The sequence below is a fragment of the Lampris incognitus genome, chromosome 7 (genome assembly GCF_029633865.1).
Source record: "Lampris incognitus isolate fLamInc1 chromosome 7, fLamInc1.hap2, whole genome shotgun sequence".
Classification (NCBI taxonomy): Eukaryota; Metazoa; Chordata; class Actinopteri; order Lampriformes; family Lampridae; genus Lampris; species Lampris incognitus.
The window spans coordinates 9,931,779-10,075,957 of record NC_079217.1 but is presented as its reverse complement, the minus strand read 5'-3'; the positions used below and the strand labels follow the sequence as shown (position 1 = coordinate 10,075,957).

Here is a 144,179-nt window from a genome sequence, read left to right as displayed (position 1 = left end):
ACGCAGCATGTAGTAGTATGTGGGACACACAGCATGGACGTATGAACGACAGAACGAGAGGGATAAAACAAACCCCCCGTTATTCGCGCACACCGTCGTCGTCCCGTGTATTTGTGGACATTGCAATAGCGACGAGGATTTTGTGGATTAAAAGGACCTACCTTGCCACGGACCGAAAGGATTGTTGAGTAGCCTAATAGTGATCAGTGATAGCTGCAAACTAATGTTTAGCATCCCGGCGCGTAAACGGATTAGCTCAGAGCCCAGATCAGAACCTAGCCTACACCGCATCCAACCGTCGCCGACAGGCTCTCTGCTCCAGCTGATTCATTCTCCGTTCCTACCGTTCACGGTGGAGCGCCTGGATCATTAGGATCAAGATGGGAAAGATGGATGGCTCGTTCTGAACATTTCCTGCGCGCCATGGACATGAAGGAGGACGCTCGAAAACGTGCCATGTTACTTCACTATGCTGGTGAACGGGTATACTGTGGTGGACACGTATTGGGGACAGAATTCAACCCAGGAACTAAGGGTTAAGTCATGGTTGCCCTGGCAGGTTAACGCAGGGTTAAGTTATGGTTGTCCAGCCAGTTTTCTGGTTATTCTTGCCACCTCCGCTCAGTCGAGCTGTGGTTTGGTTGTCTCTCTGATTTACCGTGGATTAAAGAAAGTTGCCTACACGGCTAAAGTGTGAACCTACGGTCTTCTCCGTTCCTTCGGCTCTACACTGGTGACCCCGACGTCGGTTTTCGGATAAGTTTTCTGAAACCACACACATTATGGCTACGAACGCCGTTGCAATTAAACTGCCGGAGTTTTGGGAGTCTTCCGCGGCTACATGGTTCGCGCAGGCTGAGGCACAGTTCGCGCTCAGAGACATAACAGCAGACGAGACCAGGTACTACTACGTAGTGGCAGCGCTGGGGTGCGCTACGGCTTCCAGGATAAGCGGTTTCATAACCAACCCACCGGCCGATGGTAAATACGCCGCACTTAAACATCTCCTCCTTGAAACTTTTGAACTGTCAACAACGGAGAGAGCACGTCGCCTCTTCGCAATTCAGGGCTTGGGAGATGGCAAACCATCGGAGCTAATGAGCAGGATGTTAAACCTACTGGGTCAAGAAAAGCCATGTTTCCTGTTTATGGAGCTGTTTCTGCGCAACATGCCGCCCCACGTCCAGACTGCGCTCGCTAACTCCACCATCACTGATCCCCGTGAGCTGGCAAAGGAGGCTGACCGATTCTTCGTCGCTACACAACGTTCCTCCCATGCCGGGGTGCTGGCTCCTACCTTCACTGGCCCCCCGCCGACATCGCGGGCGTGGCCCGACGGTGGCGCCACAGCATCAGACCGCTACAAGCCCTCTGGACTCTGTATGTACCACGCTCGATTTGGTGCGAAAGCTAAACGGTGCCGTTCCCCCTGCAACTACAGGCCGACGGGAAACGAGAGGGCCAACACTCAGTAGTGGCCATGAGTGTTGGCGATACGAGCAGGCTACTCTTCATCCTCGACACCATCTCCGGTCGGCGATTTCTTTGTGACACGGGCGCACAGAGAAGCGTGCTCCCTGCTACTGACGTCGACATCATGGGCGGGGAGCGGGGCCCCCAGTTGGCGACGGCTGACGGCAGCCCTATCCACACCTACGGCGTGCGGTCTGTAGAACTGTGTTTTGGTGGACAACGTTTCACGTGGGAGTTCGTCATGGCCAATGTAACGCTTCCCCTCCTCGGAGCTGATTTTTTGTGCGCTTACGGTTTGCTAGTGGACATTCAGAACAGCCGTCTGGTCGATGCCTTAACCTTCTCCTCCTTCGCATGTACGCGGAGGGAAGCGGCCTATGCAGGTCTAGCCAACTCTCTCTCAGAGGCAGACAAGTTCAACCGCCTCCTCGCTGAGTTCCCTGACCTCACCCAGCCTACCTTCTCTGCACCCACCGCTAAGCATGGGGTGGAGCATCACATTGCTACGAAGGGGCCCCCGGTCTACGCCAGAGCCAGGCGTCTCGACCCCGCCAAACTCGCCATTGCCAAGTCTGAGTTCGAGCACCTGGAACGCATGGGGATCATCCGCCGCTCTGACAGCCCGTGGGCGTCCCCACTCCACATCGTCGCTAAGCCTGATGGAGGTTGGCGCCCATGCGGGGACTACCGCCGACTAAATGATGCCACCACGCCCGACCGCTATCCTGTCCCGCATATCCAGGACTTTTCTGCAAACCTGTCTGGCAAATGCGTCTTCTCAAAAGTCGACCTGGTCCGTGGTTATCATCAAGTTCCCGTGCACCCCTCAGACATCCCCAAGACAGCGGTGACTACCCCATTCGGCCTATTTGAATTCCTACGAATGCCATTTGGACTCAAAAACGCGGCCCAGTCCTTTCAGCGGCTGATGGATTCAGTGCTCCGTGGCCTTCCTTTCATCTTCGTCTATTTGGACGACATACTCATCGCCAGCGCCTCCGAGGAAGAACACCTGTCCCATCTTCATGCCCTCTTCACACGCCTCAGCCAGCATGGGCTGATCGTCAACCCGGCGAAGTGCCGGTTCGGGCTGACAGCCATTGATTTCCTCGGGCACCGCATCACTGGGGACGGGGCAGTCCCCCTGCCCTCAAAGGTGGAAGTGGTGGCGGCCTTTCCGCGCCCCCAAACAGCTCGTGCGCTCAGGGAGTTCATCGGGATGGTGACATTCTACCACCGCTTCATTCCCCGAGCCGCCTTTATCATCCGGCCACTGTACGAGGCGCTGAAAGGCATGTCCCCCAACCAGGCGGTCGACTGGACAGCAGAGCGGGACCGTGCGTTCACCGAGACTAAAGCTGCGCTCTCCCAGGCTACCCTGCTAGCGCATCCTTCACCTACAGCGCCTATTTCCATAACCACGGATGCATCGGACTATGCTGTTGGTGCGGTTCACGAACAGTGGGTGGGGGGGGGCTTGGCAGCCTTTGGCCTTTTTCAGTCGCCAGCTTACACCCCGAGAGCGCAAGTATAGTACTTTTGACAGGGAACTCCTCGGTCTCTGGCTCGCCGTCCGGCATTTCCGTTTCCTGCTAGAGGGCCGCGAGTTTACTGCGTACGTGGACCACAAGCCCCTCACGTTTGCCATGTCCAAGACGGCCGAGCCATGGTCCGCTCGCCAGCAGCGACAACTCTCCTACATTTCGGAATTCACTACCGACATCCAGCACGTCGCTGGTAAGTCTAACGAGGTAGCTGACTGCCTCTCTAGGGCAGTGATTGGAGCGGTCCACCTAGGCCTTGACTATGCACAGATGGCTGCTGACCAGGCCACGGACCCGAGCATCCTCCGTCTCCGGGCCTCCGACACGGGGCTCCGCCTGCAGGACGTTCCTTTCAGCGACACAGGTGTCACCCTCCTGTGTGACGTCTCCACAGGACAGCCCAGGCCCATCGTCCCGCACAGCTGGAGACGCCCCGTATTTGAAGCTGTGCACGGCCTCTCTCATCCAGGCGGTAAGCCATCCGTGCGCCTGACCTCTGCTAAGTTTGTGTGGGAGGGACTTAAGAGAGACGTGAAAGCGTGGGCCGACTCGTGTGTTGCCTGTCAGCGGGCTAAGATACACCGCCACATTAAGGCGCCCCTGGAACGCTTCGCAGTGCCGGAGAGACGATTTGACCATGTCCACGTCGACCTGGTTGGTCCCCTACCCCCCTCCCATGGGTTCACCTACCTCTTCACTGTGGTGGACAGGACTACGCGCTGGCCTGAAGCTGTTCCCCTGGCATCCACGACGTCTGCTGATGTGGCCCGGGCTTTTATTGGGTCGTGGGTCTCACGTTTCGGTACGCCTTCCGACCTTTCATCTGACCGCGGGCCACAGTTTACCTCAGACCTATGGAATGCTGTGGGTGAGGCTCTGGGCGTCAAGCTTCATCGCACTACCGCCTACCACCCTCAGGCGAACGGCCTATGTGAGCGCTTCCACCGGTCCATGAAGGCTGCGCTTCGGGCTACTCTCAAGGACTGCAACTGGGTCGACAAGCTCCCATGGGTCATGCTGGGCCTGCGGACCGCCCCGAAGGAAGACCTACAAGCCTCCTCTGCGGAGCTGGTGTACGGCACGCCGCTGCGAGTCCCAGGCGATTTCATGCCCAATGCAACGCGTCCCTGGTCAGCTGTGGACCAACGAGCCTCCTTGCTGGACGGGGTCAGAGCTTTCACACCCGTCCCTACCGCCCAACACGGCGCGCCGGTGTCCCAGGTGCCCCCAGGTCTGCAGTCAGCGGACTACGTGTTCATCCGTCACGACGCACACCGCCCCCCTCTGCAACCCCCTTATGATGGCCCCTTCCGCGTCCTGGAACGGGGAACTAAGCACCTGGTGGTGGATTTTGGGGGCACGGCCGAGCATGTTTCAGTGGACCCGAGTTAAACCCGCACACCTGGACTTGATGCAGCCGTTGGAGTTAGCCCAACCTCCTCGTCGCGGTCGTCCCCCGGCTCCGCCTCCTCCCCCCGTGGAGGCCCGAGCTGCCTCTTCTGCTCCTCAGGCCGACCTCCACAGGCCCGCGTCAATGCCTCCCAGAGACACTCCGGCCCCTGTTATCCGGAGCCGCCGCGGACGGCCTGTCGTCCCCCCGCGCCTGCCGGACTTCGATTACTAGGGCGAATTCTGGGGGGGCTCATGTGGTGGACACGTATTGGGGACAGAATTCAACCCAGGAACTAAGGGTTAAGTCATGGTTGCCCTGGCAGGTTAACGCAGGGTTAAGTTATGGTTGTCCAGCCAGTTTTCTGGTTATTCTTGCCACCTCCGCTCAGTCGAGCTGTGGTTTGGTTGTCTCTCTGATTTACCGTGGATTAAAGAAAGTTGCCTACACGGCTAAAGTGTGAACCTACGGTCTTCTCCGTTCCTTCGGCTCTACAATACGACATTTTTGTCACACTTCCTGACAGAGGAGAGGATGAGGAAGAAAACTGTGGACTTCGAAGTTTACAAATGAAGACAATCTGCTCAATCTGAAAACGCAACAGTCGGGGAATATTACGTTCACCTATGCGCAATGGCTGCATCGTGTGAGCGCCCTGCTTTTGGTGCAGAAGTCAGACGTCACATCGTACAAAGCTGCAGATCACACGAGCTGAGAAGGCAAGCTCTCGCCGATCCCACAATGACACCGACAAAACTCCTTGAAACAGCCAGGCTAAATGAAGCATCTGAACAACCAGCACTTGAAATGGAAGAACAAATTGACACTGGTTTAGGTGGTGTCTTGGCATTGCGCCGTCAAGAGCGAAAGAACCAGCAGCGAGCCCGGCAGCCGGCATCAACAGCCCGAAGTGCACGCGCCCGCGAGCGTTTCAGTTGCGGGGGACCATTCCCTCACCAAGGCGAGTGCCCAGCATGTGGACATGCATGTCGCAACTGTGGTAAAAGAAATCACTTTTCAAACGTGTGCCGGTCACAGCCGAGGCAACGTGTGAACTCTCTCTTGTCGGATGGCCCCTCAAACTCTGCCTACTCACCTCATCCCAGTGAAGACGGGGCAGGCTCCTCCTTCATTTACCTCGTCACACTGGGGGACCCAGCCGTCGCAGAGCCAAAACAAGACCATTCAGGTAAATGGGTCCTCACTTGAAGTGCTAGTGGATACTGGAGCCTCTGTCAATGTAATGGGTTTTTTGCACTTTTCAGTCACTACCAAACCCTCCTGTATTGCAGCGCACGTCAGTCAGGATTTTTGCATACGGCTCACACACGCCTTTGCCAATGCGTGGGCAATTCCGCTCACAGCTCAGCTTCCGAGACAGAGTGATCTCAGAGACATTCTATGTGGTTGACAAGTCAGCGATTCCTGTTTTGAGTAGTCAGACTGCGATTGCCCTCGACCTAGTCCGCCTGGTCAACAGTGTAGACAGGCCGCTGAAGCCTCGGGAGAGATACTCTGAAGTGTTCCAAGGCATTGGGAAACTCAAGAACCACCAGGTAAAGATCCTCATCTACACGACTGTACAACCAGTAGCTCAGCCACACAGACGCATCCCGTTCCACATGAGGAAGCTAGTCGAACAAGAGTTGGAGAAACTAGAGGCGATGGACATCATTGAACGTGCTGAGGGCCCGACACCCTGGGTCTCACCTGTGGTAGTAGCCCCTAAGCCTAAACAACCAGGAAAAATCAGACTGTGTGTCGACACGAGACGCCCGAAAGAGGCCATCAAGCGCGAAAGACACCTCACTCCCACAGTGGATGATATCCTAGCAGGCCTAAATGGTGCAAAAGTGTTCTCCAAACTCGATCTAACGGCTGGCTACCACCAACCTTCACTACACACGTGGGTCTGCGACGCTACAAGCGTCTCAGCTTCGGGATATCCTCAGCTGCAGTGTGTTAGAAAGGCTCCATTCACAAAGCTGATATACTGGCCCCGCCCCCAAGACCAGACTCATTCTGGGGCTAGCCTCCCAACGGAGACGAGAGAGAAAGTTTGCTACTAGTCTAGCAATATTGCGTTTACTGTCTTATATTACGAGAAGACGATCTAAATTGGAGTTTGTTTTGATCTATGCATGTGTGCGTCCATGAGGATATGTAAGACCCCCCCCCCGTCCTTAGTGCACAACAGTGACTTATTATTTGCTGAGATAACATTAGCCTATTTTACATTGTTTAGATTAGCTGTAAGTGTCCGCCACAATATTTAGCGAGATCGTTCGGGACACGTTATAAATGTGTTATGGATCTTAGCCTATCGGGCCCATTATTGATGTATTTGTTATGAGCGTTATTCTCTTTGTGTACAAGCTACATGTTTGGTTAGCTAGACTATATACTGAGCTAGACTATGTATACTTTCAGATCATCTGTTGTCGTCAACTATAGTCTAATAATGTCATAGCCTGATGTTTGACTTTGACTTGAATGTTAGATCTGTTCGTTTACTAATAGTAATATGATTTGTAATGTGTTACAGACCACACAGCATGTTAATAATTGTGAGACCAATGAAGAATGCCCATGCCTTTGTGCCTTGGAATAAAGTGGATTAAACTATAATCTACACTCCGTGTAATGTGTCCTCACCGACACCCTGGGGCGAACGCTAGCTATACAAACAAACAACCACCTATACAGTCCTTAATAGTCCTTCCGAACGGAGAGATTTTCCAAAACATCATCAGAGAGGCACTATCTGGCATCCCAGGTGTTTTGAATGTCAGTGACGACATACTGGTGTATTGTGCCAGCCAACAGGAGCACGATGAGAACCGGGAGAAGGTCCTCACACGCTTCAGAGACCGCAACCTGACACTAAATGCTGACAAGTGTGAATTCAACAAAACCAAGCTAAAGTTCTTTGGCTATGTGTTCTCAGACCAAGGCATTTCAGTGGACCCCAAGAGATCTGCAGCAGTCAAGGAGACCACAGCCCCACAGAATCCTGGAGAGGTCCGCAGTTTCCTGGGCCTTGTCACATACTGTGGTCGCTTCATTCCAGATCTAGCTACCCTGACACAGCCCCTCAGAGAGCTCACAAAGAAGGACCATCTGTGGGACTGGTCCCCTGCTCACCAGGTTGCATTTGACACACTCAAAAGTACCCTGCGAAGCGACACAGTCATGGCCTACTTTGACCAATCAAAACACACAGAGGTTGTCGTGGACGCAAGCCCTATAGGCCTTGGGACTGTTTTAACCCAAACTGACTCTGATGGTAGACTACACACACAAAAACACCAGCAAAACGTTGTCACCTGTGGAACAGAGATACTCACAGACTGAGAGGGAGGATCTAGCTGTGATTTGGGGTTGCCTTCTCTTCCAACTCTGTCTACTTGAATTCACTTTCACAGTCGATACAGACCACAAGCCGCTCGTGCCCATGTTCAACAAGCCACCGTCCTCCCCTCCCCCCAGAATCAAACGCTGGTTGCTGAAACTGCAAAACTTCAGCTTCTCTGGTCTACAGGGCAGGTGCTGGTAACCCAGCAGACTATTTCTCCAGGCACCCTGTCTCCACACCTGAGTCCAAGGACACACATGCCACTGAGCTGGCTGAAGCCCATGTGCGCTTCATCGTCAACCACAATGTGCCCCGTGCCATGACACTACAGGAGTGCTGCCACACAATCTGACCCATGCCTCCAAAGGGTTATGACTGCCGTCGGGACTGGACAGTGGCACAGTGTCTGGAACAGACAGCGGACATGTCTCCAGCCCAGCAATCAGTTCTCCGGTGTTTTCACGCAAAGAAATCAGCGCTAGTGGTGCCTGCATCTGATCGCCTGCTGAGAGGAAATAAACTTGTAATACCTTCCTCACTGCTCAACCGGGTGGTGGACATCGCCCATGAAGGCCACCAGAGGGTGGTGAAAACAAAGAAACTACTCCGGGAGAAAGTGCCATTTGGGCTGCCCTGTCCGTGACCCCTGGCATCCCTCGCTACCCACGGGGGGGTAGTTCAGAAGCGGCCAGAGTACCTTAAAGACTTTATACTAAATTAAAAGAAGAAGAAGGAAAAAAAACACTGTAGTCACAGAAAACCGTTTGTTTCTGCTGTTGCATACTAAAAGAAAAAAAAGAAACACTATTTGTAGTCAAAGAAAAATGTTTTGTTTATTTTGATATATTCCCCTTTTGCCAAGTATGTTTTGTCGTTTTGTTTGGGAATGTTGGAGGGATGTGATGTTCAGACTTTAATAGAGAATACCTCTTTAAGAGAAGCAAGGGGTTATGGGGCGAGTACGGAAGTAGGAAGGAGAACGAGCATGTATGTGGGACACAGAGCATGGATGTATGAATGACAGAACGAGAGTGATAAAACAAAGCCCCGGTTATTCGCTCACACAGTCGTCCCCTGTATTTGTGGACATTACACTAGTGTTATTTTTCCTATCCCTATGTGCCAATATGAAAATCATCTAGCCTTGCTATACGCAACGGTCTGTGACTGTACACTAAATAGCGCTATATTTCTCTTAATTGTTGCCTGCACACCCAGTTTAGCTAACGTTAGCTATCTACCACCAGCTACTTCCAGTTGCCTGTAGAGTTTAGCAGCTAATAGCTAGCATTGACATAACCCCCAACAGTTGAGCAAATACACACTGAACTTAGCTAACAGCAAAGTTTATTAATAAACCTGTCTTACCTTTAAATGGTCCTCTAAAAATTTCTCCATGTAGCACGACGTTCTTTTGTGTCCACAGTTATTTTCATAATAAGTTGCTTGATTACTTTCCGAAAGTAATGCAGTTTTCAGACGCAGACTGAAGTAAATGGCTGGCTTCCGTGTGTGTCGTTAGGGTCATCTCATCAAAGGTCATGAGTACAATTCCACCAATCACGGACTTGACGTAAAATCATAAATATGTGAGTTACTACACTACCGTCATCTGACCAAATTCATGAAAAAAGTAATAGTCACAAATAAAAGCTGTATTTTTATTTTTATTTTTTTTGAAACTTTCAAAATACCTTTGATAAGTTATCCAAATGCCCAAACGTCAAGAATTACAGGCTAACGCTTTGTAATAGTTAAATGACAGTTCAATGGCGAGGGCCTTCGTTTTAGCAGGTCTCTCATGTTAGCTAACGTTAGCATCCTAGCTTAGCTAAGCTATCTGCTTTTGCGTTGACCAACGCGTTAATTTCAATGGGCCACTTCTCAATGACTGAACTGAAGCATGCAATTCACCTTAACCATTTTCAGCACTTCAATTTCATTAAGTTGATCGTACTTAATTGTCTTTATCTGGCTGTAAGGACCACCGTTTGTGGAGTGGCTGAAGTGCAAGAGATTCAACGCTATTAATTAAGCTAACATACTGTAAACTACTAATAAGACACGTTAGCCCCTAGCTAACGGGTCTGACCCTTTAGCCGAGCGGTTAGCGATGTCGCCTTGTGGTGCAGTACACGCCGTATCGAATCCCGCACCGGGCAAGAAAATAATCGGTTACAATATCAAATTAGAAGTAAGCTCGTTTTCTACGGATGCTTTAGAAACATCAACGCAAGCTATTTGCTTTTACATAGAATATCAGGAAAATAACACAAAAGCTCAACTTACCAGTGTCTGCTTTCCCTTGATTCATGATGCAGCCAAAAAAAAAAAAAATCACCTCATTGATGAAGAAAGAAGCGTTTTTTCCCCGTTAAGTTTTCGTTGATTTTCGATTTGAACTTGAATCTGTTCACAGGTCTCACGCGCTGCTGCATACCGAGTGCGTCGTCGTCGTAACTGGCGCCTCTCGTGTCCGAGGAGCCATTCCAAGAGATTAAGGTGCGTGCTTAAAACGAAGATGGCTTGATAGTCCAAGGTGAGAATAGAAGAGGCTGGGACAGCGTGGGCAGGGGTGGACCCATTCCTGCGGCTCTCTGTTCTTGGCGGATTTTTCGGCAGCGGCGCTTTTCTTCCGCGTGCGTTCGTTTGTCTGTTTCAGCCTCGGTGGAAGCAGCAAGCCAGCTCTCCAGCGCTTCCGACTTTCCGCTACTTTTTTCCCCCAGTTCTTGGGGTCGATGTTGAAGGTGATCAGCGTTCTCTCGATACGGTCCTTGTAGCGTTTTTTGGGAGCTCCTCTTTTTCTTTGACCTTCAGTCAGTTCGGAGTATAACATTTGGTTCGGGAGTCGTTCGGCATCTTCTGGATGTGGCCAAGCCACCGCAGCTGGCGATGTTCAATTGTCGTCTCGATGGAAAGGAGATCGGCTCTTTCGAGAACTTGATTGTTGGTGACCCGTTCTTTCCTGGAAATTCTCAGAATACTTCCGTTTTTGCTGGTGGAAGCGTTCTAGTTTATGGATTTGGTATTTGTAGAGGGTCCAGGCTTCACAACCGTACAGGAGGGTTGAAAGAACCACTGCACGGTCAAACATGATTTTGGCTGATGTCTTGAGATCACAATCATAGAAAACACGGCGAGAAAGTCGGCCAAAGGCAGTGTGGGCAGCTTTCAGTCTGTTGGTGATATCCGGTTCTAGACTGCATGTTACGTATCACGAATGAAGACTAGAGGCCAGTGTAGCGAAACCCAAAAGGACAGACAGACAACAGAGCACCGGGATAACACGAAGGGCGATTTAATGCAGGGAAGAAAAACAAACAACACTGCCACAGGGGATAATAACAGGAGAGTCTCAGGTGGGCATTGTTGAGACGATGTGCGCCTGGCTACCAAAGTCCGAATCCGTAGAGTGAGGGGTTGTCCGAAGATGTCCGGGTCCGAGATCCAGGAAGTCAAGTCCGAATAGGAGGGGTCCAGGTAGAGAGACACGGAGGGAGATCGCTGGAGAGGTCCGGGGGGGAAACGCGAAGGTCGCTGGGGGAGCGAGGGAGCCGTGGAAGTCGCGGAGGGAGAGTCCTGGGAGGGAAAAAAAGAGAGACACGAATATAGACACTGGGAATAAACGGAAAAGCAAGAGGGCAAGGACCGCTGGAGGCTTGTCAGAGCTTTACCGCAGGGTTCAGTACGTCGAAGCACGGAGAGACGTTCTGGGAGGCTTCTTGTAGGTGGCTGCCTGATTGCCGCGGGTGTGCCTGATAGATGATGGCAAACACCTGGTGCAGCGCAGCGCTCGTCTCCTCAGAGCGCGATGTTTCCGGCACGTCAGAGCTGGGGGAGTGGCTTGAACGTCCGAGCTGGGGGAGTGGCTTGAACGTCCGAGCTGGGGGAGTGGCTTGAACGTCCGAGCTGGGGGAGTGGCTTGAACGTGCCGGGGAGGCAGCTCGGGGCGGTGTAACCACAACACTGCATGTTTCTTCAAGGATACTTCCAAGGTACTGAAAGGATTGAGCTTGTTCTATAGGGTGGCCATGGACGGTGATTTGAAGCGGAACTCCTGGGGTACCCTGAGGCACAACAGCAAGCGTTTTGGTTTTCTTGATGTTCACAGAAAAGCCAAAACTTTCATAGGCCCGAACAAAGGAGTTGGTGATCGACTGAAGACCTTCTGGCGTCATGGCAGGAGCAGCATTATCATCGGCATATTGAAGCTCAATGATGGCATTGGTGGATGTCTTGTTCTTAGACTTAAAGCGCTGGAGATTGAACAGGCTGCCATCGAAGCGGTAACGGATGTTGACTCTACCGGGGTTTGTCACGCATGCAGGAATCGGTAGCCTGTACCTTTCAGCCTACAGCACAAGACGCTTCAGCAACCCATACCGAGTGCACGGCAGCAACATAGGGGTGTAGAGGATAAGTGCTCAAGAATATTTTGTTTCGATTTAGATTTACCTAGATCACAGGGATTTTAGGTATCTTTTAATGACAAGATTTGCACCAACGTATTTATTTTTTTCCAAATACTAAGTTCGACTAACCAAAGGCTTGCCAAAAAAAAAAGAAAAAAAGAAAAAAAAAGTAGTGGGGACAAAATGGGCCATGACAAAAAGTGGTGGGGGGACACATGTCCCCAGCGTTCCCAGCGTAACCGACGCCTATGCCGAAACGTAATTTTAACACAACACGTTACGTGCCACAACCACATAATGCGAGTGTTAAGAGGTCGTGGTCATTTCACGTATTTCTGTGAGATCATGTTGATAAATACACACAGATAAAAGATAGATTTAGACTCTGTACTTCTATAAAAATAAAAAAATAAAAAACCAGTTGGGATAATCGCGAATTTTTGGTTTTGTTTTGTTATTTATTTATTTTGTGTACCTACAACTACCCTCCACGTTGAAAGGTGACGTTAAAGGGGCACCTAGAGCGTTGAACAGTGACGAAGAGGTCGTCCTCAACAAGCGTCCGTATGTGACCAGTTGGGAGTGAGAATGTGCAGGTTCGAACAGGTCTCTCTCTCTCTCTCTCTCTCTCTCTCTCTCTCTCTCTCTCTCTCTCTCTCTCTCTCTCTCTCTCTCTCTCTCTCTCTCTCTCTCTCTCTCTCTCTCTCTCTCTCTCTCTCTCTCTCTCTCTCTCTCTCTCAGTGCTGCGTTCATTTTTGAGTTAGGTCGAACTCATTGGAATGAGTGAGTCCAACTTTTTTCCGAGATAAAGTTTTCTTAACTTACTTCTTCTATTAAGATGTACTGTTAGGTTTTACAGCACAGCCCTGTTTTCCCTGACTAGTTTTTTTTACAGCAGCTGATCCAGCCCCATCCCATTATGTGTTCTATGTAGGTGGGCCTTTTCCTGTGATGGGTGTAGCTTTTCAAACAAACCGTTCAGCGCACTTCTTCGATATTGTATTAACAGGGATCTTTGCCATGTCATAATGTTACAGCATATGGGTAGGTGGGACTAAGTGGTTTTTAAATGCTTGTGTATCTTTCTGCATGCAAGACAAGGCACAATGGGCTGTCAAAGATTCCTCTTTTTGCTACTGATCTTAGGTAGGAGAAGATCTGTGTGTAAATGGGATGCATTATTTTTCATGTCAGTGTGAGGACTTAATACCAATTTCGGCTTTTGGCTTCACTCTTTCAGTTTTGCTGACCTGCGTGCTCTCCAGTGGGGTGGGTAAGTACATAGTTCATATTTGTAATGCCTTTGTCATACTACACAACCAACTGTAAAGATGTTCAGGATTTGGCTTCACTTTTTTTTTTTCCACATGCAACATAACTTTATTCGGTGTAAAAATATACAGAACAGCTCAGAATAGCTCAGCAAAATAACCCACCTCCCATGCACTGGTAAGTATGGGTATACATTAAATCAGTGTATAGTTCCGTTATACTGTACTGGTTCTGTGGCTTTTAAATGTCTCATGGCTGAGCATACAGAACGTTGAGTGCCAAAACACCGGGAGGGAGTTAGTCATCTTTTCTGAAAAAATAAATAAATTTGGAAGTGTTTACATCGTACAGTTGTCAAGTTACAGTCATAAAGGATATCTCAGGATGAAGCTCTTAAGATATTGCCTTCCTGTACACAGCAGCAAACAGATTTTTTCAGACATCTGACAGGGAATATGATGTTGTAAAGGTCTTTTGAAGGTTCAAATGTGTCGGCGTTTTGTATATGGCCGGAAATGATCAAAACGGAGGATCCAAGATCCTGACAACATGCCCATCCATTGTCATGCTTGGATGCTTAGACAAGGTGACTCCCATGTTACCTCTTGACTGTACAATGACCCAGGGTGTGAACTGTTTACTGGTTGACGACGGGCAAAATTTGTATGGTATGCCCATTAATTCCTGTTGTTTATTTTTTGTCTAACCACTGCATTGTTCATGTGTTGTTAACCAGACAGACTTGGCCAATTGCCATACCGCCACATGGGCTCAGTATTCAAAGAGGAAACTGGCTGAATAACACAGACAATAAACAGAGACATTCGGTAATACCTGAAGTGGATTCGTTCATTCCACAGGAATGCAAGTCATTCCACTCGATGAAAAAGTATGTAACATTTGACAACAGCAGCCTGCCACACCCACAACACGGTGCAACAGCTCACTCGACTGCGAGGGGAAATCTCATCGTGACGACATCAGGGGGATGTTACCAACACGTGTAGCGGATCAGTCAAGTTGCATTTTATACAGCAAAGTGTGTATAACTCTGAGGGAGGGGGGGGGGGTAATAGGGAGGGACAGGAGTTAACGGGGGACAGGTTTTGGTACGTCTCGATGCATGCTCAATAATCCACGTAAGAAAACCCAAGAAGGATGAATCGGTTCATCTGGACGTTGCATCCAGATGAACCGATTCATCCTTCTTTGATTTTTGTTATGTTTTCGAATCCCCCCTCCCCCGCCCCACGTGCTTGAATCTATAGAAATGTAACTTTTTTTTTGAAAAAAAAAACCCCAAAATATAGATATGAAAATATCCTGCCTACGTGCAGGCATCCGAAATCGCCCATCAACCTGGTCTCCCTTCCCCCGCCCGCGGCCGTTTCCTTGTCGCCGCGCAGCGCGCGGACGAGTCACCTGAGAACGTGGGCGCGTCCCCTCAACCACCCCGCTCTTCTCCGTGACCCGTGAACAGCGAAGGCGATTTTCGTCAAATCTCCCCCGAGCGCCGAGTCGAACATTCATTTCTATTCACATTTTTTTGTACAGCCCAAATTTGCTTCAAGGGGGTTTACAGCCAGCAAGACGCCAATAAACCTTTAACAGGGAGGAAAATAATACGAAGAGCCCTCAGGGAGATTAATAGAGGAGGGATCTCTCTCCCAAAACGGACAACGTGCAATGGATGTTGTGGTCACACCATACAACGGTGGAGAGAGGATACCAGGATTATAATGGAATGTATGAAGCACATGATGGGCGGCACGGTGGCGCGGTGGTTACCGCGCGGTCGCCTCATAGCAAGAAGGTCCTGGGTTCGAGCCGCGGGGTAGTCCAACCTTGGGGGGGGGGTCGTCCCGGGTCGTCCTGTGTGCAGTTTGCATGTTCTCCCCGTTTCTGCGTGGGTTTCCTCCGGGGGCTCCGGTTTCCTCCCACAGTCCAAAGACATGTGGGTCAGGTGAGTCGGCCGCACTACATTGTCCCTAGGTGTGTGTGTGTGTCGGCCTGATATAGCCTGGCGGCCTGCCCAGGGTGTCTCCCCGCCTGCCACCCAATGAACTGCTGGGATAGGCTCCAGCATCCCCGCGGACCTGAGTGCAGGATAAGCGGTCCGGATAACGGATGGATGAGGAGGAGGAGGAGGCTAAGCAGCGTCCGAACGCAACTGGAACCGCCCAGCACCCGAGCCACGCGGCCAGCGTCACTATGTTAACAAATAAAATCCGTTTCTAACTCCGGTCGGATAGAAACGGCGTGCGCGAGGCAGTGTAGCGCGAGGTGGCTCCAGCGGTGGAGGTTACGTTCTCGTTGTCTCGGTGGGCTGCCTCGTGAACGTCGCCTTGGGCAAAACGCGCCTGCTACACGTAAGCACAAGCGCAGGCGTGTGTCCATTATCATTGTGACCGTTTGTTGACCTGACTGGCTCTACCGTGCAGGTACAATCCCGGCGACGCGTGGCGCAGTCGAGGCTGGATTGGGTTGAACAGGTGGAGTCGGACGGGCTTCGGTTCGACCGACCGAATCGCCTCCTCCCGCTCGGCGCGCTGCAGCGCAGCCGAGCGGGATTAAGGTAGAGGGAAGCACATTGGAGCGCCTCTACACTCCTGTTCACCAACATTACGCAGCTTTTACGCAGCGTGCAAGACGGTCATCGTTCAATAGACGGGATGACCATTATTTAATAACTGCCCTCAGCATCGACAGATGGCGCTCAAACCTACAGATGAGGAACAGGCTGGCATGCCGGATCCAGTGAGTCGGTGACGAAACCACCGCTAACGTGTTTGACAGTAAAGCCAAGTCCTTTGATTACGGGAACAGCCCAGCCAGAGTCCGGGTTCCAGTTCAGACAATCTTCACCAGTCTGCACATTTGTCGGTAACAGAAAAAGTTTCAGACAAATATGCAGGCAAACATTTCTGCCAAATTTATATGAGTTTCAGATGGCCCACAAACCAGCCGCGCTCCTTCCCCAATCAAGTCCCTGTTGAGCCACAAAATCACCAGATGTAAATAGGCGGACAAATTCGCCTTTGAAATTTAGTATCACAATGCGTCTGTGGCAGCACGGATATAGAGAGCAAAGACTCCAGATTTCCCGTATATCCTGCTGTCCCATTGCTGCCGGAGATAAGGGAAGTGCTTGAAATGACCCTTGGAGGAGGGGGTGTTGCTGGCTGGTTTGCTTGCGCCACCAGAGAACCAGCTAACAACCTGGCAACAAACAAGCTGGTGTCTGGGCAACCAGGCAAGATAGGCACACTCACAGATGTTGTCTGTGAACTAAATGAAAAGAGTCTATAAAATGAAAGCATTAGTCATTGCATTTGAATGTGACGTTTGACGGCTTATCACATCTTAAGTGTGGCAACAGCTCCTGCCTGTTGGTGGGCATCGGGCAGAGTCGAGTCTTTTTTTTTCTGTGACAGTGTGAGTCAATGTAGCACAGGTGAGGGCTAAACACTGCCACCTGACTTGTTTAACGTATGGATGAACTATAATACCGTAACATAAAATATTTCAAGGTTCTTATTTCAATATTTCATAAAACAGATGTCTTACAAAGCAGCCCATGGATTTCGGCATCCTCCCAATGTCCATATACACTCACCGGCCACTTTATTAGGCACACCCGTCCAACTGCTCGTTAACGCAAATTTCTAATCAGCCAATCACATGGCAGCAACTCAATGCATTTAGGCATGTAGACATGGTCAAGACGATCTGCTGCAGTTCAAACCGAGCATCAGAATGGGGGAGAAAGGTGATTTAAGTGACTTTGAACGTGGCATGGTTGTTGGTGCCAGACGGGCTGGTCTGAGTATTTCAGAAACTGCTGATCTACTGGGATTTTCACGCACAACCATCTCTAGGGTTTACAGAGAATGGTCCGAAAAAGAGAAAATATCCAGTGAGCGGCAGTTCTGTGGGCGAAAATGCCTTGTTGATGCCAGAGGTCAGAGGAGAATGGCCAGACTGGTTCGAGCTGACAGAAAGGCAACAGTAACTCAAATAACCACTCATTACAACCGAGGTATGCAGAAGAGCATCTCTGAACGCACAACACGTCGAACCTTGAGGCAGATGGGCTACAGCAGCAGAAGACCACACCGGGTGCCACTCCTGTCAGCTAAGAACAGGAAACTGAGGCTACAATTCGCACAGGCTCACCAAAATTGGACAATAGAAGATTGGAAAAACGTTGCCTGGTCTGATGAGTCTCGATTTCTGCTGTGACATTCGGATGGTAGGGTCAGAATTTGGCGTCAACAACATGAAAGCATGGATCCATCCTGCCTTGTATCAACGGTTCAGGCTGGTGGTGGTGGTGTAACGGTGTGGGGGATATTTTCTTGGCACACTTTGGGCCCCTTAGTACCAATTGAGCATTGTGTCAACGCCACAGCCTACCTGAGTATTGTTGCTGACCATGTCCATCCCTTTATGACCACAGTGTTCCCATCTTCTGATGGCTACTTCCAGCAGGATAACGCGCCATGTCATAAAGCTCGAATCATCTCAGACTGGTTTCTTGAACGTGACAATGAGTTCACTGTACTCAAATGGCCTCCACAGTCACCAGATCTTAATCCAATAGAGCACCTTTGGGATGTGGTGGACCGGGAGATTCGCATCATGGATGTGCAGCCGACAAATCTGCAGCCACTGCGTGATGCTATCATGTCAATATGGACCAAACTCTCTGAGGAATGTTTCCAGTACCTTGTTGAATCTATGCCACGAAGGATTAAGGCAGTTCTGAAGGCAAAAGGGGGTCCAACCCGGTACTAGCAAGGTGTACCTAATAAAGTGGCCAGTGAGTGTACATTATATAAGAAGAAGAGAAAAAGACACTGTGTTCACATTTAAATGAGGAGTGAAGAGACCCGGAAGAATTTTGTCATTATCTCTTATTTCAGATCAATTGAACAAATGCGAACTAACTGGGGACCATTTAGTCAGAAATACGTATGTGTATCTGTTTTTAATTGTAACCTTGCAGTTATGTTTTCCATGTAATAAGCATCCTTAACCTTCTCCCTCCACTGTGTTACCTTGGGGGGTTGTGGCCTCAGCCAGGAGACTGTGATCATCTTCTTAGCAATTAGAAGAAGGACTCTCGATAGTGATGTCTGATTTTTGTCTTCTGCACCTTCTGGCGATATTCCTAGTAAATGGCAAGATGGTTGTGAGGGCAGTTCTATATCTAAACATTTTTTTTTAATTTCATTTTGTATATTTTGCCAATATTCCGATAGTTTTGGACAGTCCCAAAATACTATATGTGTGTATGGTCTCCTTTGAGGCCACAGCCCCTCCAGCACTGATCTGAGGTGCCAGCAAATTTTGATATGACAAGAGGGGTCCTGAAAAATCTCATCTCATCTCTCCATTCAAGTTCCTTCCAAATGGGACTATTTGTTATTTTATGTTCCTCTCTGCATGAAAATTCCCAGTTTTTTATCTGATACGGCGTTCATCTCCAATTCCCATTTTTCCTTGATATCCAAACTGCTATCCATTAACTCTCCTTGTAATCGACTCCTGTATTTTCACAATGTGTGTCTGCTGTGAGTCTGCGTGGGAGTCTATAAACGGCCAAACTAAAGCACTTGGGGCCTTGATTCTATAAAAAATAGCAGAACATTAAAATTAGGCATAATATGCGGAATATGCATAAAATATGTGGAATCCATAGTCGAGCGCACTTCCGCGTTGTAGTTTCCTGTAAAACCGTCCGTGAAACACTACATTACCCACAATGCCTGGCGTTGTTTACACTCTTCTGTCATGGCGTCCGACACTGACGACGAGGAAGAGATGCTCTGGCCTTCTGGCTCTACAAGTATGTATCCTCTCTGTGACGTGTCGTACAGGTGTGGGTACTTTCGCACCTTCTACTCATATATTTTCGGAATGTGTGTGTGTGTGTGGGGGGGGTGTTAGTGTGTGTGTGTGTTAGTGTAGATAGCGGGACCGAAAACTAAAGCATTTATGATCCTAATTTCTTTTGGAGGTGGTAGGTATTGTTCCAGAGAGGACCAGAAAAATAGCAGAAAATTAAGATATAATTGTGCATAAATATGCAAAATATGCATGTTCTAAAAATGGCTAAAAACCACTTTTCTCGGCATTTCAAGTGATTCTGAGCATTTAGGGGAGGGAGTTGGAGTGGGGGGGGGGTTAGGGGAAGGGGGATGGCGGTTAGCTGGCAGGATGAAGAGGAGGGAGATTTAGACGGGTGGATAGCTAATAAACGTCATGGTTTAATAGTCTGACCATATTTTCAAAGTGGTTTTTACCCACTGATTGCTGATTTTATTTACTCTCCGAGTATTTTGATTCATAAATGGGATTGTGTCTAATGGCACAGTTGGACAATCACTCTGTTCCATCCCAACCCATATGGTATCTTTAGATATCCACGCAACGATGGATCTGAGCTGGGCTGCCCAGGAATATTTTTCCAGGTTATGGGGACGTCTAGGGGTCGAGATTGGAACATAAAGAGCAGCCTTGGCAATGTGTTCAAAGGGAGAACTTCCCATCTTGTAAGGTCAGTTTTTACTCCGCCCATCCCATCGGCTTCCCATAGTTGGCCTTGAATAGCTGTGACGTGTTGGAAGTTGAGATGACTCCTAGGTATCTGAACCCTTGGTTAGACCAGTGGAAACATTTGTAATTTAACAGAGTGAAATGTAAAGAGTGAAAAGGCCACTATGCTTTATTACTTTGCCGGAGGAGTCATGATATCCCACTGTTGGCAAAATGTGTGTACGCATGGGTCAAAGTTTGCTTGGTGGTATGCACGATCTCACGTCAAGTGTACGTTTTTAAAATCCAATGTGTGTGTGGGAAATTGCGTACGCAGACATTTTGTGCGTACATGCAACAATTATACATGAGACCCCTGATATTTGACTATTTTCAACAGCCCCACAACAATTAGCACATTAGCACAACCCACTGTCAGATTATCATCTGACAAAACCGGCAAATAAAACATCTCCAACTGCCTCTTTCCGTATTCTTGTTAGTTCAACGGGTTTCATTTTTCCACCCCACCATCCTTCTTAAATCTCACGATAACCTAAGGCTTTTCTTCAACTTGCTCATTACTGAAACAAAACTTAGGGGGCCATAGCGGGCAATACGACGCTCTAATATAACACAAGTGTCATGTCACTATCGGGTTAATGTCAGGTAGCATCCTCCAATTCACGAGGACAGCCTCTGTGCATCCCTTTCTTACAGCATTTTCTCCCACCTGTTTGTTGCCTCCTTTATCTCTAATATCACCTTCTCCATCCTTGCTAAAAAACCATCTTCATCTAATCTCCCCAGTAACTGCCTGACGTTCACCCGTTCACAAAGCAGTTGGGCCTCTGTGTGACCTTCATTTGTTTTGTTAACAGTGTACCGATAGTGGCCTGTACGGGCGCTATACAGCTACTGCCCTGTATGTATGTGCAGAGACCTGCAAATAAAGTTCAGATATAGAAATGGCGACCAAGTGTGTGCGTGCTCAATGATACAAACAGCACCTTTAAACTCTCCTTGTTTCGGTGTATTCAAATGGTCACTTTTCTATGTCATTTCCACCATTCACGGAGCACACACCATTCAGCTTTTCTCTCTGACCCCGTTTACACTAGGTTTTAAAATGTGTGGGTTTTTTTTTTTTTTTTTTTGCGATCGGATCACAAGTGGACAGCGCTAAATACAAGTGTAAACGACCACCAAAACGTTTTGTGAACGGGTTACTCAAACAACTCGCCGAGGTGGTCTGGGACGCATTTGACCACATAGCTTTTGTAGTGTAAACGCTAATGCGTCCTAATGCTTCCCCGACGAGGACGTAACAGGAAAGTTTCTTCTTCGGAATAATGAAATCCGATCGGAAGTGGTCAGCAGGACGCATTTGGAGACACATGACGGACACAGGTGTAAACAGCGATGTGTCTTGCTGTCCACTTGTGATCCGATCGCCCAAAACGCATTTTAAAACCAAGTGTAAACAGGGTCTCTGATTCAGTTCATGTCCTCCAACAGTAGTGTGCAATGGTAGGGGTCGATGATTGACTGCAGGTGGGCTCTCTCCATCTCTGTAGTACCTTGAACTGACAGTGTTAGCCCTGCTACGCCCTGCCCAGATGTCACTTATTGGCGAATGTGCATCTCACCTGGCTCGGGTATGTTTTTGGAGCTCCACAATGCTCAGCATATACTGTTTGCTGTATCTCTTTGTTGACAGAGCATGCCAGAGGAACCAGAGCGGTCTGTGTAAGACAAGATCAACGGCCTCATCATACGTGAGTCATTTCTTTCCTTCCTTCACTCATTCATTTGGTGACATCTGATATCCTAAAGAAGAAAACTGTTAACAGTAAGTGTGCATGCCACCAGCAGTGACGTGGCTAGCGTAGGGAATTCAAACTACAAGGTAGATGGACGACGCTGTAAATTACTCTCAGAGTCATGCTTGGGGCCATCTGTCTATCAGGTAGGCCTGGAAAAGGAAAGTTTTTAGGACTTTCTGGGATGAAATAAAGTCTGCAGCCCTGACTATGGGCTAGTTCATTCCACCACTTTGGGTCCAGCTGAGAGAAAAGTCTGGACCAAGATCTCACCCCTTTTTAACTCGGCATAGATGGTGACCTTACAGAGGTCGAATGAAGAGGGTAAATAGGAGTGTGTAGGATACGGGTTTGCAGGTGGTCTTCCGTGGCAGATGTAATGCAGGACCTCAGACAGAGCTTATTGAATCCAGTAATTTCTGCAACTTGGAATTGGCTCCAAAACCACCGCTGTTGCAGTTTTGATAAATAGACTCTAACCATTAGTCCATGGAATTGCATGTAATGCTGGTTATATCAGATCAGGACCCCCTTGACCACCATGACCAGAACACCATGGCACCAAATTCCAAATTCATACGAGTGTAACAACCTTTTCCCTGTGCATGAAACAGCTTTGTTCATCTTCTAGTCCAGACTAGTTTGATACTGTTTTTTGTTTAAACTTCAGTTATTTTATCAGGGATAAGAATCCTAAGGCTTGTTAGGGAGATCCCCCTTTACACATACCTGCACTCACATGTGCAGACACTTATTCATATGACCCCTACATTCATATACCCTCATGTAGGCTAAACTAGTTCAGTGTCAGCAACCTGTCGTCAATCCTTGTGTATATAGCTAAAGATTTTTGTGTCGTTTTTCTATATTAAATTCACCGTGCAACAAAACCGAAGTCAAATCCCATGCGGTCGCAAACCGACATGGCCAATAAACTTGATTCTGATTCTGAAACATTTTTGGCAAAAAAAGAAAAAGAAAAAAAAAAGCCAATTATCTAGAGTATATATAAAAAGCTGAATACTGCTACGCACCTCTTTAAGGAGTCGTTGAGTTTGAACAGAGTTCAACATTTAAGTATGTGGACCTAATTAAGAGTCCAAACATTTGTATGGGGAAAAAAATAGTGCACAGCTATTAAACTTGTCTACTATTGTCACTACTCTTGGAAATATTCTAAGGCTGGGGTGCCCAACTCCAGGCCTCGAGGGCTGCAGTCTCTGCGGATATTTGTTCCAACCATGCACTATACCACCTGATTTAACTAATTAGCTCACCTCTTGGACCAAGGAGGGGAAGGAATTAGTTAAATCAGGTGGTATAGTGCATGGCTGCAACAAATACCTGCAGACACTGCGGCCCTCAAGGCCTGGAGTTGGGCACCCCTGTTCTAAGGTGATAACAAATAGTGGTGGCACGGTGGCGCAGTGGTTAGCGCGGTCGCCTTACAGCAAGAAGGACCTGGGTTCGAGCCCCGGGATAGTCCAACCTTGGGGGTTATCCCAGGTCGTCCTCTGTGTGGCGTTTGTACATTCTTCTCGTGTCTGCGTGGGTTTCCTCCCACAGTCCAAAACATGTAGGTCAGGTGAATCGGCCGTACTAAATTGTTCCTAGGTATATGTGTGTGCCGCCTGCCGCCCTCTGACTGCTGGGATAGGCTCCTGTGACTCTGACTCACGGGATGCTGCGGTTTGGATAAAAATGTAGTCTGATTTAGGGCTGTACACCAGTGATTCATAAATAATCTGTTTTCCAGAACTGATGTCTGTAATGGGACCAAGTACGATGTCATGAACAGCACGTGCTGTGATGGACAACCTCATCCCTGGGCAGGGATGTGTTGCTGTGGATACAAGGCTTTTAATCCTGAAAAGGCCACTTGCTGCCCAGCAGATGCAGGGAGCTCTGTAAAAGGTGGGTCCTTAATGATCCCATGACCACATGTGGCAAAACAGCAGATAACAACATTGAGACATGTCTTGATGCATGCTCAATAATCCAGAAAATAATAATAATCTACTACTACTACTACCTTCGGTTGCTCCCGTTAGGGGTCGCAACAGCGGATCATCCGTTTCCATCTCTTCTTGTCCTCTGCGTCTTCCTCTGTCACACCAGCCACCTGCATGTCCTCCCTCACCACATCCATAAACCTCCTCTTTGGCCTTCCTCTTCTCCTCTTCCCTGGCAGCTCCATATTCAGCATCCTTCTCCCAACATACCCAGCATCTTGTCACAAATCACTCCTGACACTCTTCTCCACCCACTCCACCCTGCCTGCACTCTCTTCTTCACCTCTCTTCTGCACTCCTCATTACTTTGGACAGCTGACCCCAAGTATTTAAACTCATATGCCTTTGTCATCTCCACTCCTTACATCCTCACCATTCCACTGTCCTCCCTCTCATTCACACATAGGTATTCCGTCTTGCTCCTACTGACTTTCATTCCTCTTCTCTCCAGTGCATACCTCCACCTCTCCAGGCTCTCCTCCACCTGCCCCCTACTCTCACTACAGATCACAATGTCATCTGCAAACATCATAGTCCACAGAGACTCCTGCCTGATCTCATCCGTCAACCTGTCCATCACCATTGCAAACAAGAAAGGGCTCAGAGCCGATCCTTGATGTAATCCCACCTCCACCTTGAAACCAGATAATAATAATAGATAATAAACAGATAATAAAAATAATGATAAACTTTGTTCATATCGCAGCCTTCTAAACATCATTACAAGGTGCCTTACACAACAGGATAAAATAATGCACATAGTCAAGATAAAACAACAAAATACAATAAAGATATAGGACATAATATCAGATCCGCTCCACAGAACATGGTAAAACACAGTCAAGGGCGTCCAGGTAGCGTAGCGGTCTATTCTGTTGCCTACCAACACGGGAATCGTCGGTTCGAATCCCTGTGTTACCTCCGGCTTGGTCGGGGGTCCCTACAGACACAAGTGGCCATGTCTGCGGGTGGGAAGCCGGATGTGGGTGTGTGTCCTGGTCGGTGCACTAGCGCCTCCTCTGGTCAGTCGGGCGCCTGTCCAGAGGGGAGGGGGGACTGGGGAGAATAGCATGATCCTCCCACGCGCTACGTCCCCCTGGTGAAACTCCTCACTGTCAGGTGAAAAGAAGCGGCTGGTGACTCCACATGTATGGGAGGAGGCATGTGGTAGTCTGCAGCACCTCCCTGGATCGGCAGAGGGGGCGGAGCAGCGACCGGGACGGCTCGGAAGAGTGGGGTGATTGGCCAAGTACAATTGGGGAGAAAAAGGGGGAAAAATTCCCCCCCCCCAAAAAGGAAAGCACGGTCAGGATAAAGTCACAAGCGTATAATTAAAATGAAGAGAATTAGAGCCAGTAAAACAAGGATTATGATGAAAACAATTAAAATAAGGCGGTGAAAGAAAAATACAAAAATATAACGAATTAAAAATGTAAATTTATGAAAGTATAAGACATAAAAAGTATGAAAAACAAATAGACAACTAAATAAATAAATACAAATTGGGCAATAATGGATTTACTATAAAAAAGCCTTCCTGTAAAAGTGAGTTTTCGGAAGTGGTTTAAAAGAAGGCAGTGAGGTTGCTAGGCTGAGTTCCTCGGGTAGGGAGGTCCACGGCTGAGGGGCTCTTACAGAAAACGCCCGGTGGCCTTTAGTAATGAGCCTGGCTGAGGGAACAGTCAAAAAGGACCTGCCTGAGGAGCGCAGGCAGCGACCAGGCCCATGGGGTGTGGGTAAATCTGTGATATATACATAGGAGGGAGGCCATGTTGGGCTTTAAAAGCAGTTAGAAAGGTTTAAAATCAATCCTACGCCTAACCGGTAGCCAGCGAAGCATTGTAAGAATCAGAGCGATGTGTTCACGTCTCTTGGAATTTTTCAACAGTCTGGCAGCTGAGTTTTAGACGAGCTGGAGGCGGGAGACGGACTTTCGACTGAGCCCCGAATACAGGGAGTTACAGTATAATCCATAAGCGATGAGATGAATGCATGGAGGACTTTTTCAAGGTCCGTTTGAGATAGAAAATAGACAAAATGTTTATTGGGAGAAATGGTTCATCAGTCATCATAGAGACATCTTCAGTCTCAGCCAACTGCGGGTGTCCACACCCTCAAAAACAATACAATGGCAACCAAAACCAACAACCGGTGATGGTTTCAGTCGTTGTGCCGCTGTAAGGTGGGGACACTTGCAGTTAGCTGAAACCGAAGATGTCTCTTTGATGAGTGACGAACTGTTGCTCCCATTATCTCTAGATGAACTGATTAGACTTTCTGGCATAACACTGAGACAGTTTAACAGCTCTGGCATAGACAGACAGATGGACGGACGGACGGACGGACGGACGGATGGATGGATAGATAGATAGATAGATAGATAGATAGATAGATAGATAGATAGATAGATAGATAGATAGATAGATAGATAGATAGATAGATAGATAGATAGATAGATAGATAGATAGATAGATAGATAGATAGATAGATAGAGGTGTCACATTTATTTCTGACAATGCCTCAGGACACGTCAACAAAAATGTAGCGATCCAAATCCTCAGGAAAGCTACTTGACTGAAATCTAAGTGAAAACTAGGCAGCAAAATAGATACCAAAGACATTGTGATACTAAGAGGAGTAGTGCGTTGTGTATTACAGCGAATCACACTTAAGAGTGTCCTCAAGACTGTAAAGATCAATGCAAGAAAAGAACAAATCAAATGACTTCAGACCGATTCTATGTAGATGTAAATGTTTTCTCATAATCAGTGGCAAGAGAAAAGAGTGAGGGAAAGCTGAAGTGCAGGTGCCAAGCCTCGACTCAGACCACATCACGTTTCTGTATATCTAGATCTGAATCATAGTTACGGTCTCAGAGGGCTTTACACACAGGGAAGAACAGGCTCAGTATGAAAAAACTTGCCAAAGTAAAATTTTGGCCTTAAGTGCATCAAAATTGTAAGAGTGATGCAGATTTGCATTTATTCTTAGCATTACGAATACGTGCAATTCATGAGTACTCATATGAGTGAAGAATTGGTCACAGCTTCCAACTGATTTCAGACAGCCAGGGTGTCTGAGGTGTCTGAACTCGGTTGATAGAAATACCGTCGTATCAGCACTGTGCTATGTAGCCCTTTTAGTAGGCTTTTTATATTCATATTTTGTATTTTGAGAACAGTTTCTTCTTGAGACCATTTGGGCTCATGCTTTGTCAAATCCACTCTTAGTTTAAGCTACTGACCTTTTGGATTTATTTTTAGCTGTGAAGTGATTCAGGGGGGTGTTGCGGGAATTCTGCAGCTCTTTATGAGGTGTAGCTGGGAACCACACGAATTCCCAAATGGTAAAAAGTCTGACCCCTCATTGTTAATTTTCAAGTTCCAAGGGAGGTTATCAACAAATGCCTCTGGCCACAACCGGAAAGCCCTACAACCAATCAGAGCACCTAAATCACAGCGCTTAAACGTTTACCAAATCCTATCGAAAGTACAGCAAACGCATCCTTCCCCATCAGCCTTTAGAGAAAATGTATCACCCAGTTCGTTTAGCACTGTCACAATAGTGGATTCAACAGACTGGCCGGTGGGTGTATTACACGCTTTGGCGTGATACTGGGCTGTGTCAGACATCAGCGGCAGCCAACAGTGCTCCTCTGCATGTAAAACTCATCTCCACTCTGCCTCCGATTACCCCATTCTTCCCCTAATCCCATCCTAACCGAACAATAATCGACTCAACGAAAAGAGGCAGAGTTTGTAATGCGGTGGGCAAAAATAAGACTATGCTATCGTATTAAAAGGCCAAATATTAGGCTGCAAAATCTGTGTGAATGGGAGGGTGCCTAGAGTCACACAAATGTAAAACATGAGCCAGCAGATTCCTCTGGTCCCCCAGGCTACATGAGACATGGAAAAACAAAACGAAGCACTGAGCAGCTGTGCCATGTAAGGTTTACTTATTCAATACAGTTCATTCAATTATTTTTGTCAGTCATTGCACGGTCCGCAATTTTGAATACAGTATCAGGCTCAGGATCAGGAAGACTGTCGTTTCACCTCAGGTACTTGTGTACATGGAATGGAACGAAATACACAGCATTGCCACACACAGACAGAAGCACATCCAAGAACTACAAGACCACACATATTCAGCACATTATCTTTTGAAGCCCGCATCAACAACGTCACTCGGTCTGCATACTTCCACCGACGCAATATTAATCATCTTCGCCCGTCACTTACACCTGACAGCACCACCATACTCACTCACACCCTGGTTACGTCCCGTATTGGCTACTGCAATTCTGTCCTCTTTGGTCTTCAAGTGTCTTCGTAAACTTCAATTGGTCCAGAAGTCAGCAGCCCGTATCATTACCAGAACTCCTTCCATAGATCACATCACTCCTGTTCTTCAGCAACTCCACTGGCTCCCTGTTAAATACCGTATTGACCTCAAGATCCTGCTCCTCGCCTTTAAGGCCCTTAATAACCCAGCTCCTTCATATCTTTCTGAACTCCTTCATATCCACATGCCCTCTCAGATCCTCCTCTGCTCTCCAACTCACTACACCATCGGCCCGCTTGACTACCATGGGGTCTCGAGCCTTCAGTCGTTCTGCCCCCCACCTATGGAAGTCTCTCCCACAAGACATTCACAACACTGACTCTCTTTCAACCTTCAAATCCCATCTCAAGACGTACAGTCTGATCCACGCTTCATTGAGTTTTGTGCAGATGATGATTTTATACTCATCTGTTTTAGTTAACTTTTTATTGTCTTCCCTGCTTGTTTTGATTTTATGCTGTCTGATACAGCGCTGCTCGTTTTTTTTTTACTGTGTTCTGTAAGGTGTGCTTGAGTGCTCTGAAAAGCACCCACAAATAAAATGTGTTTTATATTCAAACTAAAAAAAAATAAAATAAAATCATTGTCCAAGGGAACAAAAGCCAGCCAGGATGACCTTTGAGGCCACTGGTCTGCATGTGCTAGCAATTAGCCTTGCCTGCCCCAATTACGCATCCTGTCAGAACACCCTCCATGTCATCTCCTTGGGTGCAGCTCCAGGCAAGGGCCATGGTCCCTGTCGCAACTGGACGAGCAGACCAAGCCCTTCCAGCCGATCCAGCGCCAGCTCTCCCAGTCAGACACCCCCGACACACCTCCCTGCACTCCTCATGACAACATCAAAAACACCACAGTCAACGCCATGTGAGGCCGCCGCCAGAGCGCCCTCAGTGTTATCGGAACTGCCGGTCTGCATGGGCTAGCAGTTAGCTTAGCCTGCCCCACTTCCACGTCCTGTCAGACCGCCCTCGGTGTTACCTCCTCGGGTGCAGCTTCGGGCTAGGCCGCGGTCCCTGGGCAGACCAAGCTCTCGCAGCCGATCTGGCGCCAGTTCTCCCCGCCAACAAACGAAGACAAAAACTTAGATGCAAACTACGGCCTCAAAAAAGGCTACGGAACTGATGATGATGATGATGATGATGATGATCTTCCCACACCGGTACTGGGTGTGAGGCCGCTGCGAACGTGAATTCGCGCCGCCATCTTCCCACACCGGAAGCGGTATAAGTAGGTTAATCTACAATAATGCAGCCCCAGTTCAAAACTATTGAAGGCTCACGTATGTTTGCCACTATTGGCTGATTCGATGACTGGGGGGGGGGGGCATTTTGGCGTGCCATCATTGTAGCTCTTGTCTTATGACACTTGGGTGTGCTTTGAATTAAACTGAGATCAGCAGCTAAGAGTCGCACTTAATCTTTGTGTCTTTATATATGGTGCTCAGGTCCGCTCTCCACCACCACCACCACCAAAACACCAAATGAGGGAATATCTTTCGGAAGAATGGGGTCCATCCCTCCAGCAGAGTTCAGAGACTTGTAGAATCTATGACAAGGAGCACTGAAGCTGTTCTGGAGCCTCGTGGTGGCCCAACGCCGTACTAAGACGCTTTATGTTGGTGTTTCCTTTACCTTGTCACCCGTCTATATGTTTACTGGCTATTGGCTTAGATGTACCAGCAATCAAAGGTCACACAAAAGGACACTTTACATTTGCATATAAATTGTCAGTACTGTAGCTTTAATTATGTTAAAGACACGAGACCCTTATGCAAAGTTGTAGAGGGGAAATACAGTATATATTTTACAGATTGTGTATGAGCGATGAAAAACGGAAGGAGGACAATGATGAACTGCCATACTTGCTTCTACCATACTTGTCACATTGAAAGTGGCATGGCATGCTATTGCACGAGCTATCTGAGGCCAACAAGAGCCAACTCCGCAGGGGGATTAGTTTAGGGACTAAGCTCTGTGGACAGCAATGCCCAGGATTGCACCAACTCTATGAGACCCTGTCCAAGAGCAAGGAACAGAAAATAACAGCCTACCCTACCGGCAACCTCACAACCCACTTGTAGCTGTCACACTCTGCCAGGAGATACAAGGCCCCAAAGTTTTACACCCACAGGGCCGGGGGTAGTAGCTTTATACCAACAACTATCTGCCTGGTAAATGCAAAATTAAGCTGGCTGATGCTCCCCCTCCATCACACACACCTTCTCACACACACACATACTCATAAACACATATTTCCCGCTCAGTGATCTTGTTTGGAGGCTGATCCTCAAGTTTCTCTTTTTTTATTGGACCTCATTTCATCTATTACGTTAATGTTTGGTATTGGATGTAGGAAATGTTATATATGTGTATGCTGACTGCAGAAACGAAATTTCCACTGCTATGGAAGACAAAGCATCTGAATCTGAATAATGACTGTGTGTGTGTGTGTGTGTGTGTGTGTGTGTGTGTGTGTGTGTGTGTGTGTGTGTGTGTGTGTGTGTGTGTGTGTGTGTGTGTGTGTGTGTGTGTGTGTGTGTGCATATGCACACATGATATCCAACCTCTGCTTTTGCAGGGCATCTCACAGATGGCCTGAGTGAAAGAGTGTCACACTGCTGTGGGCAAGAAGCCTTCAACCCTCTCAACAGCATTTGCTGTAGCTCAATAGTCTTTCTCAGACCGGGGCCATGGGCCAGCTGTTGCAAACAAGGTTAGTATAACAGGAAATACTTGGCAAGTAAAGGGAAGTACTACAATTAAAGTAAAACCTTACTGTTCTTTGATCAAATTTAGGCCCTCAAACCAACATGACCTCTGAGTCTCTGTTAAGCCAGGTATTAAAGAGCTAATGAAGACCCTTCACCCTGATATTCTGGCACGTCTGGTGCTGGATTAGACTTTTATGGTGGTATGTTACATGTCTTTTTGTGGCATTTTCTTTTTAGCACCCTATGATGAAGAGAAGGAGCTGTGCTGTGGTCCTTTGGGCAGTGAGAAGGTCCTGCAGAAAAAGTCCAGTACAAACCTGTGTTGTGGGGATGAGCAGTATAACCCCAACACCCAATGCTGCTGTGGAGACCCACTTCATATAGAGGAGCGACAATGCTCCAAGTGCTGTGAAACTGATGGGGCCCTAGTCAATTTAAGTCAGTAGTTATCATAATAGAAATTACAACTGTGATGATGATGTGGTAATGTTGCACATAATCCTGTTTAATATGTATTAATGTGTTGATTGCAGAATGCTGCGGAGGGAAAGCTTACAACAGTACTTCCCAAGCAGGCTGTGGGACAAAACTGGGGGGTAAGCCTGGACTCAACTGTTGTGGTCAAGGTCATTAAACCATTTGCATTAATATTCACGGTATTGTAAAGGACCGTAATGGAATGACAGTTCCCAATGTAATAAATTCATTCGTTCATCATTCATTCATTATCCAAGTTGCTTATCCCAATCGGGGTTGCGGGGATGCTGGAGCCTATCCCAGCAGTCACTGGGCGGCAGGTGGGGAGACACCCTGGACAGACCACCAGTCAAGGCTGGATTACTGACCGGGCATGCCGGGCGAGTGCCCCGGGGCCCCGGATCACGAGGGGCCCCGAAAGGTCAGGGGTATTGTGTTCACGTATAGTAGGGATCCCAAATCATACCCTACAAGGGACATTTGTTCCAACCCTGCGTTGCGATTCAGGGCCCAAGCTAGTCTCTATTGATGCGGGGGCCCCAAGCTACAGTCTCTACTGATGCAGGGCCCCAAGCTACAGTCTCTACTGATGCGGGGGCCCCAAGCTACAGTCTCTACTGATGCAGGGCCCCAAGCTACAGTCTCTACTGATGCGGGGGCCCCAAGCTACAGTCTCTATTGATGCGGGGGCCCCAAGCTACAGTCTCTACTGATGCAGGGCCCCAAGCTACAGTCTCTACTGATGCAGGGCCCCAAGCTACAGTCTCTACTGATGCAGGGCCCCAAGCTACAGTCTCTACTGATGCGGGGGCCCCAAGCTACAGTCTCTACTGATGCGGGGGCCCCAAGCTACAGTCTCTATTGATGCGGGGGCCCCAAGCTACAGTCTCTACTGATGCGGGGGCCCCAAGCTACAGTCTCTATTGATGCAGGGCCCCAAGCTACAGTCTCTACTGATGCAGGGCCCCAAGCTACAGTCTCTACTGATGCGGGGGCCCCAAGCTACAGTCTCTACTGATGCAGGGCCCCAAGCTACAGTCTCTACTGATGCAGGGCCCCAAGCTACAGTCTCTACTGATGCAGGGCCCCAAGCTACAGTCTCTACTGATGCAGGGCCCCAAGCTACAGTCTCTACTGATGCAGGGCCCCAAGCTACAGTCTCTATTGATGAGGGGGCCCCAAGCTACAGTCTCTACTGATGCAGGGCCCCAAGCTACAGTCTCTACTGATGCAGGGCCCCAAGCTACAGTCTCTACTGATGCAGGGCCCCAAGCTACAGTCTCTACTGATGCGGGGGCCCCAAGCTACAGTCTCTATTGATGCGGGGGCCCCAAGCTACAGTCTCTACTGATGCAGGGCCCCAAGCTACAGTCTCTACTGATGCGGGGGCCCCAAGCTACAGTCTCTATTGATGCGGGGGCCCCAAGCTACAGTCTCTACTGATGCAGGGCCCCAAGCTACAGTCTCTACTGATGCAGGGCCCCAAGCTACAGTCTCTACTGATGCAGGGCCCCAAGCTACAGTCTCTACTGATGCAGGGCCCCAAGCTACAGTCTCTAATGATGCAGGGCCCCAAGCTACAGTCTCTACTGATGCAGGGCCCCAAGCTACAGTCTCTACTGATGCGGGGGCCCCAAGCTACAGTCTCTACTGATGCGGGGGCCCCAAGCTACAGTCTCTACTGATGCAGGGCCCCAAGCTACAGGCTCTACTGATGATGCAGGGCCCCAAGCTACAGTCTCTACTGATGCAGGGCCCCAAGCTACAGGCTCTACTGATGCAGGGCCCCAAGCTACAGTCTCTACTGATGCAGGGCCCCAAGCTACAGTCTCTATTGATGCGGGGCCCCAAGCTACAGTCTCTACTGATGCAGGGCCCCAAGCTACAGGCTCTACTGATGCAGGGCCCCAAGCTACAGTCTCTACTGATGCAGGGCCCCAAGCTACAGTCTCTACTGATGCAGGGCCCCAAGCTACAGGCTCTACTGATGATGCAGGGCCCCAAGCTTCATTGTTTCATTGTGTATAGTTATACAAATGTGTTAGCTAGAATGCCCATACTGAAAGATTATTTAACAGATAGTTTTACTAAAATATGCCCATATTTCACTAAATTAGTTGCTCTGAAATTCCTGTTGGTAAGCCGTTGGAAGTGGGAAGAAGGCTTGGCAATATGTTTGCGATGCTGTGCGCTGCTATTCTCATCTCTGTTTGTTTTCTGGTTCAAAATTGTGTTGTACTTCGTAGTCGCCATCCGAATCCCATGCAGATTGGCATAGCGTCCACTACCATGTTGGGTATTTGCATTAGTTTTACATTTAACGATTTTTAGTATTGTTTGCGTAGCCATTCTGACTGGGCGGGGGGCAGGGTCCAATGGACATGCGTGCCCCGGGGCCCCCTGGTGGGTTAATCCAGCCATGCCACCAGTCCGTCACAGAAATTTAATAAATTGAAATTCAATAAAACCATGAAGTTATGTCATCATAATGTAATAAAATCTTCAAACGATAACACTATCTTTTTTCCCATACTGTAATAACTTCTTATGTTTATGAACAGTTACTATATTACTAACCTACTGATTTATTTTATGTTGAATAATGTTATAACGTCAACCAATGTTGTAGTAACACTCTGAAATTTTATTATACTGGTAAAAACACCTCTAGGTTTATTTTTGCAGTTAAAGCCCTCGGTGGAATATTTGTATAAATTTGAAACTCAAACAATCCTGAAAGTTATCATGAGGTTATCAAGGTTGCATAAATGATACACTGGCTGTAACCTTGCCAATCACAGATTTAAATAGCGTTTTTGATCTAAAGGTCAGGACAGACTGACTAGTGCAGTGGTTCTCAACCTTTTTGGGGTCCTGGACCCCCTGCGTATTTTTGATCTACCCTGAGGACCCCGCCACCTGATCTTGGGGGAGGGGGGTTGCAATTTGATAGAAACAGCAGAAACTGCATTTTAAATTGCAATATAGCATTTATTCACTCTTTGGGGCAAAAATAAGAGCTTTCAGTTGTAACTTAGATATAGTTAACAAAACAGAATTCTTATGCAGTAACTTTCAGATATATGTAACAAAACAGAATATGTATTCAGTAACTTTCAGATATATGTAACAACAGAATTCTTATGCAGTAACTTTTAACAATGCAAACGGGAGCGAGATCTCTTATTAAAATACAATAAATTACACTTGTGAAACAGATGTAATTAGAGAAAAAAGTCCTGTTACCTTTTATAGTTTAGGTAGATAAAGGTCTCAGTCACATTTGAGTAAAATAATCCTATTTCTATAAATGTCATAGGATCTTTTTTTTAAAAGATATTTTATTTTCACGGACCCCTTGCAATTACACCACGGACCACTAGGGGTCCGCGGACCCCGGTCGAGAAACACTGTGCTAGTGGGTGTGAATGAATGAGTGAGTAAAAGAGAGACACTGTGTAAAAGTTTGAGGGGGAGCAGAGAGAGAGAGATTTGATTTTCAACAATACTTTAATAAAAATCACAAAAAACGTACAACACAAAGACCAATATGGTTAGTAACACAAGATTCACGGAATCTAAATCATCTCAGGACACTCCCCAAGATCAGCTCATCATCAACAAGACAGCAAAGTACATTCTTACAACCCCACACATTGCCAAAACTTTCCAGATCGTCCATAATTTTTAAGCAGGCAAAATCTACTTTTAAACGAGCTCTTAACATTCTTACAAACACGAGAGCGAGAGAGAGAGAGAGAGAAAGTCTATTAGAAATATTCCTTCATTCCTTCATCTTCAGCCGCATCTCCGGGGTCGGGTCACGGTGGCAGCAAGCTAAGTAGGGCACTCCATACGTCCCTCTCCCCAACAACGCCCTCCAGCTCCTCCTGAGGGATTCCAAGGCGTTCCCAGGCCAGATTGGACATGTAGTCCCTCCACCTAGTTCTGGGTCTACCCCGGGGTCTCCTCCCAGTTGGCCGTGCCCAGTAAACCTCCAAAGGAAGGCACCCAGGAGGCATCCTAATCGGATGCCCGAACCACCTCAACTGACTCCATTCGGTGCGAAGGAGCAGCGGCTCTACTCCGAGCTCCCTCCGGATGTCCGAGCTCCTCACCCCTATCTCTAAGGCTGAGCCCAGACACCCTTCAGAGGAAACTAATTTCAGCCACTTGTATCTGTGATCTCACCCTTTCGGTCACTACCCAAAGCTCATGACTATAGGTGAGGGTTGGAATGAAGACTGACTGGTAAATTGAGAGCTTTGCTTCCGGCTCAGCTCCCTCTTCGCCACAACGGTCCGGTACAACGTCCGCGATACTGCTGGTGTTGCACCAATCCACTTGTCGATCTCCCGCTCCATCCTACCCTGACTCACGAACAAGACCCTGAGATACTTGAACTATTATTATTTGAACTATTAGAAATGTGACAAAGTTAAAAAAAAAGAAAAAAGAAGGGAAACTTTAGTCTTCTTCAGGAACATTTAGGCCCTCAGAGTAAAATCAGTGTTGCAGCTCGGTTATTATTTAAAAGCAGCAAGTGCAATATTCTGCAGATTCTGAATCACAGTTATGCAAGGTCTTCAGGAGTTTTGTGAAACCTCAATGATAGCAACTGTACTGCTGCTTGCTGTTATTGTTTCAAACCAAATTCAATATGCTCATTTTCTTTAGCACCCTATGATGAAGAGAAGGAGCTGTGCTGTGGTCCTTTGGGCAGTGAGAAGGTCCTGCAGAAAAATTCCAGTACAAACCTGTGTTGTGGGGATGAGCAGTATAACCCCAACACCCAATGCTGCTGTGGAGACCCACTTCATATAGAGGAGCGACAATGCTCCAAGTGCTGTGAAACTGATGGGGCCCAAGTCAATTTAAGTCAGTAGTTATCATAATAGAAATTACAACTGTGATGATGATGTGGTAATGTTGCACATAATCCTGTTTAATATGTATTAATGTGTTGATTGCAGAATGCTGCGGAGGGAAAGCTTACAACAGTACTTCCCAAGCAGGCTGTGGGACAAAACTGGGGGGTAAGCCTGGACTCAACTGTTGTGGTCAAGGTCATTAAACCATTTGCATTAATATTCACGGTATTGTAAAGGACCGTAATGCAAAAGCGATTCCCAATGTTATAAACTTAAATGTACTTTCTTCTTCTTTTGGCTGCTCTCGTTAGGGATCGCCAGAGCAGATCATATGATTCCATCTTTTCCTGTCCTCTGCATCTTCCTGTGTCAGGCTGACCAGCTACATGTCCCCCGTCACCACATCCATAAACGTCCTCTTTGGCCTTCCTCTTTTCGTCTTGGCTGGTAGCTTCATCTTCGGCCTCCTTCTCCCAATATACCCAGCATCTCTCCTTTGCACATTTCCAAGCCATCTCAATCTCGCCTCTCTTGCTTTGTCTCCAAACTGTCCAACCTGAGCTGTCCCTCTGATATACTCGTACCTAAATTACACTTGTGAAACAGATGTAATTAGAGAAAAAAGTCCTGTTACCCTTTATAGTTTAGGTAGATAAAGGTCTCAGTCACATTTGAGTAAAATAATCCTATTTCTATAAATGTCATAGGATCTTTTTTTTAAAGATATTTTATTTTCACGGACCCCTTGCAATTACACCACGGACCACTAGGGGTCCGCGGACCCCTTTCGAGAAACACTGTGCTAGTGGGTGTGAATGAATGAGTGAGTAAAAGAGAGACACTGTGTAAAAGTTTGAGGGAGAGCAGAGAGAGAGAGCGAGAGCGAGAGAGAGAGATTTGATTTTCAACAATACTTTAATAAAAATCACAAAAAACGTACAACACAAAGACCAATATGGTTAGTAACACAAGATTCACGGAATCTAAATCATCTCAGGACACTCCCCAAGATCAGCTCATCATCAACAAGACAGCAAAGTACATTCTTACAACCCCACACATTGCCAAAACTTTCCAGATCGTCCATAATTTTTAAGTAGGCAAAATCTACTTTTAAACGAGCTCTTAACATTCTTACAAACACGAGAGCGAGAGAGAGAGAGAGAGAGAAAGTCTATTAGAAATATTCCTTCATTCCTTCATCTTCAGCCGCATCTCTGGGGTCGGGTCACGGTGGCAGCAAGCTAAGTAGGGCACTCCATACGTCCCTCTCCCCAACAACGCCCTCCAGCTCCTCCTGAGGGATTCCAAGGCGTTCCCAGGCCAGATTGGACATGTAGTCCCTCCACCTAGTTCTGGGTCTACCCCGGGGTCTCCTCCCAGTTGGCCGTGCCCAGTAAACCTCCAAAGGAAGGCACCCAGGAGGCATCCTAATCGGATGCCCGAACCACCTCAACTGACTCCATTCGGTGCGAAGGAGCAGCGGCTCTACTCCGAGCTCCCTCCGGATGTCCGAGCTCCTCACCCCTATCTCTAAGGCTGAGCCCAGACACCCTTCAGAGGAAACTAATTTCAGCCACTTGTATCTGTGATCTCACCCTTTCGGTCACTACCCAAAGCTCATGACTATAGGTGAGGGTTGGAATGAAGACTGACTGGTAAATTGAGAGCTTTGCTTCCGGCTCAGCTTCCTCTTCGCCACAACGGTCCGGTACAACGTCCGCGATACTGCTGGTGTTGCACCAATCCACTTGTCGATCTCCCGCTCCATCCTACCCTGACTCACGAACAAGACCCTGAGATACTTGAACTATTATTATTAGAACTATTAGAAATATGACAAAGTTAAAAAAAAAAAGAAAAAAGAAGGGAAACTTTAGTCTTCTTCAGGAACATTTAGGCCCTCAGAGTAAAATCAGTGTTGCAGCTCGGTTATTATTTAAAAGCAGCAAGTGCAATATTCTGCAGATTCTGAATCACAGTTATGCAAGGTCTTCAGGAGTTTTGTGAAATCTCAATGATAGCAACTGTACTGCTGCTTGCTGTTATTGTTTCAAACCAAATTCAATATGCTCATTTTCTTTAGCACCCTATGATGAAGAGAAGGAGCTGTGCTGTGGTCCTTTGGGCAGTGAGAAGGTCCTGCAGAAAAAGTCCAGTACAAACCTGTGTTGTGGGGATGAGCAGTATAACCCCAACACCCAATGCTGCTGTGGAGACCCACTTCATATAGAGGAGCGACAATGCTCCAAGTGCTGTGAAACTGATGGGGCCCAAGTCAATTTAAGTCAGTAGTTATCATAATAGAAATTACAACTGTGATGATGATGTGGTAATGTTGCACATAATACTGTTTAATATGTATTAATGTGTTGATTGCAGAATGCTGCGGAGGGAAAGCTTACAACAGTACTTCCCAAGCAGGCTGTGGGACAAAACCGGGGGGTAAGCCTGGACTCAACTGTTGTGGTCAAGGTCATTAAACCATTTGCATTAATATTCACGGTATTGTAAAGGACCGTAATGCAAAAGCGATTCCCAATGTTATAAACTTAAATGTACTTTCTTCTTCTTTTGGCTGCTCTCGTTAGGGATCGCCAGAGCAGATCATATGATTCCATCTTTTCCTGTCCTCTGCATCTTCCTGTGTCAGGCTGACCAGCTACATGTCCCCCGTCACCACATCCATAAACGTCCTCTTTGGCCTTCCTCTTTTCGTCTTGGCTGGTAGCTTCATCTTCGGCCTCCTTCTCCCAATATACCCAGCATCTCTCCTTTGCACATTTCCAAGCCATCTCAATCTCGCCTCTCTTGCTTTGTCTCCAAACTGTCCAACCTGAGCTGTCCCTCTGATATACTCGTACCTAATCCTGTCCGTCTTCGTCACTCCCAATGAAAATCTTAGCATCTTCAACTCTGCCACCTCCAGCCCCTCCTCCTGTCTTTTCGTCAGTGCCACTCTCTCCACACCATATAACATAGCTGGTCTCACTACCATCTTATAAACCTTCCCTTTCACTTTTGCTGGTACCCTTCTGTCACAAATCACTCCTGACACTCTTCTCCACCCACTCCACCCTGCCTGTACTCTCTTCTTCACCCCTCCCGCACTCCCCGTTTTTAAACTCATCCACCTTCGCCACCTCTACTCCTTGCATTCTTACCATTCTGCTGTCCTCCCTCTCGTTCATGCATATGTATTCCATCTTGCTCCAAGCGATTCTAATTCCTCTTCTCTCCAGCTCATACCTCCACCTCTCCAGGCTCTCCTCAACCTGCTCCCTAACTCTCGCTATAAAACAGAATGTCATCCGCGGACATCATAGTCCACAGAGACTCCTGCCTGATCTTTGCCATCAACCTGTCCATCACCACTGCAAACAAGAAAGGGCTCAGGGCTGATCCTTGATGTAATCCCACCTCCACCTTGAACCCATCCATCACTCCTACTGCACAGCTCACCACTGTCACACTGCCCTCATACATATCCTGCACCACTCCTACATACTACTCTGCAACTCCCGACTTCCTCATACAATACCACACCTCCTCTCTCGGCACCCTGTCATATGCTTTCTCTAAATCCACAAAGACACAGTGTACCTCCTTCTGGCCTCCTCTATACTTCTCCATCAACATTCTCAAAGCAAACATCGCATCTGTGGTGCTCTTTCATGGCATGAAACCATACTGCTGCTCGCTGATCGTCACCTCTCCTCTTAACCTAGCTTCTATTACTCTTTCCCATATCTTCATGCTGTGGCTGATCAACTCTATACCTCTGTAGTTGCTACAGTTCTGCACATCACCCTTATTCTTGAAAATCGGTACCAGAACACTTCTTTTCCACTCCTCAGGCATCCTCTCACTTTCCAGGATTGTATTAAACAATCTAGTTAAAAACTCCCCTGCCATCTCTCCTAAACACCTTCATGCCTCCACAGGTATGTCATCTGGACCAACCTCCTTTCCAGTCTTCATCCTCTTCATAGCTGCCTGCCCTCACTTTCTCCTTGCTAATCCACCGCACTTCCCGATTCACTACTGCCACATCATCCAACCCTCTCGCTCTCTTTGTCCTCATTCATCAGCTCCTCAACGTGTTCCTTCCACCTTCTCAACACACTCTCCTCACTTGTCATCCTATTTCCATCTCTATCCTTGATCACCCTAACCTGCTGCACATCCTTCTTAGCTCGCTCCATCTGTCTAGCCAATCGGTACAAGTCCTCTTCTCCTTCCTTAGTGTCCAACCTCTCATACAACTCACCATATGCCTTCTATTTATTTATTTTTTCTTTTGCCCCCTTTTTCTCCCCAATTGTACTTGGCCAATTTCCCCACTCTTCTGAGCCGTCCCGGTTGCTGCTCCACCCCCTCTGCAGATCCGGGGATGGCTGCAGGTTACCACACGCTTCCTGCGATACATGTGGAGTCACCAGCCGCTTCTTCTCACCGGACAGTGGGGTGTTTCACCAGGGGGACGTAGCACGTGGGAGGATCATGCTTTACCCCAGTTCCCCCTTCCCCCAAACAGGCGCCCTGACCGACCAGAGGAGGCACTAGTGCAGCAACCAGGACACATACCCACATCCAGCTTCCCTGCAGACACAGCCAATTGTGTCTGTAGGGACGAGGATTCGAACCAGCGATCCCCGTGTTGGTAGGCAATAGAATAGACCGCCACGCCACCTGGACGCTCCACCGTATGCCTTTTCCTTTGCCTTTGCCACCTCTCTCTCTTCACCTTACGCTGCATCTATTTATACTCCTGTCCACTTTCTTCATCTCTCTGACTATCCCACTTCTTCGCCAACCTCTTCCTCATTCCACCACTAAGTCTCCTTGTCTTCCTTCCTCTGTCCAGATGATACACCAAATACCTTACTAGCTGTCTCCCTCACTATTTCTGCAGTAGTTGCCCAGCCATCCAGCAACACTTCCCTACCACCCACTACCTGTCTTAATTCCTCCCTGAACTCCACACAAATCATTTCATCACCATTTGATTCTTGACTCTGCCTTCACTCTCTTCCTCTTCTTGATCTCCAAAGTCATCCTACAGACCACCATCTGATGCTGCCTAGCTACATTCTCCCGTCACCACCTTGCACTCTCCAATTTCTTTCCGATTGCACCTCCTGCTTAAGATATAGTCCATCTTTGTGCACCTTCCTCCACTTGTATGTCACCCTTTGTTTCTCCCTTTTCTTGAAATTCGTATTCACCCCAGCCATTTCCATCTTTTTCCACGAAATCCACCACATCTGTCCTTCCAATTCATCTCCTTGACACCACACCCACCCATCACCTCGTCACCTCTGTTCCCTTCACCAACATGCCTGTTGTGAAGCCTGCTCCAATCACCACTCTCTCCTCCTACACTCTCCACCACTTCATCCAACTCACTCCAGAAATCTTCTTTCTCACACCCAATTTGCAGGGCATCTACGCTGACAACATTTATCATTACACCTTCGATTTCCAGCTTCATACTCATCACTCTTTCCGACACCCGTCACCGCCAACACACACTCTTCACATTCTCCTCCTTCAGGGTTAACCCTACCCCATTTCTCCTACCATCCACACCATGGTAGAAGAGTTTGAACCCACCTCCGAGGCTCCTGACCTAACTCCCCTTCCACCTGGTCTCTTGCACACACAGTATATCTATCTTCCCTCTCTCCATCATATCAGTGCCAACATTCAAATTTCCGACACTCACCGCCACACATGTATGCTTCTTCCTCTCTCGCTGTCTCTGCACATATGCCTTCTCCCTCTCCTTCTCCTTCGCCCAACAGTAGCGTACTTTCCACCTTGCTGGCCAACAGTACTGGTGGTGGTTGCTGGTAACCCGGGCCTTGACTGATTTGGTATAGAAATCTGATTTATGAGCCACATATTTGATTTGCAATAGGTTTTACACCACATGCCCTTCCTTATGCAACCCTCCCCCTTTATGCGGGCTTGGGACCGGCACTAAAAATGCACTGGCTTTTGCATCCCCAGTGGCTGGGCTAATAAACTGAAATGTACTAATAGTCAGCAATTACATTACTGGCTATTACATTGAAGGCATTAATAAACTGAAATGTGGGGGCGTCTGGGTGGCGTGACAGTCTATTCCGTTGCCTACCAACACGGGGATCGCCGGTTCGAATCCCCATGTTACCTCCGGCTTAGTCAGGTGTCCCTAGAGACACATTGGCCGTGTCTGCGGGTGGGAAGCCTGATGTGGGTATGTGTCCTGGTCACTGCACTAGCGCCTCCTCTGGTCGGTCGGGGGGGCCTGTTCGAGGGGGAGGGGGAACTGGGGGGAATAGCGTGATCCTCCCACACACTACGTCCCCCTGGCGAAACTCCTCACTGTCAGGTGAAAAGAAGCGGTTGGCAACTCCACATGTATCGGAGGAGGCACGTGGTAGTCTGCAGCCCTCCCCGGATCGGCAGAGGGGGTGAAGCAGCAACCAGGATAGCTCGGAAGAGTGGGGTGGTTGGCTGGAAACAACTGGGGGGTGGAACTAAAAATAACAGTTATTAAATTAAAGGCTTGGCGATTTATTCTTTGTTGAATAATGTTTTAACATCGACCAATATTGTAATAACACTCCTAAATGTAATACGCTGGTCAAAGCGCCTGTAAATTAAGTTTGCATTTTAAGCCCTTGGTGGAATGTTTGTGGGAAATGTGAAAATCAGAGGATCCAGAATATAATTGAAAGGTCGCATAAATGATAATTTGGCTGTAATCTGTAATCAATCACAGATGTAAACGGAATTTTCCAACTAAATTTCAGGACAGAGGCTGAATTGTGCGTGTGAATGACTGAGTGAGGAAAAGAGAAATTCTCTGCAAGTTTCAGGCAAGGGAGAGAGAGAGAGGGGGGGGGAGAGAGGGAGAGAGAGAGAGTCTATGAGATTTTATCTAAATTTCACTGTCTTTACATGACTGGTTGGTGTTATTAAATTATTCAATAAATATCCGTTACACCAAGGCAGTAATATAATAACTGGTCAGTTGAGTGATAAGTTGTTACCTTTTCTGCCAACGTGCTGTTTTCACAACAGGTTCAAGATGAATTTTCATTGCATGACAGGCTTCATCAGATTTCAGTTTATCTCATCATTGTTATGTTATGGGCTATTAACACATTACAGGCCTTTACAGGCCCTAAGACATTGCTCTTATCCGGCACATAAACAGCTGTCTTTTCGAATGGTTAGCCTGTCCCTGGCGGAACGGTGGCGCAGTGGTTAGCGCGGTCGCCTCACCGCAAGAAGGTCCTGGGTTCGAGCCCCGGGGTAGTCCAACCTTGGTGGGTCGTCCCGGGTCGTCCTCTGTGTGGAATTTGCATGTTCTCCCTGTGTCTGCGTGGGTTTGCTCGGGTGCTCCGGTTTCCTCCCACAGTCCAAAAACATGCAGGTCAGGTGAGTCTGCCGTACTAAATTGTCCCTAGGCATGAGTGTGTGTGTGGGCCCTGTGTGATGGCCTGGCGGCCTGTCCAGGGTGTCTCCCCGCCTGCCACCCAATGAACTGTTGGGATAGGCTCCAGCATCCCCCGCGACCCTGAGAGCAGGATAAGCGGTTCGGATAATGGATGGATGGATAGTCTCTCCCTCTGATTGTTTGCTAAACTACTACTACTACTACTACTACTACTACTACTACTACTACTACTACTACTACTACTTTCGGCTCCCGTTAGGGATCACTACAGCGGATCATTCGTTTCCATTTCTTCCTGTCTTCTGCATCTTCCTCGGGACTCGTTTGTTTGATTGTTTGCTAAACTGTTACCATGGTAATTGATTCCTATTGTCACTGTGATCCTCTCCAAAGTCTCTTATAATGAAGACACACAAATATGCTGCGGTCAGTTGGACAATGAGACTCTCCAGCGCAGAGAGTCCAGAAGCCATATTTGCTGTGGGAATGTGCAGTACAACCCGGATACCGACTCCTGTGTGGGAAAGCCCTCCAGTGGTTCAAATCTTAAAGCCCTATGTCAGTGGAGGTGACCTGCCGAAATGTGCGGCTGCTTTCTTTAGCCTGCTAAGTGTCGTGTCTGCGGCTCTGACGTCTAGCCCTTTACGTACAGCTAGATTGATTGTATGTGCCATGCAAGGTATGTTAACGGTATCGAGGTACCTCTCCACAGCATGCACATAGTTATGTGCATTGTCTGTTGTGACTGCGATCACCGATTCACGGGGAATGTGAAAATCCCTCAGTGTGCCAGAAATGCACTCCGCGACGTTTTCTGCAGTGTGGCTACTTCTCAAGTCTTTCGTTTGTAGGACAAAGTGGTTCAGTTCCCACGCCTCCGACATTACGTGTGCTGTAACTGTAACATAAGAGTCTGTGGCTATAGACGTCCACCCATCTGTAGTGAGTGAGAGCCATTTCCTTATCGCTTAGTATCTGGCGTACATTTTCACGAGTAGTATCGTAGAGTTTCACAATGTTTTTAGTTATTGTGGTTCTGCTCGGGATAGTGTAACGTGGCTCAATTTCACGGAGAAAATCTTTAAAGCCTCCACCTTCCGCGATGCTTATTGGCCGCATGTCTTTACGTATGAATTTGGTGAGTTGTGAAGTGATCGCCTCTTTTCGTGTAGAGGACAGAGCAGCCGAAGGTGAGACAAAACGTTGTCAGCCTGGGTTGTTTAGCAGCAGCAGACGCACCAGCAGGGTCCTGCAGTTCTTTGTATTCGGCCGGATGATGGAACTGCATGTAGGTTGGTCGTGGAACTATGGCATGCTAGTTCACGCTCACATAGTTCGCATATTACCTTGTCCTTGTTTTCAGTCTTTCCATTTACAGTCCAAAAACCAAAGTGTTTCCAAATCGCACTCCTAAGATTCTCTGGAGTGACGATCTTTCTGGTATGCTGATCATCGGGCTCGTTGTCGGCAGCACCAAATTCCTCCATTTTCTCGTTTCTGGCTGCAGCCTAGGCCTACGTTTCCGCTCCATGGACTTATGGGTAATGGACTTACGGGTAATTAGAGCGGGAATTCTTGCCGTAGCCTACTTTCGGCATTTTTGACATTGATTAATTAATAATTTTAAAGTACAATCAATGTATTTATTTATTTATTTATTCAATTCGAATTTCCCCATTTACGTTCGAATCTCGTGTTTTTATGCAAATTCGAAACTAAATTCGATATTCGAATATAATGTGACAGCAGTAAGTGGACATCCCATTTCACCAGGTCAGTCATACAAGTATTTGATGCATGCCCTCGTCCATGAAAATATTAAAGATTCGCTGTAACGTTGTTTAAGATTTGATTTTAGTGATTTCAGTTTAAATGAAAAAAAAAAAAAAAATAACAAACTGGTCAGACCCTTGCAGTTTCGACTTGCAAAAATTCACCGAGTCATGCTGGAAAGGTGTCACCTCAACACGGACGATATCAGATTTTACTCTTGTTGTAAATCAGACACTCTTGCTGCAGTTGTAAACTGCAGAAGGCTCACTGGTCGATCGGCCGGGGGGGCGGGGGGTGGGTGGGGGGGGTGGGTCCCCTCAGCGGTGGGGGGGGGGGGTGGGCCCCCTCAGCGGTGGGATCCGGAAGTGTCCGGAAGCGTGCAGATTTTCAGAAGCGTCTTCGGAGGGCGGGAATAACAACGAGCGAGAACGCGCTGCCGGGAGGAGGAGGAGGGGGGGAGGGGAGGGGAGGGGGACTACTGTAAACTACGAGACTCACTGCTCGAGCGGTGGAGGGTTTAGTCGAGCGGTTAGCGGGGTCGCCTTGTGGCGAGAAAATAGCTCGGGTCCATAACGTTTACTTGTAACCCACATTCACGTTGTCTAGCGGCCATATAACATCTATGTAAATTCGGTTATTAAAAAGTAGGCGCTCAAATTTAGCCCTTTTCTGCCAACTTTACATTTAGGGAAACATTTTTCAAAAGGAAGTGTTGATCAAGAGGACAGTGATGGTGGCGTGTGCGTGTGTTGGGGTGGGGGGGGGTAATGCCGTTGGCTGTATTGTGGTAGACCACCACTTCAAATGTTTTGTGAAGTTTATCGTGACAGCAATCAGTACTGCCCTGGGGACACGCCACTATGGTTCAGCCCCGCGGCGGAGTGATTTCAGTGACGCTGTATTTGCTCTTCAAAAGCCTCTTTAGTTGCCACGTGCAAGATAACACTTTCACATTGCACGCGTTGCTGCTACGAGAAAGGGAAATCATAAGAGGTCGACGAAGTGGTTATGGCTGTAATGACATCAGCTTAAGTAACGAGTCTTTATGACGTGTCCTTCTCGTCATCTTTACACTGAGATACAGCTTCTTTACTCAGTACGCAGCCCCGTAGCACGCGAGCGTCGAACCGTGACTCACGCCAAACCGTGTAATACAACCTGCCGTGTACGTGTCGGTGTCACGATTTGACCGGCGGGATTGTGTCACACGCTTCGGCGTGAGTCGCGGTTGGACCGGTAGGAGGGTGTTACACGCTTCGGCGTGAGTCGCGGTTGGACCGGTGGGAGGGTGTTACACGCTTCGGCGTGAGTCGCGGTTGGACCGGCGGGAGGGTGTTACACGCTTCGGCGTGAGTCACGGTTGGACCGGTGGGATTGTGTCACACGCTTCGGTGTGAGTCGGAGTTGGACCGGCGGGAGGGTGTTACACGCCCTGGCGTGAGTCACGGGTTGAATCAAACCTTGAATCTTGAATATTATGTCTTCAGAGTTGCACGGTGATGTTTGTGTTTTTTTTCCAACTCACGCACAGACACAACCGTTGCATGAAGGAAGGAAGGAATCAGCTCCCACGCGGTTTTGGCATGAGTCTCGGTTCGACGCTTGACGTAATACAGGGCTGCTGCTGTGCACTCTCACAAGATGTTGCACTTTCCACCACTCCACCCTTCTCCCCTCTCTCTTCTCGCCAAACCCAAATCATGCGTGAGACCAGCCAAAGTAATGGCAGACTCGTTTTTAGACAGATATGTGGGACATGCTGCGGACGAAAATAAAATCAAAACGCCGATTCTCCCAGCCCACCGCGGTGCAACAGTAAAGATCATATATATATCTATATATATATCTATATATATAGGTATATATATAAATTTTCCCTAAAAACAATACCACTAAAAACACAAACAGAGAGAACAATCAGGTCAATTTTATTTGTATAGCCCAGTATCACGAATGACACATTTGCCTCAAGGGGCTTTACAGCAACACAGCATCCTGTCCTTAGACCCTCGCATCGGGTAAGGAACAACTCCCTAAAAGAAAAACCTTTAACAGGGAGAAAAAATAGGAAGAAGCCTCAGGGAGAGCAGCAGAGGAGGGATCTCTCTCCCAAGACGGACAACGTGCAGTGGATGTTGTGCGTACACAATTTACACAATACAACAATTGAAAGAGGATAACAGAATTATAATGGAGTTATAAATTATATGAAGAATTTCATGAGAATTCAATCCAATTCAATTCAATTTTATTGTCATTAAAAACAATGTGCAGGCACATGTTAAAAATGAAATGAGGGCTGTGGCTTTACCAAACAGTGCAACACCGACACAGACAAACACAGTATAAGATATACACGCATGAAGACCAAAAGCTAAGAATAAGTTAAAAAAGAGCTGGAGTACAAAATATTTAAAAATATCTGCAGACATTCTGTGGGTAGCCAGGTTCAGGTAGGCAACAGCTTGGGGAAAGAAGCTGTATTTGAGCCTGGTAGTGCGGGCTCTGAGGCTCCTGTAGCGCCTCCCAGAGCGCAGGGGGGAGAACAGTCCATGGTTGGGGTGGGTGGGCTCTCTGCTCATGCTCAGACCCCTTCGAAGGCAGTGTTTGTGATACATGTCTTTTATGGCTGGGAGCTGGGTACCGGTGATATGCTGGGCTGCCTTGACGACCCGCTGCAGAGCTTTCTGGTCTACTGAGGTGCAGTTGCTGTACCACACTGAGATGCAGCTGGTCAGGATGCTCTCTATGGTGCAGTGGTAGAAGTTGGTGAGAATTTTGGGGGATAGAAGGGTGCTCCTCAGCCTCCTCAGGAAATGCAGGCGTTGTTGGGCCTTTTTCACAAGGGCCTGGATGTTTAATGTCCACGAAAGGTCCTCGCTGATGTGGACTCCAAGGAATTTAAAGCTGGAAACACGCTCCACTTCCACCCCATTGATGTGTATGGGGGAGTGGCTGCAGCTTCTAGACCTCCTGAAGTCCACAATCAGCTCCTTTGTCTTCTGCACATTAGGGACAAGATTGTTGGTAGTGCACCATGATGTGAGGTGCTCAATCTCGTCTCTGTAGGCCGTCTCGTCATAGTGATACGGCCAATGACTGTGGTGTCATCTGCAAACTTAACTATAACATTTGAGGGGTGAGTTGGCAGGCAGTCGTGGGTGAAGAGGGAGAAAAGGAGGGGGCTGAGAACACAGCCTTGAGGGGCACCTGTGCTGAGGGTCAGGGTGGAGGAGGAGTGGTCACCTAACCTAACAGACTGAGGTCTGTTGGTCAGGAAGTCCAGGATCCAGTTACAGAGGGAGGGGTTGAGGCCAAGGGAGAGGAGTTTGGTGGTTAGTTTGGCGGGGATGATAGTGTTGAAGGCTGAGCTGTAATCTGTGAACAGCATCCGGATGTATGTGTTGTTAAGTTCAAGGTGGGTCAGAGCAATGTGTAGGGCAGTGGCAATGGCACCCTCAGTAGGCCTTTTGGGATGGTAGGCGAACTGATGTGGGTCGAATGTAGGCAACGGAATAGACTGCTGCGCTAATGGTGGCACCCCCCCCTTTTTTTTTTCTTCCCAACTGTACCTGGCCAATCACCCCACTCCCCAAGCCGTCCCGGTCGGTGCTCCACCCCCTCTTCCGATCCGGGGAGGGCTGCAGACTATCACATGCTTCCTCCAATACATGTGGAGTCGCCAGCCCCGTCTTTTCACCTGACAGTGGGGAGTTTCGGCAGGGGGACGTAGCGCGTGGGAGGATCACGCTATTCCCCCCAGTTCCCCCTCCCCCCTGAACAGGCGCCCAACCGACCAGAGGAGGCGCTAGTGCAGCGACCAGGTTAATACCCACATCCGGCTCCCCACCCGCAGACACGGCCAATTGTGTCTGTAGGGACGCCCGACCAAGCCGGTGGTAACACGGGGATTCGAACCGGCGATCCCCGTGTTGGTAGGCAACGGAATAGACCGCCACACCACCCGGACCATGGACTGAGTGAGGTGTTGAAAATGTCTGCAAGAGCGTCTTTCCGCTGTTATGCGCAGTCCTTAATAACACGTCCAGTTATTTTGTGCAGCCCCGCAGCTTTTTGTGGGTTGATGCTGCCAAAAGCTTTCTTCACCCCAACTATAGACAGCTGGATTGTCTGGTACGGAGGGAGCTTTATGGCACAAGCGCTGTGTCCTCATTATCAGTGAAGTGGCTGTTGAGCTGTTGTGTACACAACCTCTTCGCCTCCTCGACACCCCGGGACAGACTTGTCTTGGCCAGTCTGTATGCTGCAATGTCTCCAGATCTGAATGCAGCGCAGCATTTCGGGTTCTCGGCAGTGAACGGACCTCCCCATTCAACCAGGGTTTCCGGTTGGCCCCTCTTCTTGATCGTTTTGACCACAGTCACGTCATCCGCGCACTTGTTAATATAACCTATGACAGACTCGGGGTATTCCTGCTGGTCAGTGACATCGTCATATGTCGCTGCCACTGTAAAAATGTCCCGTTGTGTGTTTTCAAAGCAGCCCCGCAATGGTGGAATCGCCTCCTGTGGCCACATTCGGACTTCCTTGAGGACGGGTTCCCCTCGTTTCACCCGAGGTCTGTTTGTCGGAGTCAGTGTAACGGTTGGGCGATCAGAGTTGCCAGTGTGGGAAGGAGGGCTGCTTTATATTGTGGCGAATTCGGGGGGAACTGCCGCGGCCGGGACGCGAACCCGTATCGCCCGCACCGCAGGAGACGTCGCTAACCGCTCGACTAAAGGGTCAGACCCGCCAGCCAGCGGCCAGCGTGTCTACTTATCCATGCACGTTACACTATGACTTCTTAATGTTGGTGAAAACGTGGTCTTAATGTTTTATCGGCCCCTTGTTGCGCAGCTCGGCTGTGAGAGGATTTAAACATCGGAGTCCATGTCGATCGCTACCCAGTCGCACGGACTTTCGATCGTGATACCGTCACGATTATGAGCCGATTTACGTGATGCGGTCACGGAGGTTAGGGTTCTATCAGATCGTGACCGCATCACGTAAATCAGCTCGTAATCGTGACGGTATCGCGATAGATTAATTAACGTGACGCCATCACGCAAGTCCGTGCGACTGGGTCGGTCGCTCGATAACCCCGTGAATTAAACTCGTGGTAGTCAGTGAAGTCAACGTGTAAAGTGAAGTTTGCTGCCTTGTAGTAAGGCCGTGCATAGACGCCGATCAGCCAAAACATTAAAGCCACCTGCTGATTTTTTTAACCCCCCCCCCGCCCCGCCCGTTCTCCCCAATTGTATCCGGCCAAATACCCCACTCTTCCGAGCCGTCCCGATCTCCCCTCCACCCCTCTTGCCGACCCTACACATTCTCCCTCCCAACTGGTCACATAGGGACGCTTGCTGACGACGACCTCTTCGTCACTGTTCAACGCTCTAGGAACCCCTTTAAGGTCAGCTTTCAACGTGGAGGGTAGTCATGCATCCATCCATCCATCCATCCATCCATCCATCCATTATCCGAACCGCTTATCCTGCTCTCAGGGTCGCGGGGATGCTGGAGCCTATCCCTGCAAGCGGTTCGGATAACGGATGGATGTAATTCTGCAAAATAATCTTGGTTCTTAAAAATTGTATCGACAATCTGGTTACCTCTTTTTCTCTGCCACTTTATTGGAAGTTACATTTTTTTTGTACCCTGATTACGTAACGCCCGTTACTGTATTCCGTTACTCCACAAGCCTGTCTACTGTCAAGTCAATAAAAGTGACGGCAAATCGCCCTTTCGTTGACGACCTATTCAGTTCCTCCAAGGGGACAACGTCATTACCGTAATTACACAAGCGTAAATAAGGAATATAAATAACGCAGAAGGACATAAAGTGGCGGCTGGCTTGACCTCAATAATTTGAACTGCCAAGCTCAACAAGGCAAGCCCGTGTATTTTCTCAATAACGGGGATTTATACTTCCCAACTGAGGTATGATCCAGGACCGGGGGGGTTGACTGCCGTAGACGATACCATCATAAGAACACACTTCCCTCCAGTCCCGAACGTCTCAAGACTAAATTATTTCCACATGCTTAGCAGAAATCAACCCATTCCGCCAATTGTGGGAAGGGTCAGATCAACACTCAGTCGGCAGAATTCCGGAGTGTTCTCAAATCCGATCTCTGGGTCTGTGGCTATGAGTCATTTGGTCCAGACGACGATAAAGGATGCGGCCTTTCGCAAACGTTTCATTCCCGGGGACCAGAAATCCATGGCCCTCGACCTCTGGGGACCGCTTACGTAATTTTTTGGGGGAAAAAAAGACTAATTTTTTTATTCGATGTATTTTGTTATATAAAACATTTTAATCATTTAAATGTAGGCTATAGTTATAGAATTGTGTCTGTCTCTCTTGTCTGCGCCACATCATGTCTATTTGAAAGTCTCTTGTTGTTGGCTGAGTTGTCTGTCTGTCTGTTGGCGGAGTTGGCTGTCTGTCTGTTGGCGGAGTTGGCTGTCTCTCTGTTGGCTGAGTTGTCTGTCTCTCTGTTGGCTGAGTTGTCTGTCTCTCTGTTGGCTGAGTTGGCTGTCTCTGTGTTGGACCTCATCTTTCCCTGCAGTAAATGACAGATATTAATTAGCTTTAAAAACGACATAAATTAGACAAACACCTTCACACATGACTGACATTCCCTCAAATCATTTTGCTGTCAGGTGACCAAGTCAATAGGCTATTTAATAAAAAGGTGTGTGCATGTGTGTGAGAGAGAGAGGGTATAGGGAGAGACAGAATAAGAGGAACAATATGAATCAAATTAGTCTTAAAAAAACATAATCAATGCCTGATTCATGTGTTCACCTAATGAGATGGGTGCGCCTGTCTTCTTGAAACCAGTAGGTCAAACCGAGGGGGAAAGCAGGAGAGGGAAACATGCATGGTGTTTTCAGAAGCCAGTCTATTCCTGTATGTCGGCTTTGTCGCAGCAAGAGTTGAGAAGCCGGACTCGCACAGACAGGTGGAATGAAAGGGGAGCAACATTTTCACTGCCGTCTCACTGAGTTGGGGGTATTCTCCTCGGCAGGCCAGCCGGGATTCTGAAAGCGGCATAGTATTGAAACGAGCGCGCAGCCCTCCGTCACGTGACAGCTCCTCAAGCGTGTCCTCCTCGAGAGCGGCAGATATGTGCTGGTCTCGGCAGTGGTCAACGGATCACGCATCCATTGATTTCCGGTGCGTGCGTCAGATTGCGATGGGAAGTATCCCTCAAATTTGAGCAAAGTCTGGCTCAGGTGTCCTCCCATACATTTTGCGCATGGGGCTCAAATCCGCCTCACTCTCATCAGCCAGAGAAGAAAATAATGGGAACACATCATAAACTCCCTTGCCAACTCGAGTTTCCCAGACGGAGAGCTTTCTCTTGAATGCAGCGATTTTGTCATTCGTCTGAAAAATGTCCCGTCGCTAACAGAGCCGTAGGCATGCGTGGCTCTTTTGTGTACCGATGTTTGGCCACGCCCGTCGCCATCAGAGCTGTTGATTTGTTATTGTTTAGCAGCGACGGTCGTTGGGGGTGTTAGTCTCGACTTCATTGTTCAGTGGTCATGAGAGTGGTTGGAGCCGTTGGTGACCGACTGTTGTTCTTGGAGGCTAGGCTTCTTGAGTCTCCTGGGTAGAGATGAAGAGCCACGCATATCTATGCCTCTGTTAGCGACGGGCGTTGGTAAACATCGGGACACAAAGAGCCACGCCTATCAATAGCTCTGACAACGACTCCTAGAGGATAAATGCTGAGTCTCATCACCAGCCAGTCAGACTAGCTTGGTCTAGTCAGAAAGGCCCGAACTGAGGAAGCCTCTTGGATGAGAGGCGAAACGTCTTCACGGATATAGACCAAGTCCAGTTGCACTTGATTCAACTCCTTTGGAGAACCATGACCTGGATGAATGAGAACATTCACAGACCCATTGAATTGAATAGTTATTTATTTAAATTAAAAGAAAAAATATATAGCCTATGTTTTTTTTAAAGACAGTTATTTTGTGGCGGCCCAGCAGGGATTCCTTCGCGGCCCGGTGCCGGTCCCCGGCCCATAGTTTGAGAAAGGGGGGGTAGAGCACTTTGGGTTCGATTCTTTCATAACAGAGTGAGGTGTTTCACCCCCCCCCCCCCGCATAGACACGGGAAGAAACCGGTCTAGAATGTTTTGACAGAGGGTAGTCGACTGTAAGTAAGTAAGTAAGTAAGTAAGTAAGTAAGTAAGTAAGTAAGTAAGTAACCTTTATTGTCACTGGACACAAGTGCCAGCGAAATTAACCATCAACCCGTCCGTACATATACACAACATGGGGAGTAGACAGGACAGGATGACAGGGATGGAAGAAAATGCAGCATACCATGAGGAGAGGGGAGGAGGAAAAAAAAAGCAACACCCAGATTATGCTCCTGTGGGGGCTACAGTGTGGGAAAAGGAAAGAAAACCTCAGCAACAGAATCACATAAGTCAGCACACTTACAACATGACAGCTTACGACTTGGATCAGGGGAGGGAGGAGTCGGGGTGGAGGAACCCAGCGCAGGCAAGCAGCCATCCGGTCCTGCAGCCAAAAATCGGCGCTGGTCACAGACTCTCTTGTCAGACTGGGGGTGCAAAGCGGCGAAGACATGGGATGGGGGGGGGGGTAGGGGGGCGCGATTGCATACTGGTAATCGTATGAGGGGACGTGCCCCTGGCACAGCTGGACCTAAGAGGCGTGGCATCCCAAATGACAGGCGAAACAGTTTGGACCAAGGCATTATGAGATCTACCCTCAGCAGACGTGCAGGACGTGCAGGACGTGCACGCAACACGTTTTCCGTCTGCAAGCCAGCCCGTTGTCAAACAAAATGTGCCTTGCAACGATTATGGGAAATGGGGGGGGGGGGGTAAGTGCGCTTTATGTAGGCGACGTCTTTATGAATCGACTGTATGACGCTGCATAGGAAAGCGCGTTGGGTTTCTCCAAGAACTAGTGTAACGCTGGTGTCTGTTAGCGTGGACCCGATTACATCTATTCCGGGTGGTGGGTGAGGAACAGCACGGGGACAGCTTCTTCCGAGCGACGCACTTTTTAAATGCCCGTTCAAAACAGCAGGACCTCGCAACACCAACAACCTCGACACGTCGCTTCACTGTGCGGCGTATCACTCCGCCCAATCTAAACTATCCCGAACGCCACGTACACGAGCCATGGTGTAATATAGTTCATTTACCGAAAAATATAAAGAATATATTTATCAAATCGCGAACCATTAATCAATCATGTAAACATCCAACCAATACCAAAATAGGACAATCGTCACAATTCCTCACAAGAATAAATCTCATTTTACCGTCTTCCCTCTCTTCAGATGAAATGTCCTATTTCAACATTTATGAAAAATAAATCTCATCTCCAAAGTGGATGGGAAAATAACTACACCGTCACTGCTAGGTAAATGGGAAATAGAAAAAAACAGTATAGTAAGCATATGATCAGGAAAAAGAAAATTTAGCTCATTTGGCCTCAAATGACTGAAAACATTGTCCCAAGACATTACATAAACATAGCAACATCCTTTATAATCACTACTGTAAACTCGTGAAAAATGACAATATCAACCACTTGTGAGTTTTTTTTTGCGTTGCAAACAATGTCCATCTGAAAAATGTAGTGCAAGACCTAAACAGTGTCCCAATATATGTGCATATCAGCCACTATCAGGAGCAAAATAGTCCATATATCGTTTGAGTGGGAGGGGGTTGATCACAGCAAGGAGCCGCTGTGGTCCGCAAGCAACCTGTCCTGAACGAATCGTGGATGAGTCACGTGTCCCAACGGGCACTGCAGAAGCAGCATCAGACCACTGGTTTTGTTGTGGCAGGACTTGAGAGACCCTTAGCAGGGGAACGAAGGGGCAGGCAAGGGCAGAAGCCTGTCCAGTTTCAGTTTGTCTGTGACACAAGGGCAGTGAACCAGAAAATGCTGTATACCTGGGGAGAGTGTCCATATGCTGTGGAACCACAGTTGGTTCACCTGTGCTGAGGATGTATTCCGGGTGGATCATTTCTTTGGGTTCAGCTTCAAACCTGCTTGTCTGAATCGTGTAAGAATGTCTGTCAGATTTTGAAGGTGATCATCAAAGTTCCATCCCATATAAATTATGTCATTGAGATAAATGACACATGTTATCCAGTGGAGACCACTCAGAACCAGCTCCATTAGTCTCTGAAAAGATGGTGGGGAGTTTTTCAGACCCATGGGCATCACTTTGAATTGGTAGAGACCATTGCCTGTTGTCAATGCTATTTTGGGTCTGTCTACAGTATCCTTTTCAATTTGCCAGTATCCACTTGACAGATCCATGGTAGAGAAAAACAGAGAGCCAGACATTGCATCCAAACTATCATCAGCTCTAGGGAGAGGATGTGCATCAGTGATGGTAACCGAGTTCAGCTTTCTGAAATCGACACAAAATCTGTATGTACCATCCTTCTTCTCAACATAACCACTGGGCTGGCAGGGGCTTGTGCTGTCCTCAATCAGATCATGGGCTTTAAGCAATTCCACCTGACGGTGGATTTCTGCTTCTACGGAAGGAGGAGTACGATAGGCTTTGTGGTATGGGAATGTCACAGTTGGTTGCGACTTTGCGTGTGACCAGGTTTGTCTGTCCAAAGTCATGTGAGTGCTGACTGAACATATCCGAGAATGAGTTTAATGCTTCTGTCAGTTTCTTATGTTGTGTACTTGTGAGGCCAGGGTTCTGACAAAACCTGACGGTCAAGTGGGTTGGACACTACAGGCACCTGAATGTTTATGTTGTAAACAGAACCTTTCCATCATAGTGTACTCGTCTTTGGTACTGCCAGAGGTGGCATGAAAAGTTCCTATCTGTGTACCACAGTGTAACATGACTTCCTCACTGGAGGGGTTAGCTACTTTGACATACAGTGCATCCGGAAAGTATTCACACCCCTTCACTTTCCCCACATTTTGTTATGTTACAGCCTTATTCCAAAATGGATTAAATTCCTTTTTTTCTCTCATCAATCTACACAAAATACCCCATAATGACAAAGTGAAAAAGGTTTTGTAGAAACTTTTGCAAATTTATTAAAAATAAAAAACTCAAATATTGCATGTACATAAGTATTCACAATCTTTGCTATGACACTCAAAATTGAGTTCAGGTTCATCCTGTTTCCACTGATCATCCTTGAGATGTTTCTACATCTTGATTGGAGTCCACCTGTAGTAAATTCAATTGATTGGACATGCTTTGGAAAGACACACACCTGTCTATATAAGGTCCCACTGTTGACAGTGCATGTCAGAGCAGAAACCAAGCCATGATGTCAAAGGAATTGTCTGTGGACCTCCGAGACAGGATTGTATCGAGGCACAGATCTGGGGAAGGGTACAAAAAATTTCTACAGCTTTGAAGGTCCCGAAGAGCACAGTGGTCTCCATCATTCGTAAATGGAAGAAGTTTGGATCCACCAGGACTCTTCCTAGAGCTGGCCGCCCAGCCAAACTGAGCAATCGGGGGAGAAGGGCCTTGGTCAGGGAGGTGACCAAGAACCCGATGGTCACTCTGACAGAGCTCCAGCGTTCCTCTGTGGAGATGGGAGAACCTTCCAGAAGGACAACCATCTCTGCAGCACTCCACCAATCAGGCCTTTATGGTAGAGTGGCCAGACGGAAGCCTCTGCTCAGTAAAAGGCACATGACATCCCGCTTGGAGTTTGCCAGAAAGCACCTAAAGGACTCTCAGACCATGAGAAACAAGATTCTCTGGTCTGATGAAACCAAGATTGAACTCTTTGGCCTGAATGCCAAACATCACGTCTGGAGGAAACCAGGCACCTCTCATCACCTTGCTAATACCATCCCTACAGTGAAGCATGGTGGTGGCAGCATCATGCTGTGGGGATGTTCTTCAGCGGCAGGAACTGGGAGACTAGTCAGGATCGAGGCAAAGATGAATGGAGCAAAGTACAGAGAGATCCTTGATGAAAACCTGCTCCAGAGCACTCAGGACCTCAGACTGGGGCGAAGGTTTACCTTTCCACACGACAACGACCCTAAGCACACAGCCAAGACAACGAAGGAGTGGCTTTGGGACAAGTCTGTGAATGTCCTTGAGTGGCCCAGCCAGAGCCCAGACTTGACCCCCATTGAACATCTCTGGAAAGACCTGAAAATAGCTGTGCAGCGACGCTCCCCATCTAACCTTACAGAGCTCGAGAGGATCTGCAGAGAAGAATGGGAGAAATACCCAAAATATAGGTGTGCCAAGCTTGTAGCTTCATACCCAAGAAGACTTGAGGCTGTAATCGCTGCCAAGGGTGCCTAAACCAAGTACTGAGTAAAGGGTGTGAATACTTATGTACATGCAATATTTGTTTTTTATTTTTAATAAATTTGCAAAAACTTCTACAAAACCTTTTTCACTTTGTCATTATGGGGTATTGTATGTAGATTGATGAAAAAAAAGGAATTTAATCCATTTTGGAATAAGGCTGTAACATAACAAAATGTGGGGAAAGTGAAGGGGTGTGAATACTTTCTGGATGCACTGTAGATGAAACCTTGCTCAGCTCTTGCCACAGTCCATGTAAAACCAGTAGATGATTCGTTAGTATAGTGTGGTTCAAACACACCTGCATAGCCATTGGGTACCAGTCGTTTAAGTGCTGCATCCAGTTTAGCAGTGATCACCATCTCTGACATGGCAGGAACTGTAACTGTAGAAGACACTATAACTTTGGTTAGTTCAGCGACATACTGGTGTGGGTTGACTCATGAAACTACTTTGTCATCTACTAAGACAGACATGTTTCGGGTGTTTACAATGATACCATCAGCAACCAGAAAATCCTAGCCCAAAAGTAGTGGTTTAGTATAGTTTCTGACAACTTGAAGGGCATGTGTCATAGGCTTGTGGGCTATACTCAAATTGACTGTGATTGAACCAACAGTATCAAGAGGGTCACCTGTGACACCAGTGAGAGGAATAAACTGCTTTACAATTGGCTTTTTATGAAGGGCAGTTGTAGACATCCTGAACTCTTCACTGATAACTGAAATGTCTGTCCCAGTGTCAATAAAAGCATGTACAACAGTGTCCTCAAGTACAACCGACACATATCCATTGACACACCAACCTCTGATAAAATGTCTCTGGTGAAAGCAGTAGTTGGGTCATTACTGTCCTTATGGGCCTGGGTGGAGTCAGTAGCTGGCAACTTATTAGAGTTGGTGTGCGAAGGGGAATGTAACCGTACATGTCCAGGACATGGAGAGCATTGAGACTGTTGTCTGTCTTCTCAGCAGCCAGGCGAGTGACCATGCCATCTGTAGTCTCTGGGTGATGGGCTGTAACCACGGGCATAGCGCTCAGGTGATGCCTCCTCTGATGCATGTGGAGTCGACAGCCGCTTTTCACCCGACAGTGGAAGGATCACACTTTTCCGCCCAGTTCCCCCTCCCCCCTGAACAGGCGCCCCGACCGACCAAAGGAAGCACTAGTGCAGCGACCAGGACACATACCCACACCCGGCTTCCCACCCGCAGACACGGCTAATCCACTCTGTGCATAACTTTAGTCCACTGACTTCCAGTTTCTACTGCAGCGGTCATACCACTTTCCTGTTTGTTAGCGTGTGTTATTGACAAATGGCATATGTTTCACGATGCCTACAAGATTCACCATGGATAAATGTCAACGACATGCACAGAATTGTCGACAAACTTTCACCTGCACCTAGTCCGGACCGTCCTCATAATTGTGGACGTAACTTGACATGTACAACTTGAAACCTTTCACCCGTTTGCTGGTAGGTGCAGGTGAAAGTTCGCCAACGGTTCTGTGCTCGTCGTTGACATTTATCCATGGTGAATCTTGTAGGCATCGTGAAAAATATGCCATTGTCAACAGCACAGGCCAACAAACAGGAAACTGGTATGACCACTGCAGTATAAACAGGAAGTCAGTGGACTACAGTTATGCACAGAGCCGACTGTGTCTGCAGAAATGCCCGACCAAAATGTACTCAAATTTAACCCATTGATGATGCATTCACCTCATAAACCATGACACACTGCTCTCCCCTACAGGAAAGTAAATAAGCCATTTTTAATAATAAAAAGTATTAGTATCAGAATCAATATTGGCGATTCTGGCCCTGTATTACTTGGCATTGGACCGAAACCAAATTTTGCAGCATCTTCCACCCCTACTGCTCAGTCTTTCCCAAAGCGCGTACACATACCATAATGCAATGCACCCAACCTTCTGTGTTGTCGTCCATAAAATCCTTTGCGCTAGTAATGTGGGAAATCCGCGTGTTTTAAGTACATTAGAGTATCAGAAACCCTGCTAGGCTGTAGTTTTTCCATCTGCAAAATAATGCCATGAAAAAGAATGGGAGACGCCATCATCGATCATTATGTCATTGGACCACGTCCACACAGTCTTGAACAAGCAGACTGGTTGACTTTTTTGAGTGTGTTTAATTATAGTTGATGGTGTTTTTCCCCCCATCTTTGGTCAATGCTTTACAATAAATTTACAGTAACATTTATTTAAAATATTGTTTTTTTTTAAATACCCCCTTTCATCTTCTCACTAATACCCCCACTGTTTCCTTTCTGCCATGCTGTGACTAATGGTTTTCTCTCTTGCCTTTCCCATGCATAACCTTTAATCCCTCACCCCTCTCGACCCCATTCACCTCTGCTCAGGTCAACATGGTCCTGCTTCTGAAGTGCGCAACCCCAAAACCCCAAGTAACAATGATGGCCACGTGTCCAGCAGCCAGCCTGGGATTAATCAAGTAAAGTACTAATGATTTATTTGACTTTTTTTTTTTAATAATCATGCCAGCTCAGATTAAGTGGCAGGTCTGAATGCGCAAAGATGGATTTTGCCCACATTGCTATCAGATTTTATGAATCAGATAATGTAGGCTGGCATTGTCATCTGAGTCAAAGTGTGAACTGAGAACATGTAACCCTCTGTGTCAGATCTCGAAAATACTTTAGAAATAGTACCGGGTCCAACCCGGTACTAGCAAGGTGTACCTAATAAAGGGCCACTTTATTAGGTACCCCTTGCTAGTACCGGGTTGGACCCCCTTTTGCCTTCAGAACTGCCTTAATCCTTCGTGGCATAGATTCAACAAGGTACTGGAAACATTCCTCAGAGAGTTTGGTCCATATTGACATGATAGCATCACGCAGTTGCTGCAGATCTGTCGGCTGCACATCCATGATGCGAATCTCCCGGTCCACCACATCCCAAAGAAGCTCTATTGGATTAAGATCTGGTGACTGTGGAGGCCATTTGAGTACAGTGAACTCATTGTCATGTTCAAGAAACCAGTCTGAGATGATTCGAGCTTTATGACATGGCGCGTTATCCTGCTGGAAGTAGCCATCCGAAGATGGGAACACTGTGGTCATAAAGGGATGGACATGGTCAGCAACAATACTCAGGTAGGCTGTGGCGTTGACACGATGCTCAATTGGTACTAAGGGGCCCAAAGTGTGCCAAGAAAATATCCCCCACACCAGTACACCGCCACCACAAGCCTGAACCGTTGATACAAGGCAGGATGGATCCATGCTTTCATGTTGTTGATGCCAAATTCTGACCCTACCATCCGAATGTCGCAGCAGAAATCGAGACTCATCAGACCAGGCAACGTTTTTCCAATCTTCTATTGTCCAATTTTGGTGAGCCTGTGCGAATTGTAGCCTCAGTTTCCTGTTCTTAGCTGACAGGAGTGGCACCCGGTGTGGTCTTCTGCTGCTGTAGCCCATCTGCCTCAAGGTTCGATGTGTTGTGCGTTCAGAGATGCTCTTCTGCATACCTCGGTTGTAATGAGTGGTTATTTTAGTTACTGTTGCCTTTCTATCAGCTCGAACCAGTCTGGTCATTCTCCGCTGACCTCTGGCATCAACAAGGCATTTTCGCCCACAGAGCTGCCGCTCACTGGATATGTTCTCTTTTTCGGACCATTCTCTGTAAACCCTAGAGATGGTTGTGCGTGAAAATCCCAGTAGATCAGCAGTTTCTGAAATACTCAGACCAGCCCGGCTGGCACCAACAACCATGCCACATTCAAAGTCACTTGAATCACCTTTCTTCCCCATTCTGATGCTCGGTTTGAACTGCAGCAGATCGTCTTGACCATGTCTACATGCCTAAATGCATTGAGTTGCTGCCATGTGATTGGCTGATTAGAAATTTGCGTTAACGAGCAGTTGGACAGGTGTGCCTAATAAAGTGGCCGGTGAGTGTACATAACCAAGTCCAACCCTCAATAATTTAGGCTACATTAGTGTGTTTTGACATTGAGGCAGAACGACTGTGATTCAGATACAAGGTGTAAAGACGATTGTTTATGGTCATGTCTTTAACAATACTGACCACACCCACAAGGAGATTTTATGACTTTTTTCCCAGTGAGGCTTGTCTGATCTCGTCATAGCTCTCATTCTGTTAACGGACGCCGTTTGTGCATAAGTTATTTGTATTTTGGCTATAGTGTTTTCTTTTTCTGTTTGTTTTGTTTTTTATTTTATTTTGTGGGGTACCTGTACTGTACGGTTGAGCTTGTGAGCCTTTCTGAATGTTAATGGATTTCTTCTGATTCTTATAACCCTTTAAGGTGATGGCATATAGTTTGCCATATGGAGAGCAGAACTCAGCAACTGGCTCAGCCAAAGAGACGGTGTGTAGCTCATGCTTCGGCATTTCACAACTCTGCTGCGGACAACACTCCTACGAACCTGGCTCCCAGATCTGCTGCAACGGACATAGGTAATGGACTTAATGTGTGTGTGTGCGTATGTGTGTATGTGTGGTGTGTGTGTGTGTGTAGACAATCAGAATATTGTACTGTGATTGTGAGGGTCCCTTTACTGAATTTTGGGCTAGGGTGGATTCTTTTGTAATCTTTCATATGTGTGACTTTGAAATGTAAGATATCTTGTAGATATTTCTCAAGCTCTTTCTTAACATCGTTTTGACGGGGGGGACCAAATGCTTTGTGATAATTGTTGAATTTTGGGTGATGGATGCGGGACACGGCGCAGTGTCTAAACAGTGAGTTCAGACACTGTTTTGTTTCACAGCAAAAAGATCTTGTTTCTACTCTTACTGTCTGTGTTATGTGTCCCCAATGGTGATGTGGGTTTCACTTGGTACTCTGGTCCCCTACCGAGTAAAAAAGACATGCAGATCAGGTAAAGATATTTCCATAAACGTTCTGGATTTTAGTTCTATACACTCTTCTGTCTCGCCAATTGTTCTGACAATGGGATTCTGTTGCGTGATTATCGATAATTAAATGCAAGACGTTAGGCTGATGTCAGGGAAATCTTTAACACACAGCAGTGCTTAATTTGTAAATGAGGAGGTCCCGGAGCACTGAGAAGGTGCTGCTCCGGCAGGTTAGGGGTGAGAAAAAAAAGTCACGGAACACATTTTAAAAATACACAAAACAGGGCTCTTCATGATGCTGAAACAGCTACGCAATAGTCATGTGCTTTTTGACCAATGATTTTATTGTTGATTTTATTAAATACACGGGCCTAGCCTAATCTGATGTGAAAACGAGGCAATAGACACATGCACAGTAGGAAAGTTTGCCAAGTTAATGCCTTTCAAATGTTTAGACAAAAAACATTGCACAACCTGCCAGCATATAATGCATACAGGCTATGGTGCTTGAATTATGCAATTTGACCCGATACATTGATCACCATCACAAAACTATAAGGCTCAGTTAACAACACTGTGGAAAATAATTTTTAAAAAGTACCTTTTATTTGTCCAAAACAGCCCACAAAACATCAATACAGCCTTCAGCCTCCTTGTCCCTGCTTCTTACTTTACTCCTATTGTCCTGTGCAGTTCTATGTCCTTTAGCAATCCATCTCACATATTCACCCTTTGCAGACACGTCACAATTATCACGTGACGAGGGAGACTGCGCCATGACGGACAGCAAGAAGTGATAGACCGGGAAATTCAAAAGCGAACAACAAAAACAGACAAAATATTGCGACGGATGAGTAGCTATTATAGTTTAAATTTAAGTGATGGCTACCAATAGTCAGAGTAATGTTGTGGAGTTGTCCTGTGAAGTGAGTCACCTTGTAGGACGGCACAAAGAGCGATATGTGGAGAAGCTAGCGATAGCAGGGTTAGCTACCGACCCGTACCTTCTTCCTACCGATGTGTTCACGGATCTGGCAAAATCGTCCAGTCTGCCCGAGTTCAATCCACACGATCTGTACCACTATGTTACCAATGGAATGTCCCCACACAGGTGCTGACCTAAAAGCATACAAAAGTCTGGATGCTGACCAGTTCTTTGTAGCTGGTTGGGTTACAGAATCGCGGTGCTACGCTCACAGCAGGGGGATGTACCTCATAATGGCAAAGGTAAGACATAGCTAGCCAGCTGTGTGTTTTTAACCTGTTTCCCCTAGGATGCCATCAAAACTCAAATCGACTGTAACCAAAAGCAGCTCATACTTTCCTTGCCATTTCATAGTAGGTTGCACAGTCTTGCCATCTAGCTAGCATTTGGGTCATTCCATAGAAAGTGTTAAGTTTGAGTCCACAACATTCAAAGGGGACAAGGAGGCATAATAAAACTGTCAGTAATGTTTTCAGTGTCTGAAGCCACTGATTCAAGTGTACTGGTTAGCATGAAGCAAAATACAATTAAATAATAAATATACAATTTGTATATTTTTAGCTGGTTTTGTTAAATTACAATCATTTTCTCATGTAATTATATATAAATAATATATATATACATTATATATATATTTTAACCAAAAATTATGCATCTTTAATTTAATTAACACATTTCACATGAAGAGGGAAGTATTTTTGCTCATAAGAACCATAAAAGTCTGAGATTTATGTGATATTTTTTAAGTGTTACCTTACATGAATGTGAGAAATGGTCAGAGTGGACATGAGAGAATGATTGTAATTTAACAAAACCAGCTAAAAATATACAAATTGTATATTTATTATTTAATTGTATTTTGCTTCATGCTAACCAGTACACTTGAATCAGTGGCTTCAGACACTGAAAACATTACTGACAGTTTTATTATGCCTCCTTGTCCCCTTTGAATGTTGTGGACTCAAATTTAACACTTTCTATGGAATGACCCAAATGCTAGCTAGATGGCAAGACTGTGCAACCTACTATGAAATGGCAAGGAAAGTATGAGCTGCTTTTGGTTACAGTCGATTTGAGTTTTGATGGCATCCTAGGGGAAACAGGTTAAAAACATACACAGCTGGCTAGCTAGTATGTCTTACCTTTGCCATTATGAGGTACATCCCCCTGCTGTGAGTGTAGCACCGTGATTCTGTAACCCAACCAGCTACAAAGAACTGGTAAGCATCCAGACTTTTGTATGCTTTTAGGTCAGCACCTGTGTGGGGACATTCCATTGATAACATAGTGGTACAGATCGTGTGGATTGAACTCGGGCAGACTGGACGATTTTGCCAGATCCGTGAACACATCGGTAGGAAGAAGGTACGGGTCGGTAGCTAACCCTGCTATCGCTAGCTTCTCCACATATCACTCTTTGTGCCGTCCCACAAGGTGACTCACTTCACAGGACAACTCCACAACATTACTCTGACTATTGGTAGCCATCACTTAAATTTAAACTATAATAGCTACTCATCCGTCGCAATATTTTGTTTGTTTTTGTTGTTCGCTTTTGAATTTCCCGGTCTATCACTTCCTGCCGTCCGTCATGGCGTTCATATTCCCCGCGAGTGGGACGTGACGTCACGTGCAAAGGGTCAATGGAATGGGGTTGAACAGGGTGAGCGGTGGTCCAACAAGGCAAAGGAGGCATAGCGTGGAGATGGTGGATGTGCGAAAGAGATGACCTGTTGGCGGTGCAGAGTAGGTTCATCTGGGAAAAGCCCCTCTCACACTCTGCACTTGAGATGGGGACAGTGCTGACTGCCGCTAAGAAGTATTTCAGTCCATCTGGGACAAATTTCCCACCATTGTCCCTATATTCTCTATATGCCCAAATGACATTCCGCGCGCCATCGATTCTAAACTGCTGGCAGAGTCTTTCGACTTCATCTTCCCCAAACAGTGCCCCAGGGTTGTCCAACCAATATTGTGGGAAGAGTACTTTTAAATCATCAATTAACTAATTGTATCCTGTTTGGTATTTCCCTTGTGTTAGCATACGTTTCTCCAGATTCCTTGCCAGGCTTCCGAAAAACGCCCTCTGATCCAAGGTTCTATCGCTCGTTCGTCCAGTATGTAGGGGTACACATTGGAAAAAGTTCTCTTCGATTGCCCTCTGACTCGTTATCCTCCTCTTTTTCCTCCTGCTCGTCATGTTTGCTAGTAGCAGGTGCTGCCACGTTTGTGCTAGCTGCTGCTGTGCTGTGATGCGCCCTTCCCTGCTGGTCTTCCGAAATTACCATGGCTTTCTAGCTGACCTGCTGGTCTGAAAAAACTAAACAAATTTGACTGTCTTTTTGACATTTTGTAATCAACGGCTTTTGATAAGAGTAGGTGGCTAGTTGTTGTGAGTCTAATATCGCGGTAATGGTAGCTCCCGTGACGTGGCATGCAACGTGTGACTTGAGCGATTGAAGTCTCTATTTAAAAAAAAAAAAGACTGATTTAAAATGCGTCAAACATAGGCAAACAAGCGATTTACGAAAAATGTCAATGGGAAATAACAGTGACCGAACAGATAACGCTAAATATTAGAGAAAATGTTTTTACAGATTTTTATAGTGACAAAAGAGGTGGCGGAGCCAATCAAATAGTTGCCGGTCCAAATCTGGGAAGTCCCGGAGCACGCTCCAACTTGCTGCGGCACAAATTAAGCCCTGACACACAGACAGCACTTAATTTGAAACACATCCTGCTGGATCCTTTTCAAGCACATGTCTGACTTTGGTTGTTTGCATTCCAGTAATTATCATCACTCACCTACCAAACAGCTGTTCTGTGTTTAATCCTAATTCAGTGGCATGTAGGAGCCCTGTTCAGTAAATCATTGTTGACTTATTAGCCTGTAACACTGCTTTGAAAAGGGCCAAGGGAGGGGATCACCGATTCGAATCCCAGTGTTACCTCCGGCAGAGATCTCTCTTAATGGCAGCTCCTGTGTCCCATACATCGCATGGCCCCAGGAGTGCTCTTTTATTTTCGCAATGGCCAGAACAGACCAGAACTAACAACATATAATGACCCCCCCCCCCCCCGAGGTCACAACTGGCCACGCCAGTCTAAGTCACAGTCGTAAGGTAAGTCAGTCAAACAGTCCTCTACCTGGTCTGAGTGAAACCCCCAACCAACAACACATCCCAACATGAACAGAACACCCAAACACGAAAAAAAAACCCCACAATCAATTCAAACGTTGAAACATCGCTACAATACTAACTGTACCTACTCAAACCTGTAACGTTGAGATTGGTTGGTAAAGTGAATGGCTTGGCATATGTAATGGGCGGGGCCAGTAGATTCATGACCACATAAACTGATGTCCTCAGTGCATTTGTGGATTCACGAATCAGTCTAGATGTGTGATCTTAGTCTGATGTTAGACATACTACAGCAAATGTTTTGTTTTAATAACATAGCCCTCCTTCTCCCTCTCCTTCAGATGGCATCACATGATTTTACTACAACTGCCCAATGACTTTTCAATATACAATTGTCTATTTTTACAGATACAGTCTCTATCTAATGATTAACAACAGCTCTACTTTTCCTTCTAGACACCCCAGGATAAATGGCACTCACTGCTGTGGCATTATGGCCTACAGCACTCATGACCCAGGTATGCAGTGCTGTGCAGGGACCCTATACAACCTGACAGCCCTGGGCAGAGTTAAAGGAGAAGCACAATGTTGTGGATCTATTCTGAAGTCCAACACCTCCAGTGATATATGTTGCTCCAGTCAGGACCATGAGCTGCTCTACTCTACCCAACCTGGACTTAGCTGTTGTGGTCACTACCACTACAACAGCTCCCTGTGGTCCTGCTATGGTGGGAGATTGATCCCACGACCCAAATATCCATACTGTGGAAGCAATGTGATCAAAGGTCAGTTGTGCAAAATACAGATGGAGTTAACTCAAAGCACCTGCTGTTTTTAGCATGACTGGTTTCATATTGCATTTCTTTATTCAATGTCAAAGTGTTTAAGTGAAATGAAGAGGATTTAAAAGACCTCTTCTTTTCCAGAATCCAGGCCTCTGCCACTGGACAATCTGGGGGTCACAAAACTTTGTAACACAGGTAACACACTAAAAAAAAATGTTTTGTGAAAAATGTGTACTTTTAGTTTCATGATGTGTAACCCAACTATTTCTTCAGTTTATAACACCTGAATATTGGGTCTTTGTTTGTGTCAACACAATATTTATGATTGTGTCTCTCTTTAAGGGCGATTCGGGACAGTGGAATCTGTGTCTGTCATTGGAAATACGTGCAGAATTGTTTTCCTCTACGTATTTGATATCCATTCCATGAAACCTCTGGCTTCTCCACATGTCCTGGAACAACATGGCCACTGTAACATCCCGGACCTGTTGCCCGGAAAGAGCTACTTCTGGGACACAAACTTAAATTTCTTTACCGATTTCAACTTTACATCACTGCTCGAGTCACTTCATTTCATTTTCTTGACGTGTTCTTAAGCATGCATATATGAGTCTGTTACTGTATGCATAGTGCAATATCAAGAGAACAATATTTAATTGTGAAAAGTACTTTATTGTAATATTTCTAAAGTCTGCAAGAAAGCTACAGCTGGTGTCCAAAGCCATTGGTTAGGATGTGTTTTTAAATGTGTTTTTAAATGTGTTTTTAAACTGAGGAAGAAGGAGTTTGAAGGCCACTACTATGCTGTTTTATAAGGGTTCCAAGCATGATGTGTTGTAAAACCTAAATGAATGCTGGCATACCTCTTCCTCTACCTCTATTTATCCTTCTGCACTAAAAGTATCTGGACCTCAGAAACCATACAAGTGGGGATCGCCAGCTTGAATCCCCGTGTTACCTCCAGCTTGGTCGGGCGTCCCTACAGACACAACTGGCCGTGTCTGCGGGTGGTAAGCTGGATCTGGGTATGTGTGCTGGTCACTGTACTAACGCCTCCTCTGGTCGGTTGGGGAGCCTGTTCGGGGGGGAGGGGGAACGGGGGGGGGATAACATGCGACATCCCCCTGGCGAAACTCCTCACTGTTGGGTGAAAAGAAGCAGCTGGCAACTCCACATGTATCAGAGGAAGCATGTGGTGGTCTGCAGCCCTCCCTGGATTGATAGAGGGGGTGGAGCAGCGACTGGGATGGCTTGGAGAGCAGGGTGACTGGCCAGTTACAATTGGGGAGGGAAAAAAAAGGGGGGGGGAGGTCAAAAAGAAAGAAACCACATATTTGTTTGGACAACTTTTACAAAATATAGCATGGATACTGTCCAATATGAATACATTAGAGTATAAATACTGCATTTCATTGGGAGTGATGAAGGACAGGATTAGGAATGACTATATTAGAGGGACAGCTCAGGTTGGACGCTTTGGAGACAAAGCAAGAGAGGCAAGATTGAGATGACTTGGACGTGTGGAGGAGAGATGCTGGGTATATTGGGAGAAGGATGCTGAATATGGAGCTGCCAGGGAAGAGGAAGAGGAAGGCCAAAGAGGAGGTTTATGGATATGCTGAGAGAGGACATGCAGGTGGCTGGTGTGACAGATGAGGATGCAGAGGACAGGGAGAAATGGAAATGGATGATCCGCTGTGGCGACCCCTAACGGGAGCAGCCGAAAGTAGTAATAATAATATATCAATCTTATATAGCGCTTTTTTAATACTGACAAGTCGCTTTACAATAAACAGCGGTGAGACAAGACAACAGACAAACATAGCACAAACATACAGGGGTGGATGGGAAGGGGGGCTACAAGAGAGAGAAGTGGCAGCCACACGACGCCAGCAGTACTCTCCAATTTAAGACAGATGCAAAAGGGCAAGAAAAACAAAAAACAGCACTGTGGACGTTGGTTTTCTGTAGGGGTTTACTCACATAGTCTATTCCTCTCCCAAGGTAACAACTAGGCAGTGGCACTATTTAACCCATAGCTGGGGGCTGGTTCGTGGGCATCAGAGAATATCAACACACTGGTGGGCCTGAGTACCGCACATCTAGGGGCCAGACCTCATCCTAGTCCCTTGTAGTTCAGCCAGGGTCCAAGGTGTACCCAGTTACCGTGTGTCGCCACAAGGAGGCACTACATAGGGCTTGCTGTTGGAGAGGCTACGTACTGGCAGGGAGAGACTTACATGCTCGGCTCTCCTGTTCGCATGGCACAGAACAGTACACCAACACACTAGACGCTTCACAACAACCCCACTTCTTACACAAGAATGTCGGACACACTGACATTCTTCTGTAAGAAGTCGGGTAGATATTTTGTGGTAGAAGTAGTAGATATTTTGATTTGACGACAGTTTAACGCCGGATGCCCTACCTGTCGCAACCCTCCCCATTTATCCGGGCTTGGGACCGGCACTATGAATGCACTAGCTTGTGCATCCCTAGTGGCTGGGTTCTTACAAACATTATCGAACAAATGTCATATAATTTACATATGTCTGGATTTAAGGATTTTTGAAATGCTGACTATATTTTGTTTATCTACGCCAATATTTGATCTTCAAAGGCCTCTCTACCAGTTCATCATTCAAGTTAAAAGAACAGCTATTGCACAGAATGTTTAAATAGCTGTGACTTTATGTACTTTATGTACTGTGCAATAAAAATCATGACTGCACTGATATGCAAAACTTTACATCCAACTACAATATCCCTAAGACTATCATCCAAGTTATTTCATAGAAATTAAGAATTATAGGAATAACTAGATGCAAATGAACAAGCAAAGAATTTTATTGTGGACTACAACTTTTGACAAAATGGGCACAATTTAATGGCAAAGTTTTTCCAGTGCCAAGATCTTCTCGGACATGATGACTGCCACAGATACCAAAAATTCCCCAGCCTTTCACAACATCACCCATTTGCTTTCCGTCCATCCATCTCTGCAAGCTCACAGTATAACCATGAATGCTATGGTAAACTAATTTCTTTGCTTTCTTGTTTTTGGAAAAATTAGCACATTGTGCTTGGACCCTGTTTTTGCCAAATGTAGTTATATTACTTTATTGAATATTGACACTTGTCTTTCACAGGGGTGTGATTTATATATGCTATTACACACATCACAGTGACAATTTGTTAGCATGACTGGCAACTGTTTAGTCCTTGTGAATGGCATTATTAACCAAACCTAGCTAACTTTTTTTATTTCTGTGTGTGAAATATTTTGTCACTTTCATATTTGCTAAATCATATAGTATATATTTATTAAAACCAGACTGATCTCAGGGAAATCAGGTCTACATACATAGCAAAAAGCCATGTCTAAAAAAAGTTGCATGAACAATGTATGATTAGGCAGGAAGTGTACCCTGAGTGTTGTAATTCAAATTCAAAATAAAACTAGAAACAGCACATTTCCTGGAGAAAATGCGTGGGCTATCTGAATACACATGGGCTATCCGATACACATGAAAAATGTCATTATTAAAATAAATTAGATAAGAATGTACAGTTGATAACTTTTAAAATTAAGGTTGAAGAAGGACAATTACGTACATGAGTGGTTGGAGAAGATATTTGGGTTGAATTAACCTTTAACAATATGAGCACCTGGCAATAATAGTAGAGAAGGTTAACCTTCAAAAATATAAGCAGTTGGAATAGCAGATAAATAGGCGATAGGCGTTTCTTGGTCTTTTTTCCTGGTTTTCTTTCGCTCATTGAAACTGATCAACAATATTGGGCCCTCCTCCACACTGACATTATCCTGCTATATAGCAAAATAACAGCACTATTGTTCATTTATGATGATGGTGAAATTCTGTATGATAGATATTGCAGCTAGTTATGATAAAATGATAATAATAATAATAATTAGAGCTCTTCTTACAATCAAAGTCACTTTACAATAAACGGGGTGAAACAAGACAACAGATAAACATAACAGACATACAGGGGTGGATGGGAAGGGGGGCTACGAGAGGGAGAAGCAGCAGCCACACATGATGCCAGCAGTACTCTCCCACTTAGACAGATACAAAAGGGGAAGAAAAGAAACATCATAAATCATAGATCAATGCAAGTCTGAAGAGGTGAGTCCTGATTACTGACTTGAATGTGGGCAGATCACAGCAGTGTCTGCTGTGCTTGGGGGGGAGTTCCAAGAGGAGGGGGCAGCAGGTCGAGTGCTCGGTCCTTAGCCTGCCTAAGATTAGGGGTGGATGAGAGGACGGGGGGGGGGCATGAGAAGGCAACAGAAAAGAGTTGTGTCTTGAGACAGGATTGGAAGAGTGGGAGGGATTCTGAGTCTCTAATGATTTGGGGGAGTGAGTTCCAGAGCCTGGGAGCTGCACTCGGTCACCAAAGCTGCGGAGGTTGGATCTAGCAATGTGCTGGTGACACTGTTGCCCTTGGTCTAGTGTGAATGCAATTTGGGCAAATGTTAGTTACATACTGCTTTAACACCCGTCCCATGTAGCTATATAAAAATCTGCTACATGTAGTAGTACTGTGGGCGGGGCCTGGGTACAGTTTCAAGATAAATGGCACTATTACCTGTATGACCTTACACTATTTTGATAGTACTCTCTTTTAAACTAAAATAACTGGCGGTGCCTCCAAATAAATGCATGATATATAATAAAGGTATATCACTTAGATTTTGGTATTGTTGTCTCTTGTCCTAATTTTTTATCTATCCTTTTAACAGTCATTAAACATTAATTACCTTTGAGCTATGACACAACAAGTTTTCTTTAAATGTAATGCCAAATTATGGTAGGCTATTTATTTATATAAAACAGAATTTCTCGACCACATTCATGAATATAGACAAATAGGACTAAATCCCAAATATGAATATACACAAAATAATATCAAATAACATCAATCATAGGCCCACGCTCACACACACACTCACTCTGCAACCTATGGTTAACCGTAGACCAAACCCCCGTTGCAGGCCTGAGTCGTGGCTCGAGAGCGTAAAGGTCTAGAAACTGTAGTGGTCGCTTCACTTAGTCACGAACAAGCAAAATTAAAAGAACGTGCTCAGTACTCACAGCCCCAGGGACCATTTAGAGGGGGAAAGACGAGGGAAAACTGGGTGATGGGCACTCGGCATAGTGCAGAAGAAACAGCAGCGAAGGAAGAAACAGCAGTGAGTCAAATAGCACTCGGTCCAACGGAGCTGTCCTCTCTCAGTCACAAATCATCCGTCTCCTGAATCAGATAAATCAGCTAAGCAACAAGTCCATACACTATTTCGTGGCGAGCTAGCAATAGCTTGTCTTAACATGTCTGTGAATGTTCTCATTCATCCAGGTCATGGTTATCCAAAGGAATTGAATCGAGTGCAACCGGACTTGGTATATATCTGTGAGGACGTTTCGCCTCTCATCCAAGAGGCTTCATCACTTCGTGCCTTTCTGACTAGGCCAAGCTAGTCTGACTGGCTGGTGATGAAACTCAGATGTTTATCCTCTTTGGAGTCATTATCAGAGCTAATGATGTCCATGGCTCTTAGTGTTCCGATGTTTAGCAACGCCCGTCGTTATCAGAGGTATTGATATGCGTGGCTCTTTTGTGTTCTGATGTTTAGCAACGCCCGTCGTTATCAGAGGTATTGATATGCGTAGTTCTTTGTGATCCAATGTTAAGCAGCGACGGTTGTTGGGGGTGTTAGTTTTGACTTCATTGTTCAGTGGTCATGAGAGTCGTTGGAGCCGTTAGTGACCGACTGTTGTTCTTGGAGGCTAGGCTTCTTGAGTCTCCTGGGTAGAGATGAAAGGATGGCATTTTAAGTGGGAGATAGGTGGTGTCACAGACCTCCTCCTCTGTTGAGGGATGGTTTTTCCAGTTTCGCATAGATGGCTTCCTTCACCCCTCTTTCAAACCATCTATCTTCCCTGTCCACAATGTGTACGTTGCTGTCCTCGAAGGAGTGTGTCTTCTCCTTTAGGTGTAGATAGACTGCTGAGTCTTGTTCTGAGGAGTTTGGCCTTCTGTGTTGGGCCATCCGTTTGTGTAGTGGTTGTTTGGTTTCTCCTATGTATAGGTCAGTGCAATCCTCATTGCATTGTACAGCATACACCAGATTGCTTTTTTGGGTGTGTGGTACATGGTCTCCGAGAAACTCAGGAGAATTTTTAACAAACACCACATCCCGGTATACTTCAAACCCAGCAACACACTCTGACAAAGACTCGTTCATCCTAAAGACCGTGTACCGCACACCCAAAAAAGCAATCTGGTGTATGCTGGTAAAGGTGGTAAAGCAGAGGTTATAGTCTGGTTAATTTTGTAAACAAACTACAGTAGTGATCTGATTGGGACAACAATTAAAGCAAGATATCACAAGGTCTTGGTCTTTTCTAAATATTACTTAATACGTTATATTCTGAATTGTGTTATTGCATAGGATCTAATCTACTACTACAACTTTTGGCTGCTCCCGTTAGGGGTCGCCCCAGCGGATCGTCTGTTTCCATCTATCTATTCCTGCCCTCTGCATCTTCCTCTGCCACACCAGCCACCTGCATGTCTTCCCTCACCACATCCATAAATCTCTTCTTTGAACTTCCTCTTTTCTTCTTTCCTGGCAGCTCCATCTTCAGCATTCTTCTCCCAGCATACCCAGCATCTCTCCTCCACACATGTCCAAACCACCTCAATCTTGTCTCTCTTGCTTTGTCTCCAAACCGTCCAACCTGAGATGTCTCTCTAATATACTCATTCCTAATCCTGTCCTTCTTCATCACTCCCAATGAAAATCTTAGCATCTTCAACTCTGCCACCTCCAGCTTCACCTCCTGTCTTTCCATCAGTGCCACTGTCTCCAAACCATATAACAAAGCTGGTCTCAGAACCATCTTGTAAACCTTCCCTTTAACGCTGGTACCAGACAGACAGACAAATAGACAGACAAATAGGCAGGCAGGCAGGTAGGCAGACTGGCCGGCCGATCAATCAATCGATCAATCGATCAATAGATAGATAGATACCATTAAAATTCACTCAATCTGAGTATTGCAGCATATATGATGGTTCCCGGGTTAGATGAATAGTTTAATTACTATTAACTAAATCATTCAGGGGAAGCTGATTAAGATGTTCATTGTTAGAAGTAAATGCTCAGACATACCCAAATGTGTATATAATTGTTTGTGTGTCTCTGACCCGATACGCCTTGATGCCGTGGTGAGTGAACCTTTGAAGTTGTCCAGATGGCCTTCTTCCTAGCAACGGCCTTCAACTGTGTCGGGGAGATGACGAGGTGTCCCCTGGCCGGGCAGGCAGATCAGATCAGATCAGATCAGATCAGATCAGACAGACAGACAGATAGACAGATAGACAGATAGATAGATAGATAGATAGATAGATAGATAGATAGATAGATAGATAGATAGATAGATAGATAGATAGATAGACAGATAGATAGATTAAAAAAAACAATGCAAGCTTTCACCATTAAAATTTACTTAATCTGAGTATTGCAGCGTATATGATGATGTCCCGGTCCAAGTGACCGGGACGTGTGTGTGTGTTCATGGAGTGCGTGCGTGCGTGCGTGTGCGCGTCTCTGAGCAGGTGCGCCTTTGATGCCGTGGTGAGTCTACTACTACTACTACTACTACTACTACTACTACTACTACTACTACTTTCGGCTACTCCCGCTAGGGGTTGCCACAGCGGATAATCCGTTTCCATCTCTTCCTGTCTTCTGTATCTTCCTCTGTCACACCAGCCACCTGCATGTCTTCCCTCACCAAATCCATAAACCTCCTCTTTGGCCTTCCTCTTTCCCTTTTCCCTGGCAGCTCCATATTCAGCATCCTTCTCCCAATATACTCAGCATCTCTCCTCCACACATGTCCAAGCCATCTCAATCTTGTCTCTCTTGCTTTGTCTCCAAACCGTCCAACTTGAGCGGTCCCTCTAATATAATCGTTCCTCATCCTGTCCTTCTTCACCACTCCCAGTGAAAATCTTAGCATTTTCAACTCTGCCACCTCCAGCTCTGCCTTCTGTCTTTTCGTCAATGCCACTGTCTCCAAACCATATAAGACAGCTGGTCTCACAACCATTTTGTAAACCTTCCCTTTAACTCTTGCTGGTACCCTTCTGTCGCAAATCACTCCTGACACTCTTCTCTACCCACTCCATCCTGCTTGCACTCTCTTCTTCACCCCCCGTTACTTTGGACGGTTGAGCCCAAGTATTTAAACTCATACGCCTTCATCACCGCTACTCCTCACCATTCCACTGTCCTCCATATGTAATCCATCTTGCTCCTACTGACTTTTCATTCCTCTTCTCTCCAGTGCATACCTCCACCTCTCCAGGCTCTCATCAACCTGCAACCTACTCTTGCTACAGATCACAATGTTATCCACAAACATCATAGACACTCCTGCCTGATCTTGTCTGTCAACCTGTCAATGACCATTGCAAACAAGAAAGGGCTCAGAGATGACCCTTGATGTAATCCCACCCCCACCTTGAACCCATCTGTCTTTTATCTTTTATCAAAATGACTCCCGGTTTTTAAACTCTATATTATCTTGACAGAATATAGTATTTAAAAACCAGCCGTCATTTTGACTGCCCATGGTTGTTTTAGGTAGGAGTGAAATCCCTGGAAAGGAGGCGCTGATTGTCGAACCTCGGATCCAAGAGGAACAATGTGGATTCCATCCTAGCCATGGAACAATGGACCAACTCTTTAATCAGTCAATCAGTCAAGTTGCATTTTATATAGTGCTTTTCGAACTGCAACAGCCACTCAAAGCACTTTACAATTAATTACCCTTGCGGAAGTGACTTTAATCATGTCAACCTGAAAAAAACTCTACCGAGGTTTAAACAGCAGATCCATGTCGCCACCAGGTATGACCAAGTGTTAGACTAATATTACAGTGTCATCACTGATGCATTTCATTCCGTGGCTTGGGCACCCCTGGGTCTGTCTGGTCAGTCTGATAATAAACATGATTTTTCTAATCCTTAAGTTTCATCAAAAATGAAACACACAAAACCATGTACTAGGGTGTTGAAACAATGGTCTTCCCAGTCCCCGGGCTATGGAGAGGCTCAGTGACTGTTTAGATATTACAGACTGGTCTGTCTTTAAGGAGTCATGTCATGACTTAAGACGATTATGCCAATACTATTAGGTCTACAGTGCGGTTGTTTTTCTTGCCCTTTTGTATCTGTTTATGTGGGAGAGTACTGCTGGCGTCGTGTGTGGCTGCCGCTTCTCCCTCTCGTAGCCCCCCCTTCCCATCCACCCCTGTATGTCTGTGTTATGTTTATCTGTTGTCTTGATTCACCGCCGTTTATTATAAAGCGACTTTGAGTGTTAGAAAAGCGCTACGGGTTTGATTCTTTATTATTATTATTATTATTATACACAGTGAGGACGTACTCAAATTACACAGTCACTCTACACACATACCTGTTCGCCTTCCAGCTAGGTGCTAAATAAAAAATGATCAACAATATTCTTCATGAACAGTCCTTGGCTTTCTCATGGCACGCGAACATCAGCCATTTTAACTTTCCTTCTCGTTTCTGCCGTCAACTTGCGCAACGCGCAGTAACATACAGAGGAGACCTGTGGAGTACAAAAATGTACTCCATATGCACTCCGTATGTACTCTGTAGTTTTCCACAACTCTGTGTGTATGAAACTTCTCACTCCCTGCAGACACACATACCAACTGTTATCATGCTTGCCTCCCCGTTGCCGCATCCCAGGAACTGCCCGGTGCAGCAAAGACAGGTGCAACGGACCCACAGACACACACCAGACACAGGACATGATTAACGTAGATGTTTTCCTGCATTCCTTTGTAAGACAATACCTTGGTTAATGCAAGGAACATAGGGTATGACGCAACGGACTGCTCTATAAAAAACCACTACCTCCAGCTCAAGTTAGAGCATATCCTCACAGACTGACTTCTGTGACTATATGACTCTCCATCTGCAGATGCATTAAAGATTCTCTGTTTGCTCCAATATTTGTCCGATGATTATTCTTCCCAGAGGTTGCTGGGGCAAGAGCCCATTAAAAGGATAAGAAAAATCCACAACAGACCATATCAATGTTTTTCACAATAAAAGGTATGTAAACAATAAAAGTGCAATTCACTATAAAATCAAATCTGGTACATGGCACTCTATAACAAATTCAATAGCATATAAGTCTAACAAACAAAGCACCATATAATAATCTCAATAACTTGTCTTAATAATATCAAATATAATATAAAGTAATATGGGTCATTTACAACCCCATCATTGGTTATAACACCAAAAATCAGATTACATGCCTTGCAAACCCCAGTATCCATGGAAGAAAGAGGCTATCACATCGGTATTTGAATCTTTAGCAAAAGCTGGTGTAGTGGTACCATGCGAAGATTCACCGGTGAGAACACCTATTTTCCCAGACTAAGAAAATACATGATAAAGGACAACTTACCGAATGAAGGTTTGTGCAAGATTTGCAAGCAGTGAACGTGGCTGTTCATGCGCGTGCGCCAACAGTCCCAAATCCACATACCGTTCTGACACAGGTTCCATCGAACTCATGTTGGGTTTCAGTAACTGATTTGGCTAACGCTTTTTTCAGTGTCAAAGTTGATCCCGCCAGTCAGTACTGGTTTGCATTCTCATTCAAAGAGAAAAGTTGGACCTGGACCCGCATGCCACAAGGCTATGCAGAGTCACCAACCGTGTATAACAGACAATTTTGAGAGGTTAGTCCTTCCGGGGGATCAGCCCTATTACAATACAACGACGATTTCATGACCTGCTCCTCCAGCAAACAAGCTTGTGAAAAAGATACAAGAGCTCTGTTAATGTTTTTTGCAGAAAATGGCCACAAAGTCAGTCTGATAAAAGTACAGTATGTACAACAAGTACAGTACTTAGGACATGTCATAACAGCAGAAGGTAAATCCTTCTCACCTAAGACGGTGGCTGCAATTCAGAAGGTACCAAAACCATGAATGAAAAAACAAATGATGCGCTTTCTAGGAATGATATCCTATTGCAGACAATGGAGATACATAACTATCCTGAAATTTATGCACCATTATCCAACATGATCTATGGAAAAGGCCTATTGCTACATGACCTCATATCAGGGACAGCACAGGCAGGAAAGGCATTTCAGTTGAAAAGAATGTTGCAGACATCACCTATGTTAGGATTGCCTGACCCTGAAAAACCATTCACACAGACAGTGGACAAGAAAGGAGGTTATATGTCATGAGTACTGCTCCAGGAGCATGGGGGCAGATAACGCCCAGTGGCATATTTCTCTGGTATGCAAAATTAGATTCAGTTGCAGTGGGCCTGCCAGGGTGTTTGCGATCAGTGGCCACAGCCGAAAAAGGTACTATATTGGCCTCCAGACACATAGTGGGATATGCACCACTCACTCTGCTAGTACCTCATGCGGTATCACTAATCCTGCTAGAACAAAAGACATTACATTTGTCAGCAACCAGGTGGCTCAGGTACAACACGGTGTTATTGGAAATGCCCAATATTACAGTTAAACGATATACTGTGCTTAACCCGGCTTCTTTGCTCCCAACAGCAGAAGATGGAGAACCACCTGATTGTGTGGCTGCCATAACCTCTGTTTGCTGCCCTAGGTCAGACATGAAGGAGCAACCAATACCAAACCTAGATCTAGAAATATTTGTTGACGGATCCACCTCTTGCAATTCTGACACTAGAAAGAATCAAGTGGGTTATGCAGTAGTATCACATCATGCCATTTTGAAATCAGGATCCTTGCCATCTCATTGGTCGGCACACGCAGCAGAGTTGAAAGCTCTGTTTGAGGCCTGCATCTTGGCAAAAGATAAAACAGTCAACATCTATACCAATCCAGGCATGCACATGGTGTTGTACATGATTTTGGCACTCTGTTTAAACACAGAAACTTTCTAACAGCATCAGGCAAACCTATAGCCCACCATGAACTAGTGTCAGATCTGCTAGACACGGGGCTGTTACCGAAAGCAATTGCAGTTATTAAATGTGATGCTCACACTAACACAAAAGACTGTCTCTGTAGGAAATGCACAGGTCGATGCGGCTGTTAAGGCTGCTGCGCAGAATTCTTCATTCGAGACTCAGATGGTGGCCACTGCTGAACAAACTCCAACAGCAGACCTAAAGGACATGCAAAGTAGAGCAGGAAAGTCAGAAATAGCACAATGGGAAAAAGCAGGGTGCAGAAAGGTAGAAGGCATCTGGCACAGGCCAGATGACAAGCCCTGTTTACCTAAATGTTGTTTCCCTTACTATGCTAAGTTGACACATGGTAAAGACCCTGTGTCAAAAGGGTGGATGTGTGCTACATTGAACAAAGTGTGGTATACAAAAGGCTTCTCAAAAATTTCTCATTTTTTCAAAACTGTTAGTTGTGCAACAAACAATGTGGGCCGTGACCTCCATGTAAATTAAGGGGCCCACCAACAACTGCACAAACCATTTGATCATCTTCAAATGGATCTCGTTGAACTATCGCCAAGCAAAGGGAAAAAATATTGTCTGGTAACAGTAGATCTGGGAGGGGGGAGGGAAGGGTGAGGTAGCCTGACATGCCCTCCTTATGTGCCCTTGTTTTCCGCAACTATGACACTTTTCATTTGCAAAGCGATACTCACTTGCCATGCGGTTTCCCCTGCATCTGCAACACTACCGCCGTTGTTCGTCCCTGGAGCTACGCATGTTCACTTTGTGCACACTCTTCTGGGCTAACCCTCGCTTCCCGCTTCCATCAGCACTAGTGTCTACACATTTCCCTTGCAACTCACTGACATCCTTCTTTGCAGTCTCAATGGCTCGAGCAAGGGTCCATGCTTTCTCAAAGGTAAACTCAGTCTCGGATAATAATCTACGCTGGACGCGGTCATCATTCACTCCAGAGACCAGCCTACGCCTTAGCATTTGCGTCAGATTGTCCCTGTAATTGCAATCCTGAGCTAACTTGCGCAACACCGCAACACAGTCCATAAGTGGCTCACCCTCGTGCCTGCTCCTTGAATTAAATTTAAACCGCTGCACGACCTCTGATGGCCTGGGGTGGAACTGCGCTTTCAGTAAGTCCACAATGTCCTGGAACGATTCTTCCCCTGGCAATACCGGACTGAGGAGACTTCTCGTCAGTCTGTAAGTTTGGGCACCCATGGAACTAAGCAAAATGGACTTTTTGATGCCTCCATCAGTAATCTTATTAGCAATAAAAAAAATGTCCCAAGTTTTCCCACATATTCCTCCCATGACTGCGACTCAACTCTCAAAAGCAGCAACCGTTCCCACCGTCGCCATGTCCCGTCTCAGGTAGCGGTAGCCACGCGCTAGCTAGCCAACTTCACTCGGTGCTAAAACGTTCAGGAACACCGAATATCCTTGTTTTTCCAGCATTCCGTTTACCTCGTCACCAGATGTAATAACCTCAAAGAATGAAATAGTGAGACCGAGGTAATGGGTAAACTAGGAATATGTTTACTTTGGTAACCAGCAGACACAGACAGGGCATGATCTTACTCTTCGCGGGCCAAGAGTGTTCTGACTTCCTTACTAAGTAACACTGATCCCCTTTGCTCTAGCATGTGCGTCATTCAACCGCTCTCAATGCACCACTAACCAATTATGTTTCTGATCATGCACTTGCTCCTGCCCTAACAGAGCATCTACTGGGAGGTGCGGATGGACCCCAAAAAGTAGATAGTACGGCGTATAGCCAGTAGTCGAATGAGTTGTCACATTGTAGGCATGGACTACCTCTGCTAAGTGCTCAGGCCAACGGCGTTTTTTCTCTGCCGGTAGAGTACGCAATAAATCATGCAGAGTTCTGTTGTATCTCTCACATTGCGCATTCCCTTGGGGGTGATGAGGTGTTGTGCGGGTTTTCTTTACACTGTACAGTTTGCACAACTCAGCAATTACTTCAAAATTTAACTTTTGCTCACATGGGGTGGATCTCGGTTTGCATTCAGACATTCCAAATTTCTCTAGCATCTTCTCTATTTGTCTCTTTTGGGTCCTTTTGATCTCTCCCTCACTCTGTAAAATCGATACCCAGGAAGTGTTTAAGTGGACCCATATCTTTCATCTTAAACCTTCTCTTCAACATTTCTTTTACATCACTGAGTGAGGCGGTGTTACTGGATGCTATGATAAGGTCATCTACCCAGACTAACAGAATCACTTTCTCGTTCTCAGATTCTCTGCTGTAGACACAGTGATCAGCATCATTTTGTACAAAACCATTCTCTGTAAGGTGATCATGCAGTAACACGTTCCAGTTACGCCCGGACTGTTTTAAACCATACAATGACTTGTTTAGTTTACACACTAAGTGTTCTCCTGTTTTTGACTTGACCTCGAAACCTTCCGGTTGCTCCATATATACCTCACAGTCCATCGGAGCATGGAGGTAAGCAGTCTTCACATCCATTTGATGTAGGGTAAGACCCTCCTGTACAGCCACCTGCATCAATGCTCTGACAGAGGTCATGTTAGCTGTCGGTGAAAAAGTTTCTTTATAGTCAATCCCTTCCACTTGAGCATAGCCCTTTGCAACATATCTGGCTTTACAAGTCTCGGATCCATTTGGGCTCTCTTTCACTGCGTATACCCAGTGACCTCCCACTGCTTGTTTGCTTCTTGGCAGTGTGGTATGGGTGAAAGTCTCGTTCTCAGTCAAAGAATTCATCTCCTCCTTCATTGCGTCAGCCCACATTTTTGACTTCTTAGAGTCCATAGCCTCTATGAATGTTTTAGGTACACCATAAGTCACTCTATAGAAATAATCTACATTTTCACTCTCATCATTGTTACACTCAGCTTTACACTGGTACTCTTTTAAGTAGTCTGGAGCTTTTCTTTCTCCAGTGGGATACCTCCGTTCCCTTTCTCCCTGTTCTCTTTAAGTACTATCTGTATGGATCGGACTTGGCTCAGCAGTCTCCTCAACACTGGACTCTTTACCCTCCTTAGGCTGTCCCTGACCCTGGTTGACTATTTTAGTCTTTGGTAGTGTATATTCATAACTCTCACTATCATCCACCATGTCACGATTTGTCTGAGTCTGGCTATCTGTGCTACCCTTGGTGATGAATTTCACTAGCCTATGTTTCAAGATTTTGCCTGTCTCAGGATAATAAACATTATAGGCTGGACTATATTTATCATAGCCTACAAAGATCCCCTTTGTACACCTAGAATCCAATTTCGTTTTATCCTGCTTGTAGACGTAGCATTCAGAGCCAAATATTTTCATGTTAGATAGGTTAGGAGTTTTGCCTGTGAAAACACAGTAAGGTGTCTGCTCTAGCCGCTTACTGTAACACCTGTTGCAGATCTGAGCCGCTGTCTGTACCGCATATGTCCATAATTGCTTTGGGAGGTTACTCTCCAACAGCATACATCTTGACATTTCAAATAAGGTTCTCCAACCTCTCTCGGCATTTCCGTTCTGGTTAGGCGAGTAGGGTGCACTTGTCTCGTGCCTTATCCCTTTACTCATGAGTAAAGGCCTGGAACTCCTGCCCGGTAAATTCAGTGCCGTTATCGGATCTTATACACGTTATCTTACCATATGGAGCTACGTCTGCTATGAATTTCTCAGTAGCTTTTGTGGTGTCACTCTTTGCTTTGATAAAGTATGGAAAAATCATCCCACAATGATCATCAGTAAATGCTATTGCATACTTATATCCATCTTTATCAGCTGGTCATATTGGACCGCATAAGTCTGTATGTACTAGTTCTAGTACTGTCTTAGCTTTAGCGTCTGTCTGTCTGTTTCTGCTCGGCGTAAACTTGCCCTGTGTGGATATTTCAGTTTTGATTAGACTTGTCATGTTTTCCTTTTATCGACATTCCTTCAACCACCTTTTCTAACTTTGCCACATCATGAAAATTACAATGGCCAAGTATCCTATGCCACGTTTGGATGTCATGGCAACCTTTCACTTCATCAACATTTTCATCTTCTACTGTGCTAAGGTAATACAGCCTACCATACACATCTATTCTGAACTTGGTACCGTCCTTGCTGATAAGTCAGTCCTCACCGTCCCTGAAGCGGACCTCAGCTCCGTTGGCTGTAGCTGCTTTGACTGAGAAGATGTCTTGTGGAAACGATGGGATGTAGAGTGCTTGCTTGAGCCTCGTTTTCACTTGTCGTCCCTCGCTGTCAAGCAAGTAGACCTCAGCGTCACCTCTCATCTTTGCCATCCCGGTAACTTTGGTACCGTCGGTAAGCTCGATCACGTGATCTCCCGGTCTGACGCTCTTGTCAACTGTCTAATGCTACGTTCAGACCAAAGGCGGCGAGAGAGTTGGCGCCGCTTTGTTCGCCCGTGTTTGGCCGCCAGCTCCGCCAGGTGTGTTCGATCAGAACGCGAATTCGCTGTGTTGACGTCACAACAAGCAGACTAGTTACACCAACGCTGCTAGCAAGTTTGCTAGACCGCACACAACAAATACCACACACGAGCAGTTTGTGTTTACTTGTGATCATCATGGATGAGCGACAGAGATCAGTTGCGGTGGCTCTGCTTTATATCAACCTGCGCCGCCGAAACCGGCGTCAGCGTTCTGTTTGGGTTCATAGCATAAACCGGAGACGTGCCCAGCTTGGCGAATTTCACCGGCTCGTTCAGGAGTTGCGTTTGGACGGCGTCCGAAAAGAATTCCGGGTAGGGTGCGTGTCTTCTTTCCCAACACGAAGGCGGGTTCTAACCCTACTTGAAGGTGATTGGCTGTCGCCTGGCGAAATATTCGCCCGAGTTGGACATTTTTGAACTCCCGCGAAGGCGCGTTCGTCGCTCGATTCGCCCAATTCGCGCCGCCCGTAATTTCGCCGCGAATTATTCCCGCCCATTCGCCTCCTCCCATTGACTTTGCATGCATTCGCGCCGCCCAAAAAATTCGCGCCGCCTTTGGTCTTAACGTAGCATTAAACTTGGAGGAGTCGCTGATCATGTGCGTTGTGGCACCGCAGTCAACCGTAAGAGCTTTCTTATTTCCTCTTTGTGTTGGACAGTCACTCATCTTGACAAAGCAGAACGATGTAGGCTCTGCCTCCGTTTCTCCATCAGCTTTCTTTAGCTGGTCGCGGCTGCGTCCTCGACCGCGCCCTCTTCCTCGTTGTGGTGTGTCCCACTTTCGTTCCTCTCTTCTCCGCTGGTATTCACCTGGACATGACCTAGCCATGTGCCCTTTCTTACCGCACGTATAACACTCGACATCAGCTAGGTCCATTTTCTTTCCTCTTCCTCGTCCGCGCGCTCTCGTTGTCCCGCTGGTCTTCATCACGTTGTCTTCCTCTATATTCACGTCACTCTTTCCATATTTTTCAGGGCTCTCATAACTGCATAGTTTACTTTTAAACTCACTGAAAGTCACAGTGTCATTTGTCTGGGTGACGTGCACGACGAACGGCTTGAAAGAGTCCGGTAGCCCCTTTACCACCATGGCTATTTGCAGCCCATCACTGATATGTTCGTCTGCTCTTCTCAGTGACGTGAATAGAGTTTCTGCTCGAATAATGTAGCCGGTGACTGTTTCATTGCTTGCTCTGTGGAGCGAGGAAAGCTCACAGTACAAACTCACCACGCGGGGTTTGTCCTTGCCCGCATAGTGCTCGCGCAAAGTTTCAAGTGCTTTTCTTCCGTCTCGTTTAGCGTCCCTCATTACCCACGATAAACTCTTGTTGTCTAGACCAGTGGTTCTCAACCTTTTTGGGGTCCTGGACCCCCTGCGTATTTTTGATCTACCCTGAGGACCCCTCCACCTGATCTTGGGGGAGGGGGTTTGCAATTTGATAGAAACAGTAGAAACTGCATTTTAAATTGCATTATAGCATTTATTCACTCTTTGGGGCAAAAATAAGAGCTTTCAGTTGTAACTTAGAGATAGCTAACAAAACAGAATTCTTATGCAGTAACTTTCAGATATATGTAACAAAACAGAATATGTATTCAGTAACTTTCAGATATATGTAACAACAGAATTTTTATGCAGTTACTTTTGACAATGCAAACGGGAGCGAGATCTCTTATTAAAATACAATAAATTACACTTGTGAAACAGATGTAATTAGAGAAAAAAGTCCTGTTACCCTTTATAGTTTAGGTAGATAAAGGTCTCAGTCACATTTGAGTAAAATAATCCTATTTCTATAAATGTCATAGTGTAGAGCCGAAGGAACGGGGAAGACCGTAGGTTCACACTTTAGCCGTGTAGGCAACTTTCTTTAATCCACGGTAAATCCGAGAGACAACCAAACCACAGCTCGACTGAGCGGAGGTGGCAAGAATCCTCAGAAAACTGGCTGGACAACCATAACTTAACCCTGCGTTAACCTGCCAGGGCAACCATGACTTAACCCTTAGTTCCTGGGTTGAATTCTGTCCCCAATACGTGTCCACCACATGAGCCCCCCCAGAATTCGCCCTAGTAATCGAAGTCAGGCAGGCGCGGGGGGACGACAGGCCGTCCGCGGCGGCTCCGGATAACAGGGGCCGGAGTGTCTCCGGGAGGCATTGACGCGGGCCTGTGGAGGTCGGCCTGAGGAGCAGAAGAGGCAGCTCGGGCCTCCACGGGGGGAGGAGGCGGAGCCGGGGGACGACCGCGACGAGGAGGTTGGGCTAACTCCAACGGCTGCGTCAAGTCCAGGTGTGCGGGTTTAACTCGGTCCACTGAAACATGCTCGGCCTTGCCCCCAAAATCCACCACCAGGTGCTTAGTTCCCCGTTCCAGGACGCGGAAGGGGCCGTCATAAGGGGGTTGCAGAGGGGGGCGGTGTGCGTCGTGACGGATGAACACGTAGTCCGCTGACTGCAGACCTGGGGGCACCTGGGACACCGGCGCGCCGTGTTGGGCGGTAGGGACGGGTGTGAAAGCTCTGACCCCGTCCAGCAAGGAGGCTCGTTGGTCCACAGCTGACCAGGGACGCGTTGCATTGGGCATGAAATCGCCTGGGACTCGCAGCGGCGTGCCGTACACCAGCTCCGCAGAGGAGGCTTGTAGGTCTTCCTTCGGGGCGGTCCGCAGGCCCAGCATGATCCATGGGAGCTTGTCGACCCAGTTGCAGTCCTTGAGAGTAGCCCGAAGCGCAGCCTTCATGGACCGGTGGAAGCGCTCACATAGGCCGTTCGCCTGAGGGTGGTAGGCGGTAGTGCGATGAAGCTTGACGCCCAGAGCCTCACCCACAGCATTCCATAGCTCTGAGGTAAACTGTGGCCCGCGGTCAGATGAAAGGTCGGAAGGCGTACCGAAACGTGAGACCCACGACCCAATAAAAGCGCGGGCCACATCAGCAGACGTCGTGGATGCCAGGGGAACAGCTTCAGGCCAGCGCGTAGTCCTGTCCACCACAGTGAAGAGGTAGGTGAACCCCTGGGAGGGGGGTAGGGGACCAACCAGGTCGACGTGGACATGGTCAAATCGTCTCTCCGGCACTGCGAAGCGTTCCAGGGGCGCCTTAATGTGGCGGTGTATCTTAGCCCGCTGACAGGCAACACACGAGTCGGCCCACGCTTTCACGTCTCTCTTAAGTCCCTCCCACACAAACTTAGCAGAGGTCAGGCGCACGGATGGCTTACCGCCTGGATGAGAGAGGCCGTGCACAGCTTCAAATACGGGGTGTCTCCAGCTGTGCGGGACGATGGGCCTGGGCTGTCCTGTGGAGACGTCACACAGGAGGGTGACACCTGTGTCGCTGAAAGGAACGTCCTGCAGGCGGAGCCCCGTGTCGGAGGCCCGGAGACGGAGGATGCTCGGGTCCGTGGCCTGGTCAGCGGCCATCTGTGCATAGTCAAGGCCTAGGTGGACCGCTCCAATCACTGCCCTAGAGAGGCAGTCAGCTACCTGGTTAGACCTACCAGCGACGTGCTGGATGTCGGTAGTGAATTCCGAAATGTAGGAGAGTTGTCGCTGCTGGCGAGCGGACCATGGCTCGGCCGTCTTGGACATGGCAAACGTGAGGGGCTTGTGGTCCACGTACGCAGTAAACTCGTGGCCCTCTAGCAGGAAACGGAAATGCCGGACGGCGAGCCAGAGACCGAGGAGTTCCCTGTCAAAAGTACTATACTTGCGCTCTCGGGGTGTAAGCTGGCGACTGAAAAAGGCCAAAGGCTGCCAAGCCCCCCCCACCCACTGTTCGTGAACCGCACCAACAGCATAGTCCGATGCATCCGTGGTTATGGAAATAGGCGCTGTAGGTGAAGGATGCGCTAGCAGGGTAGCCTGGGAGAGCGCAGCTTTAGTCTCGGTGGACGCACGGTCCCGCTCTGCTGTCCAGTCGACCGCCTGGTTGGGGGACATGCCTTTCAGCGCCTCGTACAGTGGCCGGATGATAAAGGCGGCTCGGGGAATGAAGCGGTGGTAGAATGTCACCATCCCGATGAACTCCCTGAGCGCACGAGCTGTTTGGGGGCGCGGAAAGGCCGCCACCGCTTCCACCTTTGAGGGCAGGGGGACTGCCCCGTCCCCAGTGATGCGGTGCCCGAGGAAATCAATGGCTGTCAGCCCGAACCGGCACTTCGCCGGGTTGACGATCAGCCCATGCTGGCTGAGGCGTGTGAAGAGGGCATGAAGATGGGACAGGTGTTCTTCCTCAGAGGCGCTGGCGATGAGTATGTCGTCCAAATAGACAAAGATGAAAGGAAGGCCACGGAGCACTGAATCCATCAGCCGCTGAAAGGACTGGGCCGCGTTTTTGAGTCCAAATGGCATTCGTAGGAATTCAAATAGGCCGAATGGGGTAGTCACCGCTGTCTTGGGGATGTCTGAGGGGTGCACGGGAACTTGATGATAACCACGGACCAGGTCGACTTTTGAGAAGACGCATTTGCCAGACAGGTTTGCAGAAAAGTCCTGGATATGCGGGACAGGATAGCGGTCGGGCGTGGTGACGTCATTTAGTCGGCGGTAGTCCCCGCATGGGCGCCAACCTCCATCAGGCTTAGCGACGATGTGGAGTGGGGACGCCCACGGGCTGTCAGAGCGGCGGATGATCCCCATGCGTTCCAGGTGCTCAAACTCAGACTTGGCAATGGCGAGTTTGGCGGGGTCGAGACGCCTGGCTCTGGCGTAGACCGGGGGCCCCTTCGTAGCAATGTGATGCTCCACCCCATGCTTAGCGGTAGGTGCAGAGAAGGTAGGCTGGGTGAGGTCAGGGAACTCAGCGAGGAGGCGGTTGAACTTGTCTGCCTCTGAGAGAGAGTTGGTTAGACCTGCATAGGCCGCTTCCCTCCGCGTACATGCGAAGGAGGAGAAGGTTAAGGCATCGACCAGACGGCTGTTCTGAATGTCCACTAGCAAACCGTAAGCGCACAAAAAATCAGCTCCGAGGAGGGGAAGCGTTACATTGGCCATGACGAACTCCCACGTGAAACGTTGTCCACCAAAACACAGTTCTACAGACCGCACGCCGTAGGTGTGGATAGGGCTGCCGTCAGCCGTCGCCAACTGGGGGCCCCGCTCCCCGCCCATGATGTCGACGTCAGTAGCAGGGAGCACGCTTCTCTGTGCGCCCGTGTCACAAAGAAATCGCCGACCGGAGATGGTGTCGAGGATGAAGAGTAGCCTGCTCGTATCGCCAACACTCATGGCCACTACTGAGTGTTGGCCCTCTCGTTTCCCGTCGGCCTGTAGTTGCAGGGGGAACGGCACCGTTTAGCTTTCGCACCAAATCGAGCGTGGTACATACAGAGTCCAGAGGGCTTGTAGCGGTCTGACGCTGTGGCGCCACCGTCGGGCCACGCCCGCGATGTCGGCGGGGGGCCAGTGAAGGTAGGAGCCAGCACCCCGGCATGGGAGGAACGTTGTGTAGCGACGAAGAATCGGTCAGCCTCCTTTGCCAGCTCACGGGGATCAGTGATGGTGGAGTTAGCGAGCGCAGTCTGGACGTGGGGCGGCATGTTGCGCAGAAACAGCTCCATAAACAGGAAACATGGCTTTTCTTGACCCAGTAGGTTTAACATCCTGCTCATTAGCTCCGATGGTTTGCCATCTCCCAAGCCCTGAATTGCGAAGAGGCGACGTGCTCTCTCCGTTGTTGACAGTTCAAAAGTTTCAAGGAGGAGATGTTTAAGTGCGGCGTATTTACCATCGGCCGGTGGGTCGGTTATGAAACCGCTTATCCTGGAAGCCGTAGCGCACCCCAGCGCTGCCACTACGTAGTAGTACCTGGTCTCGTCTGCTGTTATGTCTCTGAGCGCGAACTGTGCCTCAGCCTGCGCGAACCATGTAGCCGCGGAAGACTCCCAAAACTCCGGCAGTTTAATTGCAACGGCGTTCGTAGCCATAATGTGTGTGGTTTCAGAAAACTTATCCGAAAACCGACGTCGGGGTCACCAGTGTAGAGCCGAAGGAACGGAGAAGACCGTAGGTTCACACTTTAGCCGTGTAGGCAACTTTCTTTAATCCACGGTAAATCCGAGAGACAACCAAACCACAGCTCGACTGAGCGGAGGTGGCAAGAATCCTCAGAAAACTGGCTGGACAACCATAACTTAACCCTGCGTTAACCTGCCAGGGCAACCATGACTTAACCCTTAGTTCCTGGGTTGAATTCTGTCCCCAATACGTGTCCACCACAATAGGATCTTTTTTTAAAGATATTTTATTTTCACGGACCCCTTGCAATTACACCACGGACCACTAGGGGTCCGCGGACCCCCGGTTGAGAAACACTGGTCTAGACATTGTACTAACTCGGCATTGCTTCTCCATTCTTTGCTTCATCTTCTGCGAGCGCTGCTTCGTCTTCCTCATCTATATCTGGGACTCCCACAATCACTTCTCTGAGGCCGCGCAGCTCCATGTGCGCCAGAAACCTTGTTTCCCAGAGTTCGTAATTTTTCTCATCACCGTCGAATAATAATCTGAACCACTTTTGGCCTGCATGACTGGGCCCATAACCTGTAGCAGTAGACATTTCTCTGTCTTAATGTGGTTCATTCCCGGGAGAAAAATGACACACCGGCACCATCTCTTTTTGGTCTGGGGAACTCACACCGACCGTTTATTTTCTGCGCATGCTCACAAAAGCATCCTAACATGTACGCGCATAATAAAGACGTCACTTTACATAACATATTGTAACATGCATGGATAAGAAGACACGCTGGCCGCTGGCTGGCGGGTCTGACCCTTTAGTCTAGCGGTTAGCGGTGTCTCCTGCGGTGCGGGCGATACAGGTTCGCTTCCCGGCCGCAGCAGTTCCTGTGGTTGCGTTGTCCCCCGAATTCGCTACAATATGCTATTTAACATGACTTTGCTCCTGCACATATTATCAAATATGCTTAACACTGGTAATGATGGGATAGCGAACTTCTGTATCAAGAACTTACCATCTTTACACCAACATTTGACAAACGCCTACAATGGATGCATCAGAAACCCAGAAACCTGCCCTGAATGGCTCACAAGTGGTACCACATACCTACTTTCCAAAACAGAAGACACCAAAAACCTTAAAAACTATCGTCCCATCACATGTCTCCCTACAATCTACAAGATCTTAACATCCATCATCACCGGGAGAGTTTAAAAAACACCTGGAAGAAAACAACCTACTTCCCATAGAACAAAAAGGGTGTCGAAAATGGAGCTATGGCTGCAAAGAACAGCTTTTAATAAACAAGGCCATCATTAAGGAAGTAAAAACGAGGAAGAAAAATCTGACAACAGCCTGGATAGACTATAAGAAGGCGTTCAACTCTGTACCCCATGACTGGATACTAAAATGTCTTGACATCTACAAAATATCACCAATCCTTATCCAGTTCCTAACAGCAAATATGGACCAGTGGTAAACAACCTATGTTCTAAAATACACAGACGGGATGCTAGAACAAACTGGCCTTTTGACCATCGTAAAAGGCTTCAGTGACGACATCAAAATGGAGTTCAGACTAGATAAATGTGCCAGAGCTACATTCAAAAAAGGAAAACTTGCCACCACCGAAAACATCCAAATTGACCTAGACACCACCATCCAAGACCTAGAACAAGAAGGCACATACAAATACCTGGGAGTGAATGAAGGGGATGAGATACAACATGCCAAAATGAAAGAAAAGATCAGAAAGGAGTACTACCGAAGAATACAAATGGTAACAAAATCCGAACTCAATGCATCCAACCGAATGGAAGCCATCAACACCCTGTCTACACCAGTCGTAACTTACAGCTTCAACATCGTCGACTGGAAGCTACAAGAGATCAGGAAACTAGATAGAAAAACAAGAAAAATACTCACCTTAGAGAGGATGCACCACCCAAAATCAGATGTAGATAGATTGTACCTCCCCAGAAACAAGGGCGGCAGGGGTCTAATCCAACTGGAAACTGCCTACAAAATAACATACTTACCTTAACACCAAAAATTACCCCCTTCTCATGATTGCTAGAGAGCATGAAAAACAAAACAAAAAGTACTCCGTAGCTAACCAAGCCGCAATGTTCAGAAGGAGAGCTCAACCTCCCTGAAACACCGCAACATGAAAATGAAGCTCCAACCATCCACGCCTGAAAAGTCAAACAAAAAGCAAAGTGTCACACCCAAGAACAAATGAAACAAAAATGGGATGGGAAACAAATGCACAGGCAATACCCAAAAAGAGTAGGCGAGAAAGATGTAGACCAACATATGACCAACCAATGGCTCAAAATAGCTGGGCTGAAATCGGAAACAGAGGGCTTAATCATCGCTGCCCAAGACCAGGCCATCAAGACCAATTACTACCGCAGCAAAATCCTCAAAGTTGGCACAGACCCAACATGCAGGATATGTGGTCAATTCCAGGAAACCATTGACCATATGGTGGCAGGGTGCCCTGAGCTGGCCAACCCGAATACCTACAAAGACACAACAAGGCCGCCACATACCTGCACTGGAACATCTGCAAAGAATTCAACATCAGCACAAAAGAAAAATGGTACGAGCACCAGCTCCAAACAGTAACAGAAAAAGACGACATCTCAATCTTATGGGACACGCCAATACCGACAGATGGTGAGATAAAGGCCAACAGACCAGACATCGTCATCAAGAACAGAAAAGAAAAAAGCTGCCTACTCATCGACATGCTCATCCCGACTGAAAGGAACACCTCAGTAAAGTAACTGAAAAACTGTCGACATATAAAGACCTTGAAATCCAGACTGAACGAAGGTGGGGAATGAAAACCACAACAATACCAGTATAGTCCATGGGCCAGAGCCCAAAATTTCCTATTTCGGTACACTCAAGGTGGCAAAATTTACTTATAATTTTTGAAAGGATCCATGTCTGTAGATGATATTTTCGTATGATAACCATTCCTGAGTGGCAGCTGTATCACAGTTATCAGCTCATGAAGTTAACCACCCCCTAAAGTAAATTGCATTTTAGACGCTGGTGCATATCCTGGTTTAGCCTCATGGTCAGGACATTTTTCAATGTTCTATAATATTGTCTTTGGTATCATTTTAAAGGGGACCTTCTTAGCTTTCATTCAAGCCCTGTTGTGGACATTTCTCACAAATATAGAGGTCACTTGAGCTCTTCAACCCGTCAATAACACACATCATTCTGCAATGTTCGCCTAAACTATATACTTTCTTTTAGCCCTGTGGCATCTAGGAATATCAGGGACACAAAACACAAAAACTGGAATACTCACAGGACTGTAAAGATTCAGAAAATGTATAATATACCCATACTACTTCATTGTGTGAGGTGATTGTGAACCTTGAATTAGAAGGGCATTATTACTAAGAAACTAACTAGACCAAAGCCAGTTAGTCCATGGGTCAGACCAGATATCGATATCACCCAAGGTGACACAACTTCACTGGTGCCATTTTATTTGGTACACTAACAGAAGTAAAATAATACATGATAACCTTTCCAAATGAGCAGCTATTTCCTTTTTCTTTCAGGAAACCTGTTTCTGTGCCTCTCACGATTGTGTATTTCCCCAGATTTTTACAAATATAGCATTTCAACACCCCTGGTACTGATTAGCCTAGCTTAAACTCTGGGACAGTTCTTAGTTGGCCAACAACCAAGGATAACCAGTACTGTGTACTTCCATTCATTGTGCTAAGCTAGGCTAACGTGCAGCCAGATAGCTTTCTACTACACACATATAGAGGAAACTGGTATCTATCTTCTTGTCTCACTCTGGAGAAGATTGTAAGCTAATTTCCCATGATGTTAGCATGTTCTTTTAATGTATATGTTAATATGATTAGTTAAAGTGGCTACGATGAACTTTCATCTTGTGTTGATTTTAGCGGCCTCATGTGGACAAAATACAGCTGTTGCATACCAACTAGGTAATGTATCTATTTGTGGCTATGTAAGATAAATAATGGTAATATGACGCTGGTGAAGCAAAGTAAACTTTGTTTTAGTAGTGTTCATACACCTAAGTTACATGTATTTGTTTGTATGTGGCAGGTGAAAACTGACTGAATATGGCCACTGGTGAACAAGCAAGTTTTTACCCAATACCAAAGCGCCCACGGATGGAGTGCATTATCCACTGTTCTGATGATACAGATAAGCTGGTTTCACTACAAAGTGTCGACTCATGGAGAACTCTGCTCAGGGCAGCTCAGATACGAAATCATGCACCAGTTTTGAAACTGGCAAAAGACATTCCTGAGGGACAGATTCCAGCAATCTACTACCACAGAAAGTGTCGCAGTATCTTCACTATGAAGCAAATTCTTGATGGCCTCCTTGCAAAAGAAAAGAAAAGTTGTGTCTCTGCTGAAGAGAAACAATATAAGAGAGTAGCTCGACATGCTCCAAGTACATCTAGGACTTATGATGCAGAGTGCATATTTTGTCAGAAAAACAGCAAATATTCCAAGAGACAGAATACGAGAGAAGTACTGGTGCAGTGTCGAGAACTGCGAGCTGATGCAAAGATCAGGAGTGCAGCCACAAAGAAAAGGGACAGCAGAATCCTTGCCATTGTGAGTAGAGACCTTGTAGCAGCTGAAGGGCACTACCACAGGTCATGCTATAGACTTTACACCAAAGAAGAGGTTTCCAAAGGAGAGGTTGCCAGCAATGAAGATGATGATGCTGCAGCCCAGTATCAAGCTGCTGTGAATAAGGCATACAATGAGCTGTTCCTCTTCATCAGGATGGAGCTTTTTGGCAATCCTCAAGTGATGACAATGACTGATCTCTCTTCTAGACTGGTAGCTTCAATGAACTCCCAAGGCATTGCCCAAGTCAAGGAATCAACCAAGAAGCACATAAGGTGAAACCTGGAGAGTGAGTTTGCTGGAGCCTTGCAGATATTCCCTGATGAGAAAGGAAAATTCCTCCTCTATCCCGATAACTTGTCCATGAGGGAACTTGCCAAAGAAAATCAGTCTCTCAAAAGGGAGCTGCAGACCCTGAAAAGTGTCAGTGCACAAGATGTTATAGCCAAAGCAGCCATCAAATTGAGAGCAGACATTAAAAGTCAAGATGTTCCTCAAACCTGGCCGCCTGAAGTCAAACCAGAAGCAGAATGTCCTACCATTCCAGAGTCGCTCATTATCTTCCTGTGCTCTCTACTCACAGGCTCAAATGATCCTGATCATGCATCCCAGAGAGTGCAGTGCCTTCTGCAGTCATTTGGCTATGACATAGTATATGCAGTGACATGTGGAAATACCAAGCCTTCCAAGCACATTGTTCTGCCATTCAGTGTCAAATCGTTGACAGGAAATGTAGAGTTGATAAACATCCTCAACCGACTTGGTCACAGTGTGTCCTATTCACAGATGGAAGAGATCAACACTGCCCTGTGTCTCCAGAAACTCTCATCATCAGGGAGTGGCATTGCCCTTCCAGCTAACATCCATCCTGGCATATTCACAACTTTAGCCTGGGACAATATTGACCGTCTTGAAGAAACTGTCAGTGGTGAGGGAACATCTCACAGAGTCAATGGGATTGCTGTGCAAGCAAAGCCAGTCAACCCACTTCCTGTCCAACCCATGCCCACTGTTCCCAAAACAAAGAAGAGAAGCATTGATGGACCCCACCAATGTTACCAACTTACAATGCTGGACAACGGGTAGGGCCACCACAAAGCAAAAAGTCAGATGCCGATACTGCAGCCAATACTAAGCTTGCCAGAGAGAAAAACCTTCTTTGGGTCCTAGCACGCATGTCACAACAAGAAGAACAGTCAGTCAGCAGCTGGACAGGCTTCAACATCCTGACTCGAGGAGAGATGACGGTCATCCCCGACAATATAGGCTATCTGCCTACCATCAATGCTCCAGCGACACAAATGTCTACTGTCAACGAGGTGCTTAACCAGTCACTAAGCATCATGCAGTGCTTAGGCCTGAGGAAGATTGTCTGTGTCTTTGACCAAGCCCTGTATGCGAAGGCTGTCGAGATCACATGGAAACACCATGACAAGTTCCATGATATCATCGTTAGGCTTGGGGTATTCCACACCATCTGCACACTGCTGACAATAATAGGAAAGCGTTTCCAAGATGCTGGACTCAAAGACCTCTGCATTGAGTCTGGCATGATTGCAGAAGGCTCAATTGCTGGTGTTATGGATGGCCGCAAGTACAACAGGGCAGTGCGACTACACAAGCTCCTGTATGAGGCTCTCATGCGACTGACCTTGAATGGTTTCCTGTCCTGGTTGGAAGAAACTCACAGGAATGACATGGTTCACCTGAATGAGACACTGAAGACCATTGACAGCCTTGGGAAAGAAGTCTCACAACATGCTTTGAAGGAGGTCCTCGAGAACAGCTCTTGTACACGCATCATGGATCTATTTGAAGTCTACCGTGAGTTCCTTAGAGGTGGAAACGGCAGCCTCTCGAACTTCTGGATATCCTATTTGGACATGGTTGAAATCTTGTTGGGGCTCATCCGAGCATCCAGAGAGGGAGACTGGATGCTACACTTGGCTAGCATTCGAGCAATGATCCCATGGTGCTTTGCTTATGACAGGATGAATTATGCACGCTACCTCCCCTACTACTACGCCCAGATGTCTGAGATCAGGAAACTAGATAGAAAAACAAGAAAAATACTCACCTTAGAGAGGATGCACCACCCAAAATCAGATGTAGATAGATTGTACCTCCCCAGAAACAAGGGCGGCAGGGGTCTAATCCAACTGGAAACTGCCTACAAAATAACATACTTACCTTAACACCAAAAATTACCCCCTTCTCATGATTGCTAGAGAGCATGAAAAACAAAACAAAAAGTACTCCGTAGCTAACCAAGCCGCAATGTTCAGAAGGAGAGCTCAACCTCCCTGAAACACCGCAACATGAAAATGAAGCTCCAACCATCCACGCCTGAAAAGTCAAACAAAAAGCAAAGTGTCACACCCAAGAACAAATGAAACAAAAATGGGATGGGAAACAAATGCACAGGCAATACCCAAAAAGAGTAGGCGAGAAAGATGTAGACCAACATATGACCAACCAATGGCTCAAAATAGCTGGGCTGAAATCGGAAACAGAGGGCTTAATCATCGCTGCCCAAGACCAGGCCATCAAGACCAATTACTACCGCAGCAAAATCCTCAAAGTTGGCACAGACCCAACATGCAGGATATGTGGTCAATTCCAGGAAACCATTGACCATATGGTGGCAGGGTGCCCTGAGCTGGCCAACCCGAATACCTACAAAGACACAACAAGGCCGCCACATACCTGCACTGGAACATCTGCAAAGAATTCAACATCAGCACAAAAGAAAAATGGTACGAGCACCAGCTCCAAACAGTAACAGAAAAAGACGACATCTCAATCTTATGGGACACGCCAATACCGACAGATGGTGAGATAAAGGCCAACAGACCAGACATCGTCATCAAGAACAGAAAAGAAAAAAGCTGCCTACTCATCGACATGCTCATCCCGACTGAAAGGAACACCTCAGTAAAGTAACTGAAAAACTGTCGACATATAAAGACCTTGAAATCCAGACTGAACGAAGGTGGGGAATGAAAACCACAACAATACCAGTATAGTCCATGGGCCAGAGCCCAAAATTTCCTATTTCGGTACACTCAAGGTGGCAAAATTTACTTATAATTTTTGAAAGGATCCATGTCTGTAGATGATATTTTCGTATGATAACCATTCCTGAGTGGCAGCTGTATCACAGTTATCAGCTCATGAAGTTAACCACCCCCTAAAGTAAATTGCATTTTAGACGCTGGTGCATATCCTGGTTTAGCCTCATGGTCAGGACATTTTTCAATGTTCTATAATATTGTCTTTGGTATCATTTTAAAGGGGACCTTCTTAGCTTTCATTCAAGCCCTGTTGTGGACATTTCTCACAAATATAGAGGTCACTTGAGCTCTTCAACCCGTCAATAACACACATCATTCTGCAATGTTCGCCTAAACTATATACTTTCTTTTAGCCCTGTGGCATCTAGGAATATCAGGGACACAAAACACAAAAACTGGAATACTCACAGGACTGTAAAGATTCAGAAAATGTATAATATACCCATACTACTTCATTGTGTGAGGTGATTGTGAACCTTGAATTAGAAGGGCATTATTACTAAGAAACTAACTAGACCAAAGCCAGTTAGTCCATGGGTCAGACCAGATATCGATATCACCCAAGGTGACACAACTTCACTGGTGCCATTTTATTTGGTACACTAACAGAAGTAAAATAATACATGATAACCTTTCCAAATGAGCAGCTATTTCCTTTTTCTTTCAGGAAACCTGTTTCTGTGCCTCTCACGATTGTGTATTTCCCCAGATTTTTACAAATATAGCATTTCAACACCCCTGGTACTGATTAGCCTAGCTTAAACTCTGGGACAGTTCTTAGTTGGCCAACAACCAAGGATAACCAGTACTGTGTACTTCCATTCATTGTGCTAAGCTAGGCTAACGTGCAGCCAGATAGCTTTCTACTACACACATATAGAGGAAACTGGTATCTATCTTCTTGTCTCACTCTGGAGAAGATTGTAAGCTAATTTCCCATGATGTTAGCATGTTCTTTTAATGTATATGTTAATATGATTAGTTAAAGTGGCTACGATGAACTTTCATCTTGTGTTGATTTTAGCGGCCTCATGTGGACAAAATACAGCTGTTGCATACCAACTAGGTAATGTATCTATTTGTGGCTATGTAAGATAAATAATGGTAATATGACGCTGGTGAAGCAAAGTAAACTTTGTTTTAGTAGTGTTCATACACCTAAGTTACATGTATTTGTTTGTATGTGGCAGGTGAAAACTGACTGAATATGGCCACTGGTGAACAAGCAAGTTTTTACCCAATACCAAAGCGCCCACGGATGGAGTGCATTATCCACTGTTCTGATGATACAGATAAGCTGGTTTCACTACAAAGTGTCGACTCATGGAGAACTCTGCTCAGGGCAGCTCAGATACGAAATCATGCACCAGTTTTGAAACTGGCAAAAGACATTCCTGAGGGACAGATTCCAGCAATCTACTACCACAGAAAGTGTCGCAGTATCTTCACTATGAAGCAAATTCTTGATGGCCTCCTTGCAAAAGAAAAGAAAAGTTGTGTCTCTGCTGAAGAGAAACAATATAAGAGAGTAGCTCGACATGCTCCAAGTACATCTAGGACGTATGATGCAGAGTGCATATTTTGTCAGAAAAACAGCAAATATTCCAAGAGACAGAATACGAGAGAAGTACTGGTGCAGTGTCGAGAACTGCGAGCTGATGCAAAGATCAGGAGTGCAGCCACAAAGAAAAGGGACAGCAGAATCCTTGCCATTGTGAGTAGAGACCTTGTAGCAGCTGAAGGGCACTACCACAGGTCATGCTATAGACTTTACACCAAAGAAGAGGTTTCCAAAGGAGAGGTTGCCAGCAATGAAGATGATGATGCTGCAGCCCAGTATCAAGCTGCTGTGAATAAGGCATACAATGAGCTGTTCCTCTTCATCAGGATGGAGCTTTTTGGCAATCCTCAAGTGATGACAATGACTGATCTCTCTTCTAGACTGGTAGCTTCAATGAACTCCCAAGGCATTGCCCAAGTCAAGGAATCAACCAAGAAGCACATAAGGTGAAACCTGGAGAGTGAGTTTGCTGGAGCCTTGCAGATATTCCCTGATGAGAAAGGAAAATTCCTCCTCTATCCCGATAACTTGTCCATGAGGGAACTTGCCAAAGAAAATCAGTCTCTCAAAAGGGAGCTGCAGACCCTGAAAAGTGTCAGTGCACAAGATGTTATAGCCAAAGCAGCCATCAAATTGAGAGCAGACATTAAAAGTCAAGATGTTCCTCAAACCTGGCCGCCTGAAGTCAAACCAGAAGCAGAATGTCCTACCATTCCAGAGTCGCTCATTATCTTCCTGTGCTCTCTACTCACAGGCTCAAATGATCCTGATCATGCATCCCAGAGAGTGCAGTGCCTTCTGCAGTCATTTGGCTATGACATAGTATATGCAGTGACATGTGGAAATACCAAGCCTTCCAAGCACATTGTTCTGCCATTCAGTGTCAAATCGTTGACAGGAAATGTAGAGTTGATAAACATCCTCAACCGACTTGGTCACAGTGTGTCCTATTCACAGATGGAAGAGATCAACACTGCCCTGTGTCTCCAGAAACTCTCATCATCAGGGAGTGGCATTGCCCTTCCAGCTAACATCCATCCTGGCATATTCACAACTTTAGCCTGGGACAATATTGACCGTCTTGAAGAAACTGTCAGTGGTGAGGGAACATCTCACAGAGTCAATGGGATTGCTGTGCAAGCAAAGCCAGTCAACCCACTTCCTGTCCAACCCATGCCCACTGTTCCCAAAACAAAGAAGAGAAGCATTGATGGACCCCACCAATGTTACCAACTTACAATGCTGGACAACGGGTAGGGCCACCACAAAGCAAAAAGTCAGATGCCGATACTGCAGCCAATACTAAGCTTGCCAGAGAGAAAAACCTTCTTTGGGTCCTAGCACGCATGTCACAACAAGAAGAACAGTCAGTCAGCAGCTGGACAGGCTTCAACATCCTGACTCGAGGAGAGATGACGGTCATCCCCGACAATATAGGCTATCTGCCTACCATCAATGCTCCAGCGACACAAATGTCTACTGTCAACGAGGTGCTTAACCAGTCACTAAGCATCATGCAGTGCTTAGGCCTGAGGAAGATTGTCTGTGTCTTTGACCAAGCCCTGTATGCGAAGGCTGTCGAGATCACATGGAAACACCATGACAAGTTCCATGATATCATCGTTAGGCTTGGGGTATTCCACACCATCTGCACACTGCTGACAATAATAGGAAAGCGTTTCCAAGATGCTGGACTCAAAGACCTCTGCATTGAGTCTGGCATGATTGCAGAAGGCTCAATTGCTGGTGTTATGGATGGCCGCAAGTACAACAGGGCAGTGCGACTACACAAGCTCCTGTATGAGGCTCTCATGCGACTGACCTTGAATGGTTTCCTGTCCTGGTTGGAAGAAACTCACAGGAATGACATGGTTCACCTGAATGAGACACTGAAGACCATTGACAGCCTTGGGAAAGAAGTCTCACAACATGCTTTGAAGGAGGTCCTCGAGAACAGCTCTTGTACACGCATCATGGATCTATTTGAAGTCTACCGTGAGTTCCTTAGAGGTGGAAACGGCAGCCTCTCGAACTTCTGGATATCCTATTTGGACATGGTTGAAATCTTGTTGGGGCTCATCCGAGCATCCAGAGAGGGAGACTGGATGCTACACTTGGCTAGCATTCGAGCAATGATCCCATGGTGCTTTGCTTATGACAGGATGAATTATGCACGCTACCTCCCCTACTACTACGCCCAGATGTCTGAGATCAGGAAACTAGATAGAAAAACAAGAAAAATACTCACCTTAGAGAGGATGCACCACCCAAAATCAGATGTAGATAGATTGTACCTCCCCAGAAACAAGGGCGGCAGGGGTCTAATCCAACTGGAAACTGCCTACAAAATAACATACTTACCTTAACACCAAAAATTACCCCCTTCTCATGATTGCTAGAGAGCATGAAAAACAAAACAAAAAGTACTCCGTAGCTAACCAAGCCGCAATGTTCAGAAGGAGAGCTCAACCTCCCTGAAACACCGCAACATGAAAATGAAGCTCCAACCATCCACGCCTGAAAAGTCAAACAAAAAGCAAAGTGTCACACCCAAGAACAAATGAAACAAAAATGGGATGGGAAACAAATGCACAGGCAATACCCAAAAAGAGTAGGCGAGAAAGATGTAGACCAACATATGACCAACCAATGGCTCAAAATAGCTGGGCTGAAATCGGAAACAGAGGGCTTAATCATCGCTGCCCAAGACCAGGCCATCAAGACCAATTACTACCGCAGCAAAATCCTCAAAGTTGGCACAGACCCAACATGCAGGATATGTGGTCAATTCCAGGAAACCATTGACCATATGGTGGCAGGGTGCCCTGAGCTGGCCAACCCGAATACCTACAAAGACACAACAAGGCCGCCACATACCTGCACTGGAACATCTGCAAAGAATTCAACATCAGCACAAAAGAAAAATGGTACGAGCACCAGCTCCAAACAGTAACAGAAAAAGACGACATCTCAATCTTATGGGACACGCCAATACCGACAGATGGTGAGATAAAGGCCAACAGACCAGACATCGTCATCAAGAACAGAAAAGAAAAAAGCTGCCTACTCATCGACATGCTCATCCCGACTGAAAGGAACACCTCAGTAAAGTAACTGAAAAACTGTCGACATATAAAGACCTTGAAATCCTGACTGAACGAAGGTGGGGAATGAAAACCACAACAATACCAGTATAGTCCATGGGCCAGAGCCCAAAATTTCCTATTTCGGTACACTCAAGGTGGCAAAATTTACTTATAATTTTTGAAAGGATCCATGTCTTTAGATGATATTTTCGTATGATAACCATTCCTGAGTGGCAGCTGTATCACAGTTATCAGCTCATGAAGTTAACCACCCCCTAAAGTAAATTGCATTTTAGACGCTGGTGCATATCCTGGTTTAGCCTCATGGTCAGGACATTTTTCAATGTTCTATAATATTGTCTTTGGTATCATTTTAAAGGGGACCTTCTTAGCTTTCATTCAAGCCCTGTTGTGGACATTTCTCACAAATATAGAGGTCACTTGAGCTCTTCAACCTGTCAATAACACACATCTTTCTGCAATGTTCGCCTAAACTATATACTTTCTTTTAGCCCTGTGGCATCTAGGAATATCAGGGACACAAAACACAAAAACTGGAATACTCACAGGACTGTAAAGATTCAGAAAATGTATAATATACCCATACTATTTCATTGTGTGAGGTGATTGTGAACCTTAAATTAGAAGGGCATTATTACTAAGAAACTAACTAGACCAAAGCCAGTTAGTCCATGGGTCAGACCAGATATCGATATCACCCAAGGTGACACAACTTCACTGGTGCCATTTTATTTGGTACACTAACAGAAGTAAAATAATACATGATAACCTTTCCAAATGAGCAGCTATTTCATTTTTCTTTCAGGAAACCTGTTTCTGTGCCTCTCACGATTGTGTATTTCCCCAGATTTTTACAAATATAGCATTTCAACACCCCTGGTACTGATTAGCCTAGCTTAAACTCTGGGACAGTTCTTAGTTGGCCAACAACCAAGGATAACCAGTACTGTGTACTTCCATTCATTGTGCTAAGCTAGGCTAACGTGCAGCCAGATAGCTTTCTACTACACACATATAGAGGAAACTGGTATCTATCTTCTTGTCTCACTCTGGAGAAGATTGTAAGCTAATTTCCCATAATGTTAGCATGTTCTTTTAATGTATATGTTAATATGATTAGTTAAAGTGGCTACGAGGAACTTTCATCTTGTGTTGATTTTAGCGGCCTCATGTGGACAAAATACAGCTGTTGCATAGCAACTAGGTAATGTATCTATTTGTGGCTATGTAAGATAAATAATGGTAATATGACGCTGGTGAAGCAAAGTAAACTTTGTTTTAGTAGTGTTCATACACCTAAGTTACATGTATTTGTTTGTATGTGGCAGGTGAAAACTGACTGGATATGGCCACTGGTGAACAAGCAAGTTTTTACCCAATACCAAAGCGCCCACGGATGGAGTGCATTATCCACTGTTCTGATGATACAGATAAGCTGGTTTCACTACAAAGTGTCGACTCATGGAGAACTCTGCTCAGGGCAGCTCAGATACGAAATCATGCACCAGTTTTGAAACTGGCAAAAGACATTCCTGAGGGACAGATTCCAGCAATCTACTACCACAGAAAGTGTCGCAGTATCTTCACTATGAAGCAAATTCTTGATGGCCTCCTTGCAAAAGAAAAGAAAAGTTGTGTCTCTGCTGAAGAGAAACAATATAAGAGAGTAGCTCGACATGCTCCAAGTACATCTAGGACTTATGATGCAGAGTGCATATTTTGTCAGAAAAACAGCAAATATTCCAAGAGACAGAATACGAGAGAAGTACTGGTGCAGTGTCGAGAACTGCGAGCTGATGCAAAGATCAGGAGTGCAGCCACAAAGAAAAGGGACAGCAGAATCCTTGCCATTGTGAGTAGAGACCTTGTAGCAGCTGAAGGGCACTACCACAGGTCATGCTATAGACTTTACACCAAAGAAGAGGTTTCCAAAGGAGAGGTTGCCAGCAATGAAGATGATGATGCTGCAGCCCAGTATCAAGCTGCTGTGAATAAGGCATACAATGAGCTGTTCCTCTTCATCAGGATGGAGCTTTTTGGCAATCCTCAAGTGATGACAATGACTGATCTCTCTTCTAGACTGGTAGCTTCAATGAACTCCCAAGGCATTGCCCAAGTCAAGGAATCAACCAAGAAGCACATAAGGTGAAACCTGGAGAGTGAGTTTGCTGGAGCCTTGCAGATATTCCCTGATGAGAAAGGAAAATTCCTCCTCTATCCCGATAACTTGTCCATGAGGGAACTTGCCAAAGAAAATCAGTCTCTCAAAAGGGAGCTGCAGACCCTGAAAAGTGTCAGTGCACAAGATGTTATAGCCAAAGCAGCCATCAAATTGAGAGCAGACATTAAAAGTCAAGATGTTCCTCAAACCTGGCCGCCTGAAGTCAAACCAGAAGCAGAATGTCCTACCATTCCAGAGTCGCTCATTATCTTCCTGTGCTCTCTACTCACAGGCTCAAATGATCCTGATCATGCATCCCAGAGAGTGCAGTGCCTTCTGCAGTCATTTGGCTATGACATAGTATATGCAGTGACATGTGGAAATACCAAGCCTTCCAAGCACATTGTTCTGCCATTCAGTGTCAAATCGTTGACAGGAAATGTAGAGTTGATAAACATCCTCAACCGACTTGGTCACAGTGTGTCCTATTCACAGATGGAAGAGATCAACACTGCCCTGTGTCTCCAGAAACTCTCATCATCAGGGAGTGGCATTGCCCTTCCAGCTAACATCCATCCTGGCATATTCACAACTTTAGCCTGGGACAATATCGACCGTCTTGAAGAAACTGTCAGTGGTGAGGGAACATCTCACAGAGTCAATGGGATTGCTGTGCAAGCAAAGCCAGTCAACCCACTTCCTGTCCAACCCATGCCCACTGTTCCCAAAAAAAAGAAGAGAAGCATTGATGGACCCCCACCAATGTTACCAACTTACAATGCTGGACAACGGGTAGGGCCACCACAAAGCAAAAAGTCAGATGCCGATACTGCAGCCAATACTAAGCTTGCCAGAGAGAAAAACCTTCTTTGGGTCCTAGCACGCATGTCACAACAAGAAGAACAGTCAGTCAGCAGCTGGACAGGCTTCAACATCCTGACTCGAGGAGAGATGACGGTCATCCCCGACAATATAGGCTATCTGCCTACCATCAATGCTCCAGCGACACAAATGTCTACTGTCAACGAGGTGCTTAACCAGTCACTGAGCATCATGCAGTGCTTAGGCCTGAGGAAGATTGTCTGTGTCTTTGACCAAGCCCTGTATGCGAAGGCTGTCGAGATCACATGGAAACACCATGACAAGTTCCATGATATCATCGTTAGGCTTGGGGTATTCCACACCATCTGCACACTGCTGGCAATAATAGGAAAGCGTTTCCAAGATGCTGGACTCAAAGACCTCTGCATTGAGTCTGGCATGATTGCAGAAGGCTCAATTGCTGGTGTTATGGATGGCCGCAAGTACAACAGGGCAGTGCGACTACACAAGCTCCTGTATGAGGCTCTCATGCGACTGACCTTGAATGGTTTCCTGTCCTGGTTGGAAGAAACTCACAGGAATGACATGGTTCACCTGAATGAGACACTGAAGACCATTGACAGCCTTGGGAAAGAAGTCTCACAACATGCTTTGAAGGAGGTCCTCGAGAACAGCTCTTGTACACGCATCATGGATCTATTTGAAGTCTACCGTGAGTTCCTTAGAGGTGGAAACGGCAGCCTCTCGAACTTCTGGATATCCTATTTGGACATGGTTGAAATCTTGTTGGGGCTCATCCGAGCATCCAGAGAGGGAGACTGGATGCTACACTTGGCTAGCATTCGAGCAATGATCCCATGGTGCTTTGCTTATGACAGGATGAATTATGCACGCTACCTCCCCTACTACTACGCCCAGATGTCTGAGATCAGGAAACTAGATAGAAAAACAAGAAAAATACTCACCTTAGAGAGGATGCACCACCCAAAATCAGATGTAGATAGATTGTACCTCCCCAGAAACAAGGGCGGCAGGGGTCTAATCCAACTGGAAACTGCCTACAAAATAACATACTTACCTTAACACCAAAAATTACCCCCTTCTCATGATTGCTAGAGAGCATGAAAAACAAAACAAAAAGTACTCCGTAGCTAACCAAGCCGCAATGTTCAGAAGGAGAGCTCAACCTCCCTGAAACACCGCAACATGAAAATGAAGCTCCAACCATCCACGCCTGAAAAGTCAAACAAAAAGCAAAGTGTCACACCCAAGAACAAATGAAACAAAAATGGGATGGGAAACAAATGCACAGGCAATACCCAAAAAGAGTAGGCGAGAAAGATGTAGACCAACATATGACCAACCAATGGCTCAAAATAGCTGGGCTGAAATCGGAAACAGAGGGCTTAATCATCGCTGCCCAAGACCAGGCCATCAAGACCAATTACTACCGCAGCAAAATCCTCAAAGTTGGCACAGACCCAACATGCAGGATATGTGGTCAATTCCAGGAAACCATTGACCATATGGTGGCAGGGTGCCCTGAGCTGGCCAACCCGAATACCTACAAAGACACAACAAGGCCGCCACATACCTGCACTGGAACATCTGCAAAGAATTCAACATCAGCACAAAAGAAAAATGGTACGAGCACCAGCTCCAAACAGTAACAGAAAAAGACGACATCTCAATCTTATGGGACACGCCAATACCGACAGATGGTGAGATAAAGGCCAACAGACCAGACATCGTCATCAAGAACAGAAAAGAAAAAAGCTGCCTACTCATCGACATGCTCATCCCGACTGAAAGGAACACCTCAGTAAAGTAACTGAAAAACTGTCGACATATAAAGACCTTGAAATCCAGACTGAACGAAGGTGGGGAATGAAAACCACAACAATACCAGTATAGTCCATGGGCCAGAGCCCAAAATTTCCTATTTCGGTACACTCAAGGTGGCAAAATTTACTTATAATTTTTGAAAGGATCCATGTCTTTAGATGATATTTTCGTATGATAACCATTCCTGAGTGGCAGCTGTATCACAGTTATCAGCTCATGAAGTTAACCACCCCCTAAAGTAAATTGCATTTTAGACGCTGGTGCATATCCTGGTTTAGCCTCATGGTCAGGACATTTTTCAATGTTCTATAATATTGTCTTTGGTATCATTTTAAAGGGGGCCTTCTTAGCTTTCATTCAAGCCCTGTTGTGGACATTTCTCACAAATATAGAGGTCACTTGAGCTCTTCAACCTGTCAATAACACACATCTTTCTGCAATGTTCGCCTAAACTATATACTTTCTTTTAGCCCTGTGGCATCTAGGAATATCAGGGACACAAAACACAAAAACTGGAATACTCACAGGACTGTAAAGATTCAGAAAATGTATAATATACCCATACTATTTCATTGTGTGAGGTGATTGTGAACCTTAAATTAGAAGGGCATTATTACTAAGAAACTAACTAGACCAAAGCCAGTTAGTCCATGGGTCAGACCAGATATCGATATCACCCAAGGTGACACAACTTCACTGGTGCCATTTTATTTGGTACACTAACAGAAGTAAAATAATACATGATAACCTTTCCAAATGAGCAGCTATTTCATTTTTCTTTCAGGAAACCTGTTTCTGTGCCTCTCACGATTGTGTATTTCCCCAGATTTTTACAAATATAGCATTTCAACACCCCTGGTACTGATTAGCCTAGCTTAAACTCTGGGGACAGTTCTTAGTTGGCCAACAACCAAGGATAACCAGTACTGTGTACTTCCATTCATTGTGCTAAGCTAGGCTAACGTGCAGCCAGATAGCTTTCTACTACACACATATAGAGGAAACTGGTATCTATCTTCTTGTCTCACTCTGGAGAAGATTGTAAGCTAATTTCCCATAATGTTAGCATGTTCTTTTAATGTATATGTTAATATGATTAGTTAAAGTGGCTACGAGGAACTTTCATCTTGTGTTGATTTTAGCGGCCTCATGTGGACAAAATACAGCTGTTGCATAGCAACTAGGTAATGTATCTATTTGTGGCTATGTAAGATAAATAATGGTAATATGACGCTGGTGAAGCAAAGTAAACTTTGTTTTAGTAGTGTTCATACACCTAAGTTACATGTATTTGTTTGTATGTGGCAGGTGAAAACTGACTGGATATGGCCACTGGTGAACAAGCAAGTTTTTACCCAATACCAAAGCGCCCACGGATGGAGTGCATTATCCACTGTTCTGATGATACAGATAAGCTGGTTTCACTACAAAGTGTCGACTCATGGAGAACTCTGCTCAGGGCAGCTCAGATACGAAATCATGCACCAGTTTTGAAACTGGCAAAAGACATTCCTGAGGGACAGATTCCAGCAATCTACTACCACAGAAAGTGTCGCAGTATCTTCACTATGAAGCAAATTCTTGATGGCCTCCTTGCAAAAGAAAAGAAAAGTTGTGTCTCTGCTGAAGAGAAACAATATAAGAGAGTAGCTCGACATGCTCCAAGTACATCTAGGACGTATGATGCAGAGTGCATATTTTGTCAGAAAAACAGCAAATATTCCAAGAGACAGAATACGAGAGAAGTACTGGTGCAGTGTCGAGAACTGCGAGCTGATGCAAAGATCAGGAGTGCAGCCACAAAGAAAAGGGACAGCAGAATCCTTGCCATTGTGAGTAGAGACCTTGTAGCAGCTGAAGGGCACTACCACAGGTCATGCTATAGACTTTACACCAAAGAAGAGGTTTCCAAAGGAGAGGTTGCCAGCAATGAAGATGATGATGCTGCAGCCCAGTATCAAGCTGCTGTGAATAAGGCATACAATGAGCTGTTCCTCTTCATCAGGATGGAGCTTTTTGGCAATCCTCAAGTGATGACAATGACTGATCTCTCTTCTAGACTGGTAGCTTCAATGAACTCCCAAGGCATTGCCCAAGTCAAGGAATCAACCAAGAAGCACATAAGGTGAAACCTGGAGAGTGAGTTTGCTGGAGCCTTGCAGATATTCCCTGATGAGAAAGGAAAATTCCTCCTCTATCCCGATAACTTGTCCATGAGGGAACTTGCCAAAGAAAATCAGTCTCTCAAAAGGGAGCTGCAGACCCTGAAAAGTGTCAGTGCACAAGATGTTATAGCCAAAGCAGCCATCAAATTGAGAGCAGACATTAAAAGTCAAGATGTTCCTCAAACCTGGCCGCCTGAAGTCAAACCAGAAGCAGAATGTCCTACCATTCCAGAGTCGCTCATTATCTTCCTGTGCTCTCTACTCACAGGCTCAAATGATCCTGATCATGCATCCCAGAGAGTGCAGTGCCTTCTGCAGTCATTTGGCTATGACATAGTATATGCAGTGACATGTGGAAATACCAAGCCTTCCAAGCACATTGTTCTGCCATTCAGTGTCAAATCGTTGACAGGAAATGTAGAGTTGATAAACATCCTCAACCGACTTGGTCACAGTGTGTCCTATTCACAGATGGAAGAGATCAACACTGCCCTGTGTCTCCAGAAACTCTCATCATCAGGGAGTGGCATTGCCCTTCCAGCTAACATCCATCCTGGCATATTCACAACTTTAGCCTGGGACAATATCGACCGTCTTGAAGAAACTGTCAGTGGTGAGGGAACATCTCACAGAGTCAATGGGATTGCTGTGCAAGCAAAGCCAGTCAACCCACTTCCTGTCCAACCCATGCCCACTGTTCCCAAAACAAAGAAGAGAAGCATTGATGGACCCCCACCAATGTTACCAACTTACAATGCTGGACAACGGGTAGGGCCACCACAAAGCAAAAAGTCAGATGCCGATACTGCAGCCAATACTAAGCTTGCCAGAGAGAAAAACCTTCTTTGGGTCCTAGCACGCATGTCACAACAAGAAGAACAGTCAGTCAGCAGCTGGACAGGCTTCAACATCCTGACTCGAGGAGAGATGACGGTCATCCCCGACAATATAGGCTATCTGCCTACCATCAATGCTCCAGCGACACAAATGTCTACTGTCAACGAGGTGCTTAACCAGTCACTGAGCATCATGCAGTGCTTAGGCCTGAGGAAGATTGTCTGTGTCTTTGACCAAGCCCTGTATGCGAAGGCTGTCGAGATCACATGGAAACACCATGACAAGTTCCATGATATCATCGTTAGGCTTGGGGTATTCCACACCATCTGCACACTGCTGGCAATAATAGGAAAGCGTTTCCAAGATGCTGGACTCAAAGACCTCTGCATTGAGTCTGGCATGATTGCAGAAGGCTCAATTGCTGGTGTTATGGATGGCCGCAAGTACAACAGGGCAGTGCGACTACACAAGCTCCTGTATGAGGCTCTCATGCGACTGACCTTGAATGGTTTCCTGTCCTGGTTGGAAGAAACTCACAGGAATGACATGGTTCACCTGAATGAGACACTGAAGACCATTGACAGCCTTGGGAAAGAAGTCTCACAACATGCTTTGAAGGAGGTCCTCGAGAACAGCTCTTGTACACGCATCATGGATCTATTTGAAGTCTACCGTGAGTTCCTTAGAGGTGGAAACGGCAGCCTCTCGAACTTCTGGATATCCTATTTGGACATGGTTGAAATCTTGTTGGGGCTCATCCGAGCATCCAGAGAGGGAGACTGGATGCTACACTTGGCTAGCATTCGAGCAATGATCCCATGGTGCTTTGCTTATGACAGGATGAATTATGCACGCTACCTCCCCTACTACTACGCCCAGATGTCTGAGCTGCCCATCACACACCCAGATGTGTACACAGAATTCATGGAAGGAGGCTTCTCAGTCCAACTGGGCTCCACCAATCCCTTTGGCCGAATCCCTGTTGACCAAGCTATAGAAGAAACGGTGAACAAAGACACCCAAACAGCTGGAGGGACAAAGGGATTCAGCTTGAAGCCAGGAGCTGTGACCAAATATTATCTCACAGCTGAGTATAGAAGCATGTACGTCAGACAGCTGAGAGACCTGACAGGTCAAGGCAGGTGCAAATGGTCTCATCCAGATCTACAGAGTCCAAGGATCAAGAGAGATGAAGCAGATGTCCAGTCTCTCATGGACCTTATGGAGAATAACTGGCTCAATCCTATGTCCCCTGATGAGATTGAGCCTCTCCACTGGCAACATGGCTCCACCTGATGTGACCATAGATCTCTTGAGAGCTCTTGAGAAAGGAGAAGAGGCCTACCAAGCATTCCAGCAAACAAGGTTAGATGCAGACCCACCACCTGTGAAATTCCACGACAAGATGACCAAGCAAAGTCTGAAAACATTCTCCAATGTCAGCACAAAACAAGCTCATGGAAAGAAAGCACAGGATGTGGTTCTGAAGGCAGATAGAAACCTTTTCAGTCACATGATCCTGGTGGCTGAAAGCAGGAAGGTGAATCTGAAGGATGTCCTTGCCTACCCATTGGGCCCACTACCATGGGCACTGGCAAATGCTGATGGGTCCTTACGAAAAACAAACAAGGCTGCACTTGCCAGAGAGCTTGAAAAGAATGTATCTCCTGCAGAAGACATCCCAATCCCATCTACTTCCATCATTGATGGGATGAGCCTGGTCCAAAAAATGAATGGCAACAACAAAACCTTTGCACAGGTGGCAGAGTCAGCCTTGACCCAGGTCCTCCATGAGGGAGCACAGAGTGGGAGGATTGATGTTGTTTTTGATGTCTATCACCAGACTTCGATCAAAGATGCTGAACGACTGAACCGGGGTGGAGACATCACTCTCCAGTACAAGAATCTTGCAGGGGGACACCACGTCCAGCAGTGGAGAAAATTTCTGTGCAGTTCCTCCAACAAGACCAGTCTCATCAAGTTTCTGGTGGAAGAGTGGAAACTCCCACGATACAGAGCTATGCTGCATGGCAAGGTGTTGTACATGACCTGTGAGGAAACCTGCTACAAGTTGACAGAAGATGGGTGTGAGGAAGCAGCAGAACTGCACTCCACACATGAAGAAGCTGACACCCGTCTGCTCCTGCATGCATTGCATGCAGCAAATGCGGGCTCAAAGTCAGTTATCATCACAGCTGAGGACACTGATGTCATGGTGCTTTGTCTTGGCTTCCAGAAGGACATCACCTGTCCCATCTACCAGAAGTGTGGGACTCAGAACCGCACACGGTTTGTCGACATCACCAAACTGGCAAGTTCACTTGGAGACAGCATCTGTGACAGCCTAATTGGCTTACATGCCTTCACAGGCTGCGACACTGTCAGTGCATTCGCTGGTCGAGGGAAGCTGAATGCCCTGAAGATAGTGAGAAAGCACACTTCCTGCCAAGAGACTTTTAGTCAACTGGGACAGACATGGAATGTGAGTGATGAGCTGTTCCAGAAAATTGAGCAGTTCACCTGTCGGATGTATGTTGCTAATAGCAGCACTGCTGAGGTGAACAAACTGCGTTACCAGCTCTTCTGCACCAAAAGGGGAGAGGTTGAGTCCAGCCAGCTGCCACCATGTAGAGACTGTCTCTTTATGCATGTTCAATGAGCCAACTATCAGGCAGCAATATGGAAGTGCTGTCTGCAGGCTAACCCTGTGGTGCCAAGCCCTACTGAGTATGGATGGACAGACGATGAAGGCAAGCTGGCCATTTACTGGATGCGCTCCCCACCTGCACCAGATGTGGTCTTGGAAATGCTAACATGCAAGTGTGTGCATTCATGCAAAATGCCAAGCTGCATGTGCCTGTCAAATGGACTTCCATGCACAGACATGTGCAGGTTACAGACCTGCAGTAACCAAAAACAGCAGGATGGTCCAGAACTGGACTTTGAACTTGGGGAGTCAGATGATGAGAGAAACGAGCAGTTTGATGAATGACAGTGTGATGATTCTGATGGTATTACTGTGGTAGTAGTCTATTGATGCACAGGATGTTGATTCTGGACTTGGTTACCCAGAGCTTGATAACAATAATGTAACCATATTCACATATACCCATTACCCTACCCATTACCATTACATATACCCACTAATGATATGGGATTACATGTATCATTGACTAAGTATATGTAAATGTCAATGTTGTTTAAAATATTAAAATAGTTCATTACCTCACTATGGTATTCCTTTTTATCATGTATTTTGATTGTGTATTTAAACAAATGTATAGAGACCAGTTTGTGACCTAACTGGCTTTGGTCTAGTTCTCATTTAAGGCTCACAATCACCTCACACAATGAAATAGTATGGGTATATTATACATTTTCTGAATCTTTACAGTCCTGTGAGTATTCCAGTTTTTGTGTTTTGTGTCCCTGATATTCCTAGATGCCACAGGGCTAAAAGAAAGTATATAGTTTAAGCGAAAATAGCAGAAAGATGTGTGTTATTGACGGGTTGAAGAGCTCAAGTGACCTCTATATTTGTGAGAAATATCCACAACAGGGCTTGAATGAAAGCTAAGAAGGTCCCCTTTAAAATGATACCAAAGACAATATTATAGAACATTGAAAAATGTCCTGACCATGAGGCTAAACCAGGATATGCACCAGCGTCTAAAATGCAATTTAGTTTAGCGGGTGGTTAACTTCATGAGCTGATAACTGTGATACAGCTGCCACTCAGGAATGGTTATCATACCAAAATATCATCTACAGACATGGATCCTTTCAAAAATTATAAGTAAGTTTTGCCACCTTGAGTGTACCGAAATATCGTCTGGCCCATGGACTAGTAGTGATAGGAGCCCTGGGAATTGTAAAAAAAACAAAAAAACAAACAAAGGATGGAGAAATACACCCAACGGATCCCGCCGGGTAACATCAGAATACAAGAACTACAGAAGACTGCACTTGGAACATCTCATATACTAAGAAAGGCCCCATCCATCAAATATACTTCTACCTCATCCTAATCCTAAACCCGAGGAATGGGCCCGCGCGCTTATTCTGCTGTATTATGGAATGAAGTTAAAGGAAATTTGTATAATAATGATAATAATAAACTTTATTTACTACTATATTGCACCTTTCTGAACAGCATTACAAAGTACTTTACACAACAGGATAAAATAATACTCATAGCCAAGATAAAACAACAAAATAAATACAATAAAAATATAGGACATACGTACCTCTTGTAGCTATCAGTGTTCAGGTGGCTTGCCGCTCCACTGCAAAGCAAAATCCTCAGCCCTCATCCCTGTCAATGGCTTCCCGTCGTAAGACTGAGAGGGGCCGTGCTCAGAAATGGAAGTCTTCCTCGTCCCGAGTCGGCACACTCTAAAAAGCCCAACTCCAGAATTGTTACTCTAACATTTTTTTCAAAGTTGAGCGAGCAAATATTTTTGAAAAACGCTGAGCTATCGGAAAATTTCAAGTTTACAATAAGCAGTTCAATCCACTGGAAGTTTTAAGTTGAGAAACCTTTGAATAGTGGTTTGGGCATCTACTGTGGTAACTAAGGCCACTGCACGTGGGCAGACATTAGTTAATAAAGCTTAGGAGTAGTGATGCCATGTCACATTAAAAATATTAATAAAAATATTAATAAAAATATATCACATAAAAATATTCACATACTACAATACTAATGTGTAGGGGTGTATACTCTGGTGCACAAGGTGTGTTTTTTTTTTGTTTTTTTTTTTCTGGAGAAATTTTGCCAACCAAAAATGCCGATCCTGCATTCAGGGTATATTAATTTTCTTTTTGTTTATTTTCATTACTGCTATATAGTGGAGTGCCATACCATATAGGTATGCTAAAAATGAAGATTTTAAGGATCTATATTGACCCTCTGCTGTCTGAAATTTAAAGACCATATAAAGAAGTTATATTGGTTTACAGCAAATGTTTAACATTTGTTTTTATTAAACATTCTATGTTTGGAGACTGTTTTTGTTGTCTTTTAGTTTTGACTTTTCCATAACAAAACAGTGTAAATGTTTAACTGGTTTGAATTTAAGGCAACGCTGCACATAATTTTTGAGTTTACTCAACTAACGGGCAGTGAAGTTGAACTAACAAAACATTTTTAAGTTAAAAGTAAGGTTCTCTCAACAACAAAAAATATGCAGTGCTGTTTATGTGTTTTAATCTATAAGAACACACAGTCTCCAGTTTGTCCGATGTAATAATTTAAGTATCCTTAAGTACATGAGTAGATAGATAGTAATGGTAAGATAGCACTTTGAGGGAACTTAACCTAAGTTGACACAATGCATTAGCCTTTAGTTGAGTAAGCTCAAAGAAGCTTTGCAGCTGGCTGCTTTACTTTTTTAAGTTTTCTCAACTTTTCTTTTCTTACAGTGTGCAAGGAATCCCTCTCGCAGGTCTGCCGTCACCGCCTCGTCACAACACTTGCCAGCCAGCGACATTCACACAGATTCTTCTCTCTCCAGCCCTGAGAACCCACAGTCGTCAGCTCCTCATCCTCTCTTCTCTCCAACCACATCAGAAGTGGGGATTTCCATAATCAGGATAAACAGTTTCTGTAACGCAGCTAGACACTGCTTTCCTGGAGCCACGATTCCTGTCATCCTGGCTATAGGGGTGGCTTAGCTTGTTACCATCTTCTACCAACCGAGTGATATTGCATGTGGAGACGAACGATACAGCTTGTCTGCAGCCTGAACTAACCAAAAAAATAACAACAACCTTTTTAACTTTTAAATTCTTCTGGAAAATCTGTTTTGTTTTTTTTCCCCACCAGTTCACAGCGGCGTGTGGAGCTTCAGCAGAATCCTCAGCCTCCACACTTTAACCATTTTGATTTGTTCCGAGAGCACTTTTCCTTTTTTTTTCTTTTTTTTTAGAGGAGACTGTATCCACCCCCAACAAGCTGGGTAGCTGCATGTTAGTGGCCCTGTATTCATGAATGACTGTTTACACTCCACACAGTCCCCAGATAAAAAATACCTTTGTTACATAAAACATGCCTCCAGTTCATTATCACCTGTTGCCCTGTGTAAACCAGCTCTTCTAAAGGTGATCCCATGGCTCTTACAATATTCCTGTTAGGGTTAGGCCACGATTTATTACCCACTACCCTTTGCATTACGTGTCTTCAACTGTCAGGCCTGATAATTTTGATTACAGTCTGCTTGTAGTGATTCCGGTCCAACTACGCCCCTTGTTCCAATTGTTTTTGCTCCTTTAAATGCCCATCCATCCATCCATTATCTTACCCGCTTATCCTGCTCTCAGGGTCACGGGGATGCTGGAGCCTATTCCAGCAGCCATTCAATGTCAAATAAGTCTTTTATTCTCAGTGATTTTATTACCTCCCTCAGCCTTGACTTTTTGTTTCTTACTGAGATCTGGCTTAGCTGGGGAGTGTGCCCCTCTAGTGGAGTGCTGCCCATGACCCACAGGTGTATACCTATTATACCCCCAGTTATAGTAGGGCTTTTAAGAACCATTACACTTGTATTCCTTTTACTTTTGGTTCTTTTACCAGTTTTGAACTCTTACCACCCCCTTTTTCCCCCTCCCTAATTGTATTTTTGGCCAGTGTCGTGGCAATTATTCAATTCCACTCTGACATTAAATGAGAAACGAGACAAAAATCTCTTACAGTATTGTCACACGATTCTAATATATGTTCAATGGACAGACACATTCAAACCCTGTATCCCTGCTTATACTTACTCAACCAATCATTTCACAGCACTTAATTATGCAAGGTGTACAACATCTGACAATTCATTGCTGGTTGGTTGAATAACTACAAACAGGTACCTATTCAGGGTTGCAAAGAAAATCTGCAGGATAGGGGTTTCTTGAGGACTGGGTTGGGAAGCACTGATCTAAGCGTCTCGCCGTGGTCGTGACGGCAGCTGTAGAGATGTTCATGTGACGTTCTAACACAGTACAGTGACTTGATCTCCTCCTGAGCTGCATATATACCATACAAGGGGCTCAATATGCCAAATGTGTGCTGAGCAGTTGATAAGGCACGTTTAGCTTTGTGATGGAGTGATGATAATTCTGATGCAGACACCTGTCTGATTAAGGGTACCAGAAATGCAAAGTAATACCAACCGTGGGCTTCTTCCAGGAAACAGCTATAAGCCTGATCACCACGAATCAGATAGATCTTTTCAGGCAGTATAGGCTGCTTACTGAACGTTATCTTTACTGTCTTATTACAATGAATAGTGTTTGCGGTAATTTCATAACTGGGGTCCTGTACACACAAAGAAACATCAGGCAGGGCCTGCACATGCAGAGTAGGCCAAGTAAATGAACAGCTGTGAGCTAAAGACTTAGTTGATATAGGCCTAGAGCAATTCTACACAGTAAAACCTAAAAATGCCAATTGTATTTGCAAATTCCATGGGGCTGAATACACCCCAGCTACAATACGATAAGTGTATTCTGATTCAGTCATAGGCTTACATTCCCTATTGCAGCTACCAGGCACGGCCAGGAACTCCACACGATATCGAAGCATTGCATTTGCCGTTGTTTCAAATGTGGATACCTTCCATTATACTGCATAGTTCAACTCACACGGCATGTAACCTTTATTGAACTCAGACAAGGCAAATGAGATGTACCTCACTATCGGGTAGACCATTGTGAATAAGCCCTGAGAACATACTGAGGAGGTGTCACATACGTTAATACTGAACACCCTAAAGTCCACTGCAGACAACGGTACAGGAACTACCCTACAGTACAGTACAGTAATGTACATGTGCACAGACTAGCGGGAACCGTTACCGTTTAGCTGACAATTATCGGATCACACTTGTTCGGCTTTGGAAGGTCGTAGTGTCAGTGTGCCTACTTCGTTGGTTGTGTGCCTCACGTCAGATGAAAATTAGAAATCAGATGGAAAATAGTATAAAATGTCAAAACGAAAACAAATAGACTTGACAACGTTTGGTTTTACTAAAAGGTCAAACAACGAGGAAAATGTAAAAGAAATTGAGAAAGTGGAGGAACAGATAACGAGCAAGGGAAGTTGTCCAGCTAGCTAATGCTAGCATAGCCAGTACTGCTAGCCTAGCTACAACGGCGGAGTCCGGGGCAGGAGCAGCACATCGACCCTTGACACCAGCAACAGCTGTCCCACCACCAGCAACATCTGTCCCACCACCAGCAACATCTGTCCCTCCACCAGCAGCATCTGTCCCACCACCAGCAACATCTGTCCCTCCACCAGCAGCATCTGGCCCACCTGAGACTGTGCCATCTAACGCTACCTCAGACCTTCCAAAAGTGTGGAGTGCAAGCCAAAGCAAGGAGTGGCAGGAGCAGTAACCATTGATTTTTTTTCAGTGAGGGTTGCATCGGATGTTTAACATGTAAAGAGGCAAAAATACTACTTGGACCAGAGGGAGGGGTTCAGTTATCCAGGGAGTGAGGAAAAGGAAGTGTACATAGTGACGGCGCAAAAGTTACGCGCAACAAAATATATAAACACAAGGACAGTGTTGCGCACAAACAAGCCGACGAAATGGCCAAACAGAGAAAAAGGGACGTGATGCCTAACATTATTATTGAGGCTAGTGCACACCACTTTGATGAGACAGGAGAAGCAGCATTCAGAACCGCTTACTGTTTTACAAAAGAACGAATGTCATTCATGAAGATGGGCCCCTTAATAGAACTGCAAGAGCAAAACGGGTCTAAAAAGGGAGACGTACATAGATCAGACCACTCGTGTGCCGAGATTACAACCCACTTAGCCAGAGAAATGAAACGTACAGTAATATCCAATCTGAAAAAAGCAAACTCGCCGATTAGCATCTGGTGAAAGCTCAGTGTATAGGATCCCTTACCTCATCATCTACCTGAGGTCTGACATCAGTGGCAATGGTGATTTAGAAAACACCTTCTTGGACTTGGTTGAGGTAAAACAGGGCATGGATGCTGCATCAATCTATTCCTCTTTGAGAGAAGGTCTACATGATGCTGGTGTTATCTGGTACCCGTGGAGACAGAATATGATCTCTGTTTCAAACAGATAAAAGTAGAGAGACAGGAGACGTTAGTGTTTGCGTCAATCAGGCTGTTCTCTGTCTTTATTAAACATTTTTGTTTAATAAATATTGTAGCGAATTGGGGGGACAATGCAACCACAGGAACTGCCGTGGCCGGGACGCGAACCCGTATCGCCCGCACCGCAGGAGACATCGCTAACCGCTAGACTAAAGGCTTAGACCAGCGGTCGGGAACCTATGGCTCGCGAGCCATATATGGCTCTTCCGGTGACGGCATATGGCTCCCAGACAATTTTGAGTTGAAAATTATTTTTTTTTCAAAAAAATCAGTTTGGAACTGATTTTAAAATACTTGTGATATTTCTTAATAATACTGTGTCATTTTAAAGTAAACAGAAATTAGTTTTGAAGATAAATTTCACGGGTCACGGGTCACCCGTGGGTCGGGTCGGGAACCAATGGCTCGCGAGCATGTCCGGGTCATTGTAAAGGTGAAGAAATCAATTTTATCAGATAGCCAACTAGTTTATCCGCTTCAACCCTTGTAACGGAAAAGATGGCGAAAAGAAAAAAAGACGATGATTACCGTGCATTCCAGGCTGCGTGCACAGAGGAATTTGCATTTGTGGAGAGAGCAGGATCTGCGGTATGTCTAATATGCAATGATAAAATTGCATCGATGAAACGGTCAAATATAAAGCGGCACTTCGATACGCACCATGCTTCATTTGCATGGAAATATCCAGCGGGGGACAGCAGGAAAAGGGCATGCGAGGAGCTACAGCGGAGAGTGCAGACGAGTCAGCAGCAACTACGTGTGTGGACCAAGCAAGGTGACGGGAATTCTGCTAGCTTTGCGGGGGCTTTGGCAATAGTAAGGAATGGAAAGTCATTCACAGATGGCGAGTATGTGTGGGGTACTTGGGATTTAGTAGCCCCCCATCTATTTTTTATTTTATATACTTACCTTCATTGACCACTCACTACTAGTAAAGAGGAGAATTGTCTGCTGTGTTGTTGTGATAGCCGGTTCTCGCCACAGGAGGGCACTGCAGGTTAATTGCTTCTAGCCTGTGTGACGTAGTGCTGGCTCCCGCGGTGCACTCTGGGGCATTCGGGTAGAGTCGTCAGATGAGTGTTGCCGTTCGTATAGTTAGCCATGCTCTGAAAACGTGTCCTCTGTAATGTCTATTTGACAGATGGAGTAAAACAACAAAAACACCAGCCCTTGTAAGTGTCATTCTTATCAAGTGTGCTACAAATATTGGTGCCGAAACCCGGGATCAGCGCCATTGCCACCATTGTCAGGAGAAGAAGTGGGGAGCGGAGTGAGAACACGTGACCAACAATGGAACTGGAGCTTGAGCAACTGCAAGACAGGCTGAGTGAGACCCTCCTGCAGTTAGGGCTGGACCAGTTAAAAGAGCTGTGTGTTATTGCTAAAGTCCCCACTGAAAACCAGACAAAGAGGCATGCGCTGATCAGACTTATTAGTGAAACTGTGGATGAAGCAATTGAGAAGGAGGATGAAGAGGTAGCACGTCAGTTTCTGTCCAGACTAGTGGACCTTTCTAGTGAAATGAAGCAGAGAGGGGCGGAGTCACATACTGGTGCAGGTGCAGACAGTACTAACAAGGATGCTGCTGAATTGGCAAGCTTACATGAACAATATCAGGCCTTACAGTCCAGCTTTACTGCATCCACAAAAGCGCTTGAGGAAGAGATATCACGCCTCAGTGAAAAACTAAGTCTTAAAGAACCCAGTAGACCTAGTCAACCTTCAAACCCAATCCCGTCAGTAATCCAACCCCCTTAAGTGACCATACGCAGAGACTTTAAGATAAATGGCCAAATAGGAGAACGGGGGCAGATAGACAAGTTGTCTTATATAAATCTTACGCATCAGATTGATATGGGGGTGAGAAAAGGCCACAGCGAGTTGGAGATAATAGAGGCTGTAATCCGAGCCATCAGCCCTGGGCTGACTCTCCGTGACTTGTTAGAGATCAAAACTGAACTCACCCTCCCTCAGCTGAGGACCATTCTGAAAGGCCATTTCAAAGAGGATAGCTCTGTGGACCTATATCACCGACTAATCAACATCACACAGGACAGTCAGGAGTCACCACAGAACTTCCTGTTCCGAGCCATAGCATGTAAAGAGAGACTCTTAGCAGCAGCGAGAGAGCCTGGCTCTGATGAACAATACAGCCCTGAACTGATACAGAAGAAGTTCCTAAGAGCTGTGGGAACTGGGCTAGTGAATGACCAGGTAAAATATCAGCTCAAGAGCTATCTCGATGATCAAGCAACTACTGATGATGTTCTCATTGTTAAGATGATAGAGGCCGCAAGTTTTGAGTCAGAGAGACAGCGGAAATTCAAGAAGAGCTCCCACAGTAAGGAAACCAGAGTGCGGGAAGTGCGAGCTGAGGCACATCAGTATCTAGGAGCGGAAGCTGCAGTGGTCGGGGGTCAGGAGTCGTCGCCATCAACATCCGCGAGTGTGAAAGCCCTTAAGACACAGGCAGGGAACCAAAAGGAGTCTGCGTTCTACGAGATAATCCAACAGCTGAAAGGAGAAATGGAACAGATGAGAAAAGCCATGAACCACTCCTCTGGCCAAAGACCTTCTCGTCAGCAGCAGCCTGTGAGGAAGCGCGGATGCAAAGCCTGTCAAGACAGTGAAAGGGGCGACCAGTGCAACCACTGTTTCAAATGCGGACAGAGTGGCCATCTTTCAAGAGGGTGTAGAGCTCAGAGGCCTGAAAAATCGGAGCAGGTAGACACATCTAGCTGTACTGTCACCAGCAAGCTCATCGACGACAGTATTCAGCTACTAGAAGCCAGAGTGTCTGCCCGACAGCGAGACAAGGCAGGGCGGGAACAGCAAGCACCCACAGTGAGTCATATCTCCTCAAAACGCCAGTCACAGCTGCTGAACCTAATTGGAAAGAAATACATGATAAACTGTTACATTGATGGTGTAGCCACACAGGCATTGTGGGATACCGGGTCGCAGGTCTGCCTAATCAGTGAAGAATGGAGGAGAAAACATCTCCCACACACCAAGGTGAGAAGCACAGAAGAGATCCTTGGCCCTGGCACCCTTACTGGTAAAGCAGCAAACCAGACAACCATTCCTTTCTCTGGATGGGTGGAAGTGACTGTCCAGTTAGCACCGAATAGCACCACTCAGACCCCACCAATGGAACTCACTGTGCCAATACTAGTAACCACACACCAGGGCACCGCAGAAGAACCGATCATCGGTTACAATGTAATTGCACACCTGTTAGAGTCTGGAGCTGGACAGCCATCAAGTGTAATCACAAAGGCACTAAGCATTGCGTTCGCGGTTGACTACAAGAAGGCTGAAGTCCTCGTGAAGCTGATAAAGAGCCGAGATGATATGGAAGGTGAGGGGATGGTTAAAGTGGGCCGAGAAAGCATGACTATTCCGGCGGGCCAGACAAAGACTGTTAAGTGTGGTGTTAGAGCAGGGCCCCTCCAAGCAGACCAGAACGTCCTCTTTGAGCCTAATGTGAACCCAAAGTGGCCAGAGGGCCTGAAGGTGGATGAAAACATTGTATGTTTACAGAAGGGAACCTGGTCACGCATCGCTGTCCCAGTGACTAATGTCACAGCTCATGACATCACACTGCCGCCACGGACTCCCCTGGGGCAGACCCAAAGAACTAAAGCCATCTACCCTGCCGCCGTGAAGCCGTTGGATGTGGATGGGACTAGTACAGTGAACCCAGTCATCCCAGGGACCTCCACAACAGGTACAGAACGAAGACCTGTGATTAGAGACACAACAAAGCTGAAAGGGCCAGGTGATGTCAAGACGGAACACCAGGAGGAAGATCTATGGGACCCGCCTGTCCCTCTGAACCACCTGACACCTGAACAACAACTGCAGGTGAGAGAGCTACTGCGGGAGGAGAGTAGTGTGTTCGCACGCGATGACCATGATGTGGGGACTATTCCATCACTCCAGCTCAAGATCCGCCTGAGTGACACCACACCGGTGAAGCGGACATACACATCAGTCCCAAAGCCTCTTCATAAAGAAGTGAAGGAATACCTCGAGGATTTACTGAACAGAGGCTGGATAACTAAGTCAAAATCACCCTACTCAAGCCCAATCGTGTGTGTGCGGAAAAAGGATGGGAGCCTCCGCCTCTGCTGTGACTACCGTGAGTTGAACAAGAGGTCCATCCCAGACCGCCATCCAATACCACGCATCCAGGATATGCTCGACAGCCTGAAGGGGAGTGCCTGGTTTTCTGTCTTGGATCAGGGCAAGGCATATCACCAGGGGTTTCTTGAGGAGTCCAGCCGCCCACTGACTGCATTCATCACCCCGTGGGGATTATATGAATGGGTGAGAATTCCCTTCGGACTGTCCTCAGCACCAGCAGAGTTCCAGAGGTCCATGGAGGAATGTTTGATTGGGCTGAGGGACGACATTTGTCAGCCGTATTTAGATGACAACCTGGTCCACTCAACCACATTCGACGAACACCTCCAGCACCTGAGAAGAGTACTGCACCACTACAGAAGCCATGGAATCAAGCTGACGGCAAGAAAATGTGAACTCTTCAAAAACCAAGTAAGGTTCCTGGGAAGGCTTGTGACCAAGGATGGATACACAATGGACCCCGCTGATGTGGCCCCGGTCCAGGCACTGAAGGAGAGAGAACCTACGACCATCGGAGAGCTCAGGAAGATGCTGGGATTCATCTCGTATTACCGGCCCTACATACCTAACTTCTCCCGAATCGCAAGGCCTCTCTATGACCTCCTCACCCCAGAGAAGACAGCAGCGGGGAAGCTCAAACAAAAGAGAAAGGACAAGGGGAGGAAGGGCTCCCGAGACCATCTGCCCTCCCCCCACCCAGTTAAGTGGACAGCTGAACACCAACAGGTCCTCTGTCAGTTGATTGAATTCCTCATCCAGCCACCAGTGTTGGGCTACCCAGACTTTGAACAGCCCTTTATCCTTCACTGCGACGCGTCACGAGAGGGCCTCGGGGCAGTATTGTATCAAAGACAGTCACAGGGTGGGCTGGCAGTCATCGCGTACGGGTCTAGGACACTGACAACTCCTGAGAAGAACTACCATCTCCACTCAGGGAAGTTGGAGTTCCTCGCGATGAAATGGGCCATATGTGAGAGATTTAGAGATTACCTCTACCACGCTCCATCATTCACTGTCTACACAGACAATAATCCCCTCACCTATGTGCTCATGACAGCCAAACTGAATGCGACCACCCACAGGTGGGTAGCAGAGTTAGCCGATTTCCAGTTCTCTATCAAGTACCGGCCTGGACGAGCCAATGGGGACGCAGATGGCCTCTCACGCATGCCGATGGAGCAGTACATGCAGACCTGTTCACAAGAAGTACACCCCGAGGTCATGAACAGTGTGACCCAGGCGCTGTCAGTACAGCTGGAGAGAGCTGAGCCTTGGATGTGTCCGGTAACCATAGCCACAGCACTAGCCGAGTTTGAGAAGGAACATACATCACCTGTGGCAGAGATACCCAGTCAGACGGTGAGAGACGCCCAGAGGGAGGATGCTGTCATTGGTGAGGTGCTGAAGTACATAACCTCCAATCAGTGGCCTCGGGGAAAAACACAGTGTGCGAGCAGGGGTCTTGCGACACTCATGAGAGAGAAGCATCGGCTGTGCCTTGATGATGATGGCATCCTGCGCCGGAAAACAGCTACCCGAACTCAGCTAGTCCTGCCGAAAAAGTTCCATGAGCTGGTGTATAAAGAACTGCACAGAGACCTGGGCCATCTAGGCGTGGAGAGGGTGTTGCACCTGTTGAGGGACCGTTTCTATTGGCCTCACATGCAGAAAGATGTGGAACATTACATCACACAGGTGTGTAGCTGCCTGAAGACCAAGCGCCCCAACAAACCAACCAGAGCCCCTCTCACCAACATCGTGACCACACACCCATTTGAGATGGTCTCCATTGACTTCTTACACTTAGAGAAGTGTAAGGGAGGGTACGAGTATATACTGGTGGTTATGGACCACTTTACCCGTTTTGTTCAAGCCTATGCATGCAGAAACAAAGCTGCCAAGACCGCCGCAGAGAAGGTATTCGGGGACTTTGTGCTGAGATTTGGTTTCCCGGCGACGCTGCACCATGACCAAGGGAAGGAGTTTGACAATAAGCTCTTCGCCAAGCTGCAGGAGTACAGTGGAGTCAGGGGTTCTCACACAACACCGTATCACCCGCAAGGAAATGGTCAGGTCGAGCGTTTCAACAGAACGGTTCTGGCGATGCTGAGAAACCTGCCAGCGGTTGCGAAAACGGATTGGAAAGCGTCACTCCCAAAGGTGATACATGCATACAACTGCACCCGAAATGAAGCGACCGGATTTGCACCTTACTATCTGTTGTTCGGCAGAAATCCAAGACTTCCCATTGACCTGATGTTTGGCCTTAGAGCAAAGGACCAGGCACTATCCCATCAAGAATATGCAGAGAAGTGGAAGGCCCGCATGAATGACGCCTATCGCCTAGCATCAGAGACAGCACGGAAGGAGGGGGCCAGAAACAAAACACTATACGACAAAAAGGCCCACGGGACAGAGCTGTATCCCGGATGCAGGGTTCTCATCCGCAACCTGAACGAGAAAGGAGGACCGGGGAAATTAAGACCATTCTGGGAGGACCAGGTGCATGTAGTAACACAGAGGAAGCACGCCGACAGCCCTGTGTATGAGCTGAAGCCGGAGAATGGAAAAGGACGAACCAGAATCATGCATAGGAACCTTCTTCTGCCATGCGACTTCCTGCCGGTGGAACCAAGAGAAGAGGACTTACCTGTGAAACCTAGACGGGAGAGAAAGAAGACAGACAGACAAATGCAGTGGAACCAGGAACAGGACAGTGACTCAGATGATGAGGATAACTGGAGATGCATCGTGGGACGACCAACAGTCAGAGCCAGTGAGCGGATCCAGAGTCAGCTGAGCCCAGACGCCTTGGAGTTCTATCCGGAGGAAAGAGACGGTCAAGATGAAGAGGATTTTGCGGAGCAGCCTGCAACAATAGAGGACAATGGGACAGTGTCAGAGAATGGCGAGACATCTGGAGCTGAAGAAGAGGATGAGCCCGATGACGACAAGAGCCCGGAAGATGCCTTGCAGCCTCCACCAGAAGATGCCTTGCAGCCTCCTCCAGGGGAAGCTGTGCAGCCTGCCAGAGAAAAAGCATATCCTTTGAGAAATAGAAAACCTACACCAGTGTTTACTTATCACAGACTAGGGCAGCCTAGTGTGTCTGGTAGATAAGCAAATCAGACAAGTTAGTATAAATAAATAAATGAAAAAAAAAATATTTTTTTAAAAAAAAAAACCAAAAAAAAACTTTCGACATGTTACAATTGTTATAGCTATGTGATTTGAGTTGTCCTGTGATCACCAGACATAGAGTTACTGTAGCATTGATGTTTTAGAACACCCCTGTTTCCACCAGGGATATTACTATTACAAAGTTATTTGCTTTTAGTCAGATACTATAGCTCCCCGGCCTCAAGACGGACGAAGCAGTGGATTCAAGTGCACATTATTTACTGCAAACATATACCATTAATAGGAGATGTGTGTTATATGTTATGACTGATTACAGTACAGTATCCAGATTGACTCCTGCTTAGTAATAACCTATCTTTTCAATGAAAAGTTATGCAATGTGGACTGGTAGATTTGTTATGTCGGGACGCCATTATCTTTTTGAGGGGAGAGTGTGGGGTACTTGGGATTTAGTAGCCCCCCATCTATTTTTTATTTTATATACTTACCTTCATTGACCACTCACTACTAGTAAAGAGGAGAATTGTCTGCTGTGTTGTTGTGATAGCCGGTTCTCGCCACAGGAGGGCACTGCAGGTTAATTGCTTCTAGCCTGTGTGACGTAGTGCTGGCTCCCGCGGTGCACTCTGGGGCATTCGGGTAGAGTCGTCAGATGAGTGTTGCCGTTCGTATAGTTAGCCATGCTCTGAAAACGTGTCCTCTGTAATGTCTATTTGACAGATGGAGTAAAACAACAAAAACACCAGCCCTTGTAAGTGTCATTCTTATCAAGTGTGCTACATATGCCAAAACATTCATGCTTGATGTGGCCAATGAACTGTTTGATGACTTCCCAAATAAAGACAAGATAATCAAACGAATAAAAGACATGCCCCTGTCAGCAAGAACTGTGCACGATCGTAGCATCATGATGGCAAATCAAGTCGAGGAAACACAAATTAAGGACATAAACGCCGGGACATACTTTTCTCTCGCGTTAGATGAGTCAACAGACGTTAGCCATCTATCTCAGTGCAGTATCATTGCCAGGTATGCTGCAGGTGACACACTGCGTGAGGAAAGCTTGGCTGTTTGCCAATGAAAGGGACAACAAGAGGAGAGGATTTATTCATGTCTTTCATGGAGTTTGCTAAAGAAAAAAAACTACCGATGGATAAACTTATTTCTGTCTGTACTGATGGTGCACCCTGTATGTTGGGGAAGAACAAAGGATTTGTAGCGCTTCTCCGTGAACAGGAAAAGAGAGCCATCCTAAGTTTTCATTGCATCCTGCACCAGGAGGCGCTTTGCGCTCAGACGTGTGGCCAGGAGCTTGGCGAGGTGATGTCTCTGGTCATTCGAGTGGTCAACTTTATTGTTGCCCGAGCTTTAAATGATCGCCAGTTTAAAGCTCTGTTAGAAGAAGTTGGGAATCATTATCCCGGTCTGCTTTTACACAGCAACGTGCGTTGGTTGTCAAGGGGGAAGGTGCTCAGCCGTTTTGCAGCTTGCCTGAGTGAAATCCGGACTTTTCTTGAAATGAAAGGCGTCAAGCATCCTGAGCTAGACAACACTGACTGGCTCCTGCAGTTTCACTATCTCGTGGACATAACTGGCCATCTGAACCAGCTCAATGTGAAAATGCAAGGTATTGGAAATACAATCTCATCCCTTCAACAAGCAGTGTTTGCATTTGAAAGCAAGCTGGAAGTCTTTCTCAGGGACATTGAAACAGGTCGTCTTCTGCACTTTGAAAGACTGCAACAATTTAGAGATGCATGCTTAGCAAGTGACTCCACTCAACATCTGGATCTCCAGCAGCTAGCTGGCTTTACGTTCAATCTCCTGCAGTCATTCAAAGCACGTTTTGGAGAATTTCGTGCGCGCACTGGTCTTTTCAAGTTCATCACTCATCCACATGAGTGTGCAGTGGACAAAATCGACCTGACATGCATCCCCGGGGTCTCTATCGGAGACTTTGAGCTGGAAGTTGCTGACCTGAAGGCATCAGACATGTGGATGAGTAAGTTCAAGTCACTTAATGGAGAGTTGGAAAGTCTTGCGCGACAGCGAGCAGAGCTGGCGAGGGAACACAAGTGGACAGAAATTAAAAATCTTCGACCTGAAGACCAGCTGATTCTTAAAACTTGGAACGAGCTTCCTGTGACATACCACACAATGCAGCGTGTGAGTATTGCCGTATTGACCATGTTTGGCTCTACATATGCATGTGAACAGTCTTTCTCGCATATGAGGAACATTAAGACCAACCTACGCTCACGTTTAACTGATGGAAGCCTCAACGCCTGCATGAAGCTCAACCTCACCACGTATGAACCAGACTACAAGGCCATCAGCAAAACCATGCAGCACCAGAAGTCGCATTAAAAGTAAGACATATTTAATTTATTATACGTTAAAAATACTATATGGCTCTCAATGAAATATATTTAGAAATATTTGGCTTTTATGGCTCTCCCAGTCAAAAAGGTTCCCGACCCCTGGCTTAGACCCACCAGCCAGCGTGTCTTCTTATCCATGGACGTTACACTACCCCCCTCCTTCGGGAAGCGCGTCCCCGCGCTTAAGCATATCAGCTCCTTCACGCCTCAGAGCGCATGCGCTTCCGATGGCCTTACGGTCGCTCCATCCCACTTCTGACACCAATGTAGCGAATTGGGGGGGACAACGCAACCACAGGAACTGCCGCGGCCGGGACGCGAACCCGTATCGCCCGCACCGCAGGAGACATCGCTAACCGCTAGACTAAAGGGTCGCTATAATATAAACAACCATTTATAATTATAATGGAACCAGCCTACTGATTTAAAACAACACCAAAACACAATAATAGAAGAATTGCAGGTACGTAACCACAGGCAAATGCTTTAAATTCACATACTCAGTTCAGACATATAGTACCACCACAAATCACCCTCATGAACGTGGCTATTGTGAATCAGTCAAGTGTAAATAAAGGTTACTGAACTGAATCTGATGACATGTAAGCTAATAAAAATTCAAACAACTTCGTTTTTTGAACATTTATACATTACGTTTCCCAGGTGTATGTAACAAAACTTATTTTCGACTGTTTTCTCAAAATAAAAGGTGTCAAGGAGCCATCAAACTAACAAAAGGAAATACAGACGGCGCGACCGCCATTTTCTCGCCGGCCTCCTGTCTTTCCGGCTAGCTTACATCCATATTGGACGGAGGGAAACGTCCGTATGTTTGCTACATCAGTAAACGCGTATTTTTTTCAACTCAATACGACATCAAATTTGAGATTAACACAGTTAAACATGTTAACTCTACATTTAGTGCACTGGGTGAGAGTAATACACACTACTAACCTGTTTTAAACAGATAAATGTAGAGAGACAGGAGACGTTACCTGTTACGGGTCTAGATAGATCGATGCCATCGGCTATCCACTAGTTTACCTTAGATACACATGACCCACGCTCAGGAACATGTTACATCACTTTGAATATACTTGGCTGCACTGAGCAACTCGTGTGTGTGTCATTCTTTATAAGATAGCCTACTGAAACATGGTGCCAGAAGTCGGAGAACTTATTTCTTATTTTACTAGCTCGCATGTTTAAGTTTGTAGGCCTGAGTAGGTCACATGTCGGAGGATTCCGATTCAGAGCAAAGTACTTCTGCTGAAGACGTTGTCACAGAGGAGCTAACGCTAGCATTACCGGCGCCGATAGCATCACATACAATGGCAGCTAACGTGAATATTCCACCACCGTCCCCGATGAGCTTCACAGGCGATCTGAGTGTCAATTGGGACATTTTTCGGGCCGAATATGAAGACTACGTCCTCGTCACGGGCATACTTGGCAAGGACAAGAAAATACAAGCGGCTACTCTAAGAAGTGTGATGGGAAGTGAATGCAGGCATATTTACCGCCACAATCTGAACCTCTCAGAAGATGATCAAGGGGATCCTGACGCCATACTGAGAGAGTTGGGGAAATACTTCAAGCCAGCAAAAAACACAATATACGAGAGGTACATTTTCGGGAGGTGCAAGCAGGAGGAAGGAGAATCGTTTGATACCTTTGTGACGAGACTGAGAGAGAGGGCAGCAACCTGTGAGTATGGACAGTTGAAAGATGAAATGATCCGTGATAAGATAGTCCTGGGAGTTGCAAGCGAGGCCGTTAGGCGCAGGCTGTTGAGAGAGAAGGATTTGAACATGGTCACAGCTATTGACATGTGTCGCGCAGCAGAGCAAACTGACATCCGTATGAGAGCAATGGAGTTTGCAACAACACCGCAGCCAGAGGCAGTGCATGCCGTTGCTAGGCGACCCAGACAAAACCAATGGAAACAGAGCAATCCACCCAGAACAGCGGGAGATGCAGGCAATTGCAAATATTGTGGCAGCTCGCATTCAAGGGGCAGAGAGCATTGCCCGGCCTTCGGGAAACAATGTAGGTCATGTGGGACACTTAATCACTTTTCTAAAGTGTGCTTAAAGAGCAAAAAGGGGCATGCTGAGGGCAAGGTAAACTGTGTGGAATACACAGAAGAACCCCCAGAGCATAGTAATGATGCAGATGATCTGTACATGTTTGAGTCAATCGGCGCAGTGCACACCAAAGGAAAGAAGTGGTTTGTGACTCTGAAACTCCACGACAAGCCACAACAATGTCAGCTGGACTCTGGAGCCACCTGCAATGTAATGGGCTTTCAAGACAAGAAAAGGCTGGCCCCAAACACACCTCTCCGCCCGAGTGACACCAGACTGAAGCTGTATTCGGGGGAAACACTGAGCTCTATGGGCACCTTTGAGACTGACTGTACTGTGAGAGGCCAAACACACAAGCTCTCATTCGAAATAGTGAGGACCAGCCAACATCCTCTTCTGTCAGGCTCCACCTGTGAACGCTTAGGGCTCATGCATTTCACAATTCCAGAGGATGTGCTCAAAATGGAACACACACAACCAGGAGCCCTAACTAAAGAACAGCTTATCAACAGATACAGTGACGTGTTCAACTCCCCTGTGGAATCCGTGCCTGGGGAGGTCCATTTTGACCTTGATCCTAGTGTTGCTGCAGTACAGAGTGCCCCTCGCAATGTCCCAATCGCAATGAAAGCAGCAGTCAAAGCCCAGCTGGACAAGTACGAGGCTGACGGCCACCTTGCGCCTGTCACAGATCCTACAGATTGGATCAGCAACATGGTGATTGTTAAAAAACCGGAGAAGCTGAGAATATGCATTGACCCTAAACCATTGAACAAAGCCCTAAAGCGCTCTCACTACATCATGCCTACCTTGGAGGACATTTTGTATAAATTGCCCAAGGCCAGAGTCTTCACGTTAGTGGACGCTCGGGATGCATTCCTGCAATGTAAACTGGACTATGAGAGTAGCCTCATGACCACGTTCTGGACCCCCTGGGGGAGGAAGCGGTGGCTCAAGCTACCATTTGGAGTATCGGTGGCGCCCGAGGTATATCAGCGCAAGCAGCACGAGCTCCTCGCCGGTCTGAAGGGCGTTGAGCCCATTGCAGACGATATCCTGGTCGTCGGCTGCGGGGACACAGACAAGGAGGCTGGGGACGACCACGACGTCAAGCTTGCGGCGTTGATGGAACGCTGCCGCGAGGTCAAGCTTCGCCTCGGCCTGAAGAAGTTGCAGTTCAAGGTGGCTGAGGTGCAGTTTCATGGCCACATTCTCTCATCTGCTGGACTGAAGCCCGATCCAGAGAAGGTGAGAGCCATTGTTGACATGCCGAACCCAACAGATGCCAAGGGCGTGCAGCGTCTCATTGGCTTCGCTAACTATTTAGCCAAGTTCATGCCTCATCTATCTACTGTCTGCGAGCCGTTGCGACGCCTGTTGGACAAGGACACACCCTGGCACTGGCTGCCTAAGCACGAGGCGGCGGTTCATGAGCTTAAGGCGCTGGCGACAGCCATGCCCGTCCTGCGCTACTATGATGTAACTAAGCCAATCGCAATCCAGAGCGACGCCAGCCAGAGCGGTCTCGGTTGTTGTCTCATGCAGGAAGGTCAGCCCATCGCATTTGCCTCGAGGGCTCTTACCCCCACCGAAAAAAACTATGCACAAATTGAGAAGGAGTGTCTCAGTATCGTCTTCGCCTGCCAGAGGTTTCACCATTACCTATATGGCCGCGACCCAATCACAGCAGAGACGGACCATAAGCCTCTGATCTCTATTTTCAGCAAGCCACTACTCAATGCGCCCAAGAGACTCCAGAGCATGCTCATGACTCTGCAGAACTACGACCTGAGGGTAATCTACAAACCAGGCCCAGAGATGTTCATAAGCGACACGCTCAGCAGAGCTACGGCTGGATGCTCCGGCAGAGGGACTGCATATCAGCGACACGCTATCTGCTCTCTGCAACAAGAGCAGGAAGACATACAGCACGTGAACCAGGCAGAGTACCTGAATGTGACTAACCAGCGGCTGGAACAGATCAGACGACACACCGACAGAGATGAATGCTTACAGGCACTGAAGAACACTGTTCTCGTGGGCTGGCCAGATGTAAAGGAGGAAGCGCCCCTCATCGCTAGGGAGTACTGGCCCTTCAGGGATGAAATCAGTGTGCAGAACGGAGTTCTGTTCCGGGGGCAAAAAGTCATCATCCCAAAGTCACTCCGCCCAGAAATGTTGACGCGCATACATTCAAGTCACATAGGGGGTGATGCATGCTACCGACACGCTCAAGAGACATTGTACTGGCCCAACATGCAGTCAGAGATAAAGGACTTTGTAAGCAGCTGCTCGACCTGCAATGTGTACGCCCACAATCAGCAAAAGGAGACCATGCTCTCTCACGAAGTACCAACCAGGCCATGGCAGGTCTTGAGCATGGACCTATTCAGCTTCAGACAGAAAGACTATCTCCTAATAGTCGACCACTATTCCGATTTTTGGGAGATTGAGCTTCTACCCGACATGTCTGCAGAGACAGTCATCAAGCGATGTAAGGCACAGTTCGCCCGACATGGTCAGCCAGAGAAGGTTATTACAGACAACGGCCCTCAGTTCACAGCTCAGTTCACACGGTTCGCTTCTGAGTGGGAATTTGAGCACGTGACCTCCTCTCCCAGACACCCGAAAGCGAATGGCAAGGCCGAGTCGGCCGTGAAGATTGTAAAAACTCTTCTGCGTAAGGCCGCGCATGATGGTGAAGACCCCTGGAAAGCCGTGCTTCACTGGAGGAATACACCTACGGAAAACATGGGCAGCAGCCCAGCACAACGCCTCATGTCCCGCCGGTTGAAGACGTCCATCCCGGCGGCAAGCAAGCTCCTGGAACCAGCTGTTGTCGTGGGCGTCACTGAAAAGCTGCGCCACAGGAAGCAACTCGCCAAATCCTTCTATGACAGATCTGCCCGTGAATTGCCGGCACTTGAAATTGGGGAAGTCGTACGGATGAAGCCTCTGCCAGGTGATAACACTGGCCGCTGGAGAGTCGGAACTTGTCTCCGCAGGGTTGCGCCGAGGTCTTATCTTGTGGACATTGATGGCTCCCTGTACCGTCGTAACAGGATCGATCTCAGAGTGGCTGAGCCAGCCGCACGAGCCGCGCACGATCCTGTTGAACCCGCTGCGGCACACACACCGGACGGGGATCCAGCTACAGAAACTGTCATTGAGACCCCTCAGGCTGTGTTCGAGCCGAGCCCCATCAGGTCCATGCCCAAGGCGCCATCTACTCCTGTTGGCGCTCCGCGTTCGGATGGACACACTTACACAAGGGTTGGACGGCTGTCTAAACCTCCACTGAAACTCACTATGTAATCTGAATAATGTTGATGGTTGCTATGTGGGAGAGAGGGGGAAAAGAGGAGAAATGTTATCATACGCTACTGTGGTTATTACACTGGTATGGGATATGAAGAGATTTACTGCTGTTGCACTGTTATTGGTTGTTCGTATATGAAAGTAATTTTATTTTGCACTAACTTCATGTGTATGTGTTTATACTTGGAAAAGGAGGATGTTACGGGTCTAGATAGATCGATGCCATCGGCTATCCACTAGTTTACCTTAGATACACATGACCCGCGCTCAGGAACATGTTACATCACTTTGAATATACTTGGCTGCACTGAGCAACTCGTGTGTGTGTCATTCTTTATAAGATAGCCTACTGAAACATTACCGTTTGCGTCCACCAGGCTGTTCGCTGTCGGAAGAACGGAAGCCCGGCTGGCCCAACTTTACGAAGTAGCGCCCCCGTCTACCCAGAGCTCCCCCTTGTGGCGGACGTAGGAAGAATCGTTATACAGTGAATCCGGCACACACAAACAAAAACACATCGCTAATTTTAAACACAAAATGTGACCATGCATTTGTGTGTGTCTCACACATCCCAACAAAAATGACAAATGGCTCCTGACATTACCAAAACTCTAGAGTCTTCAAGATTTAACACTTTCAATTAGAACACCGACGTAATATGGAAGGTAAGTGGGCGATGTGGCGTGTGTGTATGGCATGTAGGGGTGTGTTGTGTAAGGTACAGCTGGGTACAGTGGTTGGATGTGATGAGGTACACCGTAACCAGTCAGGCGTGGTGTAGTGTACACTCCAACTGTATTGTAATGTACACGCGTTAGCCCTTGGCTAACGGGTCGGAGCCTTTAGTCGACTGGTTAACGTTGTCGCCTGCGGTGTGGGGACCACGGGTTCGCGTCCCGGCTGTGACGGTTCCCGTGGTTGCCCACCGAATTCGCAGCAGTATTAACTGGTTTGACGGCTGACCAGACGTCTCATAAGTGAGTATTTGTCACGAGCGGACCCCCTAAACCCCGTGCTTGTGTATACGGGGGGTTAACGGTCTCCTCTCTTGTCCAAGGTCCGAAAGCTCGCTCTCACTCCCCAGTCCAGCTGAAATAGGCAAGTATTCCCGTCCGACTTGTCTCTCCCTTTGTGTTCCTTGTTCGTCATCTCCCACATTCATTCCGACTGGACCTTGTTCTTCTCTTTCAGGTACCTGAACTGGTTCCATCTGGATTACAGTAGGTGTTCCACGGTAAGTATTTTGTTCCATTCTAGGTTGTTCAAAGTAGGCATTTTGTTCTGTTCTGTGTTGGTATTCTTAACCAGTAACCTCCTGTGCTCGACTCCTCCTCAGAGTCGTCCCCAGAATTATCACTGTCCTCGCTCTGGTTTTGTGTGTTAGCCACTCTAGTCCATGGGCCAGACGATATTTCGGTACACTCAAGGTGGCAAAACTTACTTATAATTTTTGAAAGGATCCATGTCTGTAGATGATATTTTGGTATGATAACCATTCCTGAGTGGCAGCTGTATCACAGTTATCAGCTCATGAAGTTAACCACCCCCTAAAGTAAATTGCATTTTAGACGCTGGTGCATATCCTGGTTTAGCCTCATGGTCAGGACATTTTCAATGTTCTATAATATTGTCTTTGGTATCATTTTAAAGGGGACCTTCTTAGCTTTCATTCAAGCCCTGTTTTGGATATTTCTCACAAATATAGAGGTCACTTGAGCTCTTCAACCCGTCAATAACACACATCTTTCTGCTATTTTCGCTTAAACTATATATTTTCTTTAGCCCTGTGGCATCTAGGAATATCAGGGACACAAAACACAAAAACTGGAATACTCACAGGACTGTAAAGATTGAGGAAATGAATAATATACCCATACTATTTCATTGTGTGAGGTGATTGTGAGCCTTAAATGAGAACTAGACCAAAGCCAGTTAGGTCACAAACTGGTCTCTATACATTTGTTTAAATACACAATCAAAATACATGATAAAAAGGAATACCATAGTGAGGTAATGAACTATTTTAATATTTTAAACAACATTGACATTTACATATACTTAGTCAATGATACATGTAATCCCATATCATTAGTGGGTATATGTAATGGTAATGGGTAGGGTAATGGGTATATGTGAATATGGTTACATTATTGTTATCAAGCTCTGGGTAACCAAGTCCAGAATCAACATCCTGTGCATCAATAGACTACTACCACAGTAATACCATCAGAATCATCACACTGTCATTCATCAAACTGCTCGTTTCTCTCATCATCTGACTCCCCAAGTTCAAAGTCCAGTTCTGGACCATCCTGCTGTTTTTGGTTACTGCAGGTCTGTAACCTGCACATGTCTGTGCATGGAAGTCCATTTGACAGGCACATGCAGCTTGGCATTTTGCATGAATGCACACACTTGCATGTTAGCATTTCCAAGACCACATCTGGTGCAGGTGGGGAGCGCATCCAGTAAATGGCCAGCTTGCCTTCATCGTCTGTCCATCCATACTCAGTAGGGCTTGGCACCACAGGGTTAGCCTGCAGACAGCACTTCCATATTGCTGCCTGATAGTTGGCTCGTTGAACATGCATAAAGAGACAGTCTCTACATGGTGGCAGCTGGCTGGACTCAACCTCTCCCCTTTTGGTGCAGAAGAGCTGGTAACGCAGTTTGTTCATCTCAGCAGTGCTGCTATTAGCAACATGCATCCGACAGGTGAACTGCTCAATTTTCTGGAACAGCTCATCACTCACATTCCATGTCTGTCCCAGTTGACTAAAAGTCTCTTGGCAGGAAGTGTGCTTTCTCACTATCTTCAGGGCATTCAGCTTCCCTCGACCAACGAATGCACTGACAGTGTCGCAGCCTGTGAAGGCATGTAAGCCAATTAGGCTGTCACAGATGCTGTCTCCAAGTGAACTTGCCAGTTTGGTGATGTCGACAAACCGTGTGCGGTTCTGAGTCCCACACTTCTGGTAGATGGGACAGGTGATGTCCTTCTGGAAGCCAAGACAAAGCACCATGACATCAGTGTCCTCAGCTGTGATGATAACTGACTTTGAGCCCGCATTTGCTGCATGCAATGCATGCAGGAGCAGACGGGTGTCAGCTTCTTCATGTGTGGAGTGCAGTTCTGCTGCTTCCTCACACCCATCTTCTGTCAACTTGTAGCAGGTTTCCTCACAGGTCATGTACAACACCTTGCCATGCAGCATAGCTCCGTATCGTGGGAGTTTCCACTCTTCCACCAGAAACTTGATGAGACTGGTCTTGTTGGAGGAACTGCACAGAAATTTTCTCCACTGCTGGACGTGGTGTCCCCCTGCAAGATTCTTGTACTGGAGAGTGATGTCTCCACCCCGGTTCAGTCGTTCAGCATCTTTGATCGAAGTCTGGTGATAGACATCAAAAACAACACTTTCTGTGGTAGTAGATTGCTGGAATCTGTCCCTCAGGAATGTCTTTTGCCAGTTTCAAAACTGGTGCATGATTTCGTATCTGAGCTGCCCTGAGCAGAGTTCTCCATGAGTCGACACTTTGTAGTGAAACCAGCTTATCTGTATCATCAGAACAGTGGATAATGCACTCCACCCGTGGGCGCTTTGGTATTGGGTAAAAACTTGCTTGTTCACCAGTGGCCATATTCAGTCAGTTTTCACCTGCCACATACAAACAAATACATGTAACTTAGGTGTATGAACACTACTAAAACAAAGTTTACTTTGCTTCACCAGCGTCATATTACCATTATTTATCTTACATAGCCACAAATAGATATATTACCTAGTTGCTATGCAACAGCTGTATTTTGTCTACATGAGGCCGCTAAAATCAACACAAGATGAAAGTTCCTCGTAGCCACTTTAACTAATCATATTAACATATACATTAAAAGAACGTGCTAACATTATGGGAAATTAGCTTACAATCTTCTCCAGAGTGAGACAAGAAGATAGATACCAGTTTCCTCTATATGTGTTTAGTAGAAAGCTATCTGGCTGCACGTTAGCCTAGCTTAGCACAATGAATGGAAGTACACAGTACTGGTTATCCTTGGTTGTTGGCCAACTAAGAACTGTCCCAGAGTTTAAGCTAGGCTAATCAGTACCAGGGGTGTTGAAATGCTATATTTGTAAAAATCTGGGCAAATACACAATCGTGAGAGGCACAGAAACAGGTTTCCTGAAAGAAAAATGAAATAGCTGCTCATTTGGAAAGGTTATCATGTATTATTTTACTTCTGTTAGTGTACCAAATAAAATGGCACCAGTGAAGTTGTGTCACGTTGGGTGATATCGATATCTGGTCTGACCCATGGATTAACTGGCTTTGGTCTAGTTAGTTTCTTAGTAATAATGCCCTTCTAATTTAAGGTTCACAATCACCTCACACAATGAAATAGTATGGGTATATTATTCATTTCCTCAATCTTTACAGTCCTGTGAGTATTCCAGTTTTTGTGTTTTGTGTCCCTGATATTCCTAGATGCCACAGGGCTAAAAGAAAGTATATAGTTTAGGCGAACATTGCAGAAAGATGTGTGTTATTGACAGGTTGAAGAGCTCAAGTGACCTCTATATTTGTGAGAAATATCCACAACAGGGCTTGAATGAAAGCTAAGAAGGTCCCCTTTAAAATGATACCAAAGACAATATTATAGAACATTGAAAAATGTCCTGACCATGAGGCTAAACCAGGATATGCACCAGCGTCTAAAATGCAATTTACTTTAGGGGGTGGTTAACTTCATGAGCTGATAACTGTGATACAGCTGCCACTCAGGAATGGTTATCATACCAAAATATCATCTACAGACATGGATCCTTTCAAAAATTATAAGTAAGTTTTGCCACCTTGAGTGTAACGAAATAGGAAATTTTGGGCTCTGGCCCATGGACTACTCCTCGTTGTCTGTTATTTTGTGTTGGTCTTTCCTCAGATGTTGCATTGGTGGATTGTGGAGGGACCTCCAGAGGTAGGTCATTAACTAGGAGTAGCAGATTACGGTGCAGTGTCCTGGTTTTCTGCTTTTTTCCAGCTTCTTGGAAGACTACGCAGACTGGGTTCTCAGCTACCTGCTCTTTCACTATGTAGATGGCCTTTTCCCAGTATGACCGTAATTTGCCGCCCCCGCCCCCCCCCCCTCGCTCACCAAGGTTCCTCACTAGGACTCTATCGCCAGGCTGCAACACAACTCCTTTCACTTTCTGGTCGTAGTATGACTTCCCTCTCGCACTGGACTGTTTGCTGTTTTCATTGGCTATTCGATATGCTTCAGCCATTCTGTAAATGTAGCCATAATGGTGCATACAGTTCATTGATACTGTAACGTGCATGGATAAGAAGACACGCTGGCCGCAGGCTGGTGAGTCTGACTCTTTAGTCTAGCGGTTAGCGATGTCTCCTGCGGTGCGGGCGACACGGGTTCGCTTCCCGGCCGCGGTAGTTCCTGTGGTTGCGTTGTCCCCCGAATTCGCTACAATACATTTCATTGATACTCAGTTGATACACAGTTTATGTATAGTTATTTACATTTCATATTAATAATTGATTCCATGATTGGTTTGTACATTGTTTATTCATTGATTGTTGAGTGACACGTGATTTGATTTATTTGGGATTATTCCCATATATACATTTGAGTCTGGTCTCGCGTTGTTTAGGAGACGTACTTTCGCGCTCTTTTCCGGTCACTCACTTCCGCCTGCTTCCTGACAAGATGATGCATGGACTGTCAAATGGCCCCGCGGTATTTTCTCATTATTCACGGACATCATAAGTTAATGTTTGTCACGGAAGCTATAAGGACATCAAAGACAATCATTGCAAATTTCACGGACAATTCCCTCATTCTGGCATGCAGCCAACGAAGTATATTTTGTTGCTGGATATTATTTAGGTGAATTTCTTGCTAGCTATCTGCTGTGGAGCACTGCAAGACAGGTGAGCTAACCAAAGGCTGTCTCATTAACACTTACAATGACGTGTTCACCAGCCCAGTCGAGTCACTGCCGGGTGATGTTCACTTCGAGTTGGATAGCACTGTGGCCCCTGTCCAGTGCGCACCAAGAAATGTCCCGATGGCCCTCAAGGCAGCTGTTAAGGCGCAGCTGGACCAATATGAAAAGGATGGACACTTAACCACAGTCACTCAGCCCACAGACTGGATTAGCAATCTGGTCATAGTGAAGAAGCTGGACAAATTGGGGCTTTGCATCGACCCCAAGCCACTTAACCGAGCCCTGAAAAGGTCCCATTACCTCATGCCCACTTTAGATGACGTGCTGTACAAGCTGCCTAAGGCACGTATCTTCACCCTGGTGGATGCGCGCGACGCATTCTTGCAGTGTCGCCTTGATGAGGAGAGCAGCCTGATGACAACGTTCTGGACGCCGTGGGGTAGAAAGCGATGGCTGAAGCTCCCTTTCGGCGTGTCAGTCGCACCAGAGCTGTACCAGAGGAAACAACATGAGCTGCTGGCCGGTTTGAAAGGAATTGAGCCCATAGCCGATGACATCCTCATAGTTGGCTGTGGGGACACGGAGGAGGAGGCCGTTCGCAACCACGACGCAAACCTCATTGCTCTGATGGACAGATGCAGGGAAGTGAAGCTGAGGCTGAGCATAAAAAAGCTACAGTTTCGTGTGAGGGAGGTCCGCTTCCACGGCCACATACTGTCGGCGGAGGGCCTCAAAGCTGATCCCGAGAAGGTCAGGGCAGTCCTGGACATGCCAAACCCCACGGATGCAAAAGGCGTTCAGCGGTGTGTCGGCTTCGTTAACTATTTATCGAGGTTCATGCCCCGCTTGTCAGAGGTGTGTGAACCGCTGAGAAGGTTGCTGGACAAAGGTGTGCTGTGGCACTGGTTGCCCAAACATGATGCTGCTATGAAGGAAATCAAGACGCTGGTCACGGCGGTGCCAGTACTACGTTACTATGATGTCAGCAAGCCAGTCACCATACAGAGCGACTCCAGTCACAGCGGTTTGGGCTGCTGCCTGCTTCAGGGGGGACAGCCGCTCACGTTCGCCTCCCGCGCGCTGAACCAGATGGAGCAAAACTACGCACAGATTGAGAAGGAGTGCCTGAGCATCGTATTCGCTTGTCAACGCTTCCACTACTACCTATATGGGAGGGGTGATGTGACTGCAGAGACCGACCACCGCCCGCTGGTGTCAATCTTCACTAAGCCCCTTCTCAGTGCACCAAAGCACCTTCAAAGCATGCTCCTCACACTTCAGAACTACTGCCTCACTGTGATGTACAAGCCAGGCCCTGAAATGTACATCAGTGACACGCTCAGCAAAGCCACCACCCCGCCACAGAAGCCAGACACTCAGTACAGACGTGAAATGGTCTGCAGCAGGCAGCAGGTGCAGTACGACACGGCAGCCATTCAGCAGGCAGACTATCTAAACGTCACCAGCCAACGCCTCGCACAGATTCGAAAACACACAGAGGAGGATGTGTGTCTTCAAACACTCAAGTCGGTCGTGCTGGAGGGATGGCCAGAACACAAAGAGGAGAGCCCCATAGCCATCAGAGAATACTGGGCCATCAGAGATGAAATAAGCGCACAGGACGGTGTGCTTTTTAGGAGCCAGCGTGTCGTCATTCCGAAAGCTATGCGTCCTGAGATGCTGAAACGGATCCACTACAACCACGTGGGGGGTGAGGCTTGCAGCAAGCAGTAGGCCATATACATAAGATCAGAGACCCCCATTCAAATGAGTTAACGAATATACCAGAAAGCATAGAGGACATATTTTTGGGATATTATAAGAGCTATATTCACAACCCACACCTGCACCCGAAGCAGATAATTAATACCTTTTTGAATTCATTAGATTTACCCTCAATTGGCCGGCTCCAAAATGACAAATTAACAGCTGACATCAAGATGGAAGAGGTGGTAGATGCAATAAATTCTTTGAAAAACAATAGAAGCCCGGGCAGTGATGGATACCCTGCAGAATGGTACAAAGTGTTTAGGGAAGAGCTGGCACCGTTACTTCTGAGATCCTTCAATTGGACACTTCACAATAATAAGATACCACCATCATGGTCAGAGGCAATACTCACAGTCATTCCAAAACCGGGAAAGGATAAAGAATATTGTGGGAACTACAGACCTATTTCATTATTAAATGTAGATTATAAAATATATACGACAATTATCTCCAAACGGTTAAACTCATTCATAGGTGATTTGATAGATGAAGATCAAACAGGATTCATGAGAGAAAGACAAGCGCATGATAATATCAGAAGGACATTGCATATTGTTGATCAAGCGAGTAAGAGAAAACAAGCTACACTGTTAGTAAGTTTAGATGCAGAAAAAGCATTCGATCGGGTGTCTTGGAATTTTTTGTTTGCAGTATTGGAACGACTAGGGTTCAGCAATAAGTCAATACAGTGTATTAAAACATTATATCAACAACCTAATGCTCGGATTAAAATAAACGGGAGTTTAACGGACAAGTTCAGTTTGCAGAGGTCGACCAGACAAGGATGCTGTTTGTCTCCGACACTGTTCGCGTTATTCATTGAGCCTTTAGCGGAGGCCATTCGCCAAAATGAAGGAATTAATGGAGTGACAGTGAATGGCACTGTCGACAAGGCGGGGCTATTTGCTGATGATGTCATAGCCTATTTTGAGCAACCACATACATCACTCCCTCAACTAATGAAGCTACTAGAACTATATGGTCATTTATCTGGATATGAAATTAACATCTCAAAAACACAGGTGCTAGTTCTCAATTATACTCCAACCACAGAATTCAAGGGAAAATTTGATTTTAATTGGAATCTAAACAAAATCAAATATTTGGGAATTTACATTACCAAGGAATTGTCTAAATTACATAAAGCAAATTACGGCAAGATCAACGATGTGATGCAAAAGGATATTGATAGATGGTCCACTCTGCCACTTGACTTCAGCTCAAGAATTGAGACAGTTAGAATGAATATTCTACCAAGGCTTCCTTACCTATTCCAATCGTTGCCTGTAGAGGTGACTCAAGCTCAATTTGATAGGTGGGATAGGACAATATCTAGATTTATTTGGGGAGGGAAGAAGCCCAGAGTAAGGTATGAAACTCTCCAACTCTCAAAGGAAAAGGGAGGTATGGGTTTACCAAAGCTAAAAGAATATTTCAAAGCTGCCCAGCTGAGATATGCTGTTGACTGGTGTAGGCAAGATTACATGGCCAAGTGGAAAGTCATGGAAAGGGAATATGGTGGGTACCCTATTCAGAATATTTTAGGGGATAAAGAAGTATACAAGAAAACAAAAACCCACATGGATTCAATCACATTATTTACACTGGAGTTATGGTTTAAATTGATTAAAATCAACAAATTACAAGATGAGATACAGTTATTGAGATGGGTAGCATATGATAGTGATTTTACTCCAGCGAGGCATGATACAGTTTTCAAATTGTGGGTTAACTGGGGAATCACAGCCTGGTGCACTCTAGAGGAAAAAGGGGAGATGGAGAGTTTTCAGGGTATGAAAGACAAGTTTGATTTGGAGAATCATGACTTCTTTAGATATTTACAATTAAGGGATTATTACAACAAACGTATCAGGAGAGGACCCTCCATGGAGGTGAACGGTGTGATTCAAATTATAATTAAAGCATATAAAGGGAGAAAATCTAGGAATATATCTGTACTATATCAAGCTGTCACAGCTAATAAACACTCAACTACATATATAAAAGA

At 46.5% G+C, this 144,179-nt stretch overlaps 1 long non-coding RNA gene across 2 annotated transcripts; it reads right to left on the bottom strand.

The window, feature by feature from the left end:
• Positions 1 to 51,070: 51,070 nt before the first annotated feature.
• Positions 51,071 to 116,093, bottom strand: LOC130115949 (uncharacterized). 2 transcript variants are annotated; one of them, XR_008810527.1, is made up of 4 exons: positions 115,662 to 116,093; positions 114,487 to 114,634; positions 74,770 to 74,908; positions 51,071 to 52,018 (listed from the first exon to the last, which is right to left on the bottom strand). It is a non-coding gene; the product is annotated as an uncharacterized LOC130115949 (long non-coding RNA). The 2 variants fall into 2 exon arrangements; XR_008810528.1 differs by having other exon boundaries at positions 74,805 to 74,908.
• Positions 116,094 to 144,179: the final 28,086 nt, after the last annotated feature.